The sequence below is a fragment of the Syngnathoides biaculeatus genome, chromosome 12 (assembly GCF_019802595.1).
Source record: "Syngnathoides biaculeatus isolate LvHL_M chromosome 12, ASM1980259v1, whole genome shotgun sequence".
Lineage (NCBI taxonomy): Eukaryota > Metazoa > Chordata > Actinopteri > Syngnathiformes > Syngnathidae > Syngnathoides > Syngnathoides biaculeatus.
In genome coordinates this window covers 19,971,278-20,094,463 of record NC_084651.1, presented here as the reverse complement: position 1 = coordinate 20,094,463, position 123,186 = coordinate 19,971,278, and the positions used below count along the sequence as shown (strand labels likewise).

The 123,186-nt window shown below is 41.9% G+C and overlaps 6 protein-coding genes and 1 long non-coding RNA gene across 10 annotated transcripts; 4 read left to right on the top strand and 3 right to left on the bottom strand.

The window, feature by feature from the left end:
• The first annotated feature begins 2,524 nt into the window (after positions 1-2,524).
• Positions 2,525-3,843, top strand: LOC133510240 (uncharacterized). Its single transcript, XR_009797557.1, has 3 exons — positions 2,525-2,918; positions 3,025-3,048; positions 3,136-3,843. It is a non-coding gene; the product is annotated as an uncharacterized LOC133510240 (long non-coding RNA).
• A 7,983-nt stretch (positions 3,844-11,826) lies between these two features.
• jag1b (jagged canonical Notch ligand 1b) lies at positions 11,827-41,787 on the top strand. Its single transcript, XM_061838037.1, has 26 exons — positions 11,827-12,306; positions 12,463-12,771; positions 20,509-20,560; positions 22,539-22,790; positions 23,220-23,280; positions 25,089-25,219; positions 25,314-25,433; positions 27,690-27,803; positions 28,190-28,303; positions 28,410-28,523; positions 28,917-28,963; positions 29,619-29,792; positions 30,143-30,293; positions 31,273-31,437; positions 31,553-31,666; positions 31,756-31,869; positions 32,053-32,166; positions 32,548-32,664; positions 35,214-35,241; positions 36,253-36,338; positions 36,914-37,027; positions 37,118-37,227; positions 37,987-38,223; positions 39,257-39,388; positions 39,569-39,710; positions 40,136-41,787. Exons 1-26 carry the CDS (start codon positions 12,250-12,252, stop codon positions 40,621-40,623), a joined length of 3,657 nt encoding a protein of 1,218 aa, XP_061694021.1. The 5' UTR covers positions 11,827-12,249; the 3' UTR covers positions 40,624-41,787.
• A 1,122-nt stretch (positions 41,788-42,909) lies between these two features.
• slx4ip (SLX4 interacting protein) lies at positions 42,910-84,723 on the bottom strand. Of its 2 annotated transcripts, XM_061838039.1 has the most exons (8): positions 84,446-84,723; positions 84,221-84,280; positions 75,459-75,548; positions 75,054-75,180; positions 57,933-58,010; positions 56,858-56,946; positions 44,616-44,722; positions 42,910-44,538 (listed from the first exon to the last, which is right to left on the bottom strand). In XM_061838039.1, exons 2-8 carry the CDS (start codon positions 84,245-84,247, stop codon positions 43,776-43,778), a joined length of 1,281 nt encoding a protein of 426 aa, XP_061694023.1. In that variant the 5' UTR covers positions 84,248-84,280; positions 84,446-84,723; the 3' UTR covers positions 42,910-43,775. The 2 variants fall into 2 exon arrangements, with proteins under 2 accessions (XP_061694023.1, XP_061694025.1); XM_061838041.1 differs by lacking the exon at positions 84,446-84,723 and having other exon boundaries at positions 84,221-84,434.
• Positions 84,724-84,892: 169 nt separating this feature from the next.
• Positions 84,893-87,395, top strand: mkks (MKKS centrosomal shuttling protein). Its single transcript, XM_061838038.1, has 4 exons — positions 84,893-85,933; positions 86,539-86,720; positions 86,798-86,908; positions 86,976-87,395. The coding sequence occupies exons 1-4, from the start codon at positions 84,949-84,951 to the stop codon at positions 87,393-87,395; spliced, it is 1,698 nt and encodes a 565-aa protein (XP_061694022.1). The 5' UTR covers positions 84,893-84,948.
• A 518-nt stretch (positions 87,396-87,913) lies between these two features.
• Positions 87,914-94,964, bottom strand: srd5a2b (steroid-5-alpha-reductase, alpha polypeptide 2b). The gene is made up of 5 exons (XM_061836695.1): positions 94,690-94,964; positions 91,464-91,624; positions 88,928-89,029; positions 88,694-88,844; positions 87,914-88,597 (listed from the first exon to the last, which is right to left on the bottom strand). The coding sequence occupies exons 1-5, from the start codon at positions 94,962-94,964 to the stop codon at positions 88,531-88,533; spliced, it is 756 nt and encodes a 251-aa protein (XP_061692679.1). The 3' UTR covers positions 87,914-88,530.
• Positions 94,965-98,588: 3,624 nt separating this feature from the next.
• On the bottom strand, positions 98,589-111,371 carry memo1 (mediator of cell motility 1). Of its 3 annotated transcripts, XM_061836692.1 has the most exons (10): positions 110,861-111,371; positions 108,976-109,057; positions 108,826-108,894; positions 107,511-107,623; positions 107,175-107,286; positions 106,473-106,615; positions 106,297-106,373; positions 106,030-106,134; positions 104,373-104,439; positions 98,607-98,952 (listed from the first exon to the last, which is right to left on the bottom strand). In XM_061836692.1, exons 1-10 carry the CDS (start codon positions 110,919-110,921, stop codon positions 98,876-98,878), a joined length of 906 nt encoding a protein of 301 aa, XP_061692676.1. In that variant the 5' UTR covers positions 110,922-111,371; the 3' UTR covers positions 98,607-98,875. The 3 variants fall into 3 exon arrangements, with proteins under 3 accessions (XP_061692677.1, XP_061692676.1, XP_061692678.1); XM_061836693.1 differs by having other exon boundaries at positions 98,589-104,439; positions 110,861-111,369; XM_061836694.1 differs by lacking the exon at positions 98,607-98,952 and having other exon boundaries at positions 104,304-104,461; positions 110,861-111,370.
• Positions 111,372-112,104: 733 nt separating this feature from the next.
• On the top strand, positions 112,105-118,743 carry spast (spastin). The gene is made up of 16 exons (XM_061836691.1): positions 112,105-112,506; positions 112,593-112,676; positions 112,742-112,825; positions 114,091-114,257; positions 114,335-114,447; positions 114,523-114,616; positions 114,699-114,773; positions 114,900-114,971; positions 115,064-115,139; positions 115,238-115,329; positions 115,457-115,536; positions 115,618-115,660; positions 115,738-115,817; positions 115,914-115,984; positions 117,748-117,788; positions 117,864-118,743. The coding sequence occupies exons 1-16, from the start codon at positions 112,389-112,391 to the stop codon at positions 117,987-117,989; spliced, it is 1,416 nt and encodes a 471-aa protein (XP_061692675.1). The 5' UTR covers positions 112,105-112,388; the 3' UTR covers positions 117,990-118,743.
• The last annotated feature ends 4,443 nt before the right edge of the window (positions 118,744-123,186 follow it).

Sequence of the window (123,186 nt, the reverse complement as noted above, 5' to 3'; positions counted from 1 at the left end):
CAGAGGTAATTCGGGAAAAACTTTATTATTCAATGGTCGGGGATCGGGCTTAGATAGCAGGTCAACAGGCAGGCAGGAGTCGGTACACGGGTGAATGATCAAAGCAGGCAGAAGTGTCAAAGGAGTCAGGCTTACAGGGTCGGTCGGAGAACAGGCGAAGGTTGGTACACACGGGTTGACGATCAGGGATACGGGAGGCTCGAACGGGGCATGAACGTCAACGATCTGGCAGAGGACCAGTCGTCATCGGGGTCCTTTATATACAAGGGATAATTAGCTCGGATGAGGCATGTGTGCCTCCCAATTACCGCGACCGCGCGGGCACCCGCACAACCCGGGGTGGAGCGGCAGAATCATGACATCCGCCTGTTCTCGGGTCGACCCCGTAAGCCTGACTCCTTTGACACTCCTGCCTTCTTCGATCGATCTCCCGTGTACCGACTCCTGCCTGCCCGCGGACGAGGTCTTCTATTTTTAAATGCGGGCGGAAATATAGCGGCACAACGCCAAACTGGAGTCCTCATGGCCCAAGTCCGGCAAGGATTAGAGAACCAGCCGAGCTACGCTGACGTCGCGGTTGCAACAGACTCGCTCCTGACTCACGTCCACGCTGCAGTGGCTACGGATCCGCTACCGAGCAAATTTCATGTCGCTGTGGCAACGGATCCACCGCCACGCCATTCCCACGTCGCTGTGGCAACGGATCCACCGCCGCGCCATTCCCACGTCGCGGTTTGCACTGCTGACCAATTCTCACGTCACGGCACCCATCGACTCCTTCCCCAGCCGTGGCTGGCAGCATATTCACTGTCGCGTCACACCTACGTCGCGGTGGTGACAGGTGTCCGGGAGACCGCCGTAGGAAAAGGGTGGAATTGGCGATCAAGGATGAGCCTGCCAGAGCGCCTTCAACGTGCGTGTTCCCAAGGAAGTTCAGAGGCTGGAGCGAATTCTGATTAAGGCGAGGCGAACTATTTTCCTCCAGTTAAGAGGAGGAGGAGTTTATCATTGCTGTCGCTCCGTACCGTGCCCGGGAATGATCCATTCACACCCCCTAGTGTCTGCCAGTTCTTTTCCGAGACCCCTGACTATGAGCCAGTCGGTCTCCATCTGAAGGAGCCGACTCTCATTCAGGAACAAGCGCCCAGTTCAGGAGTGCCAAGGCAAACACCGCAAGTGCAACAACGCAGCGTTCTGTCACCTGTGAGGTTTCAGGAGCCAATCTCCAAACCTCACGTTCCTGTCCAGGAGGTGGCGATGGCTCCAAAGCCGTCTCACATTCCTGTCCAGGAGGTGGCGATGGTTCTGCAGCCGCCTCACGTTCCTGTCCAGGAAGTGGCGACAGTTCCGCAGCTGCCTCACGTTCCTGTACAGCAGACGGTGGCAGCATCACAGTCCCCTTTGTTCCAGTACCGGCGGCACTTCAGCTCTGGATTGTACTGGATTGCAGCGACGACAGGCCCGCGGCCGCCCCATGCTCCTGCTTCGACGGCGACCGGTCCGCGGCCATCCCATGCCCCTGTTTCGACTGCGACAGGAGCTGGGGAGTTCTGATGGGCCATCCCGGAGCTGGAGAGGCTTCAGGATGGCTGTGATGGTGATCGTGGCAGTCATGGCTTTGGACGGCCACCAGACAGATTGGGGTTGGTGGAGGGGGGGGGCCTCCTCAGGACCCCCTTCCACCCGCCCCTGGATATGTTAATTTTTGTCTGTGTGTTTCTTTCGTATATGCACGTCTGGGAGCCATGCCTTAGAGGGGGTGTTGTGTCATGGTCCTGCCGGTCCAGCCCTTCCGCACACCTGCGCCTCATGCTGGCTGATTGGCCCCGGTGTAAATAGGACCCTGGGGAGGACTGGTCCTTGGCCAGATCGTTGCAACTCATGCCCCGTTCCTGCATTCCCGTATCGCTGATCATGAACCCGTGTGTACCGACCTCCGCCTGTTCTCTGACCGACCCCGTAAGCCTGACTCCTTTGACACTCCTGCCTTCTTTGATCGATCTCACGTGTGCCGACTCCTGCCTGCACGCGGACCTGCTCTCTACGCCTAACATCCTGACTACCGCTGCTGCACCTGACTGCCTGCCTGATCCCCGACCTTGGAACAATAAACGTTTTTCCCGAATTACTTCTGCGTCTCCGGAGTCCTGCATTTGGGTCCTCCCTCCGTATCGATGGGTTGTGACACAGACACCCTGTAAGTAGATAAGGTTCCGCATTTATCAGTGTGCACAATCAAGTTTTTGCACAGCCAAATATTTAGTAAATGAGGCCTACAGTGTTGTATCCAGGATGAATCCAGGTATCCGTGCCAACTTCCTGAAAGATGAAACTCCTTGAAAGGCCCGTGTGGCTGCCAAACATGCAGAGATTTCTTTTCTGACCAAAGCTCACACGGCAAAAGTCTCTCATTCTCACAATCAAAGCTCTAAGTCTTACATGTGGTAAACTACATGATTTCAGTCCAGCATTCTAAAGTGGTGGGAAAAGCGCACTGTCAACAAGAACATTCCAGGGTCTCAGATGTAGCATAGTGGAGCACATAATCAAGAACATTCAAACTGTGCATTGTCAAAAATGGGATCTGCTGGCCAACGTGGTCAAGTACACCCAAGTGAGAAATGTGTACCTTGGAAAAGAATAAATCTTGTCAGACCTGGATCGAAAACAACAACAACCAATTATTGCATTTTTATCACATTATACTGTACTGGGTTTTATTATTTGCTCTATGAACTCGTCCCCCTTCCACTTGTATGATTACATTGAATTTTATCTCTAATCGAATTCAGTTGAGTCAATAAGAAATGTTTTATTTTTCTTTTCAGCTACCAAAGCAGAGTATACGGTGTTACGACTAAAATCTGAGGAGCCAAACACACATTTTCAAAAATAATTACACACTCCGATAAGTTGAGGTATGTACAACACCCACTTGTGCGCTTCCTGTATACTGATTGTCATGATACGTGGAAAATATTACAGCAATTGACAGATTTAGAATGAAATTATTGTGCTTTTTAGACTTGTGGCAAGGACATAAGAGAGGTGAGACAATCCCATAGAATATGAATTGATTGTGAAATGCATACATTTATGATCAATTATGAGTGTCCAATTCATGCATGTTTTCAGTATGTGGGAGGAAACAGGAGTGCTCGGAGAAAACCCACTGAGGCAGAGGGAGAACATGCAAGCTCCACACGGGGAGGGCCAGGATTGAACCCCGGTCCTCAGAACTGTGAGGCCAATGCTTTACAGCTGCTCCACCGTGCCTGTACATAACCATATATAGTATGTTTGTATGTAACACAGTCATAGACACAGAAACAATGCATGAGTTTATCTGCTTAAAGTAAACATTTCAACATCCTGAGAAAATGTGCTTTCAGCTCAAAGTTTTCTTTCCTGCTAGCATTTGCACCGACATCCTCATCAATCACTCAGCAGGCAAAGCAAACCGACGTCATGAAGTTATTTCAAAGAATGCCAACCTTCACCGGTTATTTACATCACACGCTGGACCCTTTACACTAACTGCCTGACCACAATGAGGATGGAAGTGAACTCATTAGTTTAACATTAACAGGTAGGTGACACACTCCACTGAGATGGACTCTTTGCTTTGTCTTGTTTCTTGTAAATGGCTTGTTGGTGCATTTTTTTTCCAAGTCTGTGACGGTTGTGCTTCTCAGCAGCACAAACTGAACATTGTCTGTCCCGAAATTGATCATTTAACCGCCTGTGTGTTGACTCAGTAAAAATGCGGAGAAATTATCTAATTTGTTTTACAGCAGCAGCTGACATTATTGTGACTTATTACTGTGAGGATGTGAGTCCCCATTTTCGAATAAAGTTAATTCGTTTTCCTGTTATTTCTATTTTACACAAAAAGCCGCAGCATTATGATGGCTAACACAATCTAATGAAATTAAATACAAGTACAAAAACATTTGGATTTTGCCATTCTGATTGACAGTCAGAGAAGGATTCCTTTGGTAAGATTTAACACAAAACATTTACTGTACCATGCTCATATCACTGTATTTTAACCCCTAGTGTAGTGATATGCGGTAATAGCACATTATGGTTGTAGATATTTCACAGTATGACGGTAGTTCTGTTCTACATTGCTGCAAACTACAACCACAATAATAAAAGGTGGTAGTAACGTTGTGGCCTGTTATGTCTGATGGAAACGAAACCACTTTACTTTGCCATTGTGGTTTTCGATCTGCAAACTCCCCCTAAAACAACACCAGTCCAACCTGCTCACTCAACACTGAGATGATTGGACATGAAAACACATTTCAGCGAGCGAATTCCTGTTCTATCTCCAAACTTATTCTTAGTGCATGAGCCCACTCTTCATCCATGTGTGGGAGAACCGGCAGATCTTATTGACTTTAGAGGAAAGTGAAACGTCTGGGTCGCCTGTATGAAAACTGACAGGCCCATTTGGAAGAAATCTTCAAGTGTGTCATGGAAAATCCACGACATCATGGTGGAAGGGACGTCAGACGTTGCCAGCATTAATATTTGTTTCGGAGACTGGCAGTGATTGTAGATTTGACAGGGTCGAACTACATGCGGTAGTTTACAAATCTGTCAGCCGCTTTTTTAGTTTGAACAGGGAAGACTTGTTTTCTATCTTGAGTTGGATATGTTTGATGGCTACATTTTCCATGATGAACTACGGCCGACAATTGAGGGCAAAAGGGAGGAAGACTTTTATCAGTGTCACTTCCTCCAGAAAAGAAGATCACGTAATTGGCTGAAGACATCTTAAGCCAATATATTGATGGAGGAGAGCACAGTTCGGACCGACTGAAGCTCAGAGCAACATATGCTGCCCCGCCTCACTTAGATAGTGTGCTGTCTCTAATCTCGTCACTTGAACTGGTTTCATCCTCCCACCTATAATACTCTTTCACCAGCTTGACTGTTAGATCCATCCATACCCAGGATTGGTTGGCAGCCATGCATTTTCCAAACCGCTTATTCTCACAAGGGTTGCGGGAGTGTTGTAGCCTACCCCAGCTAACTTCGGGCGAAAGGTGGTCCTAACCCCCTGAACTCGCAGGGCACATATTGACACCATCACTGAGCGGGAATCCATCACCAAAGTCAGGCATGTGTACCACGACACCATCACCGACTGATTGGTATGGTGGGTGTAAGTGCTAATTTGGTGATTTGGAAACACTGGGCCTCCACTTTACAAACTGGATCAACCTCAGCTACTGTAACCATTAAAGATGATCCACAGCCAATACATCAGATGCATTTGCATTTCTTCTTACGATTATCTGTCCCCGTTTCCATGTTCTTCATATGCATTTTCCTAAAATGACTTCCTTCAGGCACCTGACCAGTAAAAATTGCCTACGTGTTGCCTAACAACCAGAAAAAAATTTCCAGTTGAGATTTTCTTAAAATAGTGTGCGAAAATGTGTTTTACAAAACATCAGTGTAAGCGTGGATATAGCCAAAATGACATAAACGATGACCCTTTGGGGAAAAAAAGTCAAACACAACTTGAATAAAGGCGACATGCATGAGTCACGAGCATCACTCTCACAGCAATTAAATTGTCTTTAAACCAACATCTCATCTTCTGGTTTCAATTGAACCAGCTATACTGTAATACCATATTTTTAAATCTGCCCATTTCAGATGGTCTCAATACACAATTAATCACATGAAGTTTGTTCTCACATATAGAGAAAGCCACGCCTCCATCAAAACTGGGCTTTCAGAAAATTGCTGGAAATCTTTATTAGGCAATCTCCAGCAGTAGAAAATACAATTTCTCTATCCAGAATTGACTAATTATAGTTGCAACACTTTCTGCAAGCACTGTACTCAGAAATGCGGTTAGTAAACCGTCAATCATTTTTTGGACACAGAACTGTTTGCCAAGACTCTGTCTTGTTTTGGATTCTCCCCTCATTTTAGTGCGCTGCAATGTTTGTACAAGCACTGAACACACAATATCTAGTTTGAGGATGGAATGTGGCAAAAAGGCCATTGACTGTTATGGATTCTTATTAGGTGATCTGAGTTCTCCAAAACAGTGAGAGCGATAAGATATTCAACAAGTCAGATGGAAACTGGAAAAATGTTGACAAATTGTTTCTTTAACCCACACACATGTAAAGTACAGACCATCATTGCTCATTTTGTTTGGGTGCAAAAAAAGCTGTAAAGCAATAATTGAAACGAGCTATTAGCGGTATTATGTAGCCCAAATACAATTTGGATTTAAGAGATCGTATGAACAAAAATAAAGAAAAAAATATGGTGTAAATTCTGCATCCATGACATTTGGTTGGGTCAAAGTAGCAGCTAATCCACCAAATTCTTGTTCAGGGTCCGAGTCTGAATTCAGACAGGCTTCATTGCTAGGCACCGCGACAGGAGGGATTGCAAACGGCTGAGGTAATAGGATTGGAATACGCCATTGAGTGTCAGACAACAAAAGATATCCATCTCCCTCATGGTTGTTCAGCTCTTTTGTTGAAGACTGGAATGTATTTGGTCATTTATACTCCTCTTCCAAGCTCAGCAAGGACAGAAGGACAGGAGAGGGCCACCGGGACGGGATCAGTCTGGTGGTCTCCCCTGCGTGTTCCGGGCCTCAGTGCCTGTGTGAGGATGCGTGAACCACGGATCCCCCTGTCCCTCCCTCCCAAAACCCGGGGGTCATTTGTGTGATCATTACCATAATCACATTAAGGCTGCAGGAGATTAGCACCATGGCCTCAGAGGAGAAAGCCTGCACTCCACCATGCTAAACAGGACACTGAAAGTGCTGCTTGAATACCTGACTGGAAGCAGATGGGAGACAAAAAGGAATACGTGTTGTTTCAATAATGTGGATTTTCATGTGGATACAAAGTAGGGGGCGGGGTTTACCTCTTTTGCCAACTTGAGTCATTTTCATATATTCGTAATCATGTTCTTTCTCATTCATCTCCACTAACATATCTAACCATAGGTCAATTTTCTGAGTCGCTTATCCTCACAAGGGTCACGGGTGGGCTGGGGCCTATCGCAGCAATCTTTGGATGGGAGGTTGAGTACGCCCAGAACTGGTCGCCAGCCGATCGCAGGGCACATAGATACTAACAATCAGCCGCACTCGCATTAACAGCTACGGGCAATTTCGAGTCTTCAATCAACTTCCTGTGCATGTTTTTGGAATGTAGAATGTGGTAAACGCAGTACCTGGGAAAACCCACGCAAGGAACATGCAACATCCAGTGGGATTTGAACCCTGGTTCTCAGAATTCGTGAGGCAGATGCGCTAACCAGTCAACCACTGTGCCACACCCCCCATAGCCCTTCATCATCATTCCAACATAAGCATCACCTCAAGGCAGGTCATTGGGCCACAACATGGATGCATGGACACACACACACATATTCTAGACTCAAATTTGCCTCTTGCCATCAAGGAAAAAAAAAAATCCCCTCTGGTTCTCCAATTAACCCTAATTACCCAGACGGAGTGTTTCAATGAGGCCTGTAACCTGAGATGTCTATCAGCTCAGGCGCCCATTGAGGAAGCGATACCTTTCATCTTGAAGTTCAACCACAGGAAATGTGGCATTTACATTTTGACAGCAGTCATTTAAAATGATGGAACGAGCACATTGGTGTTTGAGTTCACATTGGAATAAATATATCAAATATTTGGCGCCATTTTTGCAGATCATTGCAGAAGACATGCTTTGATTTTTGCATTGTTACTTTTGTCAGTTATTGTATGAAGAAAAAGCCAAGTTGTCTTTTTTTAAAAATACAACATACGTGTTAGTGCAAATTGGAGAAGGTTTTGGAAAGATGGAAGAGATTAGATGTTTTTTTTTTTATAGAGCCAAAACGTTGGACAATAAAACTATGGCGAAACCACCCCTGTTCAAGTATGGTTTATGTTTGCTGTAATACATACAACGTACATAAAGCTATCGGTAATTATATAAGGTTATTTGATATTTTGAAAGACATGCTGCATAATGTTACACATGAGCTACGTGTGCTGAAAGCACCTGGTAAAAATATAATAACCAGCATTGAGAAAGATTTTCTTCTGCGCAAAGTAGTTCAAAGTTAAGTTCACTGTTGCAAAAATGAACTAGTACACTTCATAGTTCACCATCCCAAATTTTGAAACAAGTTCACTGTTTCAAAAATGAAATAGTTCCCAATTCATTGTTTTTTTTTTTCAGGACTTTGTGTTGCTGACCCTCAAAATAATGTACTGGCATTTCATTTTCCCATTGTTGCCGCCCATTCAGTCCACACTAGTAACCAGCTGCAGTTTTCACCCTACAATCTCAGAAACATGAGGAAAAAGTTTTTTTCTTGAAGGGTCTTTTTTTTTAAATGATTAATGAATATACACAAAAATATGACTTTTGCACCGAATATACACACAGTATACACAAAACAGGAATGACAGTGAAAGGACAACAATAACTTTGGATTCTTAGCACCTCTGGCTGACTATTAACAAAATGGGCCCAATCCAAATCATAGTTTTCCTAAGATGCATTTTGTCCTGATAGTCCCCAAGAAAATCTGGCATTCTTGAATGAAAAGGAACTTCTATTCCCCCCCCCCCAAAAAAAAAGGATTAGCGTGTTCTCAGTAACGTTCATCAGGCAGAAATGAACTAAGTTCACGTTAAACCAAAATATGTACTAGTTCATGAAATTCAGTTTGTTTATCTCGTTCAGGTACAACACTGATAATAATATATATATATATATATTTTTTTTTTTTTGGGTGCCTCTACCATCATGCGGACAGATCTCGAGCTCTTTTTCAGCTTCTGTAGGAGAAACAAACGTACAAAGACGTGTGAAGCCCTCATAAAGCGCAGTAAAGTGGGAAGCTGAGACTCCGCCTGGTTACTGATTGATACAGTGCAGCGGAGCTCCCACCTGCGTTTCCGATTTTGTGACCCATTACTGACCTGTGAAATTGCTTCACACAAATCCCTAACCATGGGGTGGGAGGGATTCCCATCTTCTTGTGCGCATGTCGAGTTCCGATCCAACAGTTACACCTGGCCGCAATTGCCCTTCCGCAAAAGGGCATCTAGGGAAACATAAAGGAGCCAACATTTCTTTTAACAAATCTTTTTCTATTCAGAGACTGTGAAAGTCACAATGTTTGTGCTGAAATTTCGAAAGCTCTTGGTGATTGTTGGACACAGTGGAACAATGAACATGTGCGCTTAGCTTGTTGTTCGCTTCACATTCTAAAAATGTCCTAGAAAGGCATTCCAGCAAGAAAATATGCAAGAGCTAAGCAGGCATTGTGATGATTTCCCTGGAGGAATTCAATGCGTTTACTCCAAGTACAGATGCCGAGGATACTCTTCATTTATCAGAAAGCCCTTCACACAGACATTGGCCTTCAGGCTCATTTTATTTAGGTGCGTAAGTCTTTTTAGTTGCAAAGGAGTCTTAGTGCCACCCTGGAGGATGGGGTGGAAGGTGGGGGAACAAACAAACAAGAAAAAACACTTAGAAATGAATGTTATAGTCTCTGGCACTCCAGTGACCCTTGTGAGGAAATGCGGTTAATATAATATATGGATGGATATATAATAGTACAACATTATTCCTGAAAATACAGAAATATTATGACAGTATTGAAAACATTTTTTAAAATCCTTTAAAATATACAGGATGTCCTAAACTACTGTATACGTACTTCTGCTCATCTAAAAAGAGGGAACTTTATTATTGTAGAATTCCACTTTTATGTACACTTCTACATCAAACATTCTACACATTACTTTTTTTTGCCATAATATAATGAATTTAGTCCCTAAAATATTCAACTCTCCACAGTATGAATGACTTCTTTTTATCTAAAAATTTTAACTTTGTCCACTAGAGACACATTTTGATTCACAAGTTTAATTTGTGCACTGAATATGTGCTTGAAAAGGACTTTCCTCGTATCTGAAATATGATCGAGTTGCAAGAGAAGTTGTGAGAAAATTGCTCGTACCAGAAAACTAAAAAAAAAAAATAATAAAATAAAAAAATAAAAATCAAGTGAGTGATAGCTGGTGAATCGGAAATCTCAGAAAATGGCGAACTCAAGTTATCACTGTACTTTATTCCCGTAATAAAACAACATGAATTTTTAATGGTACAAACACAAAATCGCACCAGTGGAATGCAAGCTCCCTCTTGTGGTATGTGAAAGAATTACTAAAATCAAACCGTACATAATGTTATTATTGTAGCTGAAACTTTATTTACGTATTTATTTATTTTGGTGCATTTACTGACTCCTCCAAGTTTGACTTTGGAGTTCACTTAAACAACATGAAGCATTTCCTTCCAGTTCAGGTCACTGAACACTTGCTGTTTTGTACTGCTGAGTGCAAAAGTGTTTTGGCTTAATTTGTTGGGTGACTGGGGCTCATCGGTAGAATGGGTTGACCAGTGACCGAGGGTCGTGACTAAAATCCCGCCTCTGACTCTCAGCATGCATCCTTGGGCAAGACGTTTAGACCCTAATTTGCTCCCAGCGGGACTGGCAGCACATTCCATGGTGGACGTCAAGCTCTGTGGAAGGGTCGTCCATTTACACATTTTGAGGTGAGCCGTTATGCGCACGGCACAACAACTGATTAGAGCGTCTGCCTCACAGTTCTGAAGGCCGGGGTTCAAATTCTGGCCCCGCCTATGTGGAGTTTGCATGTTCTCCCTGTAGCGGTGTGGATTTTCTTGGGGCACTCACGTTTCCTCCCACATCACAAAAAATTTAGAGGCCTTTAGGTATGATTATGATTATTTCTTTTTAATTTGTTCAACAGTGCAAATACTTTTAGTATGGTTTAACAGTAAAAACCATCCCCGCACAAAAAAAGAAATCTGTGTACTTGGGAATTATGCTGTTAATATCTGCCATGATCTTCCTGAACATGTGCAAAAATTTGTGTATAAAGTTTATTTATTTTTTTTTGTATTACGTATTGTGGGATTTAACATGTGTGGCAGTTTTTTTTTTTTTGGGGGGGGGGTAATAACAAATAATTAGGATGAGAACAATGCCATTCATATTATATATATGCAGCACGTTGATCAGCTGGAAAGCGTTAGACTCACAGTTATGAGGTCCCGGGTTCAATCCCAGAACCGCCTTGTGTAGAGTTTGCATGTTCTCCCCGTGCCTGCGTGGGTTTTCTCTGGGTACTCCGGTTTCCTCACACATCCCAAAAAGATGTAACATTAATGGGACACTAAATAGTCCCTAGGTGTGATTGTGAGTGCGGCTGTTTGTCTCCATGTGCCCTGCGATTGGCTGGGAGCCAGTTCAGGGTGTACAGTGCCTCCTGCCTGAAGATAGCTGGGCACTCCCATGAACCTTGTGAGGATAAGCAGCACAGAAATGGGATGTTATGCTCACATTAACATGGTGAAACTTTTCATGATGAAACATAACATTTATCAGGTTGAAACGTGAGCTTCATCACGTTAAAATGTGAAACTTGCCACATTAAACCATGAGATTTGTCCCATCATAACATGACAGTGAACTTTTTTTTCTGGTGTGCCAGCAATATGCTTCTGTAATCTCACGTGTGTTCTTTAAAAAAAAAAAAGGGAATCACCTGGTATCCCCCCCATCCCCACCGCACACACACAAGTTCTGTACTTACTCTAACTGAAGTAATTCTTTGGAGGACTAATTTTTATTCGACATTTTACTTGCCCTGTGACTCCAGCCCAAACTTGCGTCCTTCTGTGACGTTCCAGGTCGTTGGTTGGGAAAGTTCCACCTTGGGCGTTGGATGTGCGCGGTGGCCGCAAAGGTGGGTGGGGCGGGCCCCGCGAGCGGCTCATGAATATGATTAAGGTGGAGGTGGGCCGTGCTCAGAGCTCAGCACACGCGGGCGGGCGGGATGCAGACACTCCCTCTGGCTTGAACTCGTGCAGGCAGGCTGCTTCGCTGCTCTCGGCACCACTTCTCAGTCAGTTCAGACAGTGAGCGACTTACCGCCGCATGGCCCCAACTTTCCCTCTTTAGCAAGTGGAATCTTGGTATCTCCCGCCTGACCCCCGACGAGGAAGCACAAACCCCCGGGGCACAGCTAGGATCCGGCTCGCCTCGTGACGTCTTTGCGGCGCGTTGTGCATGTTGAAATCGGAGCGCCGTGGTGCCGAGTGTCGGCCAGACGACTAGTTCGAGCAGCGGCCACCTCAGTCCGCAGGCATGACTTGGAGAAGGGCCGCCGTCCTTGCTGCCTTTCTGATTCCGTTTCTTCTAAAGGTACGTAATTTGGTGGGGTGCGGTTGTTTCCTTAATGCAGCTGCGCTAACGACGTGCGGCGAGCAAGAAAAAAAAAAAATCATAATAAGAGAACGTGGTAGTTTGAGGGGTTTCTAACATGGCGCTGCACTGCATTGACCGCTCTGTCGCCAACAGGTGTCAGATGGATCGGGACAATTCGAGTTACAAATCTTGACGGCGCACAACGCCAACGGAGAGCTGCTGAGCGGCGCGTGCTGCCACGGCGCTCGGAACTCCGCGGACAGCAAGTGCAGCACGAGGGCAGAGTGCCGGACCTTTTTTAAAGTTTGCCTCAAGGAATACCAGTCGAGGGTTTCGGCGGGGGGGCCTTGCAGTTTCGGAATGGGATCTACGCCCGTCCTCGGAGGGAATACATTTTCTTTTAGGGGCTCGCTCAGGAATGACAAGGCCAGGATAGTTTTGCCCTTCAGCTTCGCCTGGCCGGTAAGTTGGAACATTTCATTGCAATAAAGAAAAAGAAGAAAGGGGTGGGGTGGGGTGGGTGGGGGGGGGGGCTGCACGGGGGTACTGTTGTTTACTAGGCAATTGTATGCAATTACTGTCTGTCAATCACCTTCTTTGCAAGAAAGCACAACAAAGTGAATGTAGTGAAGAAAGAAGGCCCTGCCGGTCCCATTATTTTGCACCAATTAACCAGGTGCAGCTGTATTATTTTTTTTTTTTTCCGAGAAGGGCTCAGGCTGACAGGGTGCTTGCTGCTTCAAGGTTTATTTTGATAACAATAAATTGTGATTTCTCTCAAAGGTTTGTGCCTCAAAATGTTGATCGTCTTCGTGTTATTTGACTTGATTTATGGCTAGTTGTAAAAATTTTCTTTTTGGGGGTGCTGTACAATAATGTCCACAAGGTTCATAGAGATTTTCTCCCGAGCTTATGCTGCAGCCCAACCTCTATTGAGACGTTGCACATATTTTACATTAAAAAAAAAAAAAAAAAAAAACTCATGCCTTGCCTCCTAACAAAATTTGTAGCAAAATGTGACGACGCAGGTTTTAGAGTCTGCCATCTAGTGGAATAACATGGAATTGTTCTGTGTGTCAATATATGTCACCGGCATAGATGAGCAAACATACATTGGAGTCAATCATTTTGGCACAATGAAATTGGACAATTTCGTACGACACACCTTTGCTTTAATGGATTTCCATTGCATCTTATATCAACATTCTGCACTGCAAAAAGAAAAAAAAATGGAAGAGGAAAAAATGCCAGATGCTATAATATACTGTAATGTGTAACCAGCATTTTTTTTTTCATCTGACATTTTGGCCGCGGGTAGCATTTCTCAGCAATCACATGCAATTTGTAGTTAAAAGAACAACACTGGTTTTCCAGTGCCGTGTGGATCCTCCGCTTGCCTAGAAGCTGGTCATGTTCAAAACAGTAAAACCTCAATGCCTGGTTTCCTCAAGTGTCAGCTCTTTCTCACAGTTCGGCCTGTGGGAATGTTGTAGCTTTGTGCAAGATGATTTGCCATGCTGGAGTGCATTTGAATGTTGACTGCGCAGACTGACTGGCCCCACAGCTTGGCCCGCAAACAACTTGCACACACCCACAGAGCCTGATGGGTGAAAAGCTGTGTGTGTGTGTGTGTGTGTGTGTGTGTGTGTGTCCAATGACATCAAAACTATTTTTGTCTCAATTGAGGTGGAACTGGGTTAAAAAGAAAAGACTATACTATGAGCGTCATTGCGACATGACGAGCCACATTGAGTGAGTAGAACACTGCATGATTCCCTCACACATTGTACTTTTTTTTTTTTTTTCAACAGCCAGTTATTACTTGAAGGCAGAGCGAGATTTGCTATGATCTAATAGTCAGTTAAACAATGTTCTCAGCGGGGTTGCGTGCTATTTGATACCTTCTGGCGCCTCACAATTTTTTTTCCCACCATCCTTACGCCACATTTTCAGTTTAGTACCTTTTAACTGAATTTGTCAAATTGATCACACGAGCTACCACTAAGTACTAAAACTGCAATGTGGCATTTTGTGATGGAAGTCTTGGCTGATACACTAACTTGGATTAGTATGGCTGATTAAGGAAAAACTTTACTGAAGGTAGTTGATGGTATAATTCAGTGGTGCTCAAGGTAGAAACACGAACGATTTCTTTTGAGGATCCATTTTTTTGGTAACTCTAAAGTAACATGTGCCAGGTTAGATTTTGTTTTCGTGGTTGAAATTCATTTGTAGGCGCATTTGAAATAAATCGACACAAAAGGGACGGTGCTCAGCAGATCCCTTATGTTCTGTATTCAAATTGATGTAGTAAAATGTTTTCAATTCCAGTGCATTTCCTGTTAAAGCGCTTTTGGGAGGGAGTGGATGCCTCCATTTGGAGGAACAGCTGAAAAGATTCTCTTGGCGTCTGATCCAAATCACTTCCAGTGTTTAACCTCAGCGCACATCAACAATTGTCGGCGTAGTTATATCACACTTTTCATCAGTTGATTGGTTGCCGTGAGTGGATTGCAGCGTGGTGCGATCGAGTTGTTGGGAACCTCGGGTTCACGATGCCCCGCCCCCACGACCTCCAGCCCTTAATTTTCTCCCAGAGCCGCATAAAGTTGGCCTCTTGTCCGCGCAGGGGCTTTGTTTAAGTCACGGTCGGATGGACCCCAGGCATCTCATCTCTCTAACCTTGCCACCCACAGCAACTACTGCACTTAATGAGGCTCCACACATGTGCTTAGATCAGGTAGGGTGGGACCCAAGCATCCAGCTGCATGCCATCATCTGGACATCTTTTAACAAGGTTTGCCGCGTTGATCCGACCGTTTAACGCTGCGCTTTCATTCAGCGCGTGAGCCCGGCGGGCCGAACCCTCGCTGTGTCTATAACTGTGAGACAATGGTGTGCCCTTGATGACTACAGCGAGGATTACAGAGCACAATGGCAGCAGTGCAGTTCTAAGGCCTCTGCAGGACAAGCAACAGGAAGCGGTTGTAGTGGACTCAGCAGTGATGATGATGGCTAGTAGGCAAACCGGAACCTTGTCTCTGAAATCACTTTTGGCATCTTGGACTGTATCAATAAAGTAAAGAAAACCTTTTAAATTGGATTATCTGAGTGCAGCTGTTCAAATGGTTGGATTTAAAGGTACTGATTTGCCTGCATTTAGACATATTCCGCTCGGGTCAAACTGTAACGTACCTCCCGAGTTATTACCGGAGCCAAGAATAATGGAAGGCATTTAAATGCTCATCCGTCGTTTTGTATGTTGCCAGAATAAGCCTATACATTGCCACAGAACGTTGTGAAACCATTACATTTTTGTGCAAATACAGGAATTCCCCCCCCCCCCCCCCATCAGTCAATGTGTAAAACCTGGAAGATAAGTGAAAATTACAAAGCTGTTCTGATGACTTTGAGTAACTATGCTTTCAATTATACCATAATTTTCTGCTGTATCACAATGTCTCAGTCTTGTTTTGGCATTTCAATGATTAATGAACTAGGACTAGTCAGTCGATAGTTGGCTCAACCTTGAGGGGTGACCACCTCTGGGGGGTAATGATATGTTTGTTTTCGATAGGCTGCTCTGATGTGTTCCGAAAGTGCAAATGACTCCAGTATACGAGCAAAATCATTCTTCAACCAGCTGATTTTCAAAATGAGCTTGTGGTGGTGTGAGAATTACATAATAGCCACTTTACGGGGTAGCTTCAAACTGCATGGAAACATGCATAGAAAACACGTTTAATTGGGTTCAGCTGCTTTTGTTTCCCTATAAGCCCGGTGACCCTTAAAGACGACCACGGAGCACACAGTTTTTTTTTTTTTTTTTTTTTTTAGGAGGTAAAATCATTTGTACGGTTTTCATTCCTGTGCCTGGTCTCTGCTTGATGGCTTGGAGCATTTTTTGTTTTTGTTGGCACAAGGAGTGATTCTTCTTTCTCCCGACTCAGTTGATATACCTTTCCAGGATGTTTAGTAAGCTTCTGAATTTCCAACATCGTCTTCCTGCCAATTCCTTGTTGTGATGAAAATCTCCATGCAAACAAAACATTCCTTCCTGCCAAGCCCCCGGTGCCACCGTCGGCTTTGTGGGTGATTTTCTGAGTTGCCTTATCGTGACTGAGCCTGACTGTAATGCTGAATGCTCTGTTTTCCTCAATGGCATCTATCATTGGTTTGATCTCGGGTTGATGCATCTGAAGTGATTGATTCAGGGAAACCGATAGAAAATGTCAACATGTCTTTGTCACAACTGTTTACATTTCCTTGGAGGCAGGACGTGTCTAATCTGTTGCCTTTATTTGGTCCTTCGGCTGTAAGCACTAAGCATTACCTTGCTTTTGCTCCAGTCAACTACCTTGGGAAAGTACATCAGCTAAATCCAAGAACAGTGTTAGCGTTGAGGAAAAAGCCCCTTTGTAATTGAGACCAGCATTATATTTTTGATTTGAACTGGAGTGATCTGGGCCTCTTATGGTACGCAACCTGTCTCGTTGGGTAGCGGCTGTTTGGCCGGGAAAGATAAGGAGGACTCACTTTGCTCGGGAGCATGCACGCTGCAGTTCAAAGAGGAGCTACGAGTCAGCTGGGAGTCTGGGAAAAGTGAACCTGGCAGTGGCAGACGAGCTGATAACGGCGATGGACTGAGGGCCCGGTCACTATCTTGGTTTCAGCGAGCGTTTATTTGGTCTGCAGTCACATTAAAGGCAAAGCCACGGATGATTAATGTTTCTGCTGACATTTTCACACAGAACTTTGACCATGTTTGTCTACACTTTATTATTGATGCGCAATGGGTAGTGTTTTCTTAAAAATCGCAAACAAAAAATTGGGAATTTGGCTTAAAAAAATCAAAATTACGCGAACATCACATTCGGAGACATGCATTATATTGGACAGTGCTGACAAGTGAAAATGGATAGCATTGTAATTTTTTCAAAGAAAAAAAACAAAACAAATCCTTCATGTTTTCTTGGTAAAATAATCTTGGACATTTTTCGGGAGGTGTGCTTTTCATTGAATGGTGCTGGATGATTATTGTCAATGTTTTGCTATCACTATAAATTACTGTCTTCAATCATTTTCAAACCCATATTTTTAATCTCGTTTCATGTCTGTAGAGACAGAAAATCAAATCAATTTTAAAGAAAGCCAAAAGAATATGTTGTGAAATTGTTTTTTAAAATCTACTGTAACTCCTCGCAAAAGCTGGAGGTGCTTGTTTTTTGTTTCTTAAAGGGTGATCCTTGTTGCCTCTCTGCAAGTGTTTGATCATCATGGTGGGGTTTGGCAAACGGCCCGTCACTTTATAAAGGCATCTGTTTTTAATTAATAATATTACCTGCTGCCAGCCTGTCACAACCTTCTATTAAGCACGAACATCATGTTGGATTACTTCAAAGTTTTGGCTCTAGTTAGTACAGGAAATATTTTGGGTGTGCATTTCCAAACCTTTCAACAATTAGTTGAATAGGGAGTCTTATTTTGCAGGTTTTTCGTGTTTGCACAAGTGTCTTGAGTATATGTTTTTGTTTTGGACTCGCGCGTAAAAGTGGTGTAAATTGACAGTGGCACAGCTCTTTTGCCTCCATGCTGAGGCAAGTCTTCAGTGGCGAAACAGAAAAGAAGGGTGTGTTGGAGATGGGCCTGAAAAAGGAATTTGCCAGTAAAACATTAAACATTATGCACCGTGATGACGATTCCCCTCTGTATTATTTTTCTTTTTTGGAAGTGGAATTAGGAAGTTTCTGTCGGTTGCACGTCCTCCGCCCTCAGAGAAGACTTGGGTTTGGCTATGTCTGTGCTATAGTAACCTGATAGTCCTTCAAAACCAGATCCTAAGATTTGTTTGAGAGCCGCGTTAAGGTCAACTATCGAAAATCCAGCAGTCATTCCTGGTTTCTTATATCAACCACAGCTACGTCAATGGGGATGTCGCAACCATGACTGATGTTGATATTTTTGGGAGAGGGATGATTTTTGCGGTTACTGTGTTGATTTGAGTTTCCTGTTTTCTGTTTAAAAAAAAAAAAAAGGAACACACATTGACAAAACAGTATCAAAAATATTTAGGAAAGGGATAGACCTTAGAGAGATGATTAGTTGACATCAGAACTACAGGGGGGAAAAAGACAACCCGAGGTCAACTATAGGACGTTGAGTGAAATCTGCAAAATTTTGCTATAGCACGACCATTCAAAGCAGCATTTTTCTGGTCAACACTTGTATCAAAATAAGTATACAGAACTGATACGCTACCATCCCATTAAAGTAAAACCCATCCATCCATTTTCTTAGCCACCTATCCTCACAAGGCTTGCGGGGAGTGCTGGAGCCTATCTCGGCTGTCAACGGGCAGGAGGCAGGGTACACCCTGAACTGGTTGCCAGTCAATCACAGGGAACATAGAGACAAACACCCGCACTCACAATCACACCTAGGGGCAATTTAGAGGGTCCAATTAATGTTGCATGTTTTTCATGTGTGAGGAAACCGGAGTGCCTGGAGGAAAGCCACGCAGGCACGGGGAGACCATGCAAACTCCATAAAGTAAAACCATTAATGGATTATTTTCTCAGTAGTAATCCAGTACATTTAAATGCCCTTCCCATGTACCTTGATTTATAAATCCATGTTTCGTTGTATAGAAGCATTGCTTCGATGCTCATTTATTGAGTTGGATTGACGCAGATTGTCTCCCATGGTGAAAAAAGAAGTTGTAGTCCAAGAGACTTAAGTGAGAACACATGAGGGAACACCAAAGTAACAACCGTGTTAAAATGTTTGGGTGGGGAGTGGAAGGGGTCTAGGGGACCCTTGTTTCTATTAATGTAATACAGCAACATGCTGGGCTGCAATATTTGTTGATTAGGGCTTGAATTTCCATTGTTGCTGCCTTTGTGTGTTGTGCTAGCAGCCAAGTTGTGAGTCAGAGTCTGCCATGCATGGTGATGATGAGTGCTGTGTTTCAAGTAATAGCCACTCTGATTGCAGGAGATGCTGGCACGTGATGAGACGCATGTCTCCTGGAGAGATGGAAAGTTAAATGGCTGACCAAATAGGGCAAAGCCGTGAGGGGAAGAAAAGGGGTGGGTGACTCATTGCCACTCTCCCACCGCTCCAATCCGATCAGGGGTTTTCCTCAGAGCAGGTGTGTTCGCCGTGAGGTCATCGTAGCGGCGGTGTGTGCCTCCAAGAAGCGTTGCTGTGGTGAAAATGTGAGAATGAAACATGCCTTTGTGTATGTGAAATGGCGCTGTCGTGTGTTCCCTCATGAATGGGGTGCAGGGTGGTGACTCGTGAGAACGTGTAAGCTGATATTGGCGTGAGTGCTACCGATCCTGATCAGTCCTCGTGCTTTGGGAGTGCAGACAAGACTGCCGGAATGCAGCATTCTTCCTGGTTCCCATGTTTGTTCTTTAGTTTTAATCTTTATTTTGTCTGCTTGGCTTTTTGTGACACTCATCTTTAAAAAAAAAAACACACAAAGAAACAAAAGTGTCAATTGTGGGTGTTTCCCAGCCTTCGCAGCGCCACGTTTTAAATTGGCATTAAATTGCAAATCTCATACAGACTGCAAAACAGACCTGCTTTCTCAGAACTTTGGAAGTTCTCCACTGACGTCTCTGGCCACATTTTGTAAACATGTGGAAAACTTTATTTTCGGGGGAAAATCAGTTTTCAAAAGCGAGCAAGCTCTCTGTGGCTGAGATGAAGACATATTGTTGGCATGGCCATCTATATTATCCCTCTTTGTGTACTTTTTATTTTATTTTGACTTGTTGAAGTCGTAATTTTAAAGTCTGGGTGGTGACATTGGCGCGTGTGTGTGTGTGTGTGTGTGTGTGTGTGTGTGGGGTGGGGGGGGTGCTGGTTTGGTTGCAGTGCATGAGACTCCCTCCTGCAGGTTTTGCCTGCTCATCTTTCCTGCCGTTTGTCTGGGTTTGTCTACCCCCCCCTGCCCCCACCCATTAAAAAAAATGCTAGCTTATCCTGCCTTAATCAGAACAGCAGTTGTTTTTAGAATCACAGGTGGTTGCTTTGAAAGCTCTCAATGCAAAGTGAAACTTTTTCTGAACTGTTGTTTTGTGTGATGTGTGTTAACCTTGTTTTAATCATTGCTAGCATAGAATTTCGACTGTGCTCATATAAATGTTTTTAAATGCTATCTAACAATATTATTTTCTCTCTCTTCTCTAGAGATCCTACACTTTGATAGTAGAAGCTTTGGACTTCAACAATGAAACCAGCGGTAAGATATGTTGAGCCCCACATTTCCTTCTTTTTATCTCTTATTCTTCGTGGGGTCTAGAAGGTCAGGAAAGGAAGTACCCCCCACCCCCACCTACCCGCTTTCCACATGGTCTCTCGGGCGAGCACGTGTCTGAAAGAAGAAAGTGTGTTGCCGGGTAGATGTAAAGAGCGAGAGCAGGGGGGTAAGAGAGCAAAAAGAGGAAAAATGAAGTGTAAATGTTTGCATTGTGCCTTGAAGACTGGCAGGTGCTCCCCGCCAGGGTCTGGGTCACGCAGTCTCACTGTCACCATGGTGTGAAAGGTTGAGTTCATCCAGCTATCCCCTGGTCTGCCCCTACTGCCAACAAGATCATGTAAAACAGAAGGAGTAGGTAGTTGTCGCCATTTATATTAGCAGCTTATTAGTCAAGGTAGGCTACAGAGAGGTGACGTGCATTCAAGCATCATGTCGGATGCTATCATTTAGTCCTGACTGTTGCTACTCAATGGCAACGGTGTGCCAGCTCTAGTAGATTTTGAGCCCGTGCATGTTTGTCTCTCTTCGTGTGAGGTCAACAAGGTTTCGGTCTTTTCTGCCGTATTTGGCGCGTCCCAGAGAGCCATTAGGGCACTGGTGTGAATAGCCCACTATGTACACTCACTCAGTACCGTTGCAACCCCTCTGGAAGCAGGTTACTTTCCTGCATCAAACCTAGTCAGAAGTACCGCTACATATTTCATTGGCAATCTTCAAATAGATTTCAGGGAAGTATGTGGCGGGGGGGTTAAGGTCCCGTTTGCTCTCAAAAGTTATCTTCTGAGCGCTGTGATGTTGTGTGTTGAAGTGTGGCCTCTTCAAATTTGTCCAGTCTATTTTACGCTCTGCCTCGAGCGCGGCAACACTTAGCGAGGACGTGCTACCCCCAATGCCGCAGGCCGCTGCTCGCTAGAGAGGTGCCACATAGCTGAAGCGCCAGACTCCAAGCCCCTGCGAAATGTTGCCGCTCAATGCGATTCCAGTGCTCAAACACTGCCTCCCTCCCATCCCATCCACACCACTAACGTGGTAAATAAATGACAGCGAGCCACTCTGGTTCAGCCGCATTGCATCATACTTCCACAGAGGAGCGACTCACCCCCCGGTCGACCCCCTCCGCCTCGGTGAGCGCAGTAAATAACATCTCGGACACATTTTTCATTCTATCCAAGGTGAAAGATTCACAAGAATAGTGTATTTGCATACAGGATAGTCTCTGTGCTTAGCTCCAGTGGTTTAGCTTATTTATGGGTTTTTGCTGTGTGTTTGTGTGAGTGTGGGGGATGTCCAGTCCAGTCCAGTGTCCTTCCCCGGTCCTTGTCCTCTTGATAGAGCCATGACCCCCTCATGTTTGAACAAAAAGTGTGTGTGTGCGTGTGTGGTATCGGTGTAATGTTGTAAACAACAACATCAGGCACTTGTTTGAGTATATTGGCAAAAAATGTTGACTTGAGACAATTTGAAAAATGTATGTGAGCTTTGGTTAAAAAGTGCTGATGGGCATGTTTTGCTTTCCCCCTCGCACTGAATGTGGCGTTGCTTGTCATTGCACTGTAATTTATGGCGACTGCGGTTCTGTCCTGGCCCGAGCAGACTCAGAGGGCAGCATAAAGCTGTGAACCTGAGTTGGAAACCAACTTGGGACACTTGGTGCTGGAGTTTGAGTGAATGGGGTGGGGGGGGGAGTAGTTTAAAGTGCTAATTAAAAGCCGCCTTTTGCATTTCCTCTAACTGCTCTTGCTCACCAGTACACATAGTTGCTTTGATTACATATAATCAGCTATCTTCTTGCGTTTTGTGCTCAAGCATTTTTGGTTAGCCACCGCAATATCCCGTTGTGCGCTTTGAAAATTCATGGTGCATTCCAGCGCGACTCTCACCGAAACGCGTTGGATTCCTTGGAGCCAGAACCTTGCAGCTGGTGTTGATGTGGTAACTTGTTGTTTTGTTAAACGTGCAGATGGGAAGGTGATAGAGAAATCTTCGCACTCTGGCATGATCCACCCCAGCCCACACTGGAGGAAGCTGACTCACAATGGACCCGTAGCTCAGTTTGAGTACCAGATCCGGGTCAGCTGTGATGAGCACTATTATGGCTTCGGCTGCAACAAGTTCTGTCGACCCAGGGACGAGTTCTTTGGGCATTACACATGCGACTACAACGGGAACAAAACATGTCTGGAAGGCTGGTCGGGACCAGAATGCAACACTGGTAAGAAGCCCTGAATTGTCCGTGTGGACTGCTGACTCTTTGCAGTGTATTAACAAACTCTAAAGAGAAGCTTGAGAAAGTCTAAATTATTTGTTATGAAAGAAACAGCCCGGCTGCAGTATGACTCATGCTGATACATGGTTGCTGGGTCATTGCTACTGAATGGATGACTTTGTTTATATAAGTACTCCAACCTCCCTTTCTATTTCCATTCAAATGTTGTCATCAACATGACTAAGTAAACTTGTCCTAATTTTTTGCTTCGTTCTCTGAGTACAGAAAGTTGTCACGTGACTGATCTTTGGAAGACTAAATGTGTATTCATGCTCCGACTAAAGTGCTAAACATACAACATAACTGAGCTAAAGCTGATAAGTTTGTACTTAGTTCCCAGGCAACCGCCATGATCTCTCTCCTCTTGTCATTTAGCAATATGCCGACAAGGCTGCAGCACCGAACATGGATCGTGTCAGGAGCCAGATGGATGCACGTAAGTGATCCAAACTCCCCAGTGCCGTCTATTATTGTGTAACTGACATTTTCTTCACTGCATTGAAATGATGATGAGCTCACTTCACCAATCCGCTTAATGAGGTTGTAGTGCATCACACTGTGAAGTATCTGTAATATTGCGTTTACTTTTTCCCTGCCAGCTGGGAAAAACTTATTACAAAGAATACAATACAGCACAAAAGTAACAAAATACGTTGTCTTTGTTGGAATAGAATTATGTGCCTTGCTCAAGGACGCCAAGAGTGTTTTTTATTTTCTGTTTAAGTGACAAACTGGTTGAGTTACTTTGTAAACATGTGGGAACAAAAGCTGTTAAGTGCTATGAATCAAAGTTGGAAATGCCCCCCCCCCCACTCTAATTAGGCTGCCTTTATCAGTCAAATCGTGTGTAACATTTGGGGTGGACTTTTTTTTTTTTTTTTTTTAAAGCGTATTGTTTGTGCAGCTAATGGCTTCCTAATGCTGTTTATGCACACAGCCAGAGGAAAAGCCAGGCACAGATGGGTATCTGTCCAGGAGAATTGTGTGCATCATCCTGTATGAGGCCCCCTGCTCCATCCCGCACTCTCTGCAGTCGGACGCTGGTTGCTTTCTTACTTGTCTGCTTTGGCTCCAAATCAAGTACAGGGAGTGTGGGGTCGGTTCCCTTTCTGAACACGCTTTGTTGTTTTTAGCCAAGGTTTTGAACTCGCTCGGGTTTCTTGTAAGTGCTTGTGTGGCTGAACAAGAAGTCCAAATGTTTTCCCGTACAGGTGTGGCTGTTTTTGTGTTAAACTTGCCTTCCGGGGCACCTGCCACCACTCATGACACTGTGGGAATCGAGTCGTCACAAAACCGATTGGTAGTGTTGTATCTGTAAACTCTACTTTGCAAAGCATGAACTGTATTCTCCCCATTTACTGTAAGTGGTCTGTGTTCCCATGTTGAATTAGTGTGTGTCAGAAGTGTTGCGCAAACGTCGCACTGCATTCCTGATAATTTAGCTACGTAATAACAAAATCATTTGGGAGCCTGCTGGGGAATCCTCTGCCACTACTAATTGAGCGAAGATTAGCACACTTTTAAGAATAGCCTCTTTAATCACAGAGTGAGGTTGACTTCACCACAGGTTTATTTTTACAGTCCTTTTCTGGAGGCTAATCACCATGCAGCTCTCCCAGAGAGGCCAGTGTGTGTCCTGTCGCTGCAGTAAGCTGCCCCCATCTCCCCTCGGACACCTTTTTAAGGAGTGCACCTATCAGCCAGGTTTTATTATAGGGCCTGGGAAGCAAAAGGGTGCAGCATTATCTGTGTAATTACGGACCTGGACATGTTGGCGGTCAGCAAGAAGGAGTGCTTTCCTCCTCCTCCTCTGGCCTGAGGCAAAATCCTAACTCTTGACTCATGGGAACCAGGACCATGAAGAGCCCAGTGGGATCAACGCTGTTCTCTGGTGCTGCTGCCAAGACGCAAGCACACTGTCAGTCAGTGTGTCCCGACGCTAATGTTAGCCATGGCAAAGGTTTTTGGAAGTGGAATGAAGTGTTTGGAACTGAGCGGTGTTGCGAAGCAGAGTGGTTGCACAAGCTGTATGCCATTTACATTGCAGTACTTGAGATTCTTAATACTGCCTCTTTGTTTGCTGTGCAGAACTAGTTCAATCCAGATTATTGTTGCTTGTTAAGCAATGTGGTCTAAACAAATGAATAAACTACAGGTTTTAGATTGTGCTGCGGGTGATGTTACTTAAATGTGCTTCGTATGTGTGTGCATAGCCTCTGATAGCATGTGTTGTTGTTCCTGCAGGTGTTTGTATGGCTGGGAAGGCCAATACTGCGACAAGTGCAGGCCCCACCCCGGCTGTGTACACGGCACCTGCGTGGAACCCTGGCAGTGCCTGTGTGACACCAACTGGGGAGGACATCTCTGCGACAAAGGTTCACATCTTTGGTTGCGGCCCCCTTAATTTTAGAAGCCTTTCATTTTGTGCCAGAACAAAACTAAATCCCTGTGAACTCGCTCATTTCTCAGATCTGAACTACTGCGGTACTCACCAGCCGTGCATGAATGGAGGGACTTGCATCAACACGGGACCGGACAAGTACCAGTGTTTGTGTGCTGAGGGCTACTCTGGAGCCAACTGTGAGAGAGGTGAGTGCCACGAGATTACTGTTGAGTGGCGCCATAATGGAGAACGCTGCTCAGATGCTGTTAAGTCTTGTGTAACATCAAAATATTGTTTAGTCCAGTTACTTTCAGCTTCAACCATTTAGTGGCGACATTAAGTCGACATGCGCTAATTACAGCCAACAAAGATGTGATCCACATTACCTTTACAAAGATGATAATGCTCACTTTAAGTTAGTTTTCGTATGGACAGATGTCTTAAGAGATGTCGGAGCTACCTTAATTTACAAGTGCTCCAACTTTTCATGTTACAACCCATTGAGCTAGGTTTTGTTTTGAATCTTTTTTTTTTTTTTTTTTTTTTTTTTGAGTGACAAGCTGCTGCTTGAGTGAAGTTAAAAAAAAAAAGTCAGACGCAGCAGTTGTATTAAATGGCAAAAAGAACACACAAATACAAATTAAAAACCTTCCCAATTGGCTGCTGTTTGTCAAACCTGAGCATCTCCCGATTTACTGTAATTACATGTTATGTACATTTTCTTTTTTTTTTTTTTTTTATTTAAATCTAGCTTTTTTTTTTTTCATTAAAAACATGCAAAAAGTGATGTTTTTTCTGGGTATTACTTGCTTGTTACTTGCAATAATTATTAAGAGTACAAGTGAATGCAGTTACGAGCTTGCTCAGCCAAAACAATTAAACTTATAGGTCAAGGTGCCACAGTATTCTGGTTTCTGACATTTTGTCTGACTCATAAAAAGTGGATTAGAAACCTCTGTGTTTCTTTTGTGTATTAATGATGGTAGTTTTCATTGCTTGACAAAAAAGCAAGCATGCAAGGGTGTGGCGTTTGACATGACATTTGAAAGTATGAAAGGTATAATTGTTTTAATGTTCGAATCCTGATGGGCTTTGCCTGATCTTGTTCTAGATTTAGTCTAAATATAAAATTCCCCCTCTTCACATTGCATTGTTGACATTTCTTGTCACACTCATTTTAGCTGTCATTGATTGTTGTGTGACGCTCCTCGTGAAATATCAGTGAACTCTGTTGTGAAGCTCCAGAAAATAAAATAGTGAAACTTTAACTAGGCTTAACACGTAATTACAGTCATATCGGGTGCAGATTAAAGTTTTGTTGCTGTTGTGAAAGCTGTGTTTATTGGCAGGTTTGAAACAATACAAGATTAAGCCTCAACATATTTGGAAATGAGGAATAAAAGCACAGATCTCTGCTTAGGCCAAGCTATCCTATTTTGTATCAACAACAAATTGCCACCTTTTTGTACGTTTCGTTGTTCGGATTCGTATTGTGGCGTGACAAATTAGAATTTCGGTGGTAAGGAAACAGCGCCAATGAAAGTATTTGGTCCTGGGTAGAGTTCATTGATGATCTGATGTCACGTAGCTGCGAGAAGGTTTGGCTGATGTCGGGTCTGAGATGCTTGGAGTCTGCAATCAGATAAATCTTGAGTCTGCAATAATCTGTATCTACTCCCGCCCGCATAAATGCCCCCTCTCCCAAATCAGGTAATCCAGAGTGTGATCCCCTGGGGCCGATCATTACGTTACCCCCCACTCCCCCCTTCCACGTCAAAAGCAGATTGTAAAGCTAATATTCAGCTGCTGCAAGCACTTACCGTGGAGATGATGTTTCTTCGCTCATTAAGTGTGAGCCTCGCGGGGTGCTGACAGCTTAACTGCAGACATGTCAGGAAACCGTGCCCTCCGTGACGGGAGGTGTGCGGTGGAGGGAGGCGACGTCTATGCGCCGGAGGAGGGAGGATGTCCTCTTACGTCTCCGTTCACTGATTAGCTTGATTGCCTACTCGGTCCCTGAGTAAATCATTTATTTGGTATTCATTTAGTGATTCCCTCCTAAACTTGCTCTTAATGAAGTAACTCGGGGGCAGGTGCCCCCCCTTGTGCTTTGGTCTCCCTCCACTCCCGTCTTGTTCTCCCAGTCAGGAAGAGATTGGCAGGTGGTCATTGCAAAGTCACTGCGCATGAAAGATGATTTCCTGCCCGTTGGGCGGCTAATGAGTGTGAGATTTTGAGGCACGAGTTAGGTGATAAATGAAGGCGTTCTGTTTGACAGACTCGTCGCCGGCAAGAACTTTGCAGATGATTTTCCTGGCGGGTCTATTTGTTTTGAATTGAATGGTCCCATTCAAAGGGATGTCATTACAGAAAAGAAAATCCACTTGAAGGTGGGGTGGAATGAGTCAGAAGGGTGTGTTCTGCTTGTGCTTGATTGTGTAACCTGTCTTTTTGCTTTCTAGCGGAACATGCCTGTTTGTCCAATCCCTGCTCAAATGGGGGGAGCTGCTCAGAAACCAGTCACGGTTATGAATGTCATTGTGTGCCAGGCTGGAGCGGCCCTTCCTGCACTCTCAGTGAGTAAGACTGGCACTCGTAGCCTTGGCACCAGCTGCTCTCTAATAAAAATGAAATACGTGGACAAAGGTATTGGGACTTATTACACATGCCGTGAAATTGGAAGTAAGAAACTATCGAGTTGGTCTCCCAATTTTGTAGCTAACTGCTGCCACTCTTTTAGCCTGTGCCTTGATTGCTCATTGTTCATCTTAGTGGTCAGTGTTGTTGGACCTAAGAGACTGAATCACATTGTCTGTTGTAGTTCTATTTCCAAAGTATTTTGGGAATTTGAGTTCAGATTCAGGCAGGACTAGGGCAATAAATGGTACACTGTGTCCCAAGACTTTTGTTCAAATGGTATACCTTTATACCTATATAAACTGACCGCACTTCTCCCCTGCAGACATCGACGACTGCTCTCCGAATCCGTGTAATCACGGCGGGACCTGCCAAGATCTCGTCAACGGGTACAAGTGTCTTTGTCCCTCACATTGGACTGGGAAGACATGTTTGATAGGTGAGCCTCCACCCTCAACTCTTTTAGTTCACTCTGCCACTAAATAGCTGTCAACTGCACATGTAAATACCGACCCAACGTCTCGTTTCCCCCCACCCCCTACTAGATGCCAATGAATGCGAAGCCAAGCCCTGTATGAATGCCAACTCCTGCCGGAACCTGATTGGTGGCTACTTCTGCGAATGCATTCCCGGTTGGACGGGGCAGAACTGCGACGTCAGTAAGTTGACAGCTGTCAGACGCAGCTGTGGACCCCGCCGACTGCCTTGCCCCCCCCCTTTTTTTTTTATGGATCTCTTTCTGCTCCCGCTGTAGTGACTGAAGAAAAGTCTTGTCTTTTTCTAATAAGAAAGCAAAACAGTAACAAAAAAGGCTGTCACACAGATGAAGCTGTGGTAGTGCTTGTTCGGGCCCTTGTGAGGCCAGATCTGCAGTTTTAAAACAATCCCAGGACTAGTTTTGCTTGGCCACACAACCGGATTGCTCAACACTCCTCTGTGTTGTCTGCAGCCACGTTGCGCTTCCTCACCCCAACAATTCCACCATATCTTGAACTCCTTTTCCCTTTTTTCAATATGTGCCAAATTAACGTTCCAAATGTTTGTTCTTGTAGATGTAAACGACTGCATGGACCAGTGCCAAAATGGGGGGATCTGCAAGGTATGTGTCAAAACCATCTTGAGAAGTTACCATCTTGATATTTATGCTTGGTTTGCAAGATTGTTTTGTCACCACCACTTTGAGGGTTTGTTGTGTGTGTGTGCAGTTTTTTCAAAACTTTATATGAATGCGCACGGAGGGATTTATGGGAGGGGGCAGAATTTATGGTGTTGCACGTACACCCCCAAGCAAGTTTACTTATGGGCAATTCATCAGTGCTTCGTGAGTCAAAGGTAGTCTCTAAACCAACTGACCCCAAAGTCTACTTTTTGCCTGTGTTGATAAACTGAAGGCCCACAGGGCAGATCCGGCTCACAGTTATTTTTTTTTTTCTTTTTCTTCCTTCACCCCCGAAAGCAAATGAAGGATAACTACAACTCACTTTGTTTGTTTGTCACAATGTTCAATGATTTGTGATTTCAAATTGAGTTTGTCATATGTAAATTTGCCACAATTGAATGCATCATGTTTCATACGTAATGGTAGCGGTATAATTTCGGAGTGGCCCTCTGAGTGAAGCTTTAACCACGATGTGATCCCTGACGAAAAGGAGTTGGAATTAGTGGTGGTTCTTGAACCTGTGACCTTAATTCAACCCCATAGACTTCAACTTGTCAAAGCACTAAAAGATGTGTGTGTGTGTTTACTACAACAGGACTTGGTGAACGACTATCGCTGCGCGTGTCCCTCTGGCTTCGCCGGTGAGCACTGCGAGAGGGACATCGACGAGTGCGCGAGCTCGCCGTGTCTGAATGGCGGGCGCTGTCAGGACGAAGTTAACGGCTTCCAGTGTCTTTGTCTGGCCAGATTTTCGGGGAATCTCTGCCAGGTAAGACAGCGCCGCGATCCTCTGTGTCCACACACGGGCCCTTTTCTCTGTGTCTTCCCACCCTCCTACATGGCTGCCCTGAGGTCATTTTTTTAAAGGGAATGCTTTGTTGAAGCTTCCCCTGGTTTAAGTGGGATGCATTCCTCAGTGCTGAAGCCTAGACTCTGAGGACGGCTCCTGTGTCTATGGCTTGTTTTTCCCCTTCCTCCATGTACTTTGTGTGTGTGTGTATTGTTTCCTGGCACGGCCTGTAGGGAGGATGCTGCGGCTTTTTGCTCTGTTTAGTGTAGCAGAAACTGTCAGCTATCAGGTTAACTTCTCTCTTGATGCTATACTTTTTCCTGCCCTAGCTGGATATCGATTACTGCTCCCCCAGCCCATGTCAGAATGGAGCAGCCTGCTTCAACCTGGCCACAGACTACTACTGCGCTTGCCCGGAGGACTATGAGGGCAAGAACTGCTCCCACCTCAAAGACCACTGTCGCACCACCACGTGTAAAGGTACGCCCTCTGGCCTCCGCAAAGGCCTTTATCCTGGAATTTCCTGTAAAGGGATCCACTTTTATATATATATATATATATATATATATATATATATATATACACACTGTATAAGAGAAGATTGGAGCACTTTAGCTGTAGTCTTCCCATGAGTGCGATACCTGTTTTTTTTTTTTTTTTTTGTTCTTGTGCTCCGTTTTCTTGGCCAAGGTGAGCAGACCCCAGCTCCATCTCCTCCGCAAAGCTTTTCCGTTGATTCCCCTCGGAGTTCCTGAAAATCTGGCAAAAGGCAGATCGTACTGTGTTGTGTGTGTGTGTTCCTGGGAGGGACTTGGTGGGCGACCGCTTCTTTTTCCTCCTCAATGAATCTGCACATTGTGTGTGCATATGTGTGTCTAATTGAGTGAGGGGACCAACCACTGAGTCAGATACCAGACTGTGAGATTCTTTCTGTTCTTGGCAAGAATTAAGTAATTAAAGGGGAGCATTCAGCGCACTCTCCTAACCTGATCAGACAAGGGGAAAGGAAAGGATTTCATTGTAGATTGGAGCAGATCACTGAAATTGTTTATGATAGCATAATTTATTGGTCTTTCCGACTCGAGTGTATCCTTTTCACATTGTGGGAGAACCGATTGGAAAGAGACTTTCAAATTCACATTATCCACACCGAACACCTACCTCGTATCTTAATCCAATCATACCCATTTTATGCAATCTCTACACAGGTAGTGGTAGGAATTGACCAGCATTTCTGGATTAAAGTGGAAGTAAGGGATTTAATGCAACACCTGACTAATCAATTTCAGTATCGGTATTTAAAGAGTTCCTTTTTACACCTGTAAAGAAACTTTGAATGAATGATTCTCCAATTTCAATAATGGTGTGGAACTGTAAGGCCTGTTTTTGTGTGCGTTTCAATTGGTGATGTGATAAAAGTGAGTCAGAAAGAAGTGTCTGTGCCTCCCTGTCTGCACAGTCATAGACAGTTGCACAGTTGCGGTGGCATCCAACAGTACGCCGGGAGGAGAGCGCTACATTTCGTCCAACGTGTGTGGACCTCACGGCCGGTGCCGGAGCCAAGCCGGTGGCCAGTTCAGCTGCGAGTGTAAAGAGGGCTTCAGAGGAACCTACTGCCATGAGAGTAAGACCTCTTAATGCAAAAGAAATGAAGAGAATTTCAGTCAACTTTAGTTAAGATTCATTCCAATGCTGTGTTTTTTTTTTTTTGTTTTTTTTTTTTTTTTCTCAAATAAAAGATATCAATGACTGCGAGAGCAGCCCATGCCGCAATGGTGGAACCTGCATTGACAAAGTTAGCGTGTACCAGTGTATCTGCGCTGATGGCTGGGAGGGCGACCACTGTGAGATCAGTGAGTACATAACTGCAACATCAAAGAGTATTTCATGACGCTTCTGAGGTGTGGCGCATTAATTCCACCCGTCTCCCATGCGGCACCAGACATTGACGACTGCAACGCCAACCCCTGTCATAATGGTGGAACGTGTCAGGACCTGGTGACTGATTTCTTTTGCGAGTGCAAGAATGGCTGGAAGGGGAAAACTTGCCACTCCCGTAAGATCCTACACACCCCCCTCCCCCACCCCACCCCACCCCACCGCCCTTTACATGCATGTAGTCTGCCTGTGCAAGCTTGTGGTATTTGCTGATGGCTCCATAAGTGTTCAGTCTACAGTACACTTTGTCTCTTTGGTGTTGGCTACCTGCAACCTAACCATTTTGAAACACTCCCACCAGGCGAAAGTCAGTGTGATGAAGCCACTTGCAACAACGGCGGCACCTGCCACGACGAGGGCAATACGTTCCAGTGCAAGTGCCCGCCGGGTTGGGAGGGGACTACGTGCAATATAGGTGAGTCCCACATTCACGGCAGTCTGGGAAAGAGTCTTGTGTGGTAGAGGCCTGTCTTCTCTCACACACCAGTAAGATCAAAAAGCAGATTTTAGCCTTTCGCTATGTTAATGCTCCGTCCCTGGCCATTTTACCTTCCCCTCAGTGCTGAAAGACAGATGCTTAAATACCCCCATTGCACTGACAATACGCTTCCATGTTTTGGAATGAAGACTTCTCCCGGATCCCTGGCCAAAATAGTCTGAACCAATAGCAATGTGCTGTGATGTTGAAGTCAGAATAGAGCACCCTGCGTAACTTAAGAGGACAGATTGGTCTTCTGATAAGCTTCCAAGTCGTCCCAGACATAACTATAGGCTTTAATTTTCTGTTTTCCCACAGCTAAGAACTCCAGTTGTCTTCCAAACCCTTGTGAGAATGGCGGTACCTGCGTGGTGACAGGGGAGTCTTTCTCTTGTGTCTGCAAGGAGGGCTGGGAGGGTCCCACGTGCACCCAAAGTAAGTCTATTGTTGTACCATTGAACCAATGGAAATGCACTTCCACATGTCTTATCACTCATTTTATCCTCCTTTACTTCCTGATCCACACCATATTCCCACGACCATTTCCATCTAAACATGTAAAACAGCTGTGTGTTGGCATGAAATAAATACTGTACAATAATAACACCTCTACAGCATAATATTCATTTACAGCGAAGCCTATATATTCACGTAAAACTGATTTGCATGTTTAACCATTTTTCTTTGTAATCTTTTTTTTTTTCTGTTTTGGTTGGGCGGGGGACACCAACCCCCCAAAATGCTTATTGGTAGTTTATCCCCAGCTTATTCAAGAGTTTATCAGGTTGAATAAAACAGACATGCAAAAAAAAAAAAAAAACTTTATTTTAATGGCTCTCATTTATCAGCAGACTTTCATTATTCGCTGCCGCTTCCAGTGAGTGGCAGGGGTCCAATGTTTGATTTTATTTTTATTATCGACTCACTGGCATAGAGATTGGAGCATTATTCATTAGTTGTTTTTGAAAGTTTATGTGTACAGAACAGTCATATACACAAAGATCAAGGTATGGGGGGGGTCAATCAATCCCGAATTTGAGCAAAATAAAATAGGTTCCTACATATTCACGACAAATTACAGTTGGTGTGACAGGAGAGAGGCAGTGTCACAGAGCCTAAAAATAAACCAAGAAATCACATGTACATAAGTATTCACAGCTTTTGCTCGGTACTTTTTCGATGCGGCTTGGCACCTTTGCAGCCTCAATCATTTTTCAATACGATGCCACAAGCTCGGCACCCCGTATGTTTGGCTGATTTCGCCCGTCCCACGTTGCGGCACCTCAAGGTCCCGTCATGTGTGAATGTGGAGTGCCGGTTAGTGGCCATTTTCCTTTGACTGGTCTAGACTCCAATTAAGCCACTCAAGAACATTCGAATAGTTGGCCTTAAGGTGCTGCTTTGTCAGATCAGCTGTGTGCGTCGGGTCATTGATGAAAGATGATTTCATTTAGTCGCCCGGTCCGAGGTCAAGAGTGCTCTGTTGCAGGATTTTATCCTGAATGTTGCTAGACTTTGCTGCCAGTCTCCCAATTCCTGCCACTGAAAATACCCCCACAGCATGATTTTGCCACCGCAGGGCTGTTATTAGCCAGGTGATGAACAGATTCCGGTTTCCTGTCCGGCATACACGGCGAAGACTTCAATCTTTGTTTAATGAAACCAGAGAATTTGTTCTTAACTTCTGATGCTTTCAGGCAAGTTTCGGATGGGCTGGCATGTGGCTTCAGTCCAGCCACTTCACTATATAGGCCTGGTTGGTTGGTTCTAGCAGAGATGGTTCTCCTCTTTGCACAGAGGATCGCTGGATCTCTGGCAGCTTTTTGGTCTGCTCACTAACTAAAGCGATTATTCTAGTTGAGCCAGCAGTAGGAAGAGTTCTGGTGGTTCCGAGCTTCTTCCATTTACGGATGATGGGGGACCGCCGTCCTCATCAGGATCTTCAAACCAGCAAAGATGCAAACTGGGTTCTCTTACCCAGAGCTGTGACTCGAAACGATCCTGCCTTGGAGGTCTTACCCAAATCCTGTCCAGTCAACTGACGTTATAGCAAGTGGACTCCAATAAGCTGAATGATGATCAGTGGAAAGGGGATGAACTCAAGTTCACTTATGTACATGTGATTTCTTAGTTGTTGTTGTTGTTTTTTTTTTTAATAATCTTCCAAAAATCTCCAAACTTCACTGGGGCATGAAGAGTTTAAGTGATTTTAAATTGATATTGATCATCAGCTTCCAATCTCGATGCAACTTGTTTTGGTTACTTGTAAATCAAGTACCTGTATAGGGTTTATTTCAAAATAATAATAGTTAGATTGCAGTTTTGTTCTTCGGATACATAAATAATTGGGATATTACTGCAATTAAATAGGAATCATGTTAATGTATTAAAAACTGTAGTTATGTAGGAGTGGCACACAAACAAATGGCAAAGAGCTGAATGGCCAAAGCTTGAGAGATCCAAGTTCTTTTTTGTGTTTATCTACATAATAAAAATCGCCCCCTGGCTGCAGCCGGCCATGAGTCGAAAGGGGCTCAAAGTTCGGAAAGTGGAGACAGATGTTTCTCCCCCTTGTCCAAATCCCAGCCCTCTCACCCCTCTCCTTGTTGCATTCCTGTCCAAACAGTGACATGTCTGCTTGTTCTGCAGCCCTGTTCTCTTTCACCGGCCGCCCTGCCCCTCAGCTCATGCTCTCCAAAACAGAAATTCCCCGACATTTGAGGGGAAAAAAAACAAAAGCAGGCGGCGGGAGAGTGTACTTGTGAATCTGTGTTTGTGTGGGGCGGGGAGTTGTTGTGGCGATGGCGGTGGAAGGGAGGGGCGAGCTCTCACTGTGCGGTTAATAAGACAGAACCAGAGGGTGGCGTGGGAGCCCGGACCCAATATGCACACAAGCCCAGACGTGCTCTTTGCCATTTTGTATACCAAACACTCTTGCTTGAGCAAAAGACAACACATTGACGGTTTTCAACTTTCTCTTTCAGACACCAACGACTGCAGTCCCCACCCATGGTAAGTTGAAGCTCAATGCAGATTTAGAAGTACAGTACAGTATACTGACAAGCGAGTGTCATGTGAATGCATGGACAGCGGTACACAAACTGGATTTTGCGACTCTGATGTCCAAAATAAACATTTTACACCCAAGTGCTGGGGCTAACCGATTTAATCGGTGATAATTAGCCCCCCTTTTTTTTTTAAAATGGGCAAAAATCATGGCCCAGTACTAAATGGTCTGCAGGGCGTGGTGGAGGATCACTAGTCTAAATAAATAAAAACAATACATATATTGTCACTGTCCATGAAAAACTGAAGCTTGGCCAGTATTTTTCTTTTTATTCAAAACTGAAAAACAATAATCACTTAAAAAAAAAATAAATAAAAAAAATTGAAAGGCAGAGTAAATGGGTGGCCGAGTGGGGCGTGTGGTTGTCCCAATTTCCTTGGAGTCAAAACTGTGTGGGTTTGGATCTTTGCTTTCTGTGTGGAGTTTGCGTGATTTCTGTGCTTGTGTGTCTGGGTGCGTCTGCTTCCTCCCACATACCCAAAACGTGCGTGCAAAGATTCCAAATTGCCCTTAGGTGTGAACAGTTGGAGCCTGATTCGTTTTGTTGAACGAAAGTGCATCAATTATAGGATGGTTAGACAACTATTCTTTTATTGTAGTTTATGTACATTAACTGCCAATTGTTTATGACTATTTTCATCTAATGAGATCCAATATAGCAGTTGTCAATCAAATATGGAACACTTTAATTGTGAGACAAAGGTAAATAGTTTGTTATTCTACACAGGCCTCAATAAACATTATTGAATGACTACCTCGTGTCACCAAAAACTGCAGTTTCCTAATTGGTTAAGTTATTTGCTCTTCTTTGGGGAACTATGGGATGATTTTAGTAAGTATGGGTCCCATGAGCAACCACAATTGCAATAGTTGGAGATACTGTTGTGGTAAATCGTTAAATATTTGCAACATGGAGTAAAGGAGTCTGTAAAAATAACCTTCCATCTCTTTTACAGTTACAACAGCGGAACCTGCGTCGACGGAGACAACTGGTACCGCTGCGAGTGTGCGCCGGGCTTCGCGGGTCCAGACTGTCGGATCAGTGAGTATTAAGCGGCGCAGCCGGCCGCCCCGCCAGCTTTGCTCGTCCCCGATCCGCGTTTGAGCCGTCACTTATAGTGCGGGCGGCCGACGGGCCCGCTCCGAATGGCAGGTCTAGCCAGCCAATTATCTGGGCGTTGGGCTTCGGCCCAGGCCAAGCCATTTCAGTGTCACTGCGCCAGGTGGGCCCCACTGCTGTCCCCAGGGGGAAACCAGCTTAGTGTGCCAACAGCTAATCAGCCATGTTCTCTGACACTGATTACACAGATTGTTTTCCCTCTTAAAGGCTTTCAGATGGCCACATTCTTTCCCATTGCGAGCCCTTTGTTCCGTGAAGTCCAGCCTGTAACTCCTGCATGCTAGCGAGTGTTGCTGCTTGCTGAATAAGATGATGGGGGAGGCGAATCCCCCGCCCCCTTTTAACTATTTGTACTGTTGTTTGCTGTTGAAATGACAAATGACCTTCATGAACCTAGCCAGAGAATTAGTAGTTTGTGGAGTGATTCTGCTAATGTTTGCATTCTGTCTGGATGTCTTTCTTCCACTAAGGAGCCTTTTCGTCTTTGTTTGCCGCAGATATCAATGAGTGCCAATCCTCCCCATGTTCCTTCGGCTCAACCTGTGTTGATGAAATTAATGGCTACCGCTGCCTGTGCCCGCCAGACCGAAGTGGAACGCACTGTCAAGAAGGTAGTTCCTTCAAGATAATGGATCCAAAACCAGTGCTCTGTTAAAAGCCACATATTTATTGTTTTTAATTTTGATTTTTTTAAAATGCAGTGTCAAGAAAAGCCTGCTCAGTTAATGGACGTGTGATCGCAGATGGGCTTAAATGGGAAGAAGACTGCAACACTTGCCACTGTTCCAACGGGAAAGTCGTATGCACAAAGGTATGCGAAGCACGGACCACGTGCGTGTCGCGGTGTTAATGTTGTCTATTGGGAGAATGTGTGTGAACAATGACAGGATTAGAAGCAAAGTCACAGTGGGTGTGAGGCAGCATAAAAAGATCTTAGGGCAGCCCTCGAATATTCAGTCATGTGGAGCAGCTTTGCCATTTCCCATTCTGGACTGCGATGATGTCGTTTGTTTTGAAAGGAAACACAATGGCAGGGGTCATGTGCCACTTTCACATCTCCCACGCTCGCACTGGAGGAGGATGAGTCATTTGATAACAGATGAAGCTTGAAGTGCTGTTCTCGTTCCAATCCAAAGAGTAAATGAAACAATGGTTCAATTTTCCCTCCAGTGAAAATGCATCATCGGGTGAAAGTGATCGGCAGGGATAGACAACGTCCTCATTCAGAACCTACAAAATTGATTCACTTCATGATTGGCCACATTCTGTTTTGCAACTTTGCAATCAACTAATTTTAGTTTTAATGGCGAGAAAAGTGACTTTGATTGCTTTTTGCCATTTGAATCCAGCAAAGTTATTCCCAGCGTATTGAGATTCATGCTTTAGGTCAGGCTCCTGTAAAACAGCCTTTACAAGAAGATGAGATGTCATCGTGATCACTTCTGATTGAAGAGATTTTTCAGATTTGAAATCAAACAAAAACAGACAAAACAATATTTTGCACCATCATGGTGTATAGTGGTTGTTGTTTCTGGTATTGTTTCATCGGGTATCATTTTGTTCTCTCCAGATGTGGTGTGGTCCAGTGGCGTGCCATCTCGGCGCCAAAGGTCGAGGCGGGTGTCCTTCTGGCCAGAGTTGCATCCCCATCAGGGAGGGCCACTGTTTCGTCAAGCCCTGCCAAGGACTCGGAGAGTGCTGGCTCTCAAACCCGCTGCCAAGCCCCAAATGTCACCCCAGCTCCAGTTACCAGGACAATAGCTGCGCTAACATCACCTTCACCTTCAACAAGGACATCTTGTCTAGGGTGAGCTGCAGGAACATGCCACACATTACTGTAATTTCCGGCCTATAAGCCACGACTCTTTTCACACGTTTCCAACCCTGGGGTTTATGCGGTGATGTGGCTAATTTGGGCATTTTTTTTCCCAACGGCCACTAGGGGGCAGTCTTGCGGAAAAGGTAAGAGGGAGACCGGTGGATATGTGCCGAGGAAGTGACTTTTACCGGTCTGGCCCTGTTAGCGCTGGCGTGTTAATGCCGTGTCTCAGTGATTTTTACCATTTTCTTTTTTTTTTTTTTTTTAACCAACCCTGTTAGCGCGGCGGTAGCATCAGCGCAGTGGTGCTACCGCTAAACTCTCTGTGTACCATCTTTTTTTGTAAATAGCTCACGTTTCAGTGTGGGCCCAATGTATGTACCAAAATGGTATTTCCTTTACAAATGTACTGGGTGAGGATTATAACCAGGTGCGCTCTGTAGGCCGGTAATTACGGTAAATACAATATTTTAGGACCGCCATCTATTGATTGGTTTTAAAGGACAGTGGTACTTACAAGTTTAATTTCCAAGTCAATTTACTTGTCTTTCAAATACATTTTTCCTATTGAAATGCCATCAATTCTCGCCCCTCCCAAAAAACCCCCACATTTGTAATAATAGAAACGGCAAAGTCTTATCGAATATCAACATAAAATGGCAGAAATTATGCACTGAACTGTACTTCAAATATTCCAAGCATTTAGTATTACAAAACTGAGAAATTACAGAAAAGATAGGATTCCCTCAGTAGGTAAATCTAACAATCGAGGATTGTATGTTTTATCTGGTATGCAGGGCCTGTCCTAGTGAGTGCTGTCGCACGACTATCAACCACATGTTCTCATCACTCACAAGCATGACAGCACACGTTTGTGCTCTCCAGTCTCAACCAGCGAGCTTGTTGAACATACTTCCAAAACACGTGCCGGACTCTTCCCTTCTTTCACCCCCACTTCCTGTTTTTTTTTTTTTTAAACATTTGCATTAACCTTTGCTTCATTTTTCCTCTGGCTGTGCAGAGCTTGACTGTGGAGAATGTGTGCAACCAGCTGAGGCGCTTGTACGTCGTCAAGAATTTCTCCTTGGAGCATTCAGTGTCCATAACCTGTGACCCGTCATTCTCGGCAAGCAACGAGATCCATGTCTGCATAGTGAGTACCTCTCTTCCTGCTTGTCGTCAAACTTAAAGCTATTAGTCCTCTTTGATTGACAGCAAGCAGTGTCGTTGCAAGGTCTTCAGGTTTAAACGCGTTAAGTGATGATGAATCAGTTGCACTAGGCTAAAAAGTGTAACCCAATTGTCCTTGTGCTTTTTATTTTTGCACCCGCAGTCAACAGAAGACCATCGTTTGGACCGGAGCCCCGTAAAAGAGATGACAGAGCGAATCATTGATCTGGTTAGCAAACGCAATGGGAATAACACCATCATTGCCTCCATCGTGGAGGTGCGCGTGCCAAGCCCCAACAAAACTGGTACGAACTACCGGCAGCAAAAAACATCTGCGCGCGCGCACACACACACGCACACACATCCCTTTGAGGTTTTTGTCAGATGTACACACACATGCGTTTGAAATGAAATGGGGAAGCAGGAGCAGCCGCACATTCCTGCCGCTGACTGCTACATCATGTTAGGTGTAATTGAGTTTGAAAAAGAATGTAGTCCAAACGGGATGGAAAAAGCAGAGCTGCTTGGCTTTGTGGTGCTGCATTGGCTGGGCTCATAAGACTCCCACATGTCCGCCATTCATCAATGGGGTGACAGCTAAAAAGAGTCCCCTCCCCCGCTCACGCCTCAGAGGTCAGGTTGCGCTGGCGGGAGCACTAATGCATGAAAAGCCCCGTTATCCATTTTCACTTTTGGATCTTACCGACTCTTAAATGTCTCCTGTGTCCAGACTACCTGGTGCCCCTCCTCAGCTCCATCTTCATCCTCCTCTGGGTCCTTCTGCTTATTTCCATCTTGCTGTGGTGCATGCGTCGGCGGCGGAAACAGAGCAACTCCGGCGGCGGTGGAGGCGGAGGAGGCACGGCGGCGGCCTGCTCGGAGGACAACACCACTAACAACGTGCGCGAGCAGCTGAACCAGATCAAGAACCCCATCGAGAAGCATGTGAGCCTCTCAGTGGCTATCAAAGACTATGAAAACAAGAACTCCATCATCGCCAATATAAGGACAAATCACCCCGAGGGGGACGAGGACGACAAGGAGAGGCACCTCCAGAAGGGCCGCTTTGCCAAGCAGCCAGCGTACACGCTAGTGGAGCGGGATGAGAAGATCTCCAGCCCCAACTCCACATCCAAACACCCTAATTGGACTAATAAACAGGACAACAGAGACTTGGAGACAGCAAACAGCATAAATAGAATGGACTACATAGTATAGCAGACAGCTGTGTTGCTGTGCAACCAAGCCTTAAACGTCTTCACACCCCGGTGGTGGGTGAACCAGGGGAGCGTTTGCATGCCTACTTGGTAAACTGTCACGTCGTGTCACTCGTGACCCTGCAGTATTTTTCCTATTTTCCCCGCGTTAATTTAAGTTTTGACAAGCTGGCTTACACTGGCAGTGACGGTTGCTTTGGTTGGCTGGAAACACAAAGCACTGGTATACATTTCACTGTAGAATGTTGCGTTTACTCCACTACATTTCAGTCCCACATCCAGCCTGCCCCGCCTCTTTTGTCTTTTTTTTTTTTTAAATTTAGTGGACACATGGAATGGACTCCTGTTCTAATTGTTGTACAATGACTAAAACAACCTTGTTGTGTCCAGCACTCGGGCTAATCATTTTACTGTGTTCTTTGAATTCTTTCTAGTACCGTTTTGGAGAAAAGTGCCTTTTTCAGCTTTAGACTTTGCCACTGTCAAATGAGGAAAAAAGAAAAAAGAACTTTATTTATTTTTATTTTGGGGTCAGGGGTGGGTTTAATGTCAGCAATTGCTGCCAATATGAAGAATTTATGTTGATTGAGAACATGTAGATATGTACATTTTTTTTTATTAATCATTGTGTATATTTGATTTATTAATTTAATAATCAAGAGCCTTAAGTAAGATATCGTTCCTTTTTATTTATATGTTCTGTCTAGTTTGAAGGTTTTGATAGCTGTGGAAGCTCACCATTTCTTTCAATTACCGCTTCCTTCAATGTGTTCTAAAATGCCAAATGTCAGAATTTCAAAGACAAACAAATGGGCGCTTTTGGCCTGAGACTTTTTTTTTTTTTTTAATAAAACACATTTGACATTTCATTATTTTTTTTTTTTGCCAGTACATTGACTGAAGGCAAGTATGAATCAATAATGGCTGCTTCCTATGACATACAGCGCTTGCTTTCACACAGTAAATAATTAAGGGAACAATAATGTCATCAAGCAGCCTCCAAATTTTCACTCTCATTTCGAAGGCTTTCGAGATCCACCGATGCAGGTCACGTGGCTACAACTAATGAGAAAATCCCATCTGCATTTGTCTGCGTGACGTCGTAAGAGTACTGTACGACTTGAAGAGTACACTGTAGAACCACATTAAATACTGCCACCCTTGACATGAGTCATTGCATCTTTTGCTCATTACTTCTGAATGAGGGTCTTCATTTGCTGACCCTTTTGAGATCACGGCAATGGTTGTCCATTTTTGACTTGTTTGAACTTGAGAACAGTTTGGATCTGGCAAGATGTTTTTGAAAATTGTATTTATTAAATCTTTTGTATGAAAAGAGAATTAAAGATGTCTTTGTTCTGGAGACCGTGTGACGAGCTCGAGTCTCTCTGGGATTTGGGGTTTAAATGCATTTACAGCAATGGAAAATAAGTTCACTCCAAATTTTCCTCAATGTGCATATCAAAATAAATGGCAGCCATTCCATTGCATTCCGTTCTACACGCCACATTGTCTCACACCTACTGTGAGGTTTGTTGGACGATCTCTGACTTGGGGGATTTTTCACGCTGGAATCAAACAGTTGCCTTGTATCGAGTTCTATCCAATGCTGAACTCTCATGGTAAAGTTCAAGAAAACCTTGGGTCACGGATAGCGTCGAAGTCCACACTCCTGACTTTGGTGCAGGCAGCGTGCGCTCATTTCCCACTCAGTTTTTGCGTCAATATGTGCCCTGCAACAGATTGGCAACCAGTTCAGGGCGTAGGCTGACTGCCTCTTGCCCAAAGTTAGCTGGGATAGGATTCAGCTCTCACACGGTTTGGAATAAGGATAAAGATGTACTTGTCATTTTTCTGTTGTTCGAAATCTGAAACTGCACTGCAGCTTTAGTAATATCACTATGAACCTGAGAAACTGAGCGTTTTTGTAGTGGTCTCCAATTTTGTTGCCGATAAAAGCTTCAACCACTTGGGTGACTTTGCTAAAAACACCACATTTGCTCTTTCTTCATTCAAGATTTGGCCTCTGTATGTTACTCATCTCCTATTACATCAGCGCCTTCTCAGGAAGCCACCGCTGATCTGATGGTTAGTGTTGGACAGACTTGCACTGTCAATGTGCTATGAGCATCAGACTTATGGACTGTATGAGCAAGACACTGAACAGATCTCGATCATATATCACCGCGTTTGTTTTCTGATGACAAGTCGACACTTTACGCCCCTGTCAGATGCGTTTTTCTAACCTGGAGAAAGAAAAAAACAGATTTATCCAGATCATAAAATGTTCAGTAAAACCAAGGTTTATTAAAATAGTACATTATAGGGTGACATGTCATCACGTGGAGCATCGTAAGTTTTGAATTTGGACTGTCGTTGCTCAGCACTCTAATAGGGACGGACGCCTGGCTCTTTGACAGACTGTTTGCCGGGCAGTGTCAAATGCTTTGATCTTACCAAAACCAAATATTTCAATACTTTGCATTTGCTGTGCACTTCTGTGTTGTACAAAGACAAACATGCAAATTTCAACCTAAGCACAACTTCTCATGGCGCATTAAAAAATTGTGAAAATACTGTACATTTCATGTACACAGAATGTAAATACAGAAATGAGCATGAATGGGAATTATGCATGAATGAAAAAGCTCTAAGAATTTCAATACGAAAGAAACAGACCTGATATAAATCTGGAAACAGCAATCAATCACAGCAGAGCTTCAGCGGGGAAAGTGGACAGTTTACAGACACTTGGGAGCCACTATTTCAGCCTGAAAGCCATGACGTACTGCATGGCTCCTGCCTGTCTGAAATCCCCAATCTTTTAACACAAAACCCGAGTCTAAACTCCAATTAAGGGTTTTTGACTTTCATTTGCAAGCCTCTCTTGACCACGACTACTTATGGGTGGAGGCGAAGTCTGTTTCAAGTATTTGACAAAACATAACTCAAAACGCTCATGTATCAATTATGTGTTCTGTATTGGATCTGCCTGTGTGGCTTTGTGTGAAAAGAATCGACATTGTAGTAAAAGGCCATGTGTGTGTACAAACACCATGGAGGGAGGATTGGGAGGGAGATCATGAGGCCTGACACAATTTCATTTCTGTCTCGATAGCGTAAGGCGTTTTGACTGTAGCTCCTCTGTCCCCCTCAGGACCTCTTCAGTCGTCGTAATCTCGAGGTTCTGGGCGCATTTTTACTTCCCTCCTCCCCGCCTGTGGATCTGGAAGTAATAACCGATCCCGAGGATGCAAGCTTGACAGATAGGCCCCTCCAACTTGTGGCCAGCCTGTTTTGGTTCGTCTGTGTTGTGTTATTGCTTGTGAGGGGGGGCCTCTGGTCCCGTTTCCCTGGAGTAAGCAGCTCTACTTCCACTGTGGTTTTCTTGTACTCTGAGACTGGGAAAGCCTTGGACTCCTCCTTGGTTTTGTCTAGAGGAAGGGGCGGTAGCAGAAGAGAGTTGTATTTGGATATTTGTGTGAAGCACTCAGTGGAGTGAGTTTGCATTTTGGCTGGAGTTCCATCAAGGCCTGCCCTGTTGGCCTTCAATGGCCGAGGGTCTTCTGGATCGCCGGGTTTAGTCCTCTTGCTCCATCTGCTTCCTGGATTGAATTCATGTGGGCAGAAACTCACTGAGGGCATGTTTGGGTTTATGCTGTCGGGAGAACAAGTTGCAGTTTGCCTCTGAAAGGTCAGGCCCTGGTTCTGAATCACAACATTGGAGCATGGTATCTGTTGCCCTATGTTTTCAGGGGCCATCCTTCCAGCATCAGAGACATTTACTGATGAGCTTTTGTCTGAGTGATCATCTCCATGTTTCTCTCTTTGGTACTCAACACAGGCTCTCTGCTCAATTTGCTGCTTGCCCACAAAGGGAGCTCGGTGCTCTTGCTGGACATTGGCTTTTTTGGCTCTGAACAAGACAAGCAGATACTTGAGCATCCTGTCTGACTGGAGGGGTCGGAAAGTTCTGAATTAGATCATACTTACATCTTTTGAAGCACAGTTTTCTTTATTTTTGTGGTGCAGTTGAAAGACTCTTGGATTTCTCCCTCTCTGGAAAAATATTCTGATCTGATTTGTTCGCATAGCTCTGTCTAGAGAGGACAAACATAATCCGTGTAAACAAAAAATATTATCCCTGGCATCCTGAGAAAAGTTTTGGCTCCACTGCAGACAGCTGTCATCTTCTGGCAGTGTCAGGCAACATTTAACAGAATGCATTTAAAAAAAATAATAATTATCTGAATGCAATTAGATCTGGTTAAACCCAAAATGCTGTTTTGTGAAGGAGTATATTTCTGAGGAACCTCGATAAAACGGACCCAGATATAACGGATCTCGGATTAAATGGACCGTGAGGACTGAACAATGCATCTAAAAATAGTTTCCATTTGTCACTTGAACTGCCACCAACAATGTCTGTTTGTTCCAGAATTGTCTGCAGTTGTGTATTGGTGTTGTGGCGCAGTGCAACCAGAGAATGGCACTGACGTATTTTCGGGATTTATGTATAAAAAGATAAATTCAATTCAAAAAGACATGCCTCCAGTATCTACATGCCGGACATGTCAAATGTGGGGTATTGTGTGGTGGCCTTGTGATGATGGTTTTATTTATTGTGCATATAGCGAATGAGAGCGGCATGACTGAGCCATACAAAACATGTCTTTGGAGTCTGGAACATACCGTTTTTGGTATTTTTTTTTTGGTCAAGCCATTCGCCGTTGGCAATAGTTTTGAACTAGAAAGCACACTAATTGCTTGTAGTTCATGAAAGGGACTCATCTACATTGAGTATTGTACGTCAACAATGTCACCATGACTAAGCACACGAGTGTGGTAAATTTGGATAAAATGTGAGACTTTCAAACATTTTAAAGCTTTTTAGTGGATAAAGGCTTCAAAAAAAAAGTAATATAATGTAACAGACAATCGGCAATATTGGATGCACCTATTAGTCCGTTCTATCGAGGTTCCACTGTACTTACTCGAATGTGAAACACCTACATTTCAAATACCGTATGTAGTTTGACATATTGCAGCCACAGACTCAATGTTAGAGGAAACTGTGATCAAGTCTCACAGCAATGTTAAATGGTTACGTCTTTGATAAAGTAATAACTGGTGAGATAATTAGTTTCCATCCATCCATTTTCCTAGCTGCTTATTCTCACAAGGGTCGCGGGAATGCTGGAGCCTATCCCAGCTGTCTACAGGCAGGAGGCAGGGTACACCCTGAACTCGTTGCCAGCCAATCATAGGGCACATGGAGACAAACAGCCGCACTCACAATCACACCGAGGGGAAATTTAGAGTTTCCAATTCATGCATGTTTTGGGATGTTGGAGAAAACCGGAATGCCCAGAGAAAACCCACGCAGACATGCCATATAAAACATGATTAATTAAATAATAATGACTATGTACTTAATTGTAGAGGATAAATGAAAAATATAACTGATAAAGGGCAACTAGGGTGTGACAATTACTGAAAATAAACTACAAAAATGAAATAGTTGAACTTATATTTAAATTGTATTCTGTATTTGGTGAAGGGGTATATTATAGCTGGAAATGACAAGTGGCATAACAAAGTTGCTTACATTTTGAAAAAGAGCTCCCTGTCCAACATTTTCCACAAAGGCACCTTCAATGTTAAACTTTATACTTGATTAGAATGCTCTTCATACAGAAAGCAAAATTAAAACTTTCAACAAAGGACTGAAATAGCACAAATCCACATTTGTAGATGTACTATTCAGTGACAATCCAATTACATGTTGACATAATTCTCTGTCCTCAAACCAAATAACATACTATGGTTAAAACATTGTTTTTCAGATTATTGTTTTTCTATAAAGCGGTTAGTAAACTGTTGAATCCAATATGAGGAAAGCCAATGTGGTGAGCTCTGCCTTTGGCAACAGTCTCCAAACAGATCAGTGGATCTACATGGAATTATTTGTGACAGTTACATTTATTGAAGAAAGGAATAAGTGCATAAGCAAAGTGGAGCATGGAGGCTTTACCCGAAAGAAACTTAAACTGCACTCATGTGTTTGTTATGCAGTGCACTGGGTGTTGAGGAGGCCGTGGCCAAGAGTAGGAAAGGCAATGGGGGTAGGTACAGACACCAACAAACAAAAGGACAAGATAACACTGAATGAAAGGGAAAAGTGAGATTAAGAAGGGGCTGAGAAGAAGAAACTCATAAAACAGAGGTACTCCCTCTGTCTAAACAAGATCTCCATCATGCCTACAAACACAATGCTCACACGGGAAGTGTTCTACAGATAGCCTTTTGTCTGCAGTGTAGTGTGGCGTGCAGGCAGAAGCTCGGTCTTTTACACTTGTTGTGTTACTTGTATATACAGGGGTATGACAGCCCTTGGATTGTGCACAAAGATCCAACTACAAACACATGCCCACGTAACTAACACACCAACAACAATTCTGAGCAAGCTGTGGATGCAGTGAATTGCATTACTATGAATAAACACCGTTTGAAAATAAACTTGAAAGAAAAACCAACAAGAAGCCGATGGGAGGTTCTCAGAGAACTTTTTGATGCCTGTTTCTGTCGGCCCAACTTCAAACGAGTGAAAGAAAGGAAGCAGAGAGGGAGAATGATGTTGGGTGGATATAGAGAGAAAGATAGACAGAAAGTGGGAAAGAGAAGAGGGATAGCTGATGGTTCATCACGGATTTCTAAGGAACTGGACTTAGTAGCAACCGGATAAGTATAAGAAAATAATGTAAGGTCTCAATAAGTGGAGAGCACACTTTGGAAAGTGAGATGTGTTTGTCTATACATTATTCTAAAATGATGTTTTGGCGCTAGACATTCAACTTGTTAATATGGGTTTCTACAATACCTTACAAATGTCAATTCAATTGCTTTTACTGAGGATCTTCAACACCACCGAGGCTTGTTAATTCAAAGGAAAAGTAACTGAAGTTGTTATGCCTTTGATAAAGATATTACAAAGCAGGAAAATAACTAACCTGTCAAATACACAAACACACACAAACGCACACGCACATGCACACAAAGATTCAAACATATTGAAATGTTTTAATCCCTCATAAAATTGAGGTTTTGAAATTAAATGATTGCTTTCGTTCAAATGCCAAATTGCGGAATCATCATGGCAAGTAAATAAACAGAAAGCTTAAATTGGTACAAAGAATAATTAAAAAAAAAAAACATTCACAGCTGGAGCAGAAATGATCTCCTGCAGAGAAATGAGTCCACGAACTCCATCCCTCATCGTTCTGAAGAAGAATGCCTTGTTTGTCTAAGCTCACCACATCTCCCCGGTGGAGAAAAAAAAAACATGCACGGGCATGGACTTTTGAGAAAATTGAAGACAGTTCTTATCCCTTTAACAATGAGGTTTGTGGATACACTCATTTTGTGAGGATTTACGTTAACCAAACAGTATGTGCTCACGTTGCGCAAGACAACCAAAGTAATCAACTATATGACATGAAATGGGACGGAACCACGTGTCACCTAACCCTGCACTTGGCGCAGGTGGAGAAGATCACATGCTCCAGTCCCTTGGGAAAGTTACAGGCCTGACTGTTGTGAGACAGGAACAACTGAGGCGTGCTGAGGTGGCGAGTAAACACAGAGGCCCATCCAGAGTGCAGAAGAAATTTGTGTATGTGGGGGGGGGGGGGGGGGGGGTAAGAAACACATCTGCTCTGCCTTTGATCCAAACTGCAGCCCAGCACGCCACTCACCTCCACTGCCCACTCTGCGTCAGACTAGAAAACAACGGCCACAATCCTAAACACTTGCTCTTCCTTCCCAGGCTGCCCTACCCACTGCTGGTGCTGACACACCATAGGAGCAACAGGACTGGAGTGTAGAAAGGTCAAAGGAAACTCTATTACTAACGTCTGTGCCTTGAGAGTCCCAATAGTTGCACTTTTCAAGTGCTTTTAGATAGACTTTACACCAATCTTATCATCTTGATCGGTATTGACCGATAATTAGAATTTGATGCTGATCGGATTTATGCCATAATTTGTAGATTCGATCAATAACGTCATTGATGGACTCCACAAAAAACTTTTACTCCAGGTTGCCCTCTAGCACAGCATATCTGAATCCACAAGCTGGCTTATTTTAAGCCATGTCACATGTCTTTTGATGTAATAATGTAAATATCTGACAGCCATAAAAGTTATAAAAAATAAAAAAAAAAACATCCCAGCAGTGTGGGACAGGCAAACACATAATGCCCGGGCTCAGATGACAAGACAAATTTGGTCTTTCACGATTGCGCAGTGTCAGACTACTGCAATAAAAACTTGTATTCCAATACACCCCATCCAGTCTTTTATGATCGCTAAATTATCTCGTCAACTCAAATGTGATCAGTGGAACAAAACAACAATGGAATGCGTTGTGTGTCATAACAAAAAAGAGCAAAATGGGGAAAAATACACGCTGGTGGTCCCCGGTCACGTTAAACTTTAATTCTAGACTGGGTTGAGGAATGTTCAAGAACGTACTTACAATAGGATATGATAGGATAGGATAAGCAGATAACAATAGGATAGGATAGCAATAGGATAGGATAAGCAGACAACAAAACGTAATGCACCAAGCTAGTGCTAGCACTAAGAGTTGTACCGGTGTTCTGTCGACTCAGGCCCTAAAGTTTTGGTGTTTGTGAAGTAATTTAATTACAATAATGTAACTTACAGTGAAGAAAATAACTATTTGAACACCCTGCTATATTGCAAGTTCTCCCACTTAGAAATCATGGAGGGGTCTGAAATTTTCATCGTAGGTGCATGTCCACTGTGCTAGAGATAATCTAAAAAGAAACATCCAGAAATAATGTACGATTTTTTAAACAATTTATTTGTGTGATACAACTGCAAATATGTATTTGAACAGCTGTCTATCAGCTAGAATTCTGACCCTCAAAGACCTGTTAGTCCGCCTTTAAAAGTCCACCTCCACTCCATGTATTATCCAGAATCAGATGCACCTGTGTGAGGTCGTTGGCTGCATAAAGACACCTGTCCACCCCATTCAATCAGTAAGATTCAAACTTGTAACATGCCCAAGATCAAAGAGCTATCAAAAGACACCAGAGACAAAATTGTACAACTCCACACGGCTGGAGAACTTGCCAAGCAGCTTGGTGAAATAAATAATAAATAAATAAAAATGACAAACGAAATACATATATAAAAAAAGAATTAAAACCACATATAGAGCAAGGAATATGATCAAAAAGTGGATATATTCTAAAAAGCATGAGAAAAAGGGAGAGTTATCAACCTGGATTTTAAAACATTCACATTTGGGGCTGACCTCACCCCTATTTGGACCTCTGTTGGCAACTTATTCCATTTGTGTGTAGCATAATAGCTAAATGCTGCTTCACCATGTTTGCTTTGGACTCTGCGCTCCACTATTTGACCTGAGTCAGTCCATCTCAGAGCTCTACTGGGTTTGTATTCTGTAAGCATTTCTTTCATGTACTCAGGACATAAATCATTTAGTGATTTATAGACCAGTAGCAGAACTTTAAAATCTATTCTAAAGCTGACTGGAACCCAGTGCAAGGACCTTAGGATTGGCGTTATATGCTCTGACTGCTTTTTACACTTGTCACATTGCTCTGGCTGGAACTGCATTATGGTGGAGCGTAACCAACTTTGAAAAGTAAAAGTGCATGCAAATTTAAAAAAAATACTGTAATACAACGAAAACAAGATGGAACGGTGTGTCAGCTGGTAAAGCGTTGGCCTCACAGTTCTGAGGTCCCAGGTTCAATCCCGGTCCCGCCTGTGTGGAGTTTTTATGTTCTCCCCGTGCCTGTGTGGGTTTCCTCTGGGCACTCCGGTTTCCTCCCACATCCCAAAAACATGCAACATTAATTGGACACTCTAAATTGCCTTTAGGTGTGATTGTGAGTGCGGCTCTTTTTCTCGATGTGCCTTGCGATTGGCTGGCAACCAGTTCAGGGTGTCCCCTGCCTGCTTCCTGCCCATTGACAGCTGGGATAGGCTCCAGCACTCCCCGCGACCCCCATGAGGATATGCGGCAAAGAAAATGGATGGACGGACATCGATAACACTAGACAGCCACATGAGGACTGAAACCAGAAACAATTTAGTTCCCAAATAATTGGCCGATAAAGTTAAAAGTACATTAATGTAATAAATATATGGGATATCCTTTATAATCCCATAATGGGGAAACCTGCATAATTTCAGCAGCAATGTTGGAAATAGGAAACACAAAAATATCATGCAACAGAAGATATTTGGCTGCAATTGCATCAGCCATTACAATATTGATGTAAAAGACTATATTGATTTTAGACAGTAGAACAAACAAGCCATACATCACCTCTAATTGTCCATGAATTGTTTTCAACAAACATTTCACCAAACGGAAAAGATACATGAGAAAAGCTTGTGACATAAACAATTGTTTTGACAACCATATTGAAAGTTAGTTAAGTGCAAGATCCACCACAAAACTCTCCAATTCCACTTTATGTACTGTATCAGCCCACGAACCACATCCTGAGGTGGGGAATACCATCGAGAGCAATGCCTCCTTGAACTGAATAATTTGATGCACACTGAACTTTTCACTGATGACTGTGCTCCACTAAAAATATTACAATCGGCGCTTTCATTGAAGGCCAAACTCCAGAGAGGACAGAGACATTTCAAAGGGAAACAACAGGAAAAAATCTCACAGAAAACAGCAGGCTGTTCGTGGAATGTAATAGGAGAGATGTCTGTCCTTGATGTGAGTGCCAAGGTGAGGAGCTACACCAGTAATTCTCAGAATACACTGGGGAGTTTGAGATCAAATGAGCACTGGCCAAAGGATTGCTATTCGTAATATGAATGGACAAGAAAGAACTTGAGGGGCTTAAAATGTTGGCAAGAGTACAACCATGCTGCATGCACGCCAACGGGAAAATACTGCAACTAAACCACATGATATCTCACTTCAGCCAATTTAATTTGCCAAATTCTTCTTTTAAAACCAACGACGGTATGTATTGTAAATTCAAAACACAGACGACTTTCATGAGTACCATGTATCCTGTATCCTGCTCTGGATCATTATCATTTCATGGGGTGAATGGACAATTCGCTGTTACTGTGTATATTATGAAATGACTTATGCATGTACATGTACACAGTTGGGATAAATTCATGGTACCCTTGTGTTAATTAAATGAAAAATCCTCAATAGTCAAATAACTTGACTGACAAAAGTAGTAAAAATAAATGTTCTTTCTTAATTTTTGCATCTGTAAACATAGTTTATGTGATTTACCAGAAAGTTCCAGTTTTGTCTAATTTGTCAACATGACATTCTCCCAGATGTTTTGTGGTACGTCAACAGGCATTTTGTCAAATTCCAATCTCAGTAGTTTTAAGTTATTTTTGTGTCCATTGTAAGGTTTTCATTTTTCTTTTTTGACTGACTGATCGTGAATTTCTGGAATCTGTACAAATCTCAAACAATCTGAAACAAAATGTGCTGCCAAAATTGATTTCTGCCACAGATTATTGGTCCTGATTCTGATTCTCGAGTGTCTAACAGGATGAAGGCCCAAATAAGCAAAAAAAAAAAAAAAAAAGCATCCAAGAACACTAAGAATATGATGAGCTGTAATATAAGGCTAATTCCATCTCTAACCGTGAAGGCCACTGAAAATGCATGTATGAGAAGAAGAAGAAGGAGAAGAATCATCTTTATTGTCATGAACGACGTGCATGCACAAGAAACTTGCTCTTTGATTTTACCCATCACAGTGAACGTACACATTTGCTAGTTGAACACACTGGGGTATCAGTGTCTTGCTCAGGAAACCAAAGGCAAAATACATGCCTCTATTTTCTTTTCCCGCTTATCCTCACAAGGGTCGCGGGAGTGCTGGAGCCTATCCTAGCTGTCAACGGGCAGGAGGAGGTGTGCACCCTGAACTGGTTGCCAGCCAATTGCAGGGCAGACAGAGTCAAACAGCTGCACTCAAAATCACACCTATGGGCAATTTAGAGTGTCCAATTAATGTTGCATGTTTTTGGGATGTGGGAGGAAACCTGAGTGCCTGGAGAAAACCCACACAGGCATGGGGTGAACATGCAAACTCCACACAGGGAGGGCCGGGAATCGAACTCGTGACCTCATAACTGTGAGGCCAATGGTTTCCAGCTGGTTCACTGTGCCACCCAGACAAAATACAGTCCCGTAAAAATTATTTGCCCCCTCCTGATTTCATTTTTTTTGTTTTTGTTTTCATATCTATAACACACAAAAACTTGAAATCATCAATTTTAAGGAAATATGAAATTCAGTTTTCAAATGACAATTCAATTTAGGAAGGCACAAAAAAAAAAAAAAAGCCAAACCTTTCTGGCCCCCTATGAAAAACTTATTTTCCCCTGAACTTAAAGGGAATGGAAGGACCGCAATGCACCTTTTTGCTAATATTATATAGTTTTTATGCTGAATACGAATCTTAAATCCGTTATGAACAAAACATTTTTATTTTTCGATTATCTGCAACAAATGATCGCACATTGCTGTATTTGCCGGAAAAGGACGGAAACGTGACGGTGAAAGCCGATCAGGGGCGTGATGTACGATGTTGTGACAACAACATGGATCCCTTAGGAATACGCTGTAAGAACGCTGATGAATTTTTCGATAAGTCGAGCGATGAACATTATTCTGAAGCGTTACAGGAAGACGGTGAAGAATACGAGCTTTATGAAGGTGCTACAGGTTATCAATTTGAGCCTGTTCGAATTATTATTCAGACAAAGTAGCTGGCGATGAAGAAGCAGACACAGCCGTCAGACCCATCGTGGAGAATATGCCTCATGTTGGAAATATTGACTGGTAAGCGTTTGTGAAGTTCTTGTTTGGTTTAGTTAGTCATAAACTGATAAATAGTAAGGGCTCCGATATCTTGAATGTATATATGAAGTTTTCGGTGTTGTTTTGAAATTATGCAAACGCTGTGTATTTAGTGATTTGGTACGCGACGACCGCAACTACTTTGCATGTAAAATGCTTATTATTATTAGAGAAAACACACGGAAGTCGATAACGTAGTCTAAGTTGGTATATTTTCATAAGTAATAATATAATAATAACATAATGCTGCTTTCTTGCGGCTTCTTAGTTGCGATTTCCGAAATGGGGACTGTGTGGAGAGGGTCCACTCCTTCAAATTTCTGAGAGTCTACATTATGGACAAACTCACTTGGACTGTAAATACCACTGCAGTGGTGAAAAAGGCCCAGCAGCGACTCCACTTCCTGTGAGTGCTCAGGAAGAACAACCATTTTTACAACAGATGTGACAGACTGCACACCTTCCAAAAAGCTCAACTTTTGACACTTCAGTTCTAAGAATGTTTCTCCAAAAGTTTTGAGAATCATCAAACTGAATTTTATGGCAAATGTGAGACAAACCTTTGTATTTTTTGCTGACAGCAGGGGTTTTCACATGGGAACTCTCCCATGAATGCCATTTTGGTCAGTGTCTTTCTTATGGTAGAGTCATGAACAATGATTTTAAGTGAGGCCAGTGGAGCCTCCAGGTCTTTAGATCTTGTTCAAGGTTCTTTTGTGACCTCCTTTATGAGTCGTCGTCGCATTCTTAGTGTAAGTTTAGTTTATTTGTGGATAATGGCTCCAAGAGTGGTTCCCTGAATCCCCAAAGCCTTGGAAATGGATTTGTAACCACTTTTTTCATAATTTCTTCTTGAATTTCCTTGGATCGTGGCATGATGCATCGGGTCTTAAGAGCTTGTATCGTACTTCACATTATGTGGAAGAGTCTATTTCAGTAATTTCTTGATTTAGCAAGTGTGGTGTTAATTAGGTTTGGGTGTGGCTTGTGAAATTGAAGTTACCTTTCCCAAATTTGTGGTTAGTTACAGTGACTTTGTGATTTAACGAAGGATGGAAATTATTTTTTCACGGCACTGTACCTATCAACCAGTGATGATTTCTCATGTGATGGAAATCCTTTGATTAATGACCGCCTCAGCAGGCTGTGTAAAACAATATTAAGACATTGGTACAATAGTTTGTGGACAATTTCAAGTTATTTCTGCACTCATTATTGGTTTTTCATTGATTTTATTTTCCTCTTTTTGACTTGGACACCATAATCAAATGTGCTAGATCTGAAATTATGGAGCTTGGTTACTGCATAGATCTTTGCCTTACAGCATTGCGGTGGTGCCCTTGAGCAAGGTGCCAAACCCTTGTTTGAGGTACAGTATGAAAGTCTGCTCACTGTTTTCCCTTGTGTATGCATGTGTGTCTTGGGAGTGCCTATACAGGGTTCATACTCAGTCTGACCCAAAAAATGTAAGGGCTTTTTAGGGGCATTCTGAGGGGCCGACATAAAAAATTTAGGGCCGACACGAAAAATTTAGGGCCATCGTGGGAAATCAAGAGTAACGAAAAAAGACTCACCCAATGGTGCCATCAATCGTTCTTTGTTCATCAAATGTTCTAGTACCTCAGTACCTGTGACAGTGATCACCTGTCGCCCCTTGTGGTAGTTCTCATTGATATGACCATTGTCAATGTCTTCACATAACAGTCTAAAGAAAAACAGATTCTCACTACAATTGCAACTATATACACAAATGTCTTCTACTGATGTCTGTCTCAGCACCCCGACTCCTGCTCCTTGAGCCTACCCAGTGCCTCCTCTATTTGTTGCTGCAGAGATGCCAAAGTGGCTCTCCTGTCCTTTGCTCTGCCTCTGAGTGCATTGGCCTCGGTGATAAACCTGTTTCCTCTTTCCTTCTGCCTCCTCACACAGCCTGTCAGCCTTCTCAATAAGCGTTGATATGTCAGTCTCTATTCTGGCTTTTTTGGCTTTGAGGCAGTAGAGATGAAAAGTGTGCAGCGATGCCAAATGTAGCCAGGTACGAAGTCTTCCTTTCCCCACAGTGGTAGTTTTTAGCAATGTCACTGTCTGGAAACATGACTGCAAACACTTTTGAATTATTTCCACAAGATTTGTAACTGTAATGGCTGCAGATCACTTTTAAAGTCCACACGATCTCTGCCTTTAACGAGTCCCTCTTCGTGTATTGAACTACGTTCATAAAGCCTGACTTCCGGCTGGTTGAAGTTGATGACTGGACAACTGTAGGTGCCCATTCACTGCTAGTACCACTGCCTGAAGTTGATGCTTCACTATCTTGATATTTTAGAAACAGATTCATACCAACGGAAGATGAGAGACTTCGCCAAATCAGCGTGTCTCCTGTTTTTCCGGTGCGACTCCAGCGCTTTGACGCCCATCTTTTCAAGCTGGTAACTCTGCTTGCACAGATGGCAGTAAAACGTGCCGATCTTTTGGATCTCAACAAACCCAGCTCCCGAACTCCTTACTTTCAACCCAAGCATATTGAAAAATGCACTTCTCCATGATACAAGTTGGATCGATGAAAGAACTACGCTACGTCGTAACGAAGACGAAGTGAAATGCCTACTCACGGACACAAACAATGGAATATCGACAAGATGGCTACAAGTTGTCAACACGGTGACTTCCGTTCAAATTTGCCGGCTGTTTTGGATGCCAGACGGATCCCTATTTTTTTTTAAATAAAAGATAATTTTTTTAGGGAGAATTTTGGCGGTAGAGGTCCTCCCTTTGATTTTTTTAAATTTAAGGCCTTTTTAGGGGCTTGATCAGTTTTCGCGGATTTTTAAGGACTTTCAGGAGCCCCTAAATGCACCTTCAAAATTTTAGGGGTTTTTAGGGACTTTTAGGGCTGCGTGCGAACCCTGGTATATGATGGCAAAATAAAGTAAAAAGACCGAAATGATATTTCCTCTTTTTCATGCATAACAAACCCACACTTTTGCGGTTTCCTGCAACTACTTTCCAAGCAGGGTGCAAACTCCTCAATCTTCATGTACCTCCTTGGCAGAATTGTTTTCAATTTGCTCCATCCACACTTTTTTCTGTGCAGTATTGTTAAGGTTTTGAATCAAAAAGAAGATGGGCACAAGTGATTGCCAGGAGGGACTTTTTTCGACATTGTGACTCCAATTATCTGTCAAATTTACCCCCCGTCTAGACTACCATATATAAAATGACAGCGCTGTTTGGCAACAAGAGTTTTTCTGCAGTATCTTCTGCCAGGCGCCTGAAAGAGAAAATATAGTATAAACAACACTCACTGTGGTTGAGAGTGGTTTTGTATATTGCATTGTGGAATCCTCTGGACGGCTTACACACACAACGTAGCGCTCAGGAAACACACACAACTCTGCAGGCAAAAAAAGTAGGAACACAAATCACAATAGTAAATATTGTGGTCCAAGCTTTAATGATGATTCAATGTCAGACAGAAGGAATTGTGGTGGTGGGGACAAATCCAAACTGGTTACTTTCCCTCAGAATAAATAGAAAATGACAGTTTATGGCTAGAGGTGCAAAGTTTTATGAGGATGAAATCTTTCAAGTGTTACGTTCCATCACTTTAAACTAAATTGTATTGCACCAACAACAATAGATTTGTTGTTTTTAGTTTGAAATAATTTTCATGTCCATTCATTTTGGATGAAGTTATTTGAGACTAAAATTCATCTACAGTAAATTCTGGTTGTTTTAGGCAAGTGACGTGGAGTTTATAGGGTGTCAAAATATTTTTTATGTACAAATATCTACAAAAACATTACTTGTCTTTTGGTATATAATGACAATAAGTGGCTAAACAGACCTGTATAACGTCTGGAAAAAATGTTAAATAACATGACAACAGTGTATAGTACATCATTGTGGGCCTAATTAGACAAACTATGACCCCAGAAGACTGACTAATTTGATGTGTAACAGACCTACTAAGAAAGTCTTCATCTCGGTCTGAAGTGGGTCAGTCTTTACATCCCCTCCCCAAGGGATCAGATATTAACTTTACTGACAGGAAGAGAGAGCTGTGTTGGTCCCGTGAAAAGGTGGTTAAAGGTCACAGAGACTACATGGGCCGTAAAGCTACATTTCCACTGCACTCAAATAATTTCTCGCACTCCCACTCACAGTGGCCTCTCACGGGAACCACTTAACTGATGGTTCCCAACAATACCCGAACAGGTAGAGACAATACATAAACATAAGTTGGGGGGGGGGGGAAGAGATTTCAACATGTAGAGCCCAAATGACTTGGTTTTTGTCTGCGAAATTTCACTGATCATTACTCATTGAAATGTCCATTCTGATTCTGTGGAACTTGATTTAAAAACATAGGTTACATACCAACATGGTGCTGCTTGACAACACATCGAAGGTTGGTGTAGCGCTTCAGAAAATTGGCAACTATGTTGAAATGTTTGCCTAAAAGGGACAAAAAATAATTGCATTGAATACAATGGGTCAAGTTAACATAACAGAGATGATTTTTTACATTGGATACCCTGAATGTGTGCTGTCAGAGTTTTTCTTTTCCAGGAACACAAATGCAATATTTGCTAAATTCAATACCACAGGATGAAACTGCTTCTGGTAGTGTAGAAATTATTTTGGAGGTACACTGGACAACATAAAGATGATTGAAAATCAATGCATGGAATGAATTTCACAACTCCTACTTCCAGATTATTCATACATACGTGCTTTAATAGTATTATTATACCCCAGCAATATCCACCCCCTGCCAAGAACATTCTCTAATAATTACTAAAATCTTATGTTGTCATATAAACTGACCTAATTGTTAAGGAGTTGGATTTGAAACCCTTTCCAGGGCCTCAGCTCTATTTCTCATGGAATGTTCCTCATGACATGCAAGATGCGCTGGCTAGAAATAGAGGCTTGTTGCCTAATCTGGTTGGAATTTGTTGACTAAAAGCAAGGGTCCTGCAAACATGCTATATAGTCGTTCTTTGTAAACGAGTCACCAGTTCTGGATAGCTAAATAAGACAGCTCATCTGACGAAAAAGCTCGAGTACCCAAGTAAATTAAGTTATTTAAGCTTCTGTGTTCCTGGTTCTGCTCATATACTGGGTTTTGGCCAGTAATCAAAATTTAATTTTGATTTTCATTTTGGCTTCAAATTCTGAAAAATACATTATAATCAAAGAAAAATGATTAAACGCACCCTGTGTTGTAGCATGTGTTGCATGTTCTGCTGCCCTCCATGAGTTTCAAGTTTTTTTTAATGATAAGCCAGTTGGGATTTACTGCAAAGCTAAATGCACAATGAAAAGACTTACTCATCTTGAACATTTGAAAAAAACACATTCTTTGTTAGCTTATGCAATAAGTCAATGGAAAACCATTTTGACTGGCTAACTAACATTACATCACGGAAGGGATTTACTTTCAAATAACGAACATTTACATAAACTCTGCAGTAACACATAAACATGTTCTTTCTCATCTGTGAAAAATCAGTTCAATAAAGTTTTATTGCGACTTTTCTCAACTTTTTCTAAGCTTACAGTAAATTGCAACTCCATGCAAGTATCGCACTACCACTTGCACTGCCCCCAAGAGGCCAAGGCACATACAACAGGAACAGCAGATAGAGCCATGTCCTTGCATAAAGACATGCTTCCCCCCGACAGTCTGACATGAAATCGAACAAAATTCTTCCTCTTTTGGGTTAATTAGTATGATTAACATTATTTTTATTTTCGCAATGGCAGAATACTGAGAGGATTTTCTTTTAAACAAATATATAGTGACTTGTGAAAGTATTCGTCACCCTTGAACTTTTCAACCTTTCGCCACATTTCGGGCTTCAAACAGAGATAAATTATTTTTGTTTGTCAAGATTCAACAAGTGGGACACAATCATGAAGTGGAATTAAATTTATTCAATATTTTATACTTTTATTAACAAATAAAAAAAATGGGGCTTGCAATATTATTCGGCCCCTTTAACTTCAGTGCAGTAAACTCACTCCAGAAGTTCAGTGAGGATCTCTGAATGATCCAATGTTGACTGATGATGAAAAATAGAATCCACCTGTGTGTAATCAAGTCTCCATATAAATGCACCTGCTCTGTGATAGTCTCAGGGTTCTGATTAAAGTGCAGATAGCATCATGAAGACCAAGGAACACACCAGGCAGGTCCGAGATACTGTTGTAGAGAAGTTTAAAGCCCAAGTGTCATGCCTATAAACACTTCAATGTCTATACGAAAAAAAAAAATATTAGCGGAGATCGCGTCATCCATGTGCAAAGTTGCTGAGGTGTCATTCGACATCGAAGTGGTTGCCATATTGGCTGCATTTACTGCCCGTGACGTGTGGCCCCTACTATGGGACACGCCCCTTCAGACACGGAAGGTCTTTTCGAAGAAGAGAACATCTCACAATCAAGTGAAGTGTCCGGAGCAATATTAGCCTATTGTTTTGAGCCATATTTAGATGATATGTGGATCACGTTTAACTAACAACAGACTTCCAGACAGTATGTATGAGACAGCCCTGCCGAAGCCGTGCTCGTCCGCGAGGCACGGCTTTGGCAGCGGACCACGGGACACGGAAGCTTGGCCGAAGCTGTGATCGGTAGAAACGGTGCAGACGGGCACATCGACACATTTAGCACCTCTGACTTACGGACGCGGATCTTTTCTTACGTTCTGAAAGGATTACGCCCCCCCCCCCCAACTATTGTGTTTTTTCTTTCTTTCAAAGTAGTTCTATACACACAGCTACCTGTCATTTGGAACCCACAAAGGTCTCGTCCTTTGCACCCGTGCAATCCATTTTTCACAAAGAACTGAGTCTCTTGAAAACTTATGAAGGGTAAATCCATCCTCCCGAGTGTTCGAGCAATATCCAGCAATGCATTTTGGCTAACACAAATGAACAACAAGCTACCTTCCAGCAGGTACAACTAGTATAAACATACAAGAACGCTTGAGTGTGTGACTGTCCTTAACGTCACTTCCTGCTTCTTCTCGAAAACAAATCCCTCGAGAGGATTTTTATGACGGGAGTTACAAAAAGCCATATACATCAAAATCGTGTTTTGTGGTGAAAAAAGAGATGGGTCCATACCAGCTGCAGTTTTTTAATTAATAGCATACTAAAAATCATCCATTTCATGACAGTGGCACTTTAAAACCGGATTTGGATGCAAAAAGATATCCCAAGCTTTAACATCTCAAGGAGCACTGTGCAAACAATCTTATTGAAATGGAATGAGTATCAGACCACTGCAAATCTACCAAGACCCAGCCATCCCTCAAACAAGGAGAAGACTGATCAGAGATGCAGCAAAGAGGGCCATGATTGCCATGGATGAACTGCAGAGATCTACAGCTGAGGTGGGGGTGTCTGTCCATAAGACAACAATCAGTCGTGCACTGCACAAATCTGGCCTTTCCAGAAGGATGGGATATCCAAAAAATGCTTCGTGTAAAGTTTGCCACAAACCACCTGGGAGAAACACCAAACATGTGGAAGAAGGTGCTGTGGTCAGGTGAAACCAAAATCGAACTTTTTGGCCACAATGCAAAACAATATGTTTGGTGTAAAAGCAACACAGCTCATCACCCTGAACTCACCATCCCCACTGTCAAACATGGTGGTGGCAGCCTCATGGTTAAAATTGGGGGGGAAGATGAATGGAGCCAAATACAGAACCATTCTGGAAACCTATTGGAGTCTGCAAAAAAACAGACTGGGACGGAGATTTATCTTCCAACAGAACAATGATCCAAAACAAAGCCAAATCTACGGTGGAATGGTTCACAAATAAACGTATCCAGTTATTAGAATGGCCAAGTCAAAGTCCAGACCTGAATCCAATCAAAAATCTGTGGGCAGAGCTGAAGACTGCTGTTCACAAACGCTCTCCATCCAACCTCACTGAGCTCGAGCTGTTTTGCAAGGAAGAATAGACAAGAATTTCAGTCTCTTGATGTGCAAAACTGATCAAGACATACTTCAAGTGGCTTGCAGCTGTATTGCAGCAAAAGGTGGCGCTACAAAGTATTAATGCAAAGGGGCCAAATAATATTGCACGCCCCACTTTTACGGTTTTTATTTGTTAAAAAAAAGTTTAAAATATCCAATAAATTTCATTCCACTTCACGTTTGTGTCCAACTTGTTGATTCTTGACAAAAAAAAATATTTTATATCATTATGTTTGAAGCCTGAAATGTGGCAAAAGGTTGAAAAGTTCAAGGGGGCGGAATACTTTCACAAGGCACTGTAGGCATGCCATATTTTTAGCCATGGTTGTATGTGTTTTTATTTTAATTTTTTAATTTCCATTTTTTTCATATATTATTATTTCAGTTGTTACAAATCTACTTTCTGGTTGTTTTATTAAGTTATATTTGAAGGGTTTTAAAGTTTTGGTAGAAAAGTTTAGGCTTTACAGTAGTTGTGAAATCAATGCATAATCATTTTTTAATTGTGATTTCAATATCAATTAAAATAATCATTAGCATTAATTTTTCCATAATAACTCAGCCCTGTTGTATAGTACTAATTGAAAATATGAATAAGCAAACAAAATACTATAGGACGGCAAGGTGGCACAACTGGTTAGACCTCAGAGTTCTGTGGACCGGGGTTCAAATAACAGCCCCAACTGTGCGGAGTTTGCATGTACTCTCGATACCTGCATAAGTTTTCACCACATACTCCGGTTTCCTCCCACATCCCAAAAATGTCCATTACAGCAATTGGACACTCTAAATTGCCCGTAGGTGTGGTTGTGAGTGCAACTGTTTTCTGTCTCCATGCGCCCTGCAAATGGCTGGCAACCAGTTCAGGGTGTACCCCGCCTCCTGCCCGTCAAAAGCTGGGAAAGGCTCCAGCAATTCCGCGACCCTCGTGAGGATGAGCTGCTAAGAAAATGGATGGATGTGTATAGTATGTATAGTATAGCATTTAAAGGATTCCGACTTCACGCTCAATAACTTTTGGATGTTGTAATCAAGATAGTTGTCTCAGTCTCGGAAAACTAAAGCGTGATGTTTTCTTTCCTCTCAACCATATAATTCATTAGATACAAGCCTTTACTATTAGTTAAAAAAAATAAGTGAATTACTCCCCAAAAATTTCCGGTGTTAATGAACCTGTTTAACAAACAGCAGACGGGTCAAAAAGGCATGAAGATGCATGTTTGAAAATGTTCCCGTGAGTTATCTGATCTCAACTGCTGCACAAAAACCTCTAATTATCATCATCACAAAAAACAAGAAAGAAAGAAAGATGGAATGAAAAGGCCATCCTGTGATTCTTTGTATAATAGTGTGAAATTACACAGATAGCATGGCACACAAAAGTGCCACAGGTGTACAATTAAAGGAAAACTCTCCCCAAAATAATATGAATGGGAGCCCACATTAAAAGTTAGTAGATAAGGATTCAGTGTTTCTTTTAATGCCAGTTATCCACAGATTTCCCCAAGAAACATCTTTAAATTGGAAAAGTATTAATGAAATTCCTCTCTTGCTCAGACGTTCCAATGACCCCGGCTGGAAAACTGACGGCCAATCAGCGTTTGCCACGCCTGCAGTGCTTGATGTTCTGACCCCTATTGCTCGTGGATATATTTTACCGAGCAGAGAACATCCACTATCCGGGATCTTGTGGCCGATTTTTGTGAAAAATAATTACAAAAAACAAAAACAAAAAAAATAGGATAATGTACAATGTTCAATCCTGTGCGTTTGAGCCAGAATACACTCAACCGGAACTTGACGTGTTAGAGAGGGGGCGTGTCACTGACAACGAACAATAATCCCATTATATGGACCATGGAGATTTGTTTGATGCCTTTCTGAAGAATGGGTTCAAATGTAGAGAATGTACACCAGGGGTGGCGAGACGTTTTTACCCCAAGATCTGCTTTTCAAGCAGCCAGCCTTTCACGATCACCGGCGGTATAACAGCTAGTCGATGCTCTGTGCTATTACTACTCCCGCCATTGAGCAGACAAAACAAAAGTAACAAAGTATAATGTTCAAGCGTTTGAGCCAGAATACACACAGGCAGAACTTGACGTGTTGGAGAGGGGCCGTGACGCTTATGGAGGGCATAACATGGACCATGGAGATGTTCCTGACAGGCTCGTTTTGAAAGATTGCTGTTCGTGTTCTCTTTGTGACCTATTACTAACTGTGGCGGAATGCCAGTGTTGTCGTGAGTTTAAAAAGGTTGAACAAAAAATGGAGCACACGGGAATGAACTTGGATCACGATCAACTTGTCTGCATAACATAGATACTAGACAATAGATACAAAGTTGTTTCTTTCGACGATTTACTTATGATCCATGACAGCTTGATGAAAGGACCACTTGTACATTCAGTGGAAAATTGGTGAGTACACATTTTTAATGGTCTTGAAATCTTATGTGAATGCTATGTGAACTATATGAATGCTATGGGCTATGTCCAAAGTTTATCAAAAATCTGATCTTACTTTGAGTATTGTGTAGGACAATCTAATACTTTATATATATATCTGGAATAAAAAATGCAAAAAAAAAAAATAATAATAAAAAAAAAAGGAAAGTCATTACACGTATATATCCATCCATCCTTTGGGAGTCGCTGAGCCGCACGAGGGTCATGGGAGTGCTGGAGCCTATCCCAGCTGACAACGGGCAGGAGGAAGGTTACACACACATGCAGACACGAGGAGAACATGCAAACTCCACACACGGAGATCGGGATTGAACCCGGGTCCTCATAACTGTGAGGCCAACGCTTTAGAGCTGGTCCACCGTGCCGTCTCATAAAGCGTGTTGTTGCTTATACAGTACTGGTATGAGAGGCTATCGCTAAGCGGCTAATAACCAGCAATGGTTAGATGCGTGAAAATTTCCCCAGTTGATGAATGAGCCTCAACTGTGACAGCCACAGCTTTATCCTGTCAGGTTGACCCCATGGGAGGTTAAAGAAGGAGATATTTGGGTGCATTTTCTCAATTTTGTTGCACAACACGCCGCCAACTTGGGTTAGCTAGACCGAATGGTCTGTAATGCTAAGCACCGGCATCGTCAGGGGCGGGGTCAAAGGATGTTTGTTCCGGGTTTGGCTATTAAAGCTGGCACATATCCAGATTTTGCTTGGATTTAAAAAATGTTCTTTATTTTCATTTTCTTTTTCAGTTAATGTCCAAAATATATGTATTAATAATATTACTTCACATTGGAGGGTTTATTGTATGTATGAATTTTGGGGAGAGTCTTCCTTTAAGTCCACTGTCTGGTAATAAATGACAATGTTTGTTTTTTCTTTTTATTCATGAGTATGGGGCAGAACTCAGAGAAGCCATTTAAAAATGTCATTGATGAATAAACATTGCCACTTAAATTGTGCATGTTTCCTTATCTACTGATCCTACATTTTTCTCACCGAACTGAATTTTGAAATGATGATTTCCAAAAAAAAATTTGAAGAGGATGGGATTTAATGAAAGAACAGATTGATTTTAAAATCTGCATATACCATTTTAAAGACAAGAATAATTTCCACCAGTATTCTTTTGTTTTCCCCCAAGCGACAGTTTAGAACACATCAAGTTACCCTTACTGGAATGTTTCTGATCCCTTCAAAGTTTTGGGTGCAACTTACGCCTAGAGCCAAATTCGAATTGGACAGTTCTGTCAAGAGTTATAAACATAGAATTCAGTATTAGCCCACAGAGACAGAATATTTCTTTGCTAAATTAAGATGAAATTTTGAAACCATTTTGAAGACATGGCAGGGAAAATAAGTGCCATACTTATGAGAAATTATGACAGTCAGAAAGCACTTAAACTGAAAAATGGATGTGAAACCAATTTTTTAAATGACAAATCGTCTATTAATCAGGGTGATATGGAAAACAAAACAAAACAAAAGTTTATTACATGACTAAGCTGTGCTTTATTCTTTCTGTCTTGAATTCATTATCCATCTCCAGAATCTGTCCATTTTCCATACAGCATATGCTCACTAGACTCTATGCCAGCTATCTTTGGACGAGAGGCAATGTACACCCTGAACTGGTCGCCAGACATATAAACAACCGTTTGCACTCATAATCACACTTAAGGGCAATTCTGAGTCTTCAATTAACCTACGTTGGATGTAGGATATGGGAGAAAACCCATGCAGGTAAGGGGAGAACATGCAAACTCTACACAAGAGAGGCTAGATTTGAACCAGAGTTCTCAGAACTATGAGGCAGATGTGCTAACCAGTCCCTCACCATGCCACCCATTCATTCATTAATTTTCATACTAGGGTTTTTCACTAGGGTTGCGTGCGTGCTGGAGTCTATCCCAATTATCTCTAGGTGAGATGAACAAGTCACCAGCTAATTGCGGGGGGCATGTCGATTTAATGGATATCTGAAATAAGACTGGCGCTGTGGGCCAAATGGCTAATATGCATGTAAATTACACATATGCTTGTGCGCTAGCTCGCTGAACTCTTGAAAACGACAGGGCTTTGTTCAAACCCCATTTGAAGAAGCTAAACTGAGATAAGCTTTAAAACATTCCAAGCTTCTTTTTTTTAATATTTACAGTAATTTTGTGTATTTTAGCCCTCAAAAACTGTACTGTATCTTCATACAGTACGATAGATCACTAGATGAATAATCGTGTTTATTAATCAATCAATCAAAATCATTGTGACTATTCCCTTTTTTTTAATATATATTTATTTTCCCCACCCCTAATATGCACAAGTGGTTAATCCTCATGAGAATATGTTATTTTTTACAAATTATTGACTGAAGTGTGGCTGGAGAATGGGCAACTGGTTAGCACATCAGTCTCGCAGTTCTGAGAACTGGGTTTCAAATCCAGGCCCCGCATGTGTGGAGTTTGCATGTTCTCCTCATGCCTCTGTGGGTTTTCTCTGGGCGACCAGTTTCCTCTCACATCCCAAAAACATCCAGTTTAGGCCAATTGAAGACTCAGAATTTCCCCGTGAATGTGAGTGCCATTTTTTTTTTTTTAATATACCCTGCAATTGGCTAGCGACCAGTTCATGGTGTTCCCTGCCTCTTGCCCGAATATAGCTGGGATAGGCTCCAGCACGCATGCCACCCTAGTGAGGATGAGCAGAACAGAAGACGAATGAATGACTGCAGTGTTGAAATTGGCTTACTCTCGCTGACGCCAATTATGTTAATTTTAGAGGAACGAGGATTTCATCCAATGACAGCAACATGGTGATCCTGACGAAGATCAAACAAAAAACCTTTATGCTTTGCTTTGAGAGCAAAGAAGCAGATGCATATTGGATATTCTGAATGTTGTCTCAAGTAAAATGCATATTTGTACTTCTGTGCAGTTTTCCCTGCACATAAAGGCAATTGGAATGGTCGTGAAGCAAATTTCCTTGCATATTCCTGTCTATGTTTTCCAAAAGTTTTAATTTAATCCATTAGTTTAATGTTTAATTCTAGAACTATTTTCATTGCGTTCCTTGGTGGGTTTAGTTTGCCAATTCCCAGGACAAGTTGGCAGGGATGTCTGGACACAGAGTTGGGAACCAGGGAAAAAGCATGGCCCAAGACATCAGCTGTTCTTCCAACTTCATAACGCTTTGCACATCCCAGAATTGCCCTTGGCCCTCTGCCTGGCTTCTCTCATGCGAAGCTTACATTCATGTTTCCCTCCCACAAATATTTTCCTGGTACCGCCTCTTGACAATGTTAGGTCCCATTATGTGGCAACGGTAGCCCGCAGTGGTGAAGAATGCAAAAATGCAGAGCATAGACTCAGTTTCATTTGTACTTGATTCAGAAATGACAGTTTTGTTCAATTGTTTTGTAACAATGTACACAACAATATTATGATGGGTCAATAAAACTGTAAATTAGCCATCATGCTATCTTTTAGTAAGTAGATAATGTAGATAATCTTAGTAGATAATGTTGAAACCAATCGAAGACTCCTGCCATGGTGTAATATACCACGGGACAAATAGAGAACGTCAACTGGTGCCAAGGCTTAAAGACTATACTTGAGGCACACATACAGACGGACAAGCACACATCCCTGCAGCTTTCACCACTTCCATTGAAAACAATGAGAGGAAAGAAGAGTCAACAAACCAAAAGGCAAACAGACTGAAGAGGGCAATAAAATAAAATGGACATAACACAGAGGCACTCATCCTCAGTCAAAAGCAAGGAACGGGATCAAACTTCATTTGCTTCAGTCATATCCGCATACATTTCAACGCAGTCACAGAGTACTCTGTATGTCACCACCCTCATTCCTGCCAGATCCTGTTGCAGTTACAACCCATTCTGTAGGATAATCTGAACATGACATCTGGATTTTTGAAGCTTCTTTTTAGTTGCCTGTTTGTCTGTTGCTTTGAGCTATGTGCACTACAAAATCGGTTTGAGTGAATCATTTCTGACACACCTATGTAGGTCCGTCTTATGAGCGACATAAAGGACCGTTTAAATAGGATGATTTGTCCTTCTCTTGCACCAGTGACTGTTGGTAAATTTGGAGGAGTCAATGGCATAAATATTTTGCAATGCTGCAAGATACAATTCCACTAGCAATGTGTCTGACCAAACATTATTTTAAGATCAACACGCCCATGAGCACTGAGATGATAGCAACAGCAATGTGGGTGCTAGGCAGAAACTGACAGACATATTGCTTGGCTCTAATGGCATTTGTGAAGGCCATACGATTTTCCCTAACCTTGTTTAAACATTACATGGTTGTTGAGTAATATCTGGTTGAGACACATTTTACTAGGCCATCTAAATGCCTACATGCTTGCCAGGGGAATGGTCACCAAAAGCGGTGGGAGAGGGCTTTTAAAATGAGGATTTCTAAAATGATTATCTAAAATGATTATGGAGAAGCACTAATGTCCATAATTAAAGTCCTGAAACTTCTGAACTTCTGAAAAATGACATATTTGACCTAATTCTTGAGAAGGATTGGAACTAAAATAATTTTGAAAGAACAGCCAGACTTCAGCACCTAGGAATCTTGCTCTTTTGAGATCTCCGCTTTGAAGTGGACCCCAACCCCCTGTTCTCAAGTCTGGGTGGAGAGTTGCAGCTTAGAATGAGTGAACCGATGAAGGAAAAGATGACAGAACATGGGGAAGTTACCCACAATAACTGGGGGCTTTCCTGGATGGACATCACCCTCTGTGTGCAACTGCGCTGTAGCAGAGCACTCTGCCATATCATCCTACAGAACAGCCACCTGAATCAATATTTGCACGAGTGCTCAATTTAACATTTGGGTGATCCCCTTTGACACATTTACAAAATATGCCCCAGCATGGTAGCTCAGGCCAGCCCATAATGCAGCATGTGACCAAAGCAGTGGTGAGTATTTTGCAGCGTAAAACTATTTTAAAAAAGGAAACTGTTTCTGTGATACATAATTGTAATTATATTATGAAAGTTTGTATTACTAAGACGAGGGAACACTAATTTTATGCAAAGAAGTTGTGAGTTTAAGTGAGCTTATATTATGGATGGCATTGCAAATTTCAAATTGAAAATTCATAACTAGGTGTTGTTGGATCAGGATGCATCGCCTTCTTGCTGGGTCAGGTCCATTTTGAAGCTGATGGGCTAAGGCTATGTTTACTTAGTCCACTGTTTCCCAAACATTTATGGGCCAAGGTACCCATTATACACTTGAAAAATCTGAAAAAATTGTCACAAAAACCCAAATATATACGAACTGGAGCGTGTATGTATAATTGCACATAAATCTCAAATATGAAGGAAGCCATGATATTCTGTTGAATCACAGGCAACAGGTGACTACAGTTTGGAAGAATGGAAGAGTAAGACATTTTCTGACTTATCAAGCAAAATTATTTAATTTAGTGCAGCACCTCTGATAATTTCTCATGTCACAGTAGCGTGTGCAACTCGTGTGCAAGGTTTGGGCACCGGGGTCAAAAAAGGAGTTGATCGAATAGTTGAGTAAATTATAATGAAACGTAAATTAATAGATTAACTAAAATCATTCAATAACTACAATATTTGGTTAAAATGTGCTTTAGTGCACTATTAGCTGCTTCTTTAGTATATTGTCTTTTCTTAGAACACAGGGCAAATTTAGCACACTACCGTCACAGGGCTGGAGAGAGCACATGACAAAGGGATACTTCTCTAGACCTAGAGCACAGTAATGGACAGAAAACAAAAAAACAGTTTATTTCAAGACAGTGTGTGCAGTACTCCCAGATAGTTTGTGGTGAACAGTCACAAGAATGTGATTCGTGCTATGGCTCGGGCCCTAATTATATGGGAAAAGAGTGTAGTGTGACAGCAATGGCGGGGATTGTGGTTATGTTCTAAGAACCTACAGTTGACCCCGTGGACGAGGTTAAGGACAAAAGTGAGAAAACTTAAAGTGAGGACCAGAGAGAACTTGGAAATATGACACTGACTAGGAGGAGAGGGGATGCCCAAAAAGTGCTAGCAACAAAAAAGTGGTGGATCAGAATATTCAATGGGAGTGGTCAAAATTGGAATCCGACTGTCCTTTTAGAAAGAGAGTGCACATACAGAGAAGTTTTTAAGAGCAATATCAACACCACATAGCAGTTTGGGGGGGAGTTGAACAGCAGGGGCCAGAGACAGGAGAGAAGGGAACGCACGCTGCAGCGCCTCAGCTGATCAAGACCCATTTTGAGCCTAGGCCCTGGAATTCCTTTGTTCCTGTCACAGGTTTCTGTTTCACCCTTGCCTTAATCCCAGGCTGCCATGCACCCAGAGCAAGGCAGGTAAATCTGCCACTGGCATGCTTCTCTATTTACAGACAAGTCGCTCACATTGCAGCCAGTGACATAAATAGTAAAAGTTGTGGTGGATAAGGGAGAAACAATGAAGAACAGTCAGAAGAGCTGAGTCTTTATTCTCTAGAGAACAGACCTCCAGCACATAAAAATGTGGGCTACTCAACAGTTTGCTCTGTTTGTTTAAGGGATATAGAAGGGATCTGTTGGCCATGGAATGTGAGGCATCTTTTTTTTTTTTATTCATGTAGAATACACATGGGTGTGTGCGAAATGGTCATTTGGAACACATATTCCATGAGTAAAGAAAGTCAACAACACTTGTGCTTTTCCAACAATGACCATGGTCAAACTGCCTTAAGCCCCCTTCATTGGGCTGCCAAGAGAAGTCAGTGGTACAATGTGCAGCAGTCGCAAAGCCCTCTCCCACGGCTATTAGTGACCATTCATCTGGGGAGCCTGGGAAAATGCCTTTCTTGCCTGTAGTGACAAGGGGAAAGAGATTGGCAGGTGTTCTCTCCCCTCTAAGCCCTGGCACCTGTGCAGGAAGAGGAAGAAGTATCCAGCTCTGCCATGGGCTGAAATGAACTCTACTGTAAGTACCACCAAGAGTCATTGTCACATCTACTCTAGCACTGATAGGATGGTTCTCAAATACAACGTTACTTGTAGAAAGAGGCCTTATGTTTTGGTTTGCTTTGCTTTGGTAGATCATCATATACAGTACTTGTATAGCAGACAAATTACATCTGGCAAAAGTGGGTGGCAGGTGCTTATTTGCTAAATCTAAGTAGATGTACCAAGGTAAATTACCTGACTACCCATCTACATGAGGATGGCTGTGAAACTCCAGCCAACAGTTAAAAATTACTCTTGTCCTAACAGATTGTATAATATAATGAAACTGTTGTGCTTGTGACCCAAAACCCGCATTATCCACTCATTCCTGATGTGCAATTACTTTACAATAACTAAACTAAATACCAAAAACTTAATTACTACAAATTATGTTTTTAGTATGGTGCACCAAGGAGATGGATGGCCTCCCCCAGGATCTTATTTTCCTAGCCTTATAAAAGTTTTGCATGTAAATTCGCCTCCACAGGGCCAAACAGTTTGGTGGGAAAAGTTCCCTCTGTTCATCTCTCTGAAAACATAAATAAATCACATCACAATGAGCTAATCATGGAGTCAAGTAGCCTGACTAAAAAAAATGAGGGTTAATGTTCTAAATGGACAGGCTCTTATCTGACAATTTAGCTGCATACTCCAACTGTCAAATGCAAGAAACAAAACATCGAAGCGAAAGGATATAACGTTGTTGCATATTGTTCAGATGAGTATATAATTAATCTTTTGTCAGTCCCAGATAATAACCAGTGATTGCAGTCATGGTTTTTGAACTTATTTAACAAAATTATCAAAGAAGGGACCTACTTTTTGGAGGAATATTGCTCTATCCAATAAAGTTCCACAGAAACTTTGAACTTTGAAACAGATTTTCTGCTGCTCGTTTTATTCCAGTATGGCATCTGTCACGCTACTATGACTAAAAAACTCTTTGAGTGGTTGTCCTTGGAATGTTAAAAACTGTTAATGGCTTTTTTAAAGTGCCAACAGCTGAACTTTTTATACTCCCCTTATAGCTGGCATTAACTCAAACACTACAAGAACAACAATCCCCCTTAATACCAACCACGATTGGACTATTACTGGCAATGTGTAATTCCACCTATTTTCAATGTACCGGTACAACGTACTTACATGTCTTCTATTATCTTATATGTCATTCTTGCTGTTGTGCTTTCAAATAAATGTACTATGATCAGGCTCTCTGCTGTAAAAAAAAAAAAAATGTGCAGGAAACTAGCTTCCACTTGCAAAACTTCAAAGGACTTACCCTGTATGTGAGAAGATTTCTAGGTTAGCATTTCACCAGTTTGCGTAATTGACAACCTTAAAACCCAATACCTACTCTGGGGTTAGGTTTGTTAAGCCTAGTCTATCCTCCCCTTTTTATGGATCCCGCCAGCCTATTCACTTCTCACAGACTTACTGTTCAGCAACATCTCACAAGGTACCATGAAAAGGCTAACAATGCTAACACTCACTTAAGACCTTTAATAGGGCAAGCGCACAGGAAGTGTAGAGCAATATTTGAGGCTATACCTTTTTAAGTTCTGAGAAGGGAACATGCAGCTAGTGGAAGTATAGAATAAATTTCCACTGCGTAGATTCTTTTGGGCAGAGCTACAGGAAGCATAATCATTTTTACATGCATATTTCAGTCTTGGCACACTATTAGTGCCCTTGTTCATGTTCAGTGAAGAGTGTGTTTTTGTGCCTGTTTGCAAGGCCTCTCACCCTGTGATCTTTATCATTAGAGACATCTGTCTCTCTTCAGTCTCTCATGAGGAATATGAGTTTCAGTAACTTTACACTGTGAGTCTGTTCACACCTTGCCCAGGGGGGAGATATTCTGTATCTCTTCAACTTACGAGCACTGTCCCTTGAACTTGCAATTGTTCTGGTGCCCCCATAGATGAATGAAAGTACATTTTAAACAGCATACCGTTGCCAGTTTAATGGATGTACAGTATATTGCCATAAAGTGGAATTTCTGAAATCAAACGCAATACATCCTGTGACAATGGGTGACTTTAGGGCTGCAACTGATGATTACTTCAATAATCCATTCATCTGTCGATTACTTTTTTGATGAATCAATCATTCAAGATCAAAAATATATTTTTTAAATTTTCCCATTCATTATTAGAAAAAGGCCATTACTTCAAATTGAGATCACATAAAATGGAAAAACATTATTGATTATGGTTCAGTTACTGAGCTGGTCCAGGGATTGGGACAATTTGGACAAGTTAAACAAGGTCTCTAAACATAAAAAAGTAAGTTCCTTTCGACTTTTCCCGTTAGCGGTCGCCACAGCAAGACATCTCAGATGAACCCTTATATTTGTTTGGCACAGTTTTTACGCTGGATGACCTTCCTGACGCAACCCCTCTTGGGGAGTAGAGGCCACAGTGAGATACAAACTCACGACCCCTGGTTTACCAAAGCAATGCTCTAACCACTGTGATTGATTATCAAAATAGTTTCATATACAACACCTTATGATGTTAACAGAAGCAGTTCTTCTGCTGTTAAACTCACAATCACCATATGAGACATTGCCCCTTGGGGTCACTAATTCTGATGCACATTTTTCCATAACACCACCATTAAATCACAAGTGTTTGGATTTTTGGGAAAGAAAAAAAAACACAATTACCCCAGGATGGGACGGGCTCATTGAAGAGAAACATACACAGGGCACCAGCTAGTAAAACACTTTCCATATTGTGTAAAAGTGAGTTGTATAATCATGTGTTTTTATTTTGTTTATATGGCAGTTTATATGGCAGCAACTCCATTATCAAGTTTGCTGATGACACCACCGGGATCTGGCTCATCTCAGAAGGAGATGAGTCTGCCTACAGAGACGTGATTGGTACATTGTCAAAGTAGTGTTTTGCAAACAACCTTACAGTGAACACCACAAAGACAAAGGAAATCATCCTGGACTTCCGGAAGTGTGGCGTCGACCCGGTCCGACTGTTCATCAATGGGGAGTGTGTGGAGAGGGTCCACTCCTTCAAATTTCTGGGAGTCTTACATCACTAACAAGCTCACTTGGACTGTAAATACCACCTCAGCCCAGCAGTGACTCCACTTCCTGAGAGTGCTCAGGAAGAAAAACTTTGAAGCTAAGCTGCTGCAGGCCTTCTACAGAGCATCCTAACATACTGCATCACTGTGTGGTATGCTGGATGCATAGCAAAGGACAGGAAAGGTCTGCAAAGAGTGGTCAACAGTGTCCAGAAGATCACTGGCTCCTCTCTGCCCTGCCCAGAGGACATTGCGAACTCCCGCTATAATGGCAAAGCCACGAATATTGTAAAGGACTCTTCACATCCTGGTCGTCACCTCTTTAACTTGTTGCCCTCTGGCAGGCGCTACAGGTCCCGCAAAACATGGAGAAACAGATTCAGGGACAGCTTTTTCCCCAGAGCCATCAACTCCTTGAACTCAAACTACTTAAAGTGACAATGTCATGAAATGCATGATTTTTAGTATGTTATATGATTTAGACGTATACAGATTTTTGTAACTCCCGCCATGAAAATCCTCTGCGTGTTTTCAATGCCGAATGTCTGAGCTGACATCACGGACAGTAGATTCAGCCAATATGGCGACCACTTGGATGTCGAAAGAGATTTCCGCAACTTTGCGCATGGATGACGCACTTTCCTCTCATATATATTTTTTTGTGTAGACATTGAAGTGTATGTATTTTTCATTTCAATATCTATTTTAGAATGTTTATAGGGATGACACTAGACCTTTAAATAACAGTACCGCAATGGAATATTATGCAACGGCACTTTTGTGCATTTATTTATTTTAGCAGTAACTGTGCCTTCATGTATTATCTATTGTTTTCTTACTTAAGATGTTCTTCGATTTGAATTCAATTTTATTGCACCTTGCACCTTGTGGAGAAGCACTCATTTCGTTGTATGCACAGCATATAATGACATTAAAGACTTTTGATTGATTGATTGAGTATTTGACTATTGCAATGTGGATAATAAAATGATTACCTTTTACAACAAAAGCTGAAGCAGGTGTTAGCTCCTTTTTGTGTTTTGTTTGTCTTGCTCTTTGAAATGACTCTTTGTACTGTTTAACTCTTTGTTCCACAGCGTCACGAAACAGAGTTGTAACTTCCTACAAATCAAGGGCATTTGATTAGATTAACCAACAAACATGCTGTACGACGACAAAAAGATTGCAAGTTTGGATTTCACTTGTGACAGTGGACACCCAGTGTTCAGGTCAGTAAAGAAACTAGGTGAAAAACAGAAACAAATGATACAGAGGAACAGACACAAGGCTCAGTCATTTTACATTCCAGTCGACCATTTTATTTTAAAGGCCCCAAGTTGTAGAGGAGCTAAATATTCAGTCACACAATCACACATACACCATTTTCATTGTGTCTCTACCTCAATGTGGCTTGTAGTAAACCAGCTGGTGTCCTCTTGGCTGCTTAGGGGCAGGATGTGAAGATCCACCAGCACAGCAAAGTTCCCACACTGTAACACAAAGAGGAAGGATAGCCACATGTTGCTGAGGGGCACTGAGCTCAGAGAAAACAAAGGGAATCAGACTGTGAGTGATTGACAGCAAAACAAACCACAAACGACCCCTGATGTACTCGAACATCACCCCGGGCCTTTCAAAGCAGTTCTTTCACTCCTCTTTCTCTGTGTGACGATCCAACCTACAAACATTAATTGTGGCACCGTCTGTCGCCTTATATATTTGCTTTTAAAGCATAAAATGTGTGCTTCCGGTTTTACAACTCTGCAAAGCTTTAGAATGTAATTCTAGTATTAAAGACAGCCATGACGGAAACATATTCTGACCTGCATCCTTAATGCATATTTAACCAAATCAGAGGAAAGTGCTGATGAAGGTTCATGAAGACACATTCAAGCAGTGATTCCCAAATAGGGTGCCAATGCACCACGGTGAGCCATCAAAGATCATCAGAAATGCTGAAGGAAATTATCCATCCATTTTCCATATTGCTTATCCTCACTCAGGTCACAGAAGTGCTTGCGGCCTATCTCACCTAAATCTGGGTGAGAGGCGGTGTACACACAATATTGGTTGCCAGCCAGTTGCAGGGCATATACAGTACGCATAAACAAACGAGCATTCACACTCACATTAACACCTATGGGCAATTTCGAGTTTTCAATTAACCCATAATGTGTGGTGGGCCAGATTTGAACCTAGGTCCTAAGAACTGTGAAGCAGATGTGCTAACTAGACATCCACCGTGCTGTCCGGAAATTATCCAGTTTCACATAAAACTGTATGTCCAAAAATTATTTATTACAAATATGTTTATAAATGTATGCCATCAGCGTATAGTAAAAGGCAGATCAATGACAGTAAATGCTCTTCAGATAGATGGCAGATTGTACAATAAACTGGCGTATTCACATGTTGCCATGAATAGAACAGAATAAATCCTGGCTTTCTGCAACTAATTCAACCACATGTTCTATTAAACAGTCCCAGATTTCACAGTACACAGAGTAAGTAAATTTGTGAGTTAATTGATACGAGATTGGAGATCACTGTTTTTTTATTATTTTTATTTGGTGGTATGTTGTGAGATTTTTTTATGTAAAATGGTTGATAATGGTTGTGAAACACTGACAGCCAGAACAAACGCGGCTAGTTAACTTGCTATTACATCTTTCTCAAACTGGGTTAATTATGGATTACACATGACTGCAAAATCTGCCTGCGCCAGAGAGCAAACTGACTACGAGTCTTGTGTGAACCTCGCCTCTCTCTGGACAAAAGCAAGCCAAGGCCTGAGACCACCCACAACATAAGACTGAGGAGCAACAAGTATTGTCCTATAACCATGATGCATCAAAATGAAGTGAATAAAAAAAGGGCGAAACACAACAATTTACAGAAATAGATTTCAGGCTTGTTGTGTTGAACAAGAAGCTGCTATGTGCAAACAGAGGACATTATTCATTGAATAATGGTACACTCAAAGCTTTGTTTAGAGCCAGGCAAATCCCCTGGGCTGAAGATACACACTGAATGACTGAACTCAACAACTCATTAACTGTTTTTTCTCACAAAGCATTTCCACAGAAATACGAATCTCTAAATCATAGTAGCAAACTAATAGAGTACTAGGTCATTGCTAGATTGGCATGAACAGTGGTCAGCATGAAGAATAATGCTGGCTTGTGAAGGAAGGTGCAGAAATGATGACTGATGCCACCCCAGTCCATCTATTTGTTTACAGATTTGGGCAAATTTGAGGTCATAGATGAAGCAGAATGTATTAACCATTTTTGTATTTCTGAATACACGCACACACTAATCCGCAGATCACACATACAGTATAACACTATCCAGTTTGTTAATGTGTCACATTGCCTCTGTTTCAATTTCAGTTCAAAATAATTGCACATTCAGAAAAATGACACCTCCCCAACCAGGCCCAGAGCAGAACCAATAATATGAACCGCACTATGCAAAATGGGGTGTAGGAACAACGCCATCCTGAAAATTATTTCTAATAAATTATCATCTAATAATAAACTTTATGAAGCTTCTCAATGAGACTAATACAAAATTATAAAAGGCATTCAAACGGAATTGACCAATGAAAATTGGAATTGACATATTGCACCCCCCCAAAAAAAACTATTTGTGCAATGCTTGTGGAAAATAAAATACTGTAACAAAAAAAAAAAAACACACACTAACACACCAATGCTGAATTTTTATCCATCCATTTTTTTGTTTTTTTTTTATCTGTTCAGTGTCGAGGGAAAATAGAACATATCCCAGAGGACCAGGAAGATAGGCAGGATTTAACCCTTGACTGCTCGCCAGCCAATGCATTAAAATCTAGTGTTTAAATGTATGCATGCTGCCTATCAGTGTCAGCTCTTCTCTACGCATCAGTATTCTTTCCACTCCACTCTTTGTCTCTCAGCAGTCCATGGTTGACTGGTGGTCTCAGCTGACTGCCTCCAACAATTACAAGTGTGTGGGAAAACCTAGCAACAGAGGGTCAGGCCTTGTCCATCAAAACTGACAAGTGAAAGTCCCACAGTGGCTTCTTGAGCTGCATTTTGAACGTGTTCAGCTGGTTTGGGTATCTAACCTTTAACATTTTAGATCTTAACAGAAAATGTATTTAAAAATCAAAACACTGGCGTAGAAACTGTTACAGCGCAGCAATGAACGCTGTAAATCTGTGTTGGATGACTCACTTACCCTCAGTGCTGCAGATTAAGTCCGACCATGGATCACAAGATCTATCTATTAGATGCATGGCTTCAATTTAAACAATCTAATATGAGCGCTAAAGAAGAACACAAGGTTAATTTCATCAATATCTTGGGCAGAGCAGTAGGGTTTTGTGGAAAAAAGTCTTTGGAGAGGTATAGTTGGGTGAATCCCCTAGTTATTTGTAAGCTTCTTATTGAATCTTTGACTTGGGCAAACGGCCATATATCGGACAAACGTTAGACTAACTTCCTTTTATCACATTAAAGGAAGAGACAAAACCTGATGGAAAAGAGGCAGTCACGATAAGTATCAGTCTATCCTTCACTAAAAAACAGCATGTTTTTTTTCTGAGATTGGAGGACCACTGGAATGTAAACTAATGTAATCACACTCATGAGAAAACTATTAATTTACCAAGCAAAGCTTTTCTGTGGAGGCACAGAATTCCCCTATTAGTGACAATGTTAAATGGATGACTTGAGATTTTACAAAATGACATTGGTGGTGAGTGTGGCATATAATGTGACAGAAAGAAGAGAGACGCAAGTGACAGAATCTAATTTTACAAAGACTTCCAATACATTTCCATCATGTGGTCTAAATTTGCCATCTCCTGCACAAAGGGAGACCAGTGAATCTCCGAGGTGAACTCTGACATGAACTACGACCTTCACTTGCAACCCCCTTTTTAGTGAGACATCCACAAGCAGCATGAGGCTTTAGTAATGCCACACAAGGACCGGAAAGATGCCAAGTTAATTCACTATGCTTGGTGAATGCCTGAACTTTAAAACGAGCCATCTCAGCTATTCTCGCCTTATTCCTTTCTTGTACAACATTATAGGCCTTAGCGTAAAAGCATTTCATTATCCTGACATATGTATTAATTGAATCCAATAACTAAGTTTTGTGCGTTGAACAACTTTAAAGCAATACCCTGTGTGGCAGTTTCACTTGTTGGAAAGAAAGCTTTGATAAAGGGCCAAATTCTACAGGAAGTGACTCTTTTCATGCATACTAAAGAGAGCCGGCACTGCTTTGTTCTCTGTCTTGCATAGACCTTTTTAGCATTATGCACATAGGGGCAGGATGTATGGGCTGTAGGCTGAATGAAAAGCGGCAAAAGAAAAAAAACTCAACTTAATACCAAATCCTTTGTTGTGCCATCTTTTGTGTGCTCACACAATGCGCATGAATAGGAGCACGTCTTCCTGCAGGCGAAGCTAAAACTATCCTAATTCTCCCTGCTGCCACTCTTATAACTATGGCCTATATAGAACACGAAACAAAGAGAAAAGAAATATCTTAAACATAAGCTCACCACTGTCCACCGCAGGCAAAACAAGATTCAAAACAACTCCATTATATTTTTTGCCTGTAAATAAACAATTACTGTCATGAACTCACTGATGATTCCCTTCTGTTCTCCAGGGCTCTGGTCTATATCACTTTCAGTTCCAAAAACACTCTACCTTTCCTTATCTCCCTTCCAGACTGGGCTGTCCATTCTTGCTCATCCGAGTTGGGCACAGGGCCCGAACACTACTAGCAGTTTCACCCGCCTCCCCACCTTACTGCCCTTTGCCTTTGCTATCGCGGCATAAAAGAGCCAGACCTTCTCAGACTGCACTTAGCTCAGAGGCTAACACTAACCAGCCACAGATGTTTACATTAGATGAAACGAAGTAGCACATGTGGTCTCATTCGGTAAAACTTGCATCTCTCCCTTTTTCGGACTTTCGTTCTCTTTCTGTAGTCTGCAAACAATCCAGGGGAGTGCACTACATTGGTGGGTGTGACAAATTTTCTTCTGGCTTTTTTTTTTCCGACTCATTATAAACTCTCTCTGAGTCAACTGGGTTTCCCCTTTTAAAAAAAATATTAATAAGGTTCTCCACTTCAATTTTACAAAGTGCCAGATACTGAGTGGTGAGTCTTAAGAATGTTATTATTATTTGCGATTTGTGTGCAAAGTACTCTTCATGTAGGTGAATGTTACTACACCTGAGTCCTCTTTTCTGATTTAAAAAAAAAAAAAAAAAAGAGAGACAACCCTGGAGTGGAATTCAAACAGCAAGAACGGGCAGGAATATCTCTACGCAGAGCAAAAAAAACTCAAGTAGACATTGCCTCCAGAATTGGAGAATACAAATTGCTGGTGTGGAGGTGTTTGGTTTCTTTATTGAAAGTAAATTAGATATCCTATGAGGTAGTGATATATTATATATTCTTCTTTTAACCAATGTCAGTTACTAAGGTTGCCTTTGTAGTAAAATGTCAAAATGTTTGCACTGATAGGGTCGAGAGACATGATGTGTGGTCCACATGGGCTCATCTACAGCGTGACAATAACTCTAAACAGTGCATAAACCTCTGACATAAAAATGTTCTGCGGTACCTCATTTTCAACAAAAAAAAAAACAATTGGGCTTCTGCCACCGCTTTCAACATTAGATGTTTAGATGTCAGCGGTGTATCTTGCCAATAAAAGGCAGATTGCAGGGTTCTAGAGTGGTAATGTCCTGGCAGACAGCACTTCAGTGGATCAGTGTTTTTGCCTGCAGGCCCTTTTCGGGAGGTCTATGAAGTAACGGGTGCACCCCCTTCAGTTCTGCTGACGAGGGAGAGGGCTGCTTTGAAAAACATAACAGAAAGGATCAGAAGATTGACTGGTGAACAGCCTAGTAAACACAGCACTGTGAATTTGAGAACATGATACATAAATGCTTTCAATGATTGCAAACTGCAATTGGGAAACTAACATACATTCCTAAGTTACGTTGCCACGGAGAATACTGTCCTCGAATTTGATCCATTCATTAAAAGCACAGTGACAATAGTGTTGGTTTAGGAAAGAGGAGCCAGTTGCAGTGCCTTGAATGCTATTGTTTAGCCTGATTCCTTCTTACATGCTTGTTTGTGGTTAGTTGGTTGAGTGTGGTTGAGGCCCTGAGCATTTTCTCAGGCAGAATAACACAACTGTATCATTATGTGCCAGTGGGAAGGAACCCGCCGTGAACCTTTGGCTTTTTTCTCTCCCACAAGCAAATGATGGTGGGGGGTGACAGGATGGCTTGTATGCAGGCATGCATATGAAACAAATAAAGAGGAGTGAATGCAATATCTGGTCAGCAGGGCACACAGGGAATGGTGGAGGATGTGGAGATCAGTGCAAAATGTCTGAAGCGCTTGTTCAAAACTCTCAATAAATGAAACATCAACAAAAGAGGATCACCAGCTTTAACTGCACTTAACAAAACCATCTGAGGTGCATTATTGCTTACAGAAAATCAAGAGAAGGATGAACAACTGAGATTTTTTTTAATAGGAGTTTCCTACCTTGTATGTAGTGACATTTTCATCAACAAAGACCCAGGGGAAAGCAATCCATATTTGACATCTGCACCAACGTCGACCAGAGACTCAGAAATAAATTGCACTCCCATGAGCAATCCATCAGACCATTACGACTAGACTGCTAAAACGTGTACTAATACTTCCCTCTACTGGCAAAAGATTGTTACTATGAAACAGTACAATCAAAAGAATCTTAATAAAAACATACCTGAACATATTTAGATACATATTTTTCCTTAGGGGCAGCACGGTGGATCAGCTGGAAAGCATTGGCCTCAGACCTCCGAGGTCCCGGGTTCAATCCCGGACCCGCATGTGCGGAGTTTGCATGTTCTCCCCCGTGCCTGCGTGGGTTTTCCTCCCACCCCAAAAACATGCAACATTCATTGAACACTCTAAATTGCGTGATTAGGTTGGACTAGGATATACTAAGTGTGATTGTCAGTGCGGCTGTTTGTCTCGATATACCCTGCGATTTGCTTGCAACCAGTTCCTCCTGCCCGTTGATAGCTGGGATAGGCTCCAGCACTCCCTGCGACCCTTGTGAGGATAAGTGGGTAAGAAATTTGATGGATGGATAGATCCCTTAAAAATGTGTGCTGCTTGCTAGAAATAGTCACGACAAACTTTAGCAACCCATGCGCATAATTCGTGAAAATATTTTGAAAATGGAAATAATGATTGGCTTTGTGTCATGGCTGTGCCGGTCCTGTTATGGCTGTGCCAGGCTCCGATCCAGCGCGCACCTGCTCCTATCACCAGATGCGCACACCAGTGTCCCATCTACGTAATTACGTCCCACGTATTGATGGCCACGCGTGATGTCTGGTCTTTGCCAGATCATTGATCTCATGTCATGTTCCCACAACACCTTGTTTCTACTCTTGCTATCCTGTGTACCGAACCCCGACCCGTTATTGACCTTCCTCTTACGCCTGCCGAATCTAATACTGCTGCTTTCGTGGACTGCTCATATTTGTTTGGCACAGTTTTTACACCAGATGGCCTTCCTGCCGCAATCCCTCTTGGGGAGTGGAGGCCCCCAGTGAGAAATGAACTCACAACGCCTGGTTTACCAAATCAATGGTAACCAGCACTGAACTATGGGGCCCCAAATTATTAAGGAGTATTTATAATGCCAACTTGTCATTATAAATACTGCTTGATAATTTGAGATTGAGAAGAATAATTCCTACCTGAAATGATCAGTTTTTTGGCATGTGTATTTCGTCGAGCACCATCCATCCCATTTAATTGCCAAAATCCATCGATCTTTTCTCGTCTTTTCAGCTGGTATTCCATAGAATGATCTATTCGAAGAACTGTCTCGTCTATTGTGACAACTAATAGAACAATAGGTCTTGGGCATTGTGAAAAATGTGTTCCGGTTCAATGACTCCCATACTGCCGAGCAGTTTTGTTTGACTGGCAGTATGGCACAATGAATCGTCATGTGCACGATCTCTATACCAGTATGTACATTGTTATGAATTAAGAATAGTGAAATCCCAAATTTTCCTACAATCTGAGAATGTACTGATTACGAGATCCACTAAAATCTCCTCAAATAATGAGCATAGCTGAATAATCAAGGATGCTGTAACCTCCAATCAGCCAATTGTCACTTTCGGTAATCTACTTCTGGGGGGAAAAAATGACTTTGTATCGTACAGCATAATCATCAGCATCTATCCATGTATTTTCTGAGCCGCTTCTCCTCACAAGAGCCCCGGCCGGGAGTGCTGGAGCCTATCACAGCTACCTTCGGGCAGGAAGCAGGCTACACTCTGAACTGGTTGCCAGCCATTTTCTATATATTTTGTTTTCATTTGGGTTGCAGGTGAGTTTGAGCTTGCCTATCCCAGCTAACTTTTATGAGCAACAGGCAAGGTACAATGCTGGAATGGGGTCCACACATTCACAAAGCACATACAGTGTACAGGCAAACAACCACTCACTCACATTCAGACTCGTGGAGTATGGATAATTTTATGTCTTCAATTAACCTGACATGCATGTTTTTAAGTCTGAGTAACTGGACAAAACCCCACGCAAACACGTGGAGAACATGCAAACGCCATCCAGTAAGACCGGTGTCGACATTCCAACGCTGGACAGTAGAAAAAGGTTCGGCAAATCGAACATCTCTGATATCTACCTTTGAATTAAACATCTGAAAACAACCGAGGGGCAGTATTGTTTTTTTATGCGACATTAGCCATTCGAACTTTTCTGAAACAGCTGACATGAGCGTAATAAAGAAAAGAGTACCAGCAGTATCTGGAATTGCGTAGTGTTCAGTAGATTTCGCAGGGGGGAAAAAAGTGTTTCATCGTTGTGTTTGAATAAAATTGTGCAAGTCCAGAAATCTACTTTAAAAAGATATACTGTACTTTACTATAACCACGGATGAGGTAGATCGTAGGGTTTGTATAGGATGAGATAGATTCAGAAATCCTAGCTGAACAAAACACACTGTATCGTCTGTAATACAAACTGTACACACATAAAAACTCCAATAACGTTAGAACGCTCTAGATGTTTAATGTATTCCCCTTCTACTTACCTTAATGACAAATTTTAGAGGCGCCATTTCAGTTAATCGTGAAGTACACTAGTCCTGCGTCTAAAAGAATACAGTACAGAATTAACTTCTACGAATTCGACAATTAAACGTGCATCTGTTAAACAACTGTCTGCCTCCCTCATAATTATTAAGGAGAACACCACGTATCAATCTACAAATATACTGTATCTACTGACTGTATTGTAAAATATGGCGATAACTTACCGACCGCCGGTAATTTTGAAATTCTGTCCAGTGATTTGGCTGCCGAAGATGACGTCACACTCGATGTATGATCATGCGACCAACATAAAGTCGCTTATTTTAACATACTAAGAAAAATAAACCTTGATTTTTTTTTGTTTTATATCACTGTAAGTTAGCGCTGAAAATCAATTGTAACCGAAGCAAATTCGAAATATTTTCATTAATGCGACGGCTGGACAAGTTGGACCAACAAGACCCAACGCTACGGTCACTCCAATGGAAACAAGTATTCCCGATCAAAGCCTGTATTATATTTGAATAAAGAAATTATTCAAATGGTTATATTTTACCAAAGAACGATCACCAGTTAGATAAATATAAAGAATGTAAAAAAGCAAAAAGGTTTAATATCTCTATGTTTTCACGTTTTTCTGATGTATTTGTAATTATCATCAGGCAAAGGCGTAGCTCTCCGCACACCAATATTTTTTTCAAGCGCTCGCTTTGGGACAGGAAATGTGATGTCTCGACTCGTTAAGAAATCACCAGCGCTTTGCACCGATTTGCCACTGGAAAATGGTGACATTTTGAAAAAGCTTCATGTTATGGGTCAGGTTCTCAGATCTTGTTTCGGCCCATCGGGCAGACTGAAACACATCCACAACAACATCGGAGGGGAAGTTGTGACCACCTCAACGTCTTCAGTGTTACTTCCAGCCATTTCTTCTTCGACACCGTTTCTAAATTTAATTTTAGCCTCCATTCGCAATCACATATCTCGTTTTAGTGACTGCGGGTTGTTTGCAGCTATTCTTTGTGTGACTCTTATTGAACAAGTCAAGCAGTCTGGTCTAAGAGGAAACCAGGCCATCAGGATTAATAAACATCTGTTGGATCTGTGCACTAATTATCTTCACCAAGAGGAATGTGGCTGTAAAGTGAAGCTCGACTTGTGCAGTAGCCAAGACTTAATTACGTTGGCTTGCAGTATTCTCCGCAGCAAACCAGGCAGTTTGCTCACAGAGTTTGAAGTATTTCACATCAGCAAGTTGGCAGTGCAAGCATTTTTACTAACTGTGCCGTCTAACAACACTGGTTTTGTAACCCTGGGAAGGACAATAATTGTGTCTATTGAGGGTCTTCCTGTAATGGAATCAACTTTGTTTCCTGGATTATTACTTGACATTACTGATGGGTTTGAGGACTCTGAGGTGAAGAATCACTCATCTGATCACCTGCGAGTGCTATTGTTTAGCACATCCCTTGCTGGGGATCTTGCTGAAATAGGAGATGGAGCGATTGAGGTCCACCATGGCGGTGACATTGACTCTCAGATCCTGGATCACCTCCTCAAGATTGGCAAACAAGCATTGAAAGATGATGTGAAGCTGTTTGTGTGCCAGAAGGTCATCCATCCAGTTCTCCAGCAATTCTTAAGGAGTCATGGCATCATTGTTGTGGAGCGAGTTGGGATCGATCTCATGCAGCCTCTTGCTCAGCTCACAGGTAGCCACAACCTGAAACATCATTGTAAAAGTCACGTTTTGCTGTAAATGAATGAATGAATTCAATGCTAGTTGTATCCTACTTTGGGTTAAATGTTAAACTTTTTTTTTTTAAAGGTTTGAAGGTCCTGTATTTTGGCTAATTAGATAGACCCACATAGAGTGACTCTCTCTACCTCTATCATGGAGTTAGTAGAAAAGTTGATTTCATTTTGAAAACAGGTTTTGTCATTCGAGTGTCCAGAAAAGGCCCCTCTGTTTGACAGTTTTGTAGCATTGGCCGTATTACGTTAAGACCACCCACTTTCCTCTGATTGCTTCGGTATTAGAAGACCCATTTGTGAGAGCACACACGTTTGTTATGTTGACAGTGATGCCTCAGTAGTCAAGATATTCACTACTGATGTCGATAATTCGAGGGACCTGATTTCACACCTCGGAAGAAAAAAAGTCTGGGAGTCAGGAATGCTTGGATGATTTAATTCTTATTTCACATTCACATCCCAAATCCTAGAAAAAGGTGGCTTGGCAAAAGATATCCATTGTGTCTGTAACCTGTGTGACTGCCTTCATCCATCCCACCTTTTTATTCCGCGACCGCTACAGGGGCCCAGCCTGTGGCAACATTATACACTACAATCCCTCTCAAGGCCTATGGAATGGTGGGGAATGTCAATTCTAGACATTTTGGATCCAAGACTATGCTGCATTTACATCCTGCTGAGGAGTCTGTGATTTGCACCGCAATCCTCTGCCACAGAAATGAGACGATGTTAAATGAATTGAAGGTATGAACAGGTAAGAAAAAAAAAAGTTGATAAACAGTAATGCATGTTGTTTATTTTTGTCTGTGTGGCCATTAAAGGTGGCATGCCAGAAGACCGAACACATTTTACGACTTACCCTGAGGGAACCGTTTGCTTTACTTGGAGGCGGCTGCACTGAGACCCACCTAGCTGCTTACATCAGATACCAGGTATGAGCAAAACTCTTCTCGTTTACTTTTACTATTTACGCCACTTCTTTGTTTTATTTTAATCTAGAGTGACAAAACTGGAAGTACATCGGTGTTAGGCTGCTCACAAATCGAGTACCTGCTTGGTGTAGACGCTTTCTGCAGTTCACTTGAGTCAGTGGCTGCAGCACTACAGCATGACAGTGGGAATTCTCTCATTGACTTGACATGCGCCCACCACTGGACTCTTCCAAAAGATTTGATACAAAAGGACATGGAGGCTTCTGTGAGCAGGTGTGGCTGTGGACTGATGGAGAATAGAAGCAAGAAGTGGTGTCACTTGAACACGAAATATCCAGTATTCTCACCTGTATCCCTGTGTAAAGATGTTACCGTGCAGGCATGTGTGCTTGACTCCTTTACAGCAAAACTCAATGCTTTACAAGTTGCCATAGAAACTGTTAATGTTGGTCTCGATATACAATATATAATACAAGATATAAATTAACTCGAAATGTTTACTGTGGTCTGTGACAAGAAATGAAAGGTGTGCCCCGCCTCTCGCCCAGTATCAGCTGGGAGAGGCTACAGGACACCCCCAACCCTCGTAAGGATAAGCTGGATGGATGGTTGGATGGATTCCGTCCATCCGTGGTATGTCCTGATCAGGATTGCAGGGAGCTTGAACTGACCTGAGGTGATGGTGGACTCCACCGTGGGTTGGTCACCACTCAATCACAGGGGAAATAGAGAGATTCAAACTAACAGTCACACCATCACTGAGTGGCAATTGAACCCATGCTGCAGGCAGCCACAAAGGTTAGGTGAGTATCCCACTAAATGGTGACAAGTTCATTGTGGTTCAAGAGCAAAATACATCTTAATTTGATGTCAGGTAGGCAGTAAAATCAAAGGATAATTAATATAACACTTTAATACAAAGCAATACAAGTGCATGAGAGGAAAAAAATGAAGGGACAAGAGAGGTCTTCAATTTATCTTGGAGAGACACGGGTTTGGCTGACCAGCTGCAACTCCAACACCCGTTCTGAGTCAGCCTTACCGGTGTCCCTCTTATTATTAGTTGTTCAAAACAAAGGGTCACAAGATTACAAAACATGGAGGAACAGATGGCAATACCAACAGAAAGATGAATACTTAAGTAAACATTTCTTCAAAGCTGCAGCATTGTTCTGATAAACCTGCTAGAGATCAGCAGGGCATCTGATTTACAGCATGTTTATGGTGTTGAGGAGTATCTGCTTTGAAGTCAGCAAGGGGGTGCATCACTTCTCAAGGTGTTGCTGAGTCACACTTCGGGTCACACAGCCACTCGCAAAGAGAAACATTCAGGCAAGGATGATATATACAAATGCATGATAAAATAATAAATCTAACAGTTCTGGTATTACAATCCAGATGGCCTGAACTCCTGTAAGGCTAAAGGGGAAGCTAACTTAAAAGTTTTTGTGTGTTGTAAATCTAAGGATCTACAATAAATGTATACAGGCCTGCTTGCCAGTGAAACAGTATGGCTCAATAAAGCTACTTTTGCACATGAACAAGATATAAGAAGCAAATGCATATATGTGAAACCCCTGGGCCTATCAGCCGTTGTCTTCGGATCACAATGTGGTGTTTTTTCAAAGTAAAAATGGAATTACAGCTTTTCGAGATTTTGGGTAATCCTTGAATTTCTCCTTGTAAAACCTAAAAAAAAATGACAAAGAAGAAATAAGATACTCTGCCACTCTGTTGGTATGTGGTATAGTTTGTCTGTATTGGTAAGCTTCTGGTAATTGTCACCTGTGATGGTAGATGGCTCTTGCGCCTATGAAGCACATAGTAAACACAGCAAACGAGAGCGATGGAAGGCCCCAAGTTGCCATGGCGTAGCCAAACCACTCAAAAATCTCTCCAAAGTAATTTGGAGCAGATATATATTCAAAAAGGCCTCCTGGGGTAAAAATTCAAACACAATGCAGGCGATTCCACAAATCTCATACCATATAGTTAACCAGGGTATAAACTGTTTCTTACCTGTAGGGACCTTGTAAATCAATTCTCCCTTTTTCCTCAAGTTACGTAGACGATAATCACTGTATATATTGATTGCCATTCCGGTGTAAAATTGTAATAAACCTAAAATAAATTCATAAATTATTCATTTAAAATAATTTACAGTAGCTATAAAGTACACAGGTGGAAACATTGTTGGTACCCCTATTCATGAAAAAAAGATTCAATGTTAAATAAAATCTCAAAAGTAAATGTAATTTTACTTCAAATTAAACAGAACTTTGTGATATGCAGTGAAAGCAGGGAGCATGCAGAGGAACAATTTGAAAGATGTAGACATGCACTGGAAAGGAGAGGAATGAAGATTAGCCGAAGTAAAACATATGTGCGTGAATGAGAGAGGTGGAGGGGGAAGAGTGAGGCTACAGGGAGAAGAAATAGCGAGGGTGGAGGACTTCAAATATTTAGGGTCAACAATCCAGAGCAACGGTGAGTGTGGTAAGGAAGTGAAGAAACGGGTCCAAGCAGGTTGGAACAGCTGGCGGAAGGTGTCTGGTGTGTTATGTGACAGAAGAGTGTCTGCTAGGATGAAGGGCAAAGTTTACAAAACAGTGGTGAGGCCGGCCATGATGTACGGATTAGAGACGGTGCCACTGAAGAAACAACAGGAAGCAGAACTGGAGGTGGCAGAAATAAAGATGTCGAGGTTCTCGCTCGGAGTGAGCAGGTTGGATAGAATTAGAAATGAGCTCATTAGAGGAACAGCCAAAGTTGGATGTTTTGGAGATAAGATTCGAGAGAGCAGACTTCAATGGTTTGGACATGTTCAGAGGCGAGAGAGTGAGTATATTGGTGGAAGGGTGCTGAGGATGGAGCTGCCAGGCAAAAGAGCGAGAGGAAGACCAAAAAGAAGGTTTATGGCTGTGGTGAGGGAAGACATGAGGGCAGTTGGAGTTAGGAAGATGCAGAAGATAGGCTAAGATGGAAAAAGATGACACGTTGTGGCGAGCCCTAACGGGACAAGCCGAAAGGAAAAGAAGGAACACCAGAACTCAGTAACAACTTTTGAATTGTGGTTCAACAGAATTATGAAAAAGGAAACATGCCTGGACAAAAGGGATGGTACTGTTTAGAAGAGATTGATGAAAATACTTTGACCATCAGGATATGTTAAACTAAAATGTATCCCCAAATTAACATCTTAAACTCATAATCCATCAATCTGCCATTTTATAGGTTGTCACTGTGCTGGAGGTTGTTTGCTACATTGGGTACATTGGGTGAGATAAAATATTTAATTATCATTGTTGGTAATAAAGCCTGTTTCATTCATTATTTTTAATTAATCAGTTGAACCACAATTCAAATGCAATTTAAGATTTTCATTGGTTGATTTTCAGTACATTTTGATTAAAAATTGTATTTGTCAGTTTGAAGTTATTTCAGTATCTTATATTTCCCATTATCAGAGGACTACCAAAAATGTTGTCAATGCATGTACGTATCTTCCAGTGTATGTAAAGTGCCACGAGAAAGTATTCACACACCTTTACCTTTAAAAGTTTTTGCTAAGACTTATTTTTAAAGCTGAGTTGAGTAAAGTTTTCCTAAAAAAAAAAAAAGAAAATATACATCGAACATCCCGTGATGACAAAGGAAACATATTTGTGTGACTTTATAAAGAATGCAAACATTAAAACTATAGTATTCAGACCCTGTGCACTGATGCTCAAATTTAAAGTGCAGGTGCATCTGGGGTTCCACCAATCATCCTTGAGATGGTTCTGCAACTTGAACGTAATGCATCTGTGGTAACTTCAGTTGATTGAACATCATTTGGAATGGCACACACCTCTCTATAGTTGGCAGTGCATATGGAAGAAGAAACCAACAAGGTCTGCAGACCGCTGAGACTGGATAGTGTTCAGGCACAAATCTGAGGAAGGACACAAAAGAATTACAGCAGCAAAGATCCCGAAAAGCACTGGGGTCTTGATTATTTTGAAATGGTGAAACCACCAAGACACATCTGTGTTCTGGCCGTCTGACCAAGCTGGGTAACCAGGGAAGAAGGGTATTGATCAGGGGCGAAGAAGAACCCAATGGACAATTAGGTGGAGTTCCAGTGTTCTCTTGCAGGGTTAGGAGAACCATCCATAAAGTTAACCACTGCTAACGCACAACACTAATCAGGTCTTTATGGTAGAGAAAAAAACAAAACAGGTATGCCAAGCTTGTAAAGACATACTCAAAAAGACTTCAGACTGAAATTGCTGAGATGGTGCTTCGGCAAAATATTATACCAAGGGTGTGAATACTTATGTTTGCATTATGCTTACACTGTCTGACAATGTGTTTTTACTTGTCTTTATGGGATATATATACATACATATATTTTTAACTATACTCAAGTCAGCTTTAGAAAAAGTCTATAACAGCAAAATGTAGAAAAAGTGAAGGAGTGTGAATACTTTCTGGTGGCACTGGATGTGAGGGATGCACTTCTTATAACAGAATTTAACCTATCCAAGAGCTGCAATAGCATTTTCATACCCACCAATCTTCAGACGACAGTCTGTTTTCCACTCATCCAGCCGAGCACAATGCAACAGGTAGTGTCCCTGCAAGAATCCATTCACAGAGCAAACGATAACTGCTGCCAGCATCACACTGAGTGGGTAAGGATTTCCTCTGATCAGCAGTGAATAGATGAATGTTCTGGGATCAATAGAGGGTTCACAAAACAAGTCATATATTTAGCTCTGCATATTCAGTTTTTGTTTTTGATCTGTTGTCATTGTTTGCAGGAAATTTTATACGTGGTATTCCCATTCCCCATTACATAGCGTACATCACTTACTATTGTGAAGTCATGATAAAAATCAGCAGGAAGGGAGCGCAATCATATAAATGCTAGATATGCCAACGCACTGCAGCTGCCCATGTGGCGGCCATGTTGAGGAGGTGATGCCAAAACGTATGCTATCAACATGCGTCTTTTGTTTTCTTGCCATCCACACATGCAATGCACTGATGACACTGACCTCCCCATTGTAGTGTCACCATTAGCACGGAAGTCAAAATGGGCGTTTCAGATCTACCAATACTGTACATGGCTATGAGTAACACCCAATAATACCGTAGTAATACTGAAAAACTGCAGTAATGTCTAGATCAGGCGACAGGTTTTAGCCCCGATATTGACCGGATTAGTTATCGCGGCCAATAGCCCAGATTCAGTTGGACATATTTTGTCAGGAAACACAAAGCTTCTCGCACTGCGACATAATCCACAACCAACAATTAGGTCTAACGATGACCCTATGGGTGGCATGGTGGAGCTGCTGGAAAGCGTTGGCCTCACAGTTCAGAAGTCCCGGGTTTGATCCTGGGCCCGCCTGTGTGGAGTTTGCATGTTCTCCCAATCTCTGGGTGGGTTTTCTCCGGGCTCTGGTTTCCTCCCACATCCCAAAAACATGCAACATTAATTTGACACTCTAAATTGCCTGTTGGTGTGATTCTGAGTGCGACTGTTTGTCTCGATGTGCTCTGCTATTGGCTGGTAACCAGTTCAGGGTGTACCCTGCCTTCTGCCTGTTGACAGCTGGGATAGGCTCCAGCACTCCCTGCAACCCTTGTGAGGATAAGCGGCTAAGAAGATGGATGGATGGATACCCCTATGGCGTGAAAATGAAAGGTCTAGCTGCCAGCATGTTCTTTTTAGCTATCCTTCTGCGTGACAAGTCCCAACAGCGCACCTTCATGTCGAATCAATAGGATTGCGTATTCCAACCGGTTCATTGCTTCCTGTGCCTGTTTTTGGTCAGCATGCTCGCTCGCATTGCCAACATTTTTAAACACACACACAAACCGATGCTTATCATACACTTAGGCTACATAACATTATGTTACCTACTTGCAATTTGTATTGTATTAAAAGTATGTGAACATACGTCAAGCTCTTCTTGAATAGAAACCCCACTTCCAAGCATCAGTGATGACAGCATGCTTTTCCTCTTTTTGTTCTCCCCCCCCTTCCCCAAGTAGGTACATTGGTGCAATCCATTGTTGTTATTGTCACCATGGTAATGGGTATAGAGCTTGAGCACGTGAGACACCATTTTCACGGTGGCAAATTACCGGTCAAACAGAGCTACGCAACATTGTGGGAGACATCTAACCGGAGAATATTTACAATACCTGAGACCAGTTTTGGTGTTGGTCATCACAACATACGAGACAGATATTCAAAGAGATCATTTTATAGCATACCATCTGAAAAGACTAAAAATGATCGATGACTCATTTGAGAACAATGCGTATTTAAATAAAGAAAATGAAACCATCTGTCGCAGAGAGGTTTACGTGCGGCAGCGATACACTTCTGTGTACAGAGGAGCCGACTCACTGTCCTTTTTTTTTTTTTTTCAGACTTAGTTAATGAATGAGAACCAGGAGCAATTTATTTAAATATTGGTATTTGTATGGAATACCATCTGAAAAGACCAAAAATGATCGATGGATTTTGGCAATTAAACGTGATGGATGGTGCCCAACCAAATACACATGCCTGTGTAGCGATCATTTCATTTCAGGTAGGAGTTAATCTTCTCAATCTCAAATTACCACTAACTATCTATAATGCCAAATTGACTCATTTGAGAACGATCCATATTTAAAAAAAAAAGAGAAAATAAACAGTCAGTCGCAAAGAAGGTTTTGGGAGGTTTAAGTGTGGCAGCGATACGCTTTCGTGTACGGAGGCGCCGTCTCCGTCCTCTCTTTTTTTTTTTTTTTGTAAATCATAATGAATGCGAGTTTGTGTAAAACCAGGGGTCATTTATTAAAATATTGGTATTTGTATTGAAAAAAATCTGAGTGGCTCCATCGCTACGTGGGATTTAGAGAACAGATTCAGCAACAAAATACAGGACTCGGTTGTGTGATGTTCTCTTCTCCGAAAAAGAGCTTCCGTGTCAGAAGGTGCGTGTCCGTCTCCCACAGTAGGGGCCACAGCGTGTTTTCAATGGCAAATGTCCGGGGGTGACGTCACGGACAGGGGATGCAGCCAATATGGCGACCACTTGGATGTCGTCGAATGACACTCCCGCAGCTTTGCGCATGGATGATGCGCTCTCCGCTCATATTTATTTTTTTGTATAGACATTGAAGTGAATAATGTTATATGTATTTTTCATTACAATATCTATTTTAGAATGTTTATAGGGATGACACTTGACCTTTAAGTTGTCAATCCCATATTCAGTGAATCTACTGCAAATGTTTTACCCAACAAAGTCGGAGTACCTTCAGAAAATTCACACGACCACAGGCACAAAATGCAAACTCCACATAGGAAGACCAGAGCCTGGATTCTAACTTCCAGGCTTGGAAATAGGAGGCAACTATGCCTACCACTAAGCCGCTGTTTGTCTAATTAAAGACAATACCATTGTGAATGCAGAAATTGAGCAGGGGATTCCAAAATTATGTTTATCTTTTAAAAAAAAAAATTCCAAAGATAACACGTGTATACTCGTATACTACAATATTAGTTTTTTTTCCATGATGACACCCAGCCATCTATAACAAATCCCTGTGTACATTAGGATTTAGTAATTGCATTTTGGATTTTATCAGTTGCTTTCAGTTTCATGCACTGACATGCATGCATTCCTTATTTGTTTTTGCAAGCATTCTTGCCAATAAAATCTAGTTATGTAATGGTTGTCTCTGTTCAAAGAATTTGCAGACAGATCTCATCAGCACTGTCTCTTCTTTACCTGTGAAAATAGTGAAGGCAAAAGGTTCCAAGCAGTAGCATCTTTCCCACACTGTAGGGTTTGTGCGAAGTGAGCATCAGAAGTAGTGGGACCAGAAAAGCTGGCAACTCCTGGAGAAACCAAGCCAGGCGGGCTGGCACCAACCTGGTGTTACGATCGTGTACCATGTGGCGCCCATAGCTGGTTTGAGTTTTCCTGTGGTGGTACAGATGCCATAGTCCTACCAGGATCATGCCAACGCTAAGATAGTTGAGAAAGTCCTCATTGCAGTGCATCCTGTGTGTGTGTGTTTCCTTCCTTTCACTCTGGAGAAGTCTTTAAAAATGTTAAACCAACCTCTGTGGAAATTCTAAAAAGAGAGGTGTGTCTCTAAAGGTCATTGTGTAAATATGCAAATGTGAATGAACGTTTTCCTCTTTGAAGACATTTGGAAAATTACTGTCAACAACAATGTCTTGGTGTCTCATATAATGCCATGATATATTTGGGTGGCGTTTATAAAGCTGCAGATGACAACATTAACATTTTGTCACAAATAAGTTCAAAACATTTTTTTTTAAAAAAAGGTGCAAAATTTCAAGTGAATTTTCATGACACTTTGAACAATAGTCGTCAAATTTATAGGTACATCCAAATATTAAATGTTACACCTACATCTCAAATCTAAATGTCAAATCTATGATATTGAAATGTTAAATATATTTTGAAATATAAAACTTAAATCCAACCATCCATCTATCCAGCCCCTCCCGGGTGACCAAGCTTCTCACCTTATCTCTAAGAAGGAGTCTAGACACCTTGCGTAGGAAATGCATTTCGTCCACTTGTATGCGGGATCGTGTTCTTTTGGTCATGACCCACAGCTTTTAACGATAGGAACATAGCTTGATCAGTAAACTGAAAGTTACGCCTTTCAGCTTAGTTCTTTCTTCACCACAACAGACTGATATAAAGTCCAGATCACTGCAGATGCTGCATTGATCCACCTGTCGATCTCCCATTTATTCTTCCCTCTCTCGTGAACAAGACCCCAAGATACTTGAACTCCTCCACTTAGGGCAGGATCTTCTCCCCGACCTAGAGAAGGTGCACCACCTTTTTCTGACTTGGGACCATAGTCTCAGATTTGGAGGTGCTGATTTTCATCCCAGCCGCTTCAAACTTCATGGCTTCATGGAGCCAACATAATCATCTGCAAAAAGCAGAGCTGTAACACTAAGGCCACCAAACTGGACTCCCTCTATGCTTTGTCTGCGTATAAAAATTCTGCTCATAAAAGTAATCAACAAAATCAGTGACAAAGGCAGCCTTAGCGGAGTCCCACACACTCCCATTAATGCGGACCAAACGCTGATGCTGGTCATACAAGGACCTAACAGCCCGTATCATGGCATTTGGTACCCCATTGTCCTGAAGCACCCCTCACAGGTCTCCCCAAAGTACGCGGTTGAACTCCTTCTCAGAGTCCACAAAACACAGACTGGTTGATCGAACAGGGTTCATACTCAGTCTGACCAAAAAAATTTAGGGGCTTTTTAGGGCCATTCTTAGGGGCTGACACGAAAAATTTCGGGCCGACACGAAAAATTTAGGGCCATCGTGCGAAACCAAGAGTAAGGAAAAAAGACTCACCCAATGGTGCCATCAACCGTTCTTGGTTCATCAAATGTTCCAGCACCTCAGTACCTGTGACAGCAGGGTTCATACTCAGTCTGACCAAAAAAATTTAAGGGCTTTTTAGGGGCATTCTGAGGGGCCATCGTGGGAAATCAAGATAACGGAAAAAAGACTCACACAATGGTGCCATCACCCGTTCTTGGTTCATCTATATACACAAACGTATTCTACTGATGTCTGTTTCAGCACCCCTACTCTAGCTCCTTGAGCCTACCCAGTGCCTCCTCTATTTGTTGCTGCAGAGGTGCCAAAGTGGCTCTCTTGTCCTTTGCTCTGCCTCTGAGTGCATTGGCCTCGGTGATAAACCTGTTTCCTCTTTCCTTCTGCCTCCTCACACAGCCTGTCAGCCTTCTCAATTAGCGTTGGTATGTCAGTCTCTATTCTGGCTTTTTTGGCTTTGAGGCAGTAGAGATGAAAAGTGGGCAGCGATGCCAAATGTAGCCAGGTACAAAGTCTTCCTTTCCCCACAGTGGTACTTTTTAGCAATGTTACTGTCTGGGAACATGACTGCAAACACTTTCGAATTAATTTCATAAGATTTGTAACTGTAATGGCTGCAGATCACTTTTAAAGTCCACACGATCTCTGCCTTTAACGAGTCAGTCTTCGTGTATTAAACTACGTTCATAAAGCCTGACTTCTGGCTGGACAACTGTAGGTGCGCATTAGGGATCGCAACCGCTTACAAATACCAGTTGTAACCGGTTTTCGGATTTTTAAAACCAAAACCGTAATCGGACTTTCGAAATCGGTTAAAATTTCCAATTATTTATTCCAGTTCCGGTACTCCACAATTGCGCTATTTTTTCAACATCATTTCCAGTTTTTTTCAAGTTTCGCTGTTAGAGTGAAGTTGGACTCAAAAGAACATTCAGTTAAATCAAAGAAACATCAAACATGGCATCGAGGAAACGCTCCAAAGTATGGGAGTAAACTTGTTTTATTGGCAGACATCAAAACACTACTCGGATAACAGGGGGAACTCTGTGAACTCGTCACTCCGGAAGAGCAACAACAAAAACAGTCGGTGCGGAACCCCGCACCCCAACTCGAGGTCCCGCGGGTGAATTATGTAAAGACCACTATGGTACCGGTTTTAAAACCGGTAAATCGTTTTTTTTGCTACAACTGTTTGGTTAAAACCGGTTATGAAAGTAAGCGGTTTTTTTTGTGATCCCTAGTGCGCATGCACTGCTAGTACCACTGCCTGAAGTTGATGCTTCACTATCTTGATATTTTAGAAACAGATTCATACCAACAGAAGATGAGAGAGTCTTTGCCAAATCAGCGTGTCTCCTTTTTTTCCGGTGCGACTCCAGCGCTTTGACGCCCATCTTTTCAATCTGGTAACTCTGCTTGCACAGATGGCAGTAAAACATGTGCCGATCTTTTGGATCTCGACAAACCCAGCTCCCAAACTCCTTACTTTCAACCCAAGCTTCTTGAAAAATGCACTTCCCCGTGATACAAGTTGGATCGATGAAAGAACTACGCTACGTCGTAACGAAGACGAAGTGAAATGCCTACTCACGGAAACAAACAATGGAATATCGACAAGATGGTGACTAGTTGTCAAGACGGTGACTTCCGTTGACAATTTCTGGCTGTTTTGGACGCTAGACGGATCGCTATTTTTTTTTACATAAAAGATTAATTTATATTTTAGGGAGAATTTTGGCGGTACAGGTCCTCCCTTTGATTTTTTTTTTTATTCAAGGCCTTTTCGGGGGCTTGACCGGTTTTCGCAGATTTTTAAGGACTTTTAGGAGCCCCTAAATGCACCTTCGAAAATTTAGGGGTTTTTAGGGACTTTTACGGCTGCGTGCGAACCCTGGTAACCCTGTCGAACTGCCAAGCACCCTCAAGGACCCTGGCAAGGGTTTAGAATTTGATATTCAACTTCCCTCTCCAGCAACCTTTAAAAGACGATCAGGGAGGCTGAGAAGCGTGATCCCCCTGTAGTTAAAAGGGGGACCACCACCCCCCAGTTTGCCAATCCAGAGGCACTGTCCCCAATGTCCATGTGTGGTCGCAGAGGTGTGTCAACCAGGACAACCCCACAAGATGCAGAGCCTTGAGGAACCCTGGGCAAATCTCATCCACCCCCAGGGCGTTGGCCACCAATGAACTTTTTAACCACCTCTGTGACCTCAAACCCAGAGAAAGCAGAACAATTTCCTGGTCACTATGATTCATGCAAATCATCTCTATATGAAAATAATTTCCTGGTCACTAAAATAAATACAGTTCATGCCATCAGTCCACATACAGTAGCTTTAAAGTAAAATATTTTGCACAAATATGAATGGATCTTAAAATCCAGGCGATCCGACCCAATTAATTGTACTTTTTACATGCAGGTGATTTGGAAACTATTAGAAACATTTTCTTACAGTATCAGAAAATTCAGTCAGCCCATATTAAAGAGAACAAATGACATTAACAATTGGACTGTATTTCATTTAGAATAACTGGAATTTAAGAAAACACAAGACCACAGACTTGCTTTTCAGTACATTTTACTTTCTTTGTAACATAAATCCTCTGCCTCGTCTGAAATCTCTTGCAATCCTTTGCCAGTGGAACCTGAGATTAAAAAACTCCTTTTAGAGAGTAGTATATAATTTCGGATAATGATGTGTGTAAATTGTCATGTTCTAAGCAAGAAAAAAAAAGTATACAAATAAAGATAATAAGCAAAAGAACAGTGCTGAGGTTCAGGCTTTGTCTCTCTACAGGTCTCAGGCGAGAAGGAGATGGTGTGGCGGAAGCAACCACACCACCTTCCACCCAGCTAGAAAACGTAGATTAGAAAACAGTTTATGCCATTTGAGACCAACAGATTTTAGGGGTCCTCCACACACACTGTGCCCCAGAGGGTGGCTTTTGTGAACAAGGTTGGGGATGTTAGGGGTCGGGCCATACACATGGCAAAAGAAACTGTATAACTTTAAAAATCTATTTGTGAAAATATACTTTAAATGTGTTTGTGCAACAGTGATTTAAAAAAAAAAAGGCACAACAACCAACCCAGTGTGTCATGTTTTATGGGTTTGAAATCAACACCAGACCAAGAGACTGGTGATTGAAATTCTTGGTTTGTGCCCACACATTTCCAACCTTTATTTACTCTAATCTCTCTCCTGGTGTTGAGGACAACAAACAAAGAGGACTGCATCACATACAGTGCTTGACATAAATGAGTACATAAGACATTTTCTGGAAAACCTTGAGTTTCCTCTCAAAAACAGTATTTTCTAATTTACAGCAAAATATCCCCACAAATGTGGGGCATTGCAAATATGACAATATCATGGAGACGAAAAATTTATTTTTTAAATAATATTTTTTCATTTAAAAGGTCCAAAAATGTGTACACACACAAAATTACAATTTCAGATTAGGAAAATTGTTCAATTAAAATTTCAACTACAGCCGAATAATCATCATCATACCCGGAAAATTGTTCTTGTGTTTATTGAGAAATGGATAAAAAGATAAATTTTCAAAGGGGGTTATAGTACTCATTTATGTTCAGCATTTGAGCAGAAACATCCAGTAGAGAAGCCCATCAAAAGTAACAATTGTCAAATGCTGAGATGATGGAAACTATGTGCTGCCGGAAATAGTCGTGGGGAAAAGGGTTAGCCCCTTCTTTACTTCTTGTTTTTGCACATTTGTTACACTTAAATGTTTCCCATCATCAAAAAATATGAAATTAAAATCTTAGTCAAAGAATAATCTGTAACAAATTAGAAAGTAATTGAGAGCTATCAGTGTGGAAAAGATAAAGCCATTTCTAAAGCTTTGGGACTTCAGTGAACCACAGAGAGAGCAATTATCTATATCTGGCAAAAACATAATAGTGACAGTAGTGAACCTTGCCAGGAGTGGCCAGCCGACCAAAATTACCCCACGAGCCTATTGACAACTCATCTAAGATGTCACTACACTACAGAGCACCCCCCGCCTCCCCCCAAAAAAAAAACATTTAAGTGTCATCTCAATTTTACAGTGCCTTGTGAACGTATTCGGCCCCCTTAAACTTTTCAACCTTTCGCCACATTTCAGGCTTCAAATATAAAGATATAAAATTTTAGGTTTTTGTCAAGAATCAACAAGTGGGACACAGTCGTGAAGTGGAACCAAATTTATTGGATATTTTATACTTTAACAAATAAAAAACTGAAAAGTGAGGTGTGCAATATTATTCGCCCCCTTTACTTTCAGTGCAGCAAAGTCACTCCAGAAGTTCAGTGAGGATCTCTGAATGATCCAATGTTGACTAATGATGATAAATAGAATCAACCTGTGCGTAATGAGGTCTCCATATATAAATGCACCTGCTCTGTGATAGTCTCAGTGTTCTGTTTAAAGTGCAGAGGCCATCATGAAGACCAAAAAACACACCAGACAGGTCCGAGATACTGTTGTGGAAAAGTTAAAAGCCGGAAAAAGATTTCCCAAGCTTTAAACATCTCAAGGAGCACTCTGCAAGCAATCATATTGAAATGGAAGGAATATCAGACCACTGCAAATCTACCAAGACCCGGACGTCCCTCTAAACATTCCCCTCGAACAAGGAGAAGACTGATCAGAGATGCAGCCTAGAGGCCAATGATCACTCTGGATGAACTACAGAGATCTAGAGCTGAGGTGGGAGAGTCTGTCCATAGGACAACAATCAGTCATCTACTGCACAAATCTGGCCTTCATGGAAGAGTGACAAGAAGAAAGCCTTTTCTCAAAGATCCATAAAAATGTTTGTGTAAAGTTTGCCACAAGCCACATGGGAGACACACAAAACATGTGGAAGAAGGTGCTCTCGTCAGATCAAACCAAAATCGAATTTTCTGGCCACAATACAAAACGATATGTTTGGCATAAAAGCAACACAGCTCATCACCCTGAACACACCATCCCCACTGTCAAACATGGTCGTGGCAGCTTCATGGGTTGAGCCTGCTTTTCTTCAGCAGGGATAGGGAAGATGTTTCAAATTGATGGGAGGATGAATGGAGCCAACTACAGGACCACTCTGAAAGAAAACCTGTTGCAGTCTGCAAGAGACCTGAGACTGGTACAGAGATTTATCTTCCAACAGGACAATGATCCAAAACATAAAGCCAAATCTAAAATGGAATTGTTCAAAAATAAATGTATCCAGGTGTTAGAATGGCCAGGTCAAACTCCAGACCTGAATCCAATCGAGAATCTGGGAGGAGAGCTGAAGACTGCTGTTCACAAATGCTCTCCATCCAACCTCACTCAGCTCGAGCTGTTTGGCAAGGAAGAGTGGGGAAAAATTTCACTCTTTCAATGTACAAAACTGATCGAGACATACCCCAAGCGACTTGCAGCTGTAATTGTAGCAAAAGGTGGCGCTACAAAGTATTAATCCAAGGGAGCCAAATAATATTGCACGCCCCACTTTTACGGTTTTTATTTGTTAAAAAAAAAGTGTAAAATATCCAATAAATTTCATTCCACTTCACGATTGTATCCCACTTGTTGATTCTTGACTATTTTTTTTATTTTTGTTTGAAGCCTGAAATGTGGCGAAAGGTTGAAAAGTTCGAAGGGCCCGAATACTTTCACAAGACACTGTACCAAAAGACGTCTTGATAAACCCCAAGACTTTGGGGAAATTTCTTTTTTGTCTGACAAGACAAATATTTAAATTGATTGGTTGCCAAGTGTGAGTCCCATTCCATCTGGTGTAAAAGTAACACCATTCAAAGATCCTACCAACACTTAAAATGTGATAATAGCAGTGTGATGGTTTGAGGCTTTTCTGATACTTCAGGACCTGGACAGCTTGCTGTGAGAGATATTACCATGAATTCTTTTGTTTACCAAAAAAATCCAGAGGTAGAATGTCCACCCATCTGTTTGTGACCCCAAGCTCAAACCAACCTAGTTTATGCAGCAGAACAATGATCCAAAACACATCAGGAAGTCCAACAAAATGAAGATTTAGGAGTGGGCCAGTCAAAGTGTTGACCTCAGTCCAATTGAAATCCTGTGGCATGACCTTTTAAAGGCTGTTCATGCTCAAAAACACTCCAATGTGGCTGAACTACAACATAACTGCAAAATTGAGTGGACCAAAATTGGAAGGGTCTCATTGCAAGTTGTTGCAAATTCTTGATTGCAGGTGTTGCTACTGAGGGTTATTCCGTTTAGGGAATCGATCAGTTTTTCTCAGAGGGCCAAGTAGGTTTGGATCCCCCCCCCTCACTTTATAGTAAAAACATTTGCTCAAAAACAGCATTTTGTGTTTACCTGTCTTGCCTTTGACTGTTTAAATTTGCTTGATCATGAGAAACATTTAAGTGTGACCAACAATGTGAAAAAAATGAGAAATATAGAAGAGGACCAACACTTTCACACCACTGATGTTACCAATTTCCATCCTAATTCATCAACTGCTGGCATTCACTTTCTGTATGCACTTAACATCCGTTATGATGCACATTTCTTTAAGCAGTTATACAGGTAACGACTGATAAATTCCAACTACAGAAAAGCGTTATAGCTTTGTGCAGATCAAAAACAAAAATCCATACTGTTCACAATGATGAGTCAAGATTTGGAACTTCGTGTCAAAATAAAACAAATGCTGGTGACATGCTACATGGTTCCTACAGTAAGTGTGTGTATGTGTGTGTGTGTGTGTGTGTGTGTGTGTTGGGAGGGGGCGGGCGAGTGGTAGGGGAACAACATGAAAGGTCTGGCAATTTGCAGATTTGGTTACTTTGAGGTAATGCACATGCGTCAGAATTCGTATCTATAAAAGGACAAGTTACTATATATGATTGGGACTTGTGAGTTTTTTTGTGACACTAGTTTATAGGGTAAATTATGTTGATGACTAAAAAGCATCTGTGACAGCACTGCTTCTGTCCAAATCCACACTGTATTCAGTAAATAACCACACCAAGTAAAACTAGCTAAAGGATAAATAAGATTTAAAATATGTTTAAGTCTTGTGAGCTACAACTGTTTTTGGTTTTGTAAAGCAGGGAGTTTGTAAACGCAACTGAATACAGCCCTTTTTTTAGAAAGTCCAACACACTGTCGAGTAGTTTTCCGTGAAACCGGTATCATAGTTACATGTTGCTTGAAGCAGCAATTAAAAACACTTTAGTTTTTATCCTGCAGCATGAATATAATTGATTTCCATCTTGATCTGCAGATTTATTTTCATTCCTTTTCTGAGGAAGGTTACATGAGCACAAACCACTAAGTGATATAGATTGCTTATCACAACTCAAAATCCATAATGAGCTCAAAAGAAGGACATGGAGCGAGAATGGCCCCTGCAAGAGCCCAAATAATATCCCTACATTAACTCCAAATCAAAATGTTAAATCCTAACAGCTCCTCCAAAATGTTTACACCGACCTCATCTCAAAAATAAACTTCGAACTGAAGTATTCCACTTGAAGCTCTGACACTGATACCAAACTTGGGAGGAGAGTAATAAAAGACATGAGAGCTGGGAGGATGACAAAGAGTAGGGGACTATTGGCTTGATGTGGCAGGGTCCTTCCTGCAAAACGAAGGCAATGCTAGGGGTGGTGGTGGTGGTGGGGGGGGGGGTTAATGTGGAGGGAAGCGTGAAATAATTGAGCCTGACATTTTGGGGGGAATACCACTGGTTCCCGTGGGTCCTGGGGGATGAGAGGGAATTTCATTATAATTTAATGTCACAGGACTGGGCTACAGCGGAACACAGGATGGGAGTGGAAAACATGTTCCCATCGATTCCCAAACTCTTTCCAGATATTAATAAAAATAGAACAGGGTTGCCTGAACAGAAAAAAAAAAGATGGGAGTGGGATTCTTATGTCAGCCTCGAGTGTATAGATCAGATTATGGCGATAGATAATCAATGGCAGGGCTGCGATGCTGCAGTAACCCCTGCGATCGTCGACCTCAATGAACGATGAGCGCCCCCGCAGCGTAACTAACGGAGCTGTCCTGCCAGTTTCTGCACTCACTCGACTGAGCGTAGTTCAGGAAACTGAAGTTCATGTCCATACCACTCTTCCTCAGCTCAGCTACAGCCTGAAAGACAAAACACACAACACTGACTGATCATTGATTTAAAATACAGAATTAGCTTTTTGTGCACTGTATTGTCTGTGGTTTCATCCTGGATCAGGTTGTGCCAAGGTGGAAATTACCATCTCATCCTGCACTTTCTACTTTGACTTCAGACCAGACCTTTCCTACTCGGAAAAGAGAAAACAGTGTGGCAGAGCAGCGGTCGTTGTTAGATAAAGTTCTGTGTGCTGCCTAAAAGATACCAGTGGCGGCGGCTTTTCATTTTTTTACAGTACGTATGTGCATTGTGCCATTGGATGTAACAACCAGTCTTCCCTCACTCATTGAATCACATTGCAAAATGCCACAGATTAAATGGCTGAATGTTATACTTTCAATTTGCATTGGATTATTTTTTGTTGTTGTTGCGCACAACGCAGAATATCTGCAAAGAGACAGCATCAGAACGCGCACAGTTTAGAGGGAACATTGGCTGACGTCTTTTTTTTGTCACACCGTCCCGTGATCAACCAAGACTGCCCCGCGATCGACACATTGAGCACCCCGACAATAAAGCATGTAGTTATGCAGACACTGACAGCTAACAAGGTAAACAGTTGGTTGCACTTTTCCACTCATGCTTTTTAGCATTTATTTTAGTCTTCAAACCAACATAAAAGGCTATGACAGAAAAAAAAAAGCTCAACATTAAGCTAAAACCTCACAATGGCAACTTTACATCACAAAGAAATAGGACAAAATTCTCATATGTTGTCTCGCAGCATCACAAACTAACGTTGTGCCTCAGCGGTGGGTAAGCAAAGGAATACATTTTTTTTTAACATTTTGTTCCATCCATTGAAAAATCACAAATGCTGAATTCTTTTGCATGCCGACAACTGATCACACCAATGTATTACGTGTGTGTGTGCGTGCGTGTGCGCATGCAGAGGGGGATGGACAAGGAAAAATGCAGTGGTCATCACCAGTGCTCAGGAGAGGACGTTCATCCAAGGATTACTTGAGGAGTGCTTTTAATACAATACAGTGTGTAGGCAGGCAACAAAACGTTATCTATCCTAACAATGCACTACTGGTTTTACAGAAACATAGCAGTGTTCTGACGAAACATGCTCTAAAGTGTCAGTTGGTATTTCTTTGTGTTTGTGAATGTACGTTGACGGCGGCGTGGAATCCTGACAAAAAGTATCTAGCCCAATGTGGGAAATTGCCTACAATAGCTAATCAGGCCAATATCAGTGCTAGTATCCTATAGTGTGATCTAGGCATAACCCGCAACTTTCAGTATGCGATGCTGCGGCGCCAACATCACTGCAAAGGAGCATATAGCATTGTTTATGTCTTAAACAGTGCTACATGATCATTTGCAGTGTATAAGTAAGCGCTGTAAATAAGTATTGGATGGGTCACTTTAGACTGTGTAGAAATGTTCTGATGACTGGCAGACTGTATGTATAAAGTAGTAAATTGGGCTGAAACTACAATAATTACTACTAAGACTACTTAAAATGCTTTTAAACAGAATAAAAAGAAATATTTTTTAAATAATATAAATATGATGTTAACTTTTGCTGTACTATACATACTCACATTTAGTAGCACTCCAATCGGATGACGCCCACAGATGGTATTGCGGTACTTTTTCAAGTAGTTGGTAAAAGACATGGGATCCAACTGTTCTATAATGCCCATTCCCTTTAGAAACACAAATTGGTAAAATATGATCTTGGATTATAGTGGATGATAATCATCAAAAGGGAAAGATGATCAATATTGTACTGAATGTTTATTAGGTGTTCCGTTATGGAAATCTATCATTTGAAAAATGTAATACTTGAAAAAGCTGACAGTATTTACCATTTTATCCAGATGCTCAATTGACCTGTAGATTTCCCCTTGTGATTCATCGTAGTATGTGTATCGGAACCGCTGACCTTAAAAAAAAAAAATGAATGAAGTTTACCATTTTAAAAAGCACAATAGCTAACATGGGAGCATGTGTGCCATTTTCACAAATGTTCATCAGAACTGACCCCAGTGGCAGAAGTCGGATGAGATGATGAAAAGGTTGGAAGGGTCTGCCAGATATTTACTGAGCAGCTTCCCATACTCTTGTTCCTTGGACTCGCTCAGTGCACCCACAAGCACGGGAACAATGCTAAATTCATCTTTGTGGCTGACAAATTGGAATCAGTCAGTGAAATCACTCAAGATAGTCATGCAAGGATATTATTGCACCAATGTGGTTTACCTTTACAACACATAAAGCGTGGCAATATAATACAGTGTTTATATTTATTGACAATTACACCACTTTCAAAAGACCAGAACTGCAGTCATGCATAAATTCTCATTTTCTTTTTTGCGTAGGAGTTTTAACCTTGTGTAAACTTAGACATATTGTCGTAATATTTCAATATGTTCCATTGGAGCCTATGTGAGGATTTTGGTTCATTATTATTTTAATATCAGCATTATAAAAACTGATACTACACTTTTTTATTCGAAAGTACCTTGATTTGGTACTAGCATCGGTACTTGATGCACCACTATTGACAGCAATTCCATTTCTATCCAATTTTCCCTTGGTAGAGACCTGATTGTGATGATTAAACCCCAATTTTTCCCCTTATGCTATCACAACATGAAAATCATGCCACTTTGGAGCAGAACAAATCATCAGAATTGTGTTGAACCATGTAGTGAAAATCCAGCTTTAGTAAAACATGCATTACCTTTCCATGGCTTTTGCAGTATAAGGCAAGTGCATTTCAATACTGTGTTCGTCTTCATCTGTCTGCATGCTCATCCTCTCAAACAACCCTGTTTTCCAGAGGTCACTATAAACTGGAAACCAAAAATTAATAGTAATTCATGCCCACTATTGTGGCTATCTCGGCTTTTTTTTTTTTTTTTTTGGGGGGGGGGGCAATGGTTGATAATGACAAGACTATCAGAATGATGAGCTGTATATCTGAACAAAGGTTTTCATCTTTTGTAACCACACAGTAGAGGAATAAGTAAAATCCTTTATTTATACTTGTATAAAATATAAGAATAAGAATAAATACCCTTCTGGTCGATTCTCAGGTCATACAAAGGTGTTCTATAGACGTCTGCTGATGATAGGGCACAGCGGGATAGGGGCACATGGTGAGAGGGTCCGAGGATGAACACCCTACGACTAAAGGGAAACATAGATCACTCACAGTGGTGCTGGAAGGAAAAAAAATGTAGAGCGGAACCACTAAGTAGTAACCCATAAATACCAATGGAATGAGATTTGCCAAGTACGAATCTGTGAAAATGCTGGGTCTGGTTGGAATGGCCAACTTCAAAAAGGCTTCAATAAACCATGACTTTTGAAAATTGGATTACGGGTTCCACAGAAGGAGGTTTTTTTGTGCTGGGAAAAAAAATGACGATTTTGGGGTGTGGAGTTACCTATTTACGATCAGGTAAAGAAATATAATGCGCCTTGAATTTAGATTACAACAGTATAGCTTCATTATTTCTTAACATATCTCTTCATCTGCTACCCGTGGAATCCCTTCTCCAACTGGCTGAGAAGATTTAGTTAAAAGTAACCACCAATAAACTTGTATGGGCCGAAATTCTGTGGGGTTCTCCAAGACGACGCTTAAAAATTACCATGACATTTAAAACGGGGTCACTTGCCCTAAACACTAAACCTAAATAGCACAAATGGAAGTTAGTAATCAATTGTCAGGCAATATTCCTGAATATATTTGTTGTGGAAAATTTTATCGGTATTTCAAGGGCTCACTCCATGTCTTGTTGAAAATTTGACAAAGATTGCAGCTAATTGACATGTTGCTACTCTCTAAAATTGCATGTCCATAAGAGAGTAAAATTCAGAGAGCAAAGAAGTTATACAGTTGCAAAAATCTTAAATACTTTCATTCACGACTTCCCACAAAATGTCAGCATACTAAACGAAAGCCTGGATTAGTCCGCAGTCAAGTGAGGATCAAATAGGGTGTTTGATTGTATTTACATTTTACCATTGCTAAAGTGGTTAACTTGTATGACTGTTTGGAATACAGGTATTAACATTTCTTTGAAAATGCTACGATACACCCTGGACTGGTATCCACTCAATGTATGAGTAAGTCACACTCGCATTCATACCCACATACAATTTAAGAGTTTTCAATGACCATAACATCCATAATTTTGGGAAGTGGCAAGACGCCATAGCAGCCGGAGGAAAAGGCTCAAGAGAACGTGCAAATTAGGCAAAGCGAGGCGATCTGAGATTTGAACTTTGGAGCTCAGAACTGAGGTACTCATGTCAACCAGTTCCCCTGATCTGCATTTGACCTTAGAGGGTGCACTGTACTTTCAAACAAGTATGAGACTTACGTAACAGAAGGGTCAACCTGCTTGTAGGCATGTGCGGCACAAGCACCACAGTAGGTATAACCTGCATGCCTGCAAAAAAAAAAAGCATGAAACACACAAATGGCTTTGATGCCTAAATGACATTTCTCTTCAGAGTTATGAAGAGATTACGGGGCTATGATGGCTCTAGCGGGTTTGATTGCAGACTGTGCTTGGGACAGCCAGCCCTCAAGTTGTGCATTCAGCTGGGCTCCTGAAAAGAGAGAACAACAAAATCAAAAGGAGATGTTATACTTATTTTATTTCACTTCAGATAACAATATTGTGAAATTGCTACAATATTGTGTAATTGCTACAATATTATATGCATCTATATAGCCATCCATTGCAATCAATGTTAATCTCTAGTAAATTGGACCTTTGTAATGAGGCATTCATGTCAAAATTCTAGAAGTTTCTGCTGTTTTATCTCCTGTAACAATGTTAGCTGTCATGTAAAGGCCAATCAAAAGCAAGTGACTTACATACTATATATTATACCTTAATAATCTATCCATTCATCCATCCACTTTCTATATCTCTTGTCCATCTAGGAAATTGGACCTTTGTAATGAGGCCTTCATGTCAAAATTCTCGCGGTTTCTGCTATGTTTTATCTCCAGTATCAATGTTGGATAATGTTATGTAAATGCCAATCAAAAGCAAGTGACTTACATACTATATATTATACCTTAATAATCTATCCATCCATCCACTTTCTATATCGCTTGTCCATATTAGGGTTGTGGATGAGCTGGAGCATATTGCAGCAGACAAGAGGTCAAAGGTTGTGTACAACCTGGATTGGTCGTCAGTCAATCACAGGGCACATATAGAAAACCATTCACATTTTCAACATGCATGTTTTTGGAATGTGGGCAGAAGCCAGAGTACCTGAGGGGAAAAAAGCTTATGCAAGAAAACATGCAAAACATGCTAACGGCATACAAAAAGACTGTCGCTGAAATGCAAAGCCAGTAGCTCAGAACTGTGAGGCAGACATGCTCACCACTATTACATAGTGCTGCGCGATCACAAGCTGATGAGAATTCAGGGACTACTTTAAAATGCGAATTTTTCCATTTAGATTTAAATAATTATTTTTTGAGTAATATTAATTGAAAATGTATGTTAATGTAACTATAGTTTGGAGATATCAAGAACTGCACTACAAGAGAGAGGGGCATTTCTAACACGTATCCCCTCTCATGTAGTCAGGTTACTAATTGGAAAAAAAAAAAGTCATAATTTTAAAGTGTGTGCCTAAACTATAAACTCAGTGTAGAAGGAAAGATTGGTTGAAGATACAATACCAGACAAAAATATAGATTAAAATGACATCCAAAACAGCAATGCTGTGGCTGCATTAGTTCTGGGTACGGTGTTCATGCAGGATTCCTGACTGAGTAATGGAAACGACCAACTGCACAAACAAACCAGCTATCATTACAATGCAGACCAGGGAGGCTTGAAGGGAAAAGGAGCAAACGAAACGGCTAGCTGCCGAACGGGGATGCACATGAATGCTCAGTGTTGTTGTTCAGCACGGACCGTTTAACAGCATAATTAAAACATTCGAGTCACACACAACACTGGTATCTTCAAAGAGTTGCTGCCAGTTCCGGAATGTTTTATTTAGGTGCTAGGCTAAGCGGGATGTGTAACACTGTCAATTTGTTTTTATTTAACTGTTACAAAATGCCGAACTGTACAAATGTTTCTTGTTCAACACGAACGCGGGTATACAACAGATAATGAGAATGACAAGCAGCGAGCGAGACAAGCGATTATGCTAACTGTTAGCACTCTTATCTCCATCAGCTCAATTGCATACCAAAGCGTGTCGCGTGTCAAAGGCTCCTCAATAGTTTTGTTTGGGTTGGGTTCCAGTCACTGGATATTAAAGGCGAAACAAAAGGAAATGCTAACCGATCCAAAAGCAACGCTGCAGGAAAAAAAAACGATAAATAGCTACAACACGGTGTGCTAACACGGCCGGTGCTGTGTTGACTATTACCCGAAGCAGAGTACCAGCTCCCGGCGTGACTTGCTTCTCTGCACACCACTCGGTTGGACATCTTGGTTCCAAAGCCGCCTATTTTGGTGTAGTTAAATCTTGTCAGTCGGTTAAAATCAGACAGTGAGCCAGTGTCAGCAAACACAACTGGGAATTGGAGGCTGTGGCTAACTTGTTGGTAGACAAGAGACAAAGAACAGTTGGGACTGGAGAAAACAGTCGGCTAGCAGCAGGCTACACCGTGTTCAGTCAGCTGCTTGTTGTTCGCCGGTTAGTCGCAAGGCAATTAGAGGGAGAAACAACGTTCAGTCAAACAGCTCAAACTACTCAGTACAAAAACTGCAATTAGGAAGAAGAACGCGAGACTTTCAGATAGTTGTCACGGTCAACAAATGAGGAAAATATTGGTTGTTTTGATTGACTCGCAGGTCAGGCCAAGGGGTGTCGCCGAAGTGGTTCTCCTGGTGACTTTCAGCAACTTTGATTGGTTGAGGTACATTCAAGAAAAGGAAAGACCTCGTGGGGGGTCAAAAGGGCGGAGCCTTGACCGTGACGTTACATGCTTAGGAACAAGTTAAAGTCCCTGTAAAATGACAATAAAATGTCACAGATTTGACACACCGCAAAGAAGTGTTGAGCCTGCCCGCTGAATTCAAACAAAAAGTGTAGCGGCTCTGAAGTAAATATTACAAAAATATAGAGACTTCCCGCCAGCACCCAGACACTGTGGGTGAGTCCGCTGAATACACTGAAAATATGGCCCACTTCTTTTTGAGATGTCACTCAAATATGTTTCCACAGTCTGCGCTCAAAATGTCTGCAGTGTGTGTTTGTTGGATAACGTGGCACGCTGTGTTTAATATGTTAACTTTTCCTCAACTACCTCCATTATGTGTACCCACACACCACAGCACAGCACTAAGCAAGGCGGTGACATATTTCTAGCTCGCTGGCTCAGAAACAGACAAACAAAAATATAAAAATATTATAATTATACGATCATTGTAATTTTCACATTTGTGAGAGGTTGCATAATTTCACATTTGGCGAATTTTGAGAGAACGGAGAGAACACAATGAGGAAAACAGAAATGAGAAATAATTGATGATCATCATATGAATGAGTTATGCCCATATTAAACCTGTGTTTTGTTTTAGCATCATCTATTTGTCTTTTACCCCAAACATACATGTAAAAATACAAATACCATTTTAGTGTGAAAATGTACGCGGAAGTAGCTCTACATCTCTTACTGGGCTGCAGGAAGTAGGCGGTGCTTCCACGCGAAAGCGGAAGTTAGGGATCGCTTTCGGAAAGACGTCCAAATAAACAGTAGCATGGCCAGGAGATAATATTTTCCGACCAGTTTTTGCATGGCTTGTACTATTGTAAACGTGTCGATGCTGATGCATAATAGAAGCCATACGTCGCATCGACTTGAATTTGTTATAATGGTGTAGTCCAACTTAACCGCATCGTGTCAAATAATATGCTTACATCTGAACTGTAAAATTGTAACACGGGACTGATGTCGGCAAAAACGAACACCAGCAAATGTAAAGATAGCGGCGAAGTAGTTAAAAACTACCACAAGCAAGCGTTTGAGTATATATCCAAAGCACTACGGATTGACGAAGATGATACAGGTGTGTTAGCGGTGCCCATGTGAAACTACTGGTTTACGTGGTGCGGTCCTCTTGACAGGTTTGTGAGAACTCTTGTGTGTCGGCAGGAGAGAAGGAAGAGGCTCTGCAGTGGTACAAGAGGGGGATTGTTGAACTGGAAAGCGGCATCGCTGTGACGATCACAGGACAAGGTATGAGCCGAGCAAACAGGACAGTTCAGGCTTGCTTGGATGCTCATTCAGCTGTTTGTCCACAGGAGAGCAGTATGAGCGGGCTAAGAGGCTTCAGGAGAAAATGATCACCAACCTTACCATGGCTAAAGACAGACTTGCTCTTATAGGTAGGAGACAGTGATTGGGGAGCACGGGAGAACACGGTCTGCCTCCCAGTTCTGAGATTTGGGTTCACGTCCCGCCTTCAGTTTTCCTGTGTAGAGTTTTCTTTCAAAAGTGTAACGCACAAACCCCACACAGGAAGTCCACACGGGAGATTGCAAGCATTCAGAACTGTCTCAAAGACATGCTAACCACGAAGGTGCCATGATGGCCCTTCACAATCTAATGGGATACCATTGAAAAGCAGATAATGCTTGGATTTTCATTGGCACTGTCAGAGTGGTGATAATTTAAGACGTGTATGAGTGATACACAGAAAAAACTTTGGGCGCCGAAATGTTACGGCTGAAAATTCCTGCCTGTAATTGTACTCCATTATGATGATGTTGCTCACTACCTTTGTATATCAATTTCTGCTCAACCCTAGGTGGAACGATGGTCGACTAGTTAGACCGTCTGCTCCACAGTTCTGAGGACCGGGGTTCAAATCCCGGCTCTGCCTGTGTTGAGTTTGCATGTTTTCCCCGTACCTATTTGGGTTTTCTCTGGGCACTCAGGTTTCCTCCCACATCCCCAAAAGATGCATGGTAGGTTAACTGAGGGCTTTAAATTACCTATAAGTGTAAATGTGAGTGTGGCTGGTTATTTGTTAAAATGTGCCCCGCGATCGGCTGGAAACCGATTTCGGATGTACCCCGATTCCTGCCCAAAGACAGCTGAGATAGGCTCTAGGATGGCCATGACCCTTGTGAGGATAAGCGGCTCAGATATTGGATGGACCGTTGGTAGAGTACACTTGTCACTGGTCTGGCTGGAACCCCATTGTAGCAGAGATGAGCCAACTTTGAAGAGCAAAGTAGAACATGGAAATTCCACTCAAGTCCTAGCAAAGATTCCGACCCCAAAACCTCAGAACTGTGAGGCAGACTTGCAAACCAGTAGTGTTACTGGTGTTACCGGTGTACTGTTAGGGCTGCCTGATGATACTCACCTGTTGTTTACTTGTGAATTTGAAATGTGTTTTTCTGCAAATGAAATTTTATGGGGAAAAGTGCATTTCCACATTGACAAATCTGATTTACAACTAATGATGCACAGGTCTGAGAGTATTTTGCAGAAATATGCCATAACGATTCTTCAAGGAAGCTCAGGGTTCTCTGACAAATCTTTTGGAGTCTCATTTATCTTGCACTACAGTATATATCTTCTGCTTGCTTGATTACAAAAAAAAATGCATTGTTGATTATCAGTACTGTTGCTGTTTGTACAGAGGCCACATTGGCTTCTAAAGGCAGAGGTCAAGCCCAAAATACCAAGAATAACGCTCAGCGACAAACAAAACCTCCTCCCAAAAGTGAGCCTAAGGTCCGAGGGACGCCCAAAAATATCAGACCCTCCTCAGCAGGAAGACCACCTTATAGAACTGCTGATTCAAAGGTAAATGGCCCTCATAGTCATTTGTCATCTAAAAGTCCTGTTATAATTGAAGCTGACATGTTTTTGTTGTGATTTAGGTAACCCCACAGATGGTTAGGCCTTCAAAACAGCCTTACAAGAGGGAGCTGAAAAATTTCAAGAATGTGGACAGCAAACTGGCAAACATGATCCTGAATGAAATTGTAGACACGTAAGTTGAAATAATGTCAGAGACCTTTCATAATGATTCATGGAGTATTTCCATGTTTTCACATGTTGATTTCAGAGGGGTGTCTGTAACATTTAATGATATCGCTGGCCAGGATCTGGCCAAACAAGCACTCCAGGAGATTGTTATTCTTCCTGCCTTGAGACCGGAGGTGAACATCTCAAGAAAAAGTAATGGTCACTGTAATATGGGCCACATTTAATATCATGATTTGTCAATCTTTCCCTGTGCAGCTCTTCACTGGCTTGAGAGCTCCGGCACGAGGTTTGCTCTTATTTGGCCCACCTGGAAATGGGAAAACCATGTTGGTGAGTGAATGATTTCACACCAATCTCAGTTTTTTTTCCCGTGCACAAGAAAGGATGGATGTGCTTGACTCCATGATATTGTCATATGTAATAAATTAAATCACAGCTTTCGCTTCGTCTTACCAGGCTAAAGCAGTGGCAGCAGAGTCAAACGGCACATTCTTCAACATGAGTGCAGCCAGCTTGACATCAAAATTTGTAAACGTCAATTTGTGCATGTGATTATAGTTTTCACATTTTTTCCCCGTTTCTGCAGTAAATGTTGTGCATCATTTGTGACGTCTTCCCAGGTTGGAGAGAGTGAGAAGCTTGTCCGGGCGTTGTTTGCAGCTGCCCGCGAATTACAACCGTCTGTCATTTTTATTGGTCCGTGTTATACACTTGGAATGGAACCTTACAGCCAATTTGCTCCCCGTGTTGTTTACATTTGAAGAGCCATATTCTGTTTTTGTGTCCACATTTAGATGAAGTTGACAGCTTGCTCTCTGAAAGGCGGGAGGGCGAACAGGAGTTCTCCCGTCGTTTAAAAACTGAGTTCCTCATTGAATTTGATGGGGTACGAGAAGTGGAGTGCCTTTTTAGCGCATTTAAAATATACCATAATAATAGACAAAATAGACTGAGTCAGTTACCTCTGTGTTCTTTTTGCTCATTGTTTTTTTTTTTTTGTGCATGTGAGTCAGGTGCAGTCTGGAGGAGATGACAGGGTACTTGTCATGGGAGCCACAAACAGACCTCAGGAGCTAGATGAAGCAGTTTTAAGGTCCACACTTAACGCTGCACAATTATCACTGCTATTATTTTTGTTCAGATCATCAATGTTTTTGCTGATTATGTTCCCCAGGCGCTTTGCAAAAAGGGTCTACGTGACCTTACCTGATGAGAAGGTATTTGCTGTTCCTAGCACAGTTACATTTCTTGTTTGTATGAACATGTTGAGCTTGTATTTTGTAACTTTTCTTAGACAAGGTCCACCCTTCTGCAGCATCTTTTAGCGAAACACGGGAGTCCACTGTGCAAGAATGAGTTGAGCTGTCTTGCAAAGTGAGTTTCTCATCATCTGCACATCTGCATTCACAACATTACTTTTCGGTTTTATCTTAAATGTGCCACTCTTCTCAATTGTTTATGTATTGTTAGAGTAACTGCTGGATATTCTGGAAGTGATCTGACATCCTTGGCAAAAGATGCCGCACTTGGGCCAATTAGAGGTAAGACCTTCAGCAGGTAATCGATGATATTTTGTCCCATGGCTAAAATCAACTGAATCTATCTTAGTGTGAGAACAGTTATTTGCAGCATAACTGCAAATTTGAAAGCCTTTAAACCAGGGGTGCCCATTTTTTTTTTATTATTATTATTTTTTAGAATGATCAATGATGAAATAGAATGACCAAGTCACAAAGATCTACCCACTACAAAAATGCAAAACACATTTGTTTTAAAGTATATTGAGGATTCTTTGTGTAAATAAGTGTTTGTGTGCCTTGCAGAACCTTATGAGCCAATATTACACCACACAATTAACATTAAACATTTTTGTTAACTATCTGAGTTCACGTTGATCATGACTAAACACCATACAAATGAAAATGCACACTTGGGCTGTGTCACTCACGTCAGTGGATTCGTCCAACTGCAGTGGGAAACACTCACAATCTGAGATGTCCTTCCACACATCAGCCATGGCTTCACAGTGCCATGTAACTGTACTCCTTTACAGCAGCAGAGATTTTATTGAAGATAATATTTCTGCCTTACCCGTAACGATGCAGATGTGAAAAGTGACTGCTGTGCGGGCAATTGGGATTTTAGTTCGTTCAGTTTTCTCATTCTCAGCTTGCTTTTCGGCGGAATGTCGGTGTTGTATTTTCCATGAACAGTTAGAAAATTTCACATTTCACTTCACGGGCAGATGAGGCAAACGCACTTCAAAAATCACATCGGTAAAAAAAATTGTTCGCCTCCCATTCCATATGAAAGTGATACGTTTTTGTCTTCTCTACTGTACCGTCCATACTCCAATGTTTGTTAAGATTTCTTAAGCGAGAGCTTAAAATATGGGGGAACTCACTGACAGTGTATTTTCCTGTAGTGTCGTTGTTTGCACATGCGTGGTGAGCTAATGTAAAAAAAAAAAAAAATAAGCCTGTTTTTTTTTTTTTTCTCGGCATGCCATCGTGATCGGCCGAAACTGCCTTGCGATCGACACGTTGAGCGGCCCTGCTTTAAAGCCACAAAAGCCTCTTTCCACTGCACTTCTTGCTCAATGTGAAAGAACACTAATGTCAACTGTGGTGCGGCTAGCCCATAATTGGAGGTGATGACGCAAAAGTCTAGAAGGAAGTCCGGAGGCCACAACACCACAACTCCACAACTCCACACAGACCACAACTCACCAATATGTATTTATCATTGTTGGAAAACAAAGCCCAAACGTTGCTTATTTTAAGGAGGAGGAGGTAACAGAGCAGCAAAAAAAAAGTTAATGGGCGTATCCTATACTAACTTCACAGTAGCAACTCGGAGTTCAAACTCGTTAGTGAGCTTTTTAGTTCCAAGAGGAACGCAAGCTGAGCAGGGAGCTTGGAAAGAGTGTTTGAAAGCCTCCTGCAGACAACTTTGTACTGTATGTTATTTTTCTCTCAATAAATTAAATAATCTATAAACAGATTTGAAGTTCACTTATATTTTTTGTCTGATATTTACATTTCTTTGATGATCTTAAAGTGGGAAACAATGCAAAAAAACTAAGAATTCGAGAAGGGAAACGTTTTTACCGCATTGTATTTTGCCAAATCAGTTTGGTTAGGTATAATTGAAGTAAATGCTTCAATGTCAAATACATTAACTATATTTTTTTGTCCTTTAGATCAGTTATATGTAAAAGGTCCTCAAAGCTGTTTCTTAAATATTTAATATCATATATATAGTTCATCTGCATTATTTAACATGAAAACCTGGTTTTACACAGAATTGGGACCAGAGCAAGTCCGGCACATGGCTGCCAGTCAGGTGAGTCCGTGCTGTCACACGTGTTCCTTTGAGTTTGCAAGTTAACCTCCTAAAATGTCCTGGGCTAATTCTCAGATGCGCAACATCAAGATGAAAGACTTTGAGGATTCCCTGAAGCGGATCAAGCCCAGCGTTAGCCCAGCAACCCTCAATATGTACAACCAATGGAACAAAGACTTTGGTGACACAACTACATTTTGAATTTAGATAGAAGGGGGAGGAGGGCGGAGAAAATACTTTCCTTGATAACTACAAGATGATACTAACAACTGTGATCTTTTGTCGAACCTTCCCTGTATAATAACTATGTTTGAATTGACTGTTTTTATGGGGAAACTGTATTGATGCAATTTTCTATGAATTCAAAATGTGGTTTGATTAACACGATCCACAGCACTGTTGAATATTATTTATTCACAAGAATGTCCTGAAGATTTTTTTTCTGCCACAAGAGGGCAGCACACTTATGTAATACCTTGAGTAGCTCAATTACAGAGTAGTAGTACTAGTAGCAGCATGGCGTTACCTTCAATCATTCATCCATCCATTTTCCGTACAGCTTAGCCTCACCCAGGTCGCAGGTGTGCGTAAGTCTATTGCAGCTTACTTCTATAAAATATGCTCTCCACAACTAGAGGAAGTCATTGAAAAATCAATTTTTTTTTGGTCATTTTTACATCGAATGAAGTCTTCCTTGTCTAGTTTTTTTTTTTTACAATTAGCATATCTCAGTTAACTGAATAAATTGTCGAGTGTCTGATACAGATGTTTTAGCATTAAACAATTGACTGCATTGCTGGTTGATTCAGAGCTTCAGTATTGAATAGAGGCTGCTGCAGATATGTATGAAGCTGCTCTCCAACTCTCTCTGTGGTCTTGTTGGATCTGGAATCTGGCCCATTTTACAAGCAGCCGAAGATGAGTGGAATGCTGTGAAACTGAAAATAAATACAGTATCCTCTACTGCATGGGTGCCCAGACTTTTTTACCCCATGATCTACTTTTCAAGCAGCCAGCTTCTTGCAATCGACGGGGTGGGGGGGCGTGGATGTCTTTGTTTTATTTTTTGCAAAACATATTTCTAAGTATATTTATAAGTATATGTATATATTAGGATTCTTTATGTGTAAATGTAAGTTTGTGTGCCTTGCATAGCCATATAAGCCAATATTGCACAACACATAATTAATTATAAACATTTTTTGCAACTATCTGAGTTCACGTTGATGATCACTAAACACCAGACAAATGAAAATGCACACCTGGGCTTTATGTCACTCATGTCAGTGGATTCGTCCAACTGCAGTGACAAAAACTCACAATCTGAGATGTCCTTCCATACATCAGCCATGGCTTCACCGCACCATGTAACTACTCCTTTGCGGTGGTGGCTTTTGCTGTTGAACTATATTGTGTGAAAAGTGACTGCTGTGTGGCTGCCACTTGGGATTTTAGTTCGTTCACTTTTCTCATTATCAGCTTGCTGTTCGGCAGAATATCGGCGTCGTATTTTCCATAAACAGTTCGAAAACGCCGCTCCACATTTCCCTTCTTTGGTATCACAATAGTACACTGGCAGATGAGGCAAACTCACTTCGAAAATGATATTGTGAAAAATAAGTCCGCCTTCAATTCTGTATGTAAGTTTTTGTCTTCTTTTTTACTCCAGTATCCGTACTCATGTTTGATAAGATTTCTTAAGCGAGGGCTTCAAATAGAAACGACTTCAATGACTAGTGTGTTTTCCTGTACTAAGTGTCGTTTGCACATGCGCGGTCAGCTAAAGGTCAGAAAAATAAGGCTGTCTTTTTAAAAAAAAATTCCGGCACATCGTCGTGATCGACTAATCGATCGCAATCGACGCATTGAGCATCCCTCCTCTACTGTATTGCTGGGCATCACATTGAAGATTACATGTCAATAGTGTTGTGTGTGCAAGTTCATGCAGATACAAGCATGTGTGAGTATTTTAAAGGAAAGATCACAGCGGTGTTATGCACCTCTTTGGTGGAGACCTCATGACCAGCCAAAAAGCTAACAACCAGGTTGAAGATGAAGGTGCTCGTTTGCTCGTTAAGTGTTGTAGAATATTTTACTGGGATGTAGTAAATGCGTGTGGTCATAGGTCTTTATTTTAGTGCTACTTTTCCCCTCTTAAACTTCCACCAAATGTGACGTTATTCCCACAGGCCTTCCTCTGGTCAGCCAGTGGTGTTACCTGCGGTTCATGTGGTCCGGCAGCTGCATCATCTTCTCTGCAGATGTTTACTTGCTGCGCAAAATCCAAACATTTTATTTTGCTTATTGATTTAGTGTTACAATGTCATCCTCAGATTAGTATTTAGTAGTATTGAAGTATTGAAAAAGTTGTGTTGCTTGTCAAATTAATACATAAACTCTGGACCGGTTTGCTCTGGTGGTGTTTTAATGAAACGTCATCATGACTGAAGACGTTCTTTCATGATGCCAGACCAGAATGGAGCTTGTTCAGGGCAGAGTATTTTAGTCATCACCCCCGACCCCTCCACCCCCGTTTTCTTTTCACTGTGAGCATCCTGCAAATCAAACACTTGTTCTTCATGACAGGCAAATTGAATCCTCTCATGTTTTCCACCATGACTCTGTAAACAACACACAGTCGCACAGGTGGAGCTAACTTGTGGCCCCAAACATTCCTGCAAAGAAATGATGCACTCATAATCTTGTATTTATGCAGTCTGTCTGACCTGACACGTGACAATGATTGGCTTAAGTATCTAAGCAAATTCATTTACTGACTGTGTAGCCCTTCAAATGCCTAAATTTAACCATGGAAGACAGTTGGAGGTGGGTACTTAATGAAATGTGTCCTGGTATTAAACACGTACGTGTTTGTATGACTAAAGAATAGATTTTATCTTCGTGAAACAGTTGTCTAGGTGGACAGTGGTTGACTGGTTAGTGTATCTGCCTCACAGTTCTGAGGATGAGGGTTGAAATCCTGGCTTACCTGTATGGAGTTTGCATGTTCACCTGTATGTTTTTTTTTTTTTTTTTTGCAGGTTCTGGATCCCTACCACATGTCAAGAACATGCGTGGCAGGTTGACTGAAGACTCTAAATTACCCGTAGATTGTGAATGCGGCAGCGAATGGGTACCCTGCCATTGACTGGTGACCTGTCTGGGGTCTACCTCCTCTTGTCCTCTTGCCTCTTGCCTATACTGTATAAGTTAGCTGACCCTAATTAGGACACATACTATAGATAATGAATGCCTAACGCTGAACACAAGCTCAGCGAACAACTTTGGAATGAACTAGAAGCCTGGTTTTAAAGAAGCAGGCCTTCTCACAGATCCAACATTATCTTCTGGACAGACTCCAACATCTTGTCTTCCAAGCACAGTGTAATGAAAGCTGTTATAGATACACATAGTGTGACTAACTCCACATTTAATTCTATATTCCCTTCCTGATATCCCTATACTTTTGCCCGTAGCCTTCTGAGTGACTGACAGCCATCCTCTATTCACAGTTGCCTATCAGGGGCTTCCAGCTCCACAGCAGTTTATTGATGCTTGAACCACAACATCCACACGAAGGAAAACAGAATAGGTGATCATTTGAGACCTCCAAGTGAAAGAGGCCACCCTGTAGACTGCAGAATAATAGTCTACACAGCATGAAGCCCTCAGTGCTTGAACAAACAGTCTGAATGTTTCTTCAAGTGGCTCCTTAAGAACAATGTGTAGTTGTGCTTTGGTGAAATGTGTGCACGTGCGTCATTTTTACCCTTCTAGAGCTGCAGGGCTTTTTTCTAGGTGGAGGTATTAATTATTGTATGGTGGAAAAGTAAGCCCTAAAAATTGCTTAAACCCAAGAGATCGAGCCTTCATCATTCATGACATTGTGAAAGGGGCCTGACAAATCCTGGGACTTCATTTGACCAGCACAACAGAATGGATTCTGCCTCATTTTGGACAATGTGCTAACTAGACATACTGTATATTGTTGCTAATATGATACTGGATTCTTAATAGACAGACAAGAAATGCTTCACTATTAATTGCCAAGAGAGATTTCTTACATTCTGGGGTGCTTTTATCACTATAGGTTGAAAGATGTGATTCAGGCTTAGCACAGTGAAGCCCCTTCAGGACTGATTCGTATCCACTTTCCAGTACTGACTGCTACTGTTCCAGTGGGCATGCAGCTTTGGTATTTATGCTCATTTACCTCGCGACTGTTATCCATCTGTCTCACGGGAGCCTAGAGGCCGAGTCTAATCGTGTATCCAATGGCAACATCTGTCTTTTATGAGCACATTTGTTTTTCTTACTCTGTTTATTTATGCCATGATTATATGTGTGGGTGAGTAAGAGTGGGAAAATGGAGTGTTGGTATACTGATGCAAATACGAGCTGCACACTTCACACTTGCCTTTGAGGGTAAAACATGAGCTCCTTTAAAAACGAGCCATATCTGATGTAATTACTTGCTTTGATATCACTGAAATTACTGCGACGCATGCACTTGATCATTGCATTGAGAAACTGCAGTTCAAAACCAACATGTTGTGGTTTGTAGCTGTTGTCATTCTATGTCTACTAACCCGCAGAGACAAGCTCAGCATGTTTCCTTTTCATTTTTGCCAAGCCAAGCCGACTCTCAGAGCTGATATTGATGTTTTCATCTCAATGTCTGCATGAAAACAAATAAAACAATGTCCTGCAATGTTGAGCTGTGTGTTTAATTAATCCAATCATCATCATCATCAAAAAAGGGAGTTAAATAGTCCTACAGTCAGGATTAACACAGAAAGGCTTCATATCCACTGTTTCAAATATTAGAATACTTTGTAGAATTTCCAAAATTGACACTATTGTTGTCTCATTTGTTCTCAAAGCTCGAGATTACTCAAACCACAAAACAACACATGGAAAGTTGTGTACCTTGACAGATTAGGTTGTTGTTTGATGTACATATGTAGGACTTTCTAATGTTACAAAGAAAAATAGGTCTCGTCAAATTTCTATTTCTGTTTTGTCTTGTTTGAAGTTATATTGCTGTACTCCCAAGGGGACATATTGTATGCATGTAAATGGCTGGCGGTGTACAGCATGGTGTTTACTGGTGTCTCCTGAGGATTTCATTGGGACTTTATCCAAATTACTTTCAAAAGAATGTATAATTTATTTTCATTCCTTGGAGGGAAGCAAGTTAAGTATAAGTATATTCTCTCCCATCACGACCACAAAGCTGCAAAATGTGGTGGACACAAAGACCGAACTCACAGTCATGCCTCCGCATGCCTTGCAAAGCCATAATCTTGGTAACGTTTGAGAAATCACGCGGAGCCAAGTTATTGCAAGTTTTGACTTTCTGAGACACCGTTGCTTTTCATTGTGTAAATAGCAACTC

Coding starts and splice junctions, on each gene's coding strand:
- memo1 (XM_061836692.1), bottom strand. CDS start 110,921: ATGTCCAACCGAGTGGTGTGCAGAGAAGCAAGTCACGCCGGGAGCTGG. Junction 107,624..108,825: donor CAGGTTGACCCTTCTGTTAC/GTAAGTCTCATA, acceptor GTTTCCCTTTAG/TCGTAGGGTGTTCATCCTCG. Junction 106,135..106,296: donor TTGAGCATCTGGATAAAATG/GTAAATACTGTC, acceptor GTGTTTCTAAAG/GGAATGGGCATTATAGAACA.
- mkks (XM_061838038.1), top strand. CDS start 84,949: ATGTCTCGACTCGTTAAGAAATCACCAGCGCTTTGCACCGATTTGCCA. Junction 86,721..86,797: donor CGATGTTAAATGAATTGAAG/GTATGAACAGGT, acceptor TGGCCATTAAAG/GTGGCATGCCAGAAGACCGA. Junction 86,909..86,975: donor CTGCTTACATCAGATACCAG/GTATGAGCAAAA, acceptor ATTTTAATCTAG/AGTGACAAAACTGGAAGTAC.
- jag1b (XM_061838037.1), top strand. CDS start 12,250: ATGACTTGGAGAAGGGCCGCCGTCCTTGCTGCCTTTCTGATTCCGTTT. Junction 12,772..20,508: donor CCTTCAGCTTCGCCTGGCCG/GTAAGTTGGAAC, acceptor TCTCTTCTCTAG/AGATCCTACACTTTGATAGT. Junction 37,028..37,117: donor TGGAACGCACTGTCAAGAAG/GTAGTTCCTTCA, acceptor TTTAAAATGCAG/TGTCAAGAAAAGCCTGCTCA.
- srd5a2b (XM_061836695.1), bottom strand. CDS start 94,964: ATGCACTGCAATGAGGACTTTCTCAACTATCTTAGCGTTGGCATGATC. Junction 91,625..94,689: donor TGCCTTCACTATTTTCACAG/GTAAAGAAGAGA, acceptor TATTGATCCCAG/AACATTCATCTATTCACTGC. Junction 89,030..91,463: donor AGACTGTCGTCTGAAGATTG/GTGGGTATGAAA, acceptor AATTTATTTTAG/GTTTATTACAATTTTACACC.
- slx4ip (XM_061838039.1), bottom strand. CDS start 84,247: ATGGCGCCTCTAAAATTTGTCATTAAG. Junction 75,181..75,458: donor TTACTACAAGCCACATTGAG/GTAGAGACACAA, acceptor CTTGATTTGTAG/GAAGTTACAACTCTGTTTCG. Junction 44,539..44,615: donor AAAACTGTGCTTCAAAAGAT/GTAAGTATGATC, acceptor TGTCTTGTTCAG/AGCCAAAAAAGCCAATGTCC.
- spast (XM_061836691.1), top strand. CDS start 112,389: ATGTCGGCAAAAACGAACACCAGCAAATGTAAAGATAGCGGCGAAGTA. Junction 115,537..115,617: donor CTAGATGAAGCAGTTTTAAG/GTCCACACTTAA, acceptor TATGTTCCCCAG/GCGCTTTGCAAAAAGGGTCT. Junction 115,985..117,747: donor CGCACTTGGGCCAATTAGAG/GTAAGACCTTCA, acceptor GGTTTTACACAG/AATTGGGACCAGAGCAAGTC.